Source organism: Mobula birostris, chromosome 2 (genome assembly GCF_030028105.1).
Source record: "Mobula birostris isolate sMobBir1 chromosome 2, sMobBir1.hap1, whole genome shotgun sequence".
Taxonomy (NCBI): Eukaryota; Metazoa; Chordata; class Chondrichthyes; order Myliobatiformes; family Myliobatidae; genus Mobula; species Mobula birostris.
In genome coordinates, this window is record NC_092371.1 from 32,863,621 (window position 1) to 33,007,799 (window position 144,179).

At 43.2% G+C, this 144,179-nt stretch overlaps 1 protein-coding gene across 2 annotated transcripts; it reads right to left on the bottom strand.

Moving 5' to 3' along the window:
* Positions 1-6,470: 6,470 nt before the first annotated feature.
* On the bottom strand, positions 6,471-77,478 carry LOC140185900 (protein-glutamine gamma-glutamyltransferase 2-like). Of its 2 annotated transcripts, none has more exons than XM_072239713.1 (13): positions 77,291-77,478; positions 67,325-67,489; positions 61,334-61,573; positions 53,987-54,105; positions 48,795-48,923; positions 46,660-46,837; positions 32,299-32,425; positions 21,296-21,399; positions 20,568-20,810; positions 15,771-16,043; positions 15,197-15,357; positions 12,527-12,660; positions 6,471-7,680 (listed from the first exon to the last, which is right to left on the bottom strand). In XM_072239713.1, exons 1-13 carry the CDS (start codon positions 77,298-77,300, stop codon positions 7,536-7,538), a joined length of 2,028 nt encoding a protein of 675 aa, XP_072095814.1. In that variant the 5' UTR covers positions 77,301-77,478; the 3' UTR covers positions 6,471-7,535. The 2 variants fall into 2 exon arrangements, with proteins under 2 accessions (XP_072095814.1, XP_072095809.1); XM_072239708.1 differs by lacking the exon at positions 77,291-77,478 and adding an exon at positions 71,979-72,171.
* Between the last annotated feature and the right edge of the window lie 66,701 nt (positions 77,479-144,179).

Below are 144,179 nucleotides of genomic sequence, written 5' to 3' on the forward strand. Positions count from 1 at the left end.
GGTAAGCCAGGCCATCTTGCCATTACCTGCGGTTGGTTCTGTCCCCTCCTGTCCCTTGCCTCCGTCGGGTAAGCCAGGCCGTCTTGCTGTTACCTGCGGTTGGTTCTGTCCCTTCCTGTCCCATGCCTCCGTCGGGTGGTGATCCGCATCCTACCCAGGAGTTCTGCGCCCTGACCAGGAGGAGCCTGCCTACCCTCAAGCCTGGAGACTCCAGCCTCCTGCCTAGCCTCAGACCTGGAGACTCCAGCCTCCTGCCTAGCCTCAAGCCTGGAGACTCCAGCCTCCTGCCTAGCCTCAAGCCTGGAGACTCCAGCCTCCTGCCTAGCCTCAAGCCTGGAGACTCCAGCCTCCTGCCTCCTGCCAAGCCTTGCCTCTAGCCTCAAGCCTGAAGACTCCAGCCTCGTCCTGCCTGCCTGCAAAGCCTCATCCTTGCCTAGTTCTGGGTTCCAAGCCAGAGGCAAGACCCAGGTACTGGGTCCTTATCCAGTCTCTGGCTCAGAGTCCAAGCCTGGGCTCCTAGCTCTCTGGTCCAGTCCTGTTCCGGGTTCCCAGTTTTCGTGTCCATGTCCTTGCCCTCAGCCTGTATCCTAGTCCTGTCCCTAGTACTTCAGTGTCTGTGTCTTGCACTTGGATCTGTTCCCAGCCACCTCCTTATGACAAATGCTGATTTATTCGTTCCTCAAGTGTCGGCGAAACATGTACAAGACGCCCAAGAGGTAGTTCAGGATGTTTACTCTCAGCTTGCACGAATGCAGCACTCTGAACCCATGTCATATTCAACAGCTCAAAGTGCTCATGGGGACATTAACTCACAGCATGGAGATACTCTTTTTTCAGACAATAGATGTCAAAAGAGTATTATTAATATTATGAGAAAGCAAAATGAAATGACAACCTTATTGGTACAACAGCAGAAATTGTGGCATAACAACAGAAGAAATTCTTTGCCTAAAAAAGAGATTCAAATCTTTAATGGACATCCATTTCAGTATTATGCATTCATGAGGGCTTTTGAAAAGACTGACAGCTATAGTGACTGCCTTTATTTCCTTGAACAGTACAATAGGGTTCACCCTAAAGAGCTTGTCAGAACTTGCCAGCATGTTGATCCCAAGGAAGGAGATGTAAAATCTAAGGCTTTATTACAGGAAAATTTTGATAATGAACAGAATCTTGTGCCTGCCTACACGCAAAAGGCTCTTTCTTGGGTATTTATCAAATCTGAATATGTGAAAGCTCTTCAAGACTACAGTTGTTTTTTTTAGAGGCTGTTGCAATGCCATGGGAGAAATGCAGTACACATGTAAGCTGGACATACCTGCCAATATGTCAATTGATATAAAGAAATTGCCCTGTATGCTGAGGAATAAATGGAAAACAGGAGTCTGTGAACTGCAAGAAAGACACAACTATCAGATTACTTTTGCTGACATTGTGATTTTATTGAAAGACAAGTAAATATTGCTACATACCTAGGGTTTGGGATATACAAGATGCTACATCACTGACGTAAGCAAAGGTGTGAAAAAAACTAAGTAACAGTTTCTTTCTTAGTTTTGCCAGTACCGTGGCCACTGTGAGAAGTAAAGCTAAACTGAACCTGGAAATAATTGAAGAGAAATGGTTGCTAGAGCTATTTTTAGGTTAGCATATTTACATTTAGCAAATGCCTTGAGCTACCAGTCTTCACATCTGAGTATAAATTCAGAATCAGGTTCATTATCACCAGCATGCACCATGAAATTTGTTAACTTAGCACCAGCAGTTCAATGCAATACATAATATAGAAGAAGAAAAGAAAATAATAATAATAAATAAATAGGTAAATCAATTGCAGTATACATATATACAATAGATTAAAAATCATGCAAAAAACAGAAATAATACATATATAAAAAAGTGAGATAGTATTCATGGGTTCAGTCCATTTAGGAATTGGATGGCAGAGGGGAAGAATCTGTTCCTGAATCGCTGAGTGTTCAGGCTTCTGTACCTCCTACCTGATGGTAACAGTGAGAAAAGGGCATGCCCTGGGTGCTGGACGTCCTTATTAATGGATGCTGCCTTTCTGAGACACCACTGCTTGAAGATGTCCTGGGTACTTTGTAGGCTAGTATCCAAGATGGAGCTAACTAAATATATAAACCTCTGCAGCTTCTTTCGATCCTGTGCAGTAGCTGCCCCACACTAGACAGTGATGCAGCCTGTCAGAATGCTCTCCACGGTACATCTATAGAAGTTTTTGAGTGTAGTTGTTGACATACCAAATCTCTTCAAACTCCTAATGAAGTATAGTCACTCTCTTGCCATCTTTATCACTGCATCGATATGCTGGGACCAAGTTAGCTCCTCAGAGATCTTAGACCATAAGATATGGAAGCAGAATTAGGCCATTTGGCTCATTGAGTCTACTCCACCCTTTAATCATGCCTGATCCTTTTTTCTCCTCCTCAACCCCATTTTCTGGTCTTTTCCACATAACCTTTGATGCAATGTCCAATCAAGAACCGATCAATCTCTGCCTTAAATACACCCAACAAGCTAACCTCCACAACTGCATGTGGCAACAAATTTCACAAACTCACCACCTTCTGGTTAAAGAAATTTCTCTGCACCTCTGTTTTGAATGGACGCCCCTCTCTTCTGAAGCTGTGCCCTCTTGTCCTAGATTTTTCCACCACAGGAAACATCTTATCCACATCTACTCTGCTTAGGCCTTTCAACATTCAAAAGGTTTCAATGAGATCCCCCTTCATCCTTCTAAATTCCAGGAGTACAGACCCAGAGCCATCAAATGTTCCTCATATGATAACCCTTTCATTCCTGGAATCATCCATGTGAACCTCTTCCGTACCCTCTCCAATGCCAGCACATTTCTTCTAAGATGAGGGGCCCAAAACTGTACACAATACTCAAGGTGAGGCCTCACTAGTGCCTTATAAAGCCTCAGCATCAAATCCTTGCTCTTGTATTCTAAAACTCTTGAAATGAATGCTAACATTGCATTTGCCTTCCTCACCACCGACTCAACCTGCGAGTTAACCTTTAGGGTGTTCTACACAAGGAATCCCAAGTCCCTCTGCATCGCAGTCTTTTGGATTTTCTCCACATTTAGCAAGTAGTCCACACATTTATTTCTACTACCAATGTGCATGACCATGCATTTTCCAACATTATATTTCATTTGCCACTTTTCTTGCCTATTCTCCTAATCTGTCTAAGTCCTTCTGCATCCTACCTGTTTCAGCAAAAGTACCTGCCCCTCCACCAATCTTTGTGTCATCTGCAAACTTGGCAACAAAGCCACCTATTTCATCATCTAAATCATTTATATACAGCATAAAAAGAAATGTACCAACACCGATCCCTGTGGAACATCTTGACACCCAGGAACTTGAAACTGCTCACTCCCTCCACTTCTGATCCCTCTATGAGATTGGTGTGTGTTCCTTCGTCTTACCCTTCCTGAAGTCCACAATCAGCTCCTTCATCTTACTGACGTTGAGAGCAAGGTTGTTGCTGCGACACCACTCCACTAGTTGGCATATCTTGCTCCTGTACGCCCTCTCATCTCCATCTGAGATTCTACCAACAATGGTTGTATCATCTGCAAATTTGTAGATGGTATTTCAGCTATGCCAGGTGATACAGTCATGGGTATGGAGAGAGTAGAGCAGCGGGCTAAGCACACACACCTGAGGTGCACCAGTGTTGATCGTCAGCGAGGAGGAAGTGTTATCACCAATCCGCACAGATTGTGGTCTTCCAGTTAGAAAGTCGAGGATTCAATTGCAGAGGGAGATTCAGAGGCCCAGGTTCTGTAACTTTTCATGATTGTGGGAATGAAGGTGTTAAATACTGAGCTATAGTTGATGAACAGCATCCTGACAGAGGTGTTTGTGTTGTCCAGGTGGTCTATGGCCGTGTGGAGTGCCATTGAGATCACCTCTGCCATTGACGTATTGTGGTGATAGGCAAATTGTGGATTTAACATGGAGCTCTGAACAATGGTTTCCTACAAGTCATGAAACCGAGACAAGAAAATGCTGATTAAAATTCATTTGGATGTCTGTGGTGTGGGTGTAAATCAGGAGGTGAGAAGTTTATGTGTAGTTTCAAAGAAAGCATTGTCAATACTTTGGGATCAGTGCTGGGTCCATTGTTATTTGTCATCTATATCAATGATCTGCATGATAATGTGGTAAATTGGATCAGCAAATTTGCTGATGATACAAAGATTGGAGGTGTAGTAGACAGTGAGGAGGGTTTTCAGAGCCTGCAGAGGGATTTGGACCAGCTGGAAAAATGGGCTGAAAGATGGCAGATGGAGTTTAATACTGACAAGTGTGAGGTATTGCATGTTGGAAGGACAAACCAAGGTAGAACATACAGGGTTAATGGTAAGGCACTGAGGAGTGCAGTAGAACAGAGGGATCTGGAAATACAGATACAAAATTCCCTGAAAGTGGCCTCATAGGTAGATAGGGTCGTAAAGAGAGCTTTTGGTACATTGGCCTTTATTAATCAAAGTATTGAGTATAAGAACTGGAATGTTATGGTGAGGTTGTATAAGGCATTGGTGAGGCCGAATCTGGAGTATTGTGTTCAGTTTTGGTCACCAAATTACAGGAAGGATATAAATAAGGTTGAAAGAGTGCAGAGAAGGTTTACAAGGATGTTGCCGGGACTTGAGAAACTCAGTTACAGAGAAAGGTTGAATAGGTTAGGACTTTATTCCCCGGAGCATAGAAGAATGAGGGGAGATTTGATAGAGGTATATAAAATTCTGATGGGTATAGATAGAGCGAATACAAGCAGGCTTTTTCCACTGAGGCAAGGGGAGAAAAAAACCAGAGGGCATGGGTTAAGGGTGAGGGGGGAAAAGTTTAAAGGGAACATTAGTGGGGGCTTCTTCACACAGAGAGTGGTGGGAGTATGGAATGAGCTGCCAGACGAGGTGGTAAATGCGGGTTCTTTTTTAACATTTAAGAATAAATTGGACAGATACATGGATGGGAGGTGTATGGAGGGATATGGTCCGTGTGCAGGTCAGTGGAACTACGCAGAAAATGGTTCGGCACAGGCAAGAAGGGCCAAAAGGCCTGTTTCTGTGCTGTAGTTTCTATGGTTTCTATTGTAAATATAGAATTGTCTTTTGATGTTTAGCAAATGAAATATCGAGCCCCATGTTGTGCCAGCAGACCTTTTGACCTAAAGTGTCTCCATATGATACCTGTCGTACCTTGTTTTGACGAATAAAGAAGCTGCTGTGCATCTATCTGCTTCGCTTTTCTCTGGTGACTTCATCCATGCAATAGTATTTAGTGTCAGAAGTGGGATACCTTCATGTGATCATCGCATGGCCAGCAATCTCGGCAGTCTAAGTGGGTGAGTATTTTTTAAATTACTGTTCGGGTTGGTGATAGGTAGGAACACGAGGTATCTCATGCACAAAGAGCTGAACTGGTAGGTTTAAAAGTAGTGTGCGCGTGCATGTGTGATTATGTAAGAGACAAAATTTTGTGTGTTAATTTGGTGTGATGGAACCACCAGTTGTGAAGTGTGGTTACCGAAGGTTTGGCATGCCAGAGTGGGATCGTGTGTACTCGTTCAGGAGCTGCATTTTAACCGATGCGTTTGGCAAGTGTGATGCAAAGGAATACAGCAGGCATCATGAGTTCAGATGCTCAAAAGTGGCAGACTGCGGTGTACATACTGTGCAGTTTTAATTATGTGATGTTTAACTGGTACCCATCTTTATATTTTGCAGAGTGTGGGAATTAATGTGGAAATATTTCAGGGAGAGGTTTTACCCAGACATATCTGTCAGGGTGGCACCTATTGAGATCAGGCAAGGTCAGGTTGAGAACCCTGGTGATCTAATCCAGCCCTTGACTCTGATTATGATCATTCATAAGCCTTTCATCCCCAGGGAAAAACAAAGCATTTTGTCCGAGTTGCCCTCAGTTAAAGTCACATGTGGGTATTCAGGATTCTGGCGCAAGCTCGAGGAAATGTCGTGAAATTCACCAGATGCACACTAAAGATACACACATTTTGGTAAAAACAAAGTGCCGAGGAGTATGTGGGAGAATATGGCCCAGGGGGTGTGGGATGGTACATGGCCAGCTACAGGAAATGTCAGGAATGAAGAAACATATCGCTCCTTTAAATGGGAAGAGAGGAAGAGAGTAGCGACTGGGGGGAGGTGAGAGTAACTGGGGAGTGATAATGGCAGTGATTCAAAGAGCTGATGAAACAGCCTTGGGTTATACTGAACATAAATATCGAGTGTACGAGGAGTATCCCATAAGAAAATAAGATATAGGAGCAGAAGTAGGCCATTCGGCCCATCAAGTCTGCTCCGCCATTCAAATGCAAGTTCTTTGCAAATGCAAATCTCTATGCCCAAATTATTGATTAATCCAATTATATTATTAATATAGTTATTAGAGCAAGTCCAAACATGCTTAGAATTAATTCACAAGAATCTGCTTTATTTTCTTCATTAGTTGAATACACATTGTACAATAGGCAGTACTCTGAAAATGAATAACTGAAAGGAAAATACAGTACATGCTAGCTTCCTAACGTAATCACAAAATGTTGAGAATTCTCTGCAAGTGAGGTCAGATTTGTGGGCAGAGAAATGCAATTTTAAATTAATGATCTCTTATCAACAATAGTATTGTCTTTTTGTATACCATCCTTTAGCAGTAACAGTACCTTTCATGTGCAATGAAAGCAAAGCAGTGATAAGAATATCCAGATGGTAAAAATCATAATGTGGAAATATTTAATGGATATAAATTTAAAATGTACACAGATTTGAATAGCGTACTAATGAATAATCCTATTTCAAAAATGGCAATGAGTGGACAGGGGAACCACCATACATGCCTAAATATAGAAGCCTAAGGTTTGCTGGAAATGAGGCCCCATCTGTATAATGGCTAACTGCAGATGTAAATCATGTTCCTTGATGTTGTTCCTACATCAGTGGTTTTGTGAATTATCTGTCTCAGGCATCTGCAGGTTATGCTGGGGGGTGGGGTGGAGAATAGTTGCTGCGAAGACATCAGAAATGCATTTACTTCTCTCACTCTGTATTAAGCACAAAACAGAAATAATGACTAAACTTCTCTTTATTGGGCTTGGGCGCTGGTCAAGTTGCCCTAGTCCTGAAAAAGATTGCTACATTTTTGTTTCTCTCCAATTTTGCAGAGAATTCCAAAAGAGACATTGGGAACTGATCAACCTACTTAAAATCAAAATATGAATTTTGAACAAAATCTAATAACATTCTGATTGTCGGGTATTTTACCTAGAAATTGGACACGGTGTAGTCTCAGTTTTCATTAACAATGCCCATCCTTAGAATGCACAATCACAATCACTGATAGAACAGAAATATAGATTCATAATCATAAACATTCTGATTAATGGTGATTGAAACAGTTTACATAAGGTTACAGATACAACTTCTGTTAGTAAACATAGAGGATTATGTATCAGTTAATCAGTTTAATTTAAAACTAACGGACCAGAACATTACAGGATCCTTTCACATCCTTCATTCTGTTGCAGTCAAAATCCACCATTAATTTCCTTAATCCTGTTTTATCAGGGACGAACTGAACTTCAATTGTAATTGCATGGTTCGCCTTTATCTCTGGGACCCTGGTACAACACAAAGACAACATTACTGGTTAAAGAAACATGCTGACAAAAAGTTTTTAGGGATTTCAAAAGAAATTAAAATCAGTCTATAGCAAAGCTATAAAATAGGATTGATCTGTAGAATTCTCAGCATTCATTTCTCATACCCAAAACCATTTGTCAGCAGAGCCTTTGATACTGCAATATTCAGGGAGAGACTTTGGCAGCTCGTCAAAGTCTTGGAGAAAGCAAGAGATTTTAATGAGTAACTTAAGAAGAAAAGAGGGTTCATGGCTGCTGCCTCACATCTCCAGTAACCCAGGTTTGATCCTGACCTCTGGTGCGGCCTAAGAGGAGCTAACATAATTACATGTTCTCCCGAGGACTGTCCATTTTCTCACTTGGTGCTCTAGTTTTCTCCCATATCCCAAAGATGTCAATTGGTTCAATCGCCTCACTAGTGAAGAGGGTTACTGACGATGGATGCTTGACGTGTGGCGTGGACATGGTGGAACAAAGGGCCGATTCCTACGAAGCTGTATGGTTCTATGACTCTGAGGGTTTGGGAATTGTCGAGGTTTTGGGAGGAATTTGGAGCTTAGATTCTCCACAGAAAAATCGTCAAGGTAAATTGCTTAAATTTAACACACATCCATAGATAAGAGCTGGAAGAGTTCAGGTATCTTAATAGATTCTAGGGCAGGGTGAAATAGGAAGGATACATGGATAATCTATAACCATATAACAATTACAGCATGGAAACAGGCCATCTCGGCCCTTCTAGTCCAGGCTGAACTCTTACTCTCACCTAGTCCCACCGACCTGCACTCAGCCCATAACCCTCCATTCCTTTCCTGTCCATATATCTATCCCATTTAACTTTAAACAACAACATCGAATCTGCCTCAACCACTTCTGCTGGAAGCTCATTCCACACAGCTACCACTCTCTGAGTAAAGAAGTTCCCCCTCATGCTACCCCTAAACTTTTGTTCTTTAACTCTCAACTCATGTCCTCTTGTTTGAATCTTCCCCACTCTCAATGGAAAAAGCATATCCACGTCAACACTATCAATCCCCGTCATAATTTTAAACACCTCTATCAAGTCCCCCCTCAACCTTCTACGCTCCAAAGAATAAAGACCTAACTTGTTCAACCTTTCTCTATAACTTAGGAGATGAAACCCAGGCAACATTTTAGTAAACCTCCTCTGTACTCTCTCAATTTTATTGACATCTTTCCTATAATTCGGTGACAAGAACTGTACACAATACACCAAAAGGAACGGAAGAGGAGGGCAGTAGTAATAGGACTCAATAGTTAGCGGGTCAGACAGACGATTCTGTGGACGAAGTCTGGAGACCCGGATGGTAGTTTGCCTCCCTGGTGCCAGGGTCCGGGATGTTTCTGATTGCGTCCAAGAGATCCTGAAGTGGGAGGGAGAGGAGCCAGAGGTCGTGGTACATATAGGTACCAATGACATAGGTTGGAAAAGGGGAGATGTCCTGAAAGAAGAATACAGGGAGTTAGGAAGGGAGTTGAGATAAAGGACCGCAAAGATCGTAATCTCGGGATTACTTCCTGTGCTACACGACAGTGAGAGTAGGAATGCAATGAGATGTAGGATAAATGCGTGGCTGAGGGATTGGAGCAGGGGGCAGGGATTCGTGTTTTTGGATCATTGGGACCACTATTGGTGCAGGGGTGACCTGTACAAAGGGGATGGGTTGCACTTGAATCGTAGGGGGATGAATATCCTGGCGGGGAGATTTGTGAGGGCTACTGAGGTGACTTTAAGCTAGAATGGTTAGGGGGAGGGAATCAAATTAAGGAGACTAGGAGAGGGGAGGTTGATGTAGGAGAAAAAGAAGAAAAAGATAACAAAGTTTGGTCCATTAAGGATAAACAGAGAGTGGGAGGTGGAGAGTTTCTTAAATGCATCTATTTTAATACTAGGAGCATTGTAAGAAAGGTGGATGAGCTTGGAGCATGGACTGATACCTGGAAATATGACGTTGTAGCTATTAGTGAAACGTGGTTGCAGGAGGGGTGTGATTGGCAACTAAATATTCTAGGATTTCGTTGCTTCAGGTGTGATAGAATAGGAGGGTCAAGAGGGGGAGGTGTTGCATTGTTTGTCAGAGAATATACAACAGCGGTGCTCTGCAGGATAGATTAGTGGACTCGTCTAGGGAGGCTATTTGGGTGGAATTGAGGAATAGGAAAGGTGTTGTGACGCTTATAGGGGTGTATTATAGACCACCTAACGGGGACAGAGATCTGGAGGAGCAAATTTGTAAGGAGATAGCAGATATTTGTAGTAAGCACAAGGTTGTGATTGTGGGAGGTTTTAATTTTCCACACATAGACTGGGAAGCCCATTCTGTAAAAGGGCTGGATGGTTTGGAGTTTATCAAATGTGTGCAAGATAGTTTTTTGGAGCAATACATAGAGGTACCAACTAGAGAAGGGGCAGTGTTGGATCTCCTGTTAGGGAATGAGACAGGGCAGGTGACGGAGGTATGTGTTGGGGAGCACTTTGGGTCAAGTGATCACAATACCATTAGTTTCAGTGTAATTATGGAGAAGGATAGAACTGGACCTAGGATTGAGATTTTTGATTGGAGAAAGGCTAACTTTGAGGAGATGCGAAAGGATTTAGAAGGAGTGGATTGGGACAATTTGTTTTATGGGAAGGATGTAATAGAGAAATGGAGGTCATTTAGAGGTGAAATTTTGAGGGTTCAAAATCTTTATGTTCCTGTTAGGTTGAAAGGAAAGGTTAAAAGTTTGAGAGAGCCATAGTTTTCAAGGGATATTGGAAACTTGGTTCGGAAAAAGAGAGGGATCTTCAATAAATATAGGCAGCTTGGAATTAATGAAGTACTCGAGGAATATAAAGAATGTAAGAAGAATCTTAAGAAAGAAATTCGAAAAGCTAAAAGAAGATACGAGGCTGCTTTGGTAAGTAAGGTGAAAATAAATCCAAAGGGTTTCTACAGTTATGTTAGTGGCAAAAGGATAGTGAGGTATAAAATTGGTCCCTTGGAGAATCAGAGTGGACGGCTATGTGCAGAGCCAAAAGAGATGGGGGAGATTTTGAACAATTTCTTTTCTTCGGTATTCACTAAGGAGAAGGATGTTGAATTGTGTAAGGTAAAGGAAACAAGAGGGGTAGTTATGGAAAATATGACAATTGAAGAAGAGGAAGTACTGGTGCTTTTAAGGAATATAAAAGTGAATAAGTCTCCGGATCCGGACAAGATATTCCCTAGCACCTTAAGGGAAGTTAGTGTAGAAATAGCAGGGGCTCTGACAAAAATATTTCAAATGTCATTAGAGATGGGGATGGTGCCAGAGGATTGGTGTATTGCTCATGTGGTTCCATTGTTTAAAAAGGGTTCTAAGAGTAAACATGGTTCTAAGAGTATTCTACAGAAGAATTTGAAAATAAATAAACAAAATTTAAACCTGAAACATTGATAGATGAAAATCTTATATTTCCATACTTCAGAACATAGTGGAAGCCTTTATAGCAGTCATTAATGGTATAACCTTTTCCAACTCCCAAACATTACATTTCTTCTGACATTATGAAGAACTATCTTCCACCACCACCCAGTTCTTATATTTACCTCAAATCCAGCCATGCTATTAGATCTTATGGAATTTTTATTTTTGTTGTTTGAAGTTTTATTCCTTTCCTGGGCAAAAGGAATATCTTGAGGCAGCAAATTGGATCAACTATGTGAATTCCGGTTAACAGGGACAAATCGGACATTTTGGACATTTTGGCTCCATTAAGCAGCCATCCCAATTAGGTGAAGTTTCACAGAAATAGTTAAAAATGTATAAATAAGCCAACTACCATTTAACTGAGTGTCGAATGATGTATTTAAATGAAATACAGAACAAATTAGAAAACAATCAGTACTACTATAATACTATAAAACAGTGCATTTGTTCCTAAAAATTCTTGACGGAGGACTTCATACAATGTATGCTGCCGCGTTCTTTTGGTCAACTGTAAATGAAGAAAATCAGCGTAGACACCTTCTTCCAATGTTATTGGAATCTTCCTTTCCTTTGTAATGTTCAAGATGATTGTTGACACCTTCAAATTCTTCATAGTTCCTAACTTGTTGAAGTTGTGAAAATCATTTCACTTTTACTCCCAGCCCTTTCTGGCATCTCCTTGCCTGACTGCTTGAAACTGCAGTGAGTCTTGCTGCTTATTTTTCAGCAACTATCAGCGACAAAAATCACTGCTTTTTGAATACAAGTCCATACAAGTGACACTATTTTAAAAATTGTTCACTCTAAGCATGATGTAGTCTCTAAAAGCCACACAAGTGTATGCATCTGACACCAGTTAGAAACTGCTTAGCAACAGTCTCCTGTCCCAAGTAAGCAGCATAGTGTCCCAAATAAGCAAAGAGTATCCTGACTATTTTCTTGATTTTTTTTTCCTTTAAGTGCTGTAACAAATTAGTGGCTGCCCTGATTAACCAGTGGCCTAATTAACTAGAATCCACTGTATTTTCAAGCAATAAGTTTCTCTGTTGACTATTTTTAAAGATTGGTCATTGGTTGGCTGTTATTTTCTTTGCTGGTATGAAGCCATCCATTTCATTCCACATTTGAAGTTGAATTTTATCCTCAGCTATCCTCTATGTCTGCTATATGTCAGAAGAAACTGAATTATTTCATGCTGGTGAAAGTGATTTCTGTTTTGCACAGGCTTACAGAGAGAAGAGCACAGAAACATAGCGCACAATTCAAAGGGATACCAGAGAGATTTTTGCATTCAAAAGCTAATCATTTATTTGTTCCATACTGTTTTCAGAAATTGCTTTTTTCCATTTACCCGATTTCTTGCATTCCATCAATCAGTCCTATTCCTTCTACCGTGAAGACACAATGAAAGAGTGGCTCTGACAGTGGATTCTGAAAAGTGATTTCTGCAGTCTGCTGACGCTTCAGAATGGCATTCCCCGGTACCTGAAGAAACAGGTTTGTTATATGCTGTGATTATTCATTATTCCAAACTGCTAAAAACAGTAAAATTCATTTATGTTATATGTCTATGGCCATATGTCATATTTTCTGTTTCCAAGTAAGATAAGCTGATGCCAGCAGCTTTGACAGAGAATTCATAAAACCAGTAGAGACTGAAAAATGAGTTTGGAATCTTCCTTCCCTCAGGATTACTCTTATTTGCCGCATTCTGTTAATTTGAAGTAATTTTAGCCACTGCACTGTTTGTGTTATTTTCCAAGAAAATGAAGGCTTTTGCATTGTCTGTTTATTAAGCTGAATCAATCTATTTGCAGATGGTTTCTAGTTTGAGCAGAAAGTGAGAGGGTAAAAGACAAAGCAAGAGAAATTAAGAATATTGGAGAAGAAAGAGGAAGAGCCATAGGGGTTGATGGTGGATGGAAAGGGGGAAGACGATTCTCACAATCTTACTCATAGCTCTGTGATCGATGGGAGAACCTGGAGGTGGTGCTTTGGGATGAACAGGAAATAGTGCTGAATGAATCTCAGTGTCAGCTAAAAGCCTTACGAGGAAGAGTTCCAGCACAAAGCAGGTCAGCTCTGAAGGGTGGGGCTGGGGATGGTAGATACAGTATGTAAACAATTCATGCTGAACAGTAAGTACACATTTTACACTAGTCACCATCCAGGCCATATTGTTTTCTCATTGCTGCCATTGCAGAGGTGTCCAGGTTCAGGAACAATTATTCTCTGTCTCCTGAACCAGTGTAGGTAACTTCACTCGTCTTAACCAACTCTCCATGCTCCCCAACTCTTCCTCTGCTACATTGATGACTGCTTTGGGGTTTGTAAATTTCATCAACTTTGCCTCCAACTTCCACCCTGCCCTTAAATTCTCTTGATGCATTTCTGACACCTCTCTCCCCTTTCTCAATCTCTCTGTCTCTGTCTCTGGAGACAAACTGTCTGCTAATACCTAATGCTACCATGGATATCTTGACTGTACCTCTTCCCACCCTGTCTCCTGTAAAAATGTTATTCAGTTTTCTCAATCCCTTCGTCTCTGCCAGATCTGCTCCCAGGGTGAGGTTTCCCCTTCTAGGACATCAGAGGACATCTTCTTCAAAGAATGGTGTTTCTCTTCCTCCACCATTGATGCTGCTCTCACCCACATCTCCATTTTCCAGACATTCATGCCCACCCCATCCTCCTGCTGACCTAACAGGGATAGAATTCCTCTTTTCCTAACCTACCATCCCATGAACTTCCACATCCAAAAGGAACCATAGTCTTCCATACCTGAATCATCCATGTACTGTACCTGTCCAAACTTCTGTCAAACATTGAAATCGAGCTTGCATGCAGTTCTTGCGCTGGCAGCTCATTCCACATTCTCATGAGCCTCTGAGTGAAGAAGGTTCCCCTTAAACTTTTCACCTTTAACCCATGATCTCTAGTTGTAGTTCCAACCAACCTCAGTGGAAAAAGCCTGCTTGCATTTACCCTATCTATACCCCTCATAATTTGGTATACCTCTATCAAATCTCCCCTCAATCTTCTGCATTCCAAGGAATGAAGTCCTCACCTATTCAATCTTTCCTAATAACTCAGGTTCCCCAGTACCGGCAACAACCTTGTAAATTTTCTCTGTACTCTTTCAAGCTTACTTACATCTTTCCTGTAAGATAGGTGACCAAAACTCCACACAATAGTCCAGATTAGGCCCTTCTGATATCTTATAAAACATGTTTGTATTTTTTCCATTATATTTCTTTATTCTGCAGGAGGACGGATCTCAGGCTAGCATATGGTGACATAAACATACTTTGATAATAAATTTATTTTGAACTTGAACTTTCATTCCCATTTGTCTCCTCTCCCTAACACTACCATACATCTATCCATTAGGGGCAATTTACAGCGACGAATTAACCTACCAACTTGGTTGTTTCTGGGAAGAGGGAGGAAAGCAGAGCGAAACTCATGTCAGCTTTTGTAGAAATTTCTCACAGGCATCACCTGAGATTCAGAAGTGATCCTGAGCTACTTGAGTTGTGTGACAGCAGTTCTATCAGCTGCACCAGTGTACTGCTCCCAAATAGAGAAAGGGAAAAGAAGAAGAAATTTCTTGTATTCCACCATTAAGTACACCTGCACTGCATTTTCTGTTTCCAAGTAAGATAAAATCTTATCTTAAAGATTTCTAAAGAATAAGAGAACAATCACCCTTCTTCACTACTGGGGAATATTCTCTTACTAATTTGAAGACTTAGAGCTCTAAATTGTCTAGGTTGTTTCTAACAACCTAATCATTTTTAAATTAAGTTATTAATGAAAGCTGTCCAGTTTAGCTTCATATCAATTCAGATGTGGTCTTATGCTGTAAAAGGTTATTATTGAGAAACTTTCTCTATATCAAAACAAGACAATTACACCATTGAATGAGATCAGGGAAAATGATGAAGTATCCCCATAGATGGACTGATAATTTTAGTGTCTGCTGTGAAAATGTAGTTCATAGTTCGTTGAAGATTATTACATTTACGACGACAGCAGGTTTGACCACAGTAACGTCTTTCACTGCTATCACATTTTCTTTTGTTCTTGCATCAGCTACCACAGCAATCAGCTTGATCAGTTGATGATTTTCCAGATAGTTGCAAAAATCTCTGAATGGTATGTCTAGAGGCACTGTTTTAACTGAAACAAAAAAAATTAAAACAGGGAATATTAAAATAACGTAATAGCTTATATGAAATATTCATTTCACAACTACATATATCTTTACAAGCCTCAATGCATCACAAAGGAGTTGAAGTTATGGAATAGGATTAAGAGAGGCATTTATCAGCCCATGCCTGAATATTTACTTGGTCTTGCTTTGTGTGCTGAGAGCTCTGCATGGACAGAACATTTTATAATATCAGTGAACATTCCCACTGTTGTCTTTATGATGGAAGGAAGATCACTGATGAGCAGCTGGTGCTGTAAATCTGATATTTTCAACTGTCATTTGGGTATTTGGGCAGATACGACTAAATCTTAAAAGAGATTATTTCCTAAAATAGCAAAAGAACAGAGGCACAATGCAATAGCACTAGAAATTTCATTACCTTCATTCTTTTCAATTACAACTTCGTTCACACTCTGAGCCATAACTTGTTTCACAGGTTGTCCGCTATATTTCAGTATTTGGGCGTTAAGCTGAATGTTGCAAATCCTCGTCTCTAAACTGTGATTGGAGATGTTCGCAACGGCGTGAATATCAGATCCATGGTTTACTGAGGCATCAGCTTTCAGTTGCACAAGGAATTTCACTTCTTGTGCAGGTTCCAGTTTATTTCTGAATTGGGCTTCATGAAATATTTCTCTTTCTTTTCGAGACCCTAAATATATTGAAAAACACATTTATTAAAACAATAAAAAGCGGGCAATAAATAATTTATTCATTTTTCTAATTGTTTATTTTGAAATTATGAACAGATCTTTTACAACCTTGATCTACTGCAATTTGCCTGCCTCAGAACAGTCTACAGAAGATGTCATCTCCCTAACTCCTGGCCCAACACATCTCTCAAGCACCTGGATGGTAAAGACATCGATGTCAGACTTTTGCTTATGGACTACAGTGTAACATTTTAAGTGAATCATAGCCAATCTCTGGACCCAAGTTATTAATGCTTCCCTCTGCAATTGGATCTTTGACTTCCTGACTAACATTACAATCAGTAAGTCTAGGCAGCAACACCTCTGGTTCGATTATTCTAGATACTGGTGCTCCACAAGGTTGCATCCTCTGCCCTCTGTTCTATTCGCCACATACTCATGGCTCTGTGGGCAGAACCTGCTCTAACTCCATTTACAAGTTTGCAGATGATACCACTGTAGTGGGCTGTATTGAAAACAATAACATGTTGGAGTACAGGAAGAAGGACGAGAGCCTAGTAGTATGGTGTCATGACAGCAAACTATCCCTCAATGTCAGTAAAAGAAAGGAGCTGGTCACTGATGTCAAGCAGGGGGATGGTGCACTGCTCCAGTTTACAACAATAGAATTCAGGTTGAGAGGATTGAGAGCTTCAAGTTCCTAGAAAAGAACATTACCAATAGCCTGCCTTGGTGCATCCATGTAGACATCATGGCCAAGAAATTTCACCAGTACTGCTACTTCCTCAGGAGGCTAAAGAAATCTGGAACGCCCCATTGACTCTTAACAATTTTTATTGATGCACCATAGAAAGCATCCTAAACACGAGGAATTCTGCAGATGCTGGAAATTCAACCAACACACATCAAAGTTGCTGGTGAACGCAGCAGGCCAGGCAGCATCTCTAGGAAGAGGTACAGTCGATGTTTCGGGCCGTGACCCTTCGTCAGGACTAACTGAAGGAAGAGCTAGTAAGAGATTTGAAAGTGGGAGGGGGAGAGGGAGATCCAAAATGATAGGAGAAGACAGGAGGGGGAGGGATGGAGCCAAGAGCTGGACAGGTGATTGGCTAAAGGGATATGAGGGGATCATGGGACAGGAGGCCCAGGGAGAAGGAAAAGGGGGAAGGGGGGAAAAACCCCAGAGGTTGGGCAAGGGGTATAGTCAGAGAGACAGAGGGAGAAAAAGGAGAGAGAGAGAAAGAATGTGTGTATATAAATAAATAATGGATGGGGTACGAGGAGGAGGTGGGGCCTTAGCGGAAGTTAGAGAAGTCAATGTTCATGCCATCAGGTTGGAGGCTACCTAGACGGAATATAAGGTGTTGCTCCTCCATCCTGAGTGTGGCTTCATCTTTACAGTAGAGGAGGCCGTGGATAGACATGTCAGAATGGGAATGGGACGTGGAATTAAAATGTATGGCCATTGGGAGACCCTGCTTTCTCTGGCGGACAGAGCGTAGGTGTTCAGCAAACTGATCTCCCAGTCTGCGTCAGGTCTCGCCAATATATAGAAGGCCACATCGGGAGCACTGGACGCAGTATATCACCCCAGCCGACTCACAGGTGAAGTGTCACCTCACCTGGAAGGACTGTCTGGGGCCCTGAATGGTGGTAAGGGAGGAAGTGTAAGGGCATGTGTAGCACTTGTTCCACTTACAAGGATAAGTGCCAGGAGGGAGATCAGTGGGGAAGGATGGGGGGGGACAAACGGACAAGGGATTAAGGTAGGGAGGGATCCCTGTGGAAAGCAGAGAGAAGGGGGGAGGGAAAGATGTGCTTAGTGGTGGGATCCCGTTGGAGGTGGCGGAAGTTACGGGAAATAATATGTTGGACCCGGAGGCTGGTGGGGTGGTAGGTGAGGACCAGGAGAACCCTATTCCTAGTGGGGTGGCGGGAGGATGGAGTGAGAGCAGATGTGCGTGAAATGGGGGAGATGCGTTTGAGAGCAGAGTTGATGGTGGAGGAAGGGAAGCCCCTTTCTTTAAAAAAGGAGGACATCTCCCTAGTCCGAGAATGAAAAGCCTCATCCTGAGAGCAGATGCGGCAGAGACGGAGGAATTGAGAGAAGGGGATAGCATTTTTGCAAGAGACAGGGTGAGAAGAGGAATAGTCCAGATAGCTGTGAGAGTCAGTAGGCTTATAGTAGACATCAGTGGATAAGCTGTCTCCAGAGATAGAGACAGAAAGATCTAGAAAGGGGAGGGAGGTGTTGGAAATGGACCAGGTAAATTTGAGGGCAGGGTGAAAGTTGGAGGCAAAGTTAATGAAGTCAAGGAGCTCAGCATGCGTGCAGGAAGCAGTGCCAAAGCAGTCATCAATGTAGCGAAGGAAAAGTGGGGGACAGATACCAGAATAGGTATGGAACATAGATTGTTCCACAAAGCCAACAAAAAGACAGGCATAGCTAGAACCCATACGGGTGCCCATAGCAACACCTTTAGTTTGGAGGAAGTGGGAGAAGCCAAAGGAGAAATTATTAAGAGTAAGGACTAATTCCGCTAGACCGAGCAGAGTGGTGGTAGAGGGGAACTGATTAGGTCTGGAATCCAAAAAGAAGCGGAGAGCTTGAGACCTTCCTGATGAGGGATGGAAGTATATAGGGACTGGACATCCATGGTGACAATAAAGCAATGGGGGCCAGGGAACTTAAAATCATCGAAAAGTGTCACGAACATAGGTAGGAAGGGATTGAACAAGGGGGGATAAAACCGTGTCGAGGTATGCAGAAATGAGTTCGGTGGGGCAGGAGCAAGCTGAGACAGTAAGTCTGCCAGGACAGGCAGGTTTGTGGATCTTGGGTAGGAGGTAGAAACGGCGGGAACTATAAGGTTGGTAGCAGTGGATGGGAGATCCCCTGAGCGGATAAAGTCTGTGATGGGCTGGGAGACAATGGCCTGGTGCTCCTTAATGGGGTCACGATCGAGGGGTAAATAAGAGGAGGTATCCACGAGTTGTCACTGTGCCTCGGTAAGGTAGAGGTCAGTGCGCCAGACTACAACAGCACCCCCCTTATCGGCAGGTTTAATAGTAAGGTTACGATTAGTGCGGAGGGAGTGGAGAGCAGACCGTTCAGAAAGAGTGATGTTGGAATGGGAACTAGGTACGGTGAAGTCGAGACGGTTGATGTCTTGTCGGCAGTTAGCAATAAAGAGATCCAGAGCGGGGTCTCCATGAAGAGGAGGAGGGTTGAAGATGGGAGAAGGGGTCATCGGTGGGGGTGGAAGAGTCCTTGACGAAGAAGTAGGCTCGGAGACGGAGAAGGCGGAAGAAGAGTTCCGCATCATAGCGAACGTGGAACTCGCTGAGGTGTGGGAGAAGAGGGCCAAAGGTGAGGCCCTTACTGAGGACAGAGCGTTATGCCTCCAACAGTTGAAGTTCAGAGGAGATGGTAAAGACCTGGCATGGATGACAGCTGGGATCAGAGGAGGGAGGGGGGAGGCTGTGGGTGTCAGTGGAGAGGGTAGGGTTGGGGTAAGAGGAAGATGGAGCCTCTGAGGGCCCAGAAGCTGACGGTGGGATCTGAGGGAGACGGGGTTGCAGAGTGGTGGTGGGGGAAGGGGAGACAGGAGTCACAATAGCAGCACATAAAGACCCGGCCTGGAGTTCAAGGCTGGAGTCGCAGTTGGTGGTTGCGCAATTGCTTTGAAGGTGTCCATGGTCGTTGCTGGATTCCGGGTTTTGAATATGCCCTGAGGTGTTGGAACCAGCGAGATCAATGGCAGCGACCGCAATCTGAAGTTCATGCCTGCTAGCATCAGGGCCAGCAGACTCTGGGGTCTGCAGATGTAAGATCTTGTGATCTTTGCCTAACATGACAAAGTCAAAAAAACGGCGATTGCAGGCATGGATCCAACGGAGGATGAAATAACGGGTAGGACCATTACAGACGGTGAAGAAAGTGTCCCGAAGGTGTGGAAGGGTCTGGGATAGGGACACCAAGTACCTCCTCATGGCGGAGAGGGTCGCCTTCAGAGCTTGACGGGAGAAGCGACGAGAGGCAGAGTCAATAAAATGTGAGAACCTGGGATCCTCAGAAGGTCCAAATTGAGAGGCTCAAAAACGAACCCTAAAGCCAACTGGAGTAAGTTGGCGACGGAGGCACATTCCAAGAAAGGGTATATGGCTGTGATAGCGAGTCTGTGTCAAAATGTGGTTGAAAAGTTGAAGGTCAAAATGTGGTCGAAAAGTTGAAGATCCCGAAACGTCGACTGTACCTCTCCCTAGAGATGCTGCCTAGCCTGCTGCATTCACCAGCAACTTTGATAGAAAGCATCCTAACTGGATGTGTAACAGCTTGATATGGCAACTGCCCTACACGTGACTGCATGAAACTAGAGTGCTTTGGGAACAACTCAGGACTTCATGGTGCTATTTTTCCATATTTGCTATGAAATGTGAATTTTTAATGTTGTATTATGATGTACTGGAGTAATAAACAATTCCAGCAAGTATATTTTCTGACAGGTATTTCCTTTGCTTACCCTCGGGATGCTTGTAATTGCGTGTGATGTTTTCACGATCATTACTGCCGCAGCTCTTGGTGCTGATACATTTGCCCACACGTTGAGTATCAACAGCTGTCTTTACTTTTCTGCCATCCCTGCATCTTAACCATGTTACCACATCTGCATTGACCTCCGCAAAAACAAAAGGAACATCATACTTCATCTCCACTGCCCCATCTTGAATTGCTTTCACTGGGGCAGGTCCACAGCAGTAAATTCCTAAAAAGAAAAGCATGGAAAATGATTGAGAAAAAATAATCAGTCAATGTAAGAATTATCTTCAATTTAACAAGGCCCTTCCAGAAGCCCAGACTGCCTAGAGGTGTTTAGAAATGACACACTGCTATGAATTTGCAAGGCTCCACTTTCATGCTTTGCTTTTCTTGCTATGCAAGATCATTGAAATAATTGTGAACCCTCACATCTGGAAGCTGCAAAAATGACATGAAGACATTAGATTTTGGTATTTATTGTGTCAACTTACCAACTAAAAGACAAATTCCTCTGAGAAGCTAAAACCAAATAACCCGTTACTGATCATATCAGAGTAACTAAGTCAGGATTACGAAAAGAGATGAAATACATTAGGAGAACTATAATCCTGATGCAAGATCTTGCAGTTGAATTATTTTACGAACTTTCTTTGCCATTGGCTTTTATATTTATAGCCCATGCAATGAACCAATATTTTATTTTAGTCACACCATCACTCTTCTCCTGCGGAGTTGGGTCCAGAGCCTGCCATCCATCATAACCTGGCTTTAGGTCATTTCGTGCCATCCAACTCTCCACCCAGACGTGGAAGTTCCTGCATCATAGGAAGAAGTGTCTTAGCAAACTTCATAATAGCAACACAGATACTATAGGTGTTTGGTTCATTTCCTGGTTACACTAGACACTAGTCACAAATTCAGTCTCTTTCATTTCAGTAAAAAGAAAGTGAACATTTCCTTTTACAAAGTGAACTCCAGTCTTTATCCTAAAGCATTTATACCTACTCCCAATAACGTATTTGTGATAGGTCTGATATATTTTTATCTCTCAGTTGAAAATGTATTCAGCAGGACTTTGAATGATGAACTGCTCAAAGAGCAAAGCATGTAAAATAAATATTTCAGAACTATTTGTGGGGAAGATCAGATTTCTAGCAATGTCCTCTCAAAGTTCAAAGTAAATTTGTGATCAGAGTATATAGAGTGCCTTTAAAAGCATTCACTAACCCTGCCCTCCCCCCCCCCGGAAGTTCTCTTGTTTTATTGTTTTACAACATTGAATCACAGTGGGTTTAATTTAACTCTTTTGATGCTGATCAACAGAAAAAGATTCTCTTATGTCAAACTGAAAACAGATCTCTACAAAGTGAACTAAATTAATTACAAATATAAAACACAAGATAATTGATTGCGTAAGTATTCACCCCCTTCAAGTCAGTATTCAGTAGATGCACCTTTGACAGTAATTACAACCTTGAGTCTGTGTGGATAGGACTCTATCAGCTTTGCACATCTGGACACATTCCCATTCTTCTTTACAAAACTGCTTAAGCTTTGTCAGATCGCATGGGAATCGTGAGTGAACAGGCCTTTTCAAGTCAAGCCACAAATTGAGGTCTGGACTCAGACTTGGCCACTGCAGGACATTAATTTTGTTTATAAGCCATTCTGGTGTGGCTTTTGCTTTATGCTTAGGGTCATTGCCTTGCTGGCAAACAAATCTTCTCCCAAGTCGCAGTTCTCTTGCAGATTGCATCAGGATTTCTCTGTATTTTGCTGCATTCACTTTACCCTCTACCTTCACAAGCCTTCCAGGCCAGCCGCAGTGAAGCATCTCCAGAGTATGATGCAGCCACCAACATGTTTCATGGTAGGGATGGTATGATTTTGATCATGTGATAATTTAGTTTGATGGCCAAAAAGCTCAGCTTAAACCATAGAACCTTCTTGTAGTCTCCCTCATGTCATGCCTTCTGGCAACCTCTAGCCAAGATTTCATGTGAGTTTTTTTCAACAGTGGCTTTCTCTTTGCCATTCTCCAATAAAGCTGTGACTGGTGAAGCACCCAGGCAACAGTTGTTGTATTTGCAGTCTTTCCTATCTCAGCCACTAAGCTTGTAACTTCTCCAAAGTTGTCATAGGTTATTTGTAGCCTTCCTCACTGGTCCCCTTTTTGCACGGTCACTGATTTTTTGAGGACTGTCTGCTCTCGGCAGATTCCCAGCTGTGTCATATTCTGACTTGTATCCATCTCCAGATTTGTGCTTTTCATGATGTAACTATGAAAATGGACAAGGGAGAGCCAGTGGAAGTAGTGTACCTAGACTTTCAGAAAGCCTTTGATAAAGTCCCACATAGGAGATTAGTGGGCAAAGTTAGGGCACATGGTATTGGGGGCAGAGCACTGACATGGATTGAAAATTGGCTGGCTGACAGAAAACAAAGAGCAGTGATTAACGGGTCCTTTTCAGAATGGCAGGCGGTGACCAGTGGGGTACCGCAGGGTTCAGTGCTGGGACTGCAGCTGTTTACAATATACATTAATGATTTAGATGAGGGAATTAAAAGTAACATTAGCAAATTTGCCGATGACACAAAGCTGGGTGGCAGTGTGAAATGTGAGGAGGATGTTATGAGAATACAGGGTGACTTGGACAGGTTGGGTGAGTGGGCAGATGCATGGCAGATGCAGTTTAATGTGGATAAATGTGAGGTTATCCACTTTGGTGGTAAGAACGGGAAGGTAGATTATTATCTAAATGGAGTCAAGTTAGGAAAAGAGGAAGCACAACGAGATCTAGGTGTTCTTGTACATCAGTCACTGAAAGCAAGCATGCAATTACAGCAGGCAGTGAAGAAGGCTAATGGCATGCTGGCCTTCATAACAAGGGGAATTGAGTACAAGAGCAAAGAGGTCCTTCTGCAGCTGTACAGGGCCACACCTGGAGTACTGTGTGCAGTTTTGGTCTCCAAATTTGAGGAAGGACATTCTTGCTATTGAGGGAGAGCAGCGTAGGTTCACAAGGTTAATCCCCGTGATGGCGGGACTGTCATATGTCGAAAGATTGGAGCGACTGGGCTTGTATACTCTGGAATTTAGAAGGCTGAGAGGGGATCTTATTGAAACATATAAGATTATTAAGGGATTGGACACGCTGCAGGCAGGAAGAATGTTCCCGCTGATGGGTGAGTCCAGACCCAGAGGCCACAGTTTAAGAATTAGGGGTAGGCCATTTACAGCAGAGTTGAGGAAAAACTTTTTCACCCAGAGAGTGGTGGATATATGGAATGCTCTGCCCCAGAAGGCTATGGAGGCCAAGTCTCTGGATGCTTTCAAGAAAGAGATGGATAGCGCTCTTAAAGATAGCGGAATCAAAAGTTATGGGGCTAAGGCAGGAACTGGATACTGATAGTGGATGATCAGCCATGATTACAGTGAATGGCGGTGCTGGCTTGAAGGGCCGAAAGGCCTATTCCTGCACCTATTGTCTATTGTCTATTGATTTGCTTAGAGTGTTCTTTTATCTTCATGGTGTAGCTTTTGCCAGGATAATGACTCACCAGCAGTTGGACCTTCCAGATACAGGTGTACTTTTACTACAATCAATTGAAACACCTTGGCTGCACACTGGTGATGTTCATTTAACTAATTATGTGACTTCTAAACCAATTGGCTGCACCTGTGATGATTTGGTATGTCATGTTAAAGGGGGTGAATACTTACGTAATTATTTTGTGTTTTCTATGTGACAGGGTCCTGAATGACCCCTAAGAACTGTGGTTTTGAAAAGAGGGAGAGAGAGAGTTGTCCAACACAGACACCTTGTTAAAAGAGAGAGAAAGAAGGAGAGAGAGAGGCGAAGACTGCTTTGAGATGGTGTTATGGTTTTTTGGCAGCATGTTTATACTTTCTACAAGGACACTGGCAGCTTCCAAGTTCTTACAGAGAGAGAGGGGAGGAGCCACTTGATGTACAGTTGGTATTCAGTACGGTGAGATAAATAGAAGGTCAGTTGTTAGACCTACAGATACATGGTTTTGGACACTGAATGAGCTTTGGTGTGCCCACAGAAAAGGTGGGTTTTGGAGGATCGATCAGGAGAATCGATCAGTGGCTCTCGCAGTGTGAAAAGGGTGTGACCGGTGGGGAGTTATTCGTGTGTCCGACCCTCGCCTGGGTTGATAACTCTACCACAGATGAACGGTCCTCTTTCTTGTGGTCACAGTCGGTGACTTCTAAAAGATTTCGGAGGACAACGGGAAGATTGACGGTGTCAGCTCATCTGAAGACTCAAATCTCTCTCTCTCTCTCTATCCCTCTACCACTACTCAACTCAATACCACAAACTGAACTGAAATTTATTTATCTTTGTAAGACTAGTTACCCCTAGACTCGAAGAAGCTTGGTTTACATATATATTTCCAAACTTACTTATATATAATCATTGCTAGCCTGTTTTATATATCTAGTTTTATATTACTGTAATGCGTAGTTACTAATAAATACCATTAGTTAATAGCAATACTGGACTCGAAATTGTTTTCCATTTCTGCTGGATCTTTAACCTGTCACGGGTTACGTGACAAAATTGGGGCCTGCATATCCGGCATTTGAATGAGTTGTGGGAGGCTTGTCTGAATTGATTGGGGGAAAATCCCTTTTGATTTGTTTGTGTGGAAAAACAGCAGAAATGGACATCAGTGTTGAGAGGTTTCTGTTGGAACCAACCCCTGAAGAACTGGATGATGCTAAGAGTGATGTGCTGTTGGGAATTGCTCAAAAGTGAAGACTAACAGTGACCACAAGAATGAGACAAGCTCAGATGCAGACGATAATAGCTCAGCATTATATAGCTAAGGGAAAGTTTGATGAGGAGGTGTTGGAGTTATTCGCTGAGGGTAAGGTACTTACTGAGACTGAGGTTCAGCTGCAATTGAAATTGAAATAAAAACAGCTCGAGGCTGATGAAGCAGAGAAGTAGAGGATCCATGAGGCTAGAAAGGCAGACAAACGCAGAGAGTTTGAGAGGGAGATGGTGTGGCAAGGAATTCCAGTGCCAAGCCGTAGTAGGGAGCCGGTTGTACCATTTAATATTAGCCAAGAAATTAAATTGATACCTCCATTTGAGGAAACAGAAGTCGATAGGTATTTCCTACAATTTGAAATAGTGGCCATGAATCGGAACTGGCCAAGAGATCAGTGGGCTGTTCTGTTACAAAGTGTGATTAAAGGGAAGGCCCAATGAGCGTATTCGGCGTTGTCTGTTGTAGACGCAAATGATTATGATGTAGTGAAAGGTGCTGTACTTAAAGTTTACGAGTTGGTCCCAGAGCCATACAGGCAAAGGTTCCAAAATTTGAGGAAGCGTTGGGACCGCACGTATTTGGAGTTTGACCATGAGATGCAGATGTACTTTGATCGCTGGTGTACCTCGAAAGGGGCAAGTGAGGATCTTGACAACCTGAAAGAGTTGATATTGATTGAACAGTTTAAAGGTTGCGTCCCTGATGGTATAAGGACGTACTTAGATGAGAAGGAGGCAGTGACACTGTCAGAGTCTGTTAGATTAGCAGACAAGTATGCCTTAACTCATAAGGTTAGGTTTTTTCCGAATAGGAGTTACCAAAAACGTAGTAGAGATAATGCACCGGCTAAACCAGAAAGTAAGACAGGGACTAGTGACAAAAGTAAGGAGGAAGGAAAGCAGTCGGGGGGAAAACTTCCCAGTTTCAAGTGTTACTTTTGCGGGAAACCTGGTGATGTGGTGTCCAATTGTTTTGCTATGAAGAGGGAAAAAGGAAAAGAGAAAGAGAAAACCCCAAATGCCTGCGTTCAGACGGTTAAAACACTGCTGAAGAAGGAGTGGTCCGACGGAGTTCAAGAGGAACTCGAGAGATTTACTTCAAATGGGTTTGTGTCTCTAAAGGAGGGGTCAACCCCAGTTCCAGTGAGAATCTGGAGAGATACTGGAGCTTTTCAGTCCCTGGCATTAAAGAGTGTTTTGGAATTTGGTGCTGCGACAGAGACTGGTGAAGTGAATATTATCAAAGGTATTGGAAAGGGGACTGGGGCCGTGCCTTTGCATAAGATAGTTTTGAAATGCGAATTGGTATCCAGACCAGTCACAATAGGGGCGTGATCTGAACTACCGATAGACCATGTTGATGTCTTACTTGGTAATGACCTTGCAGGTGGAGATGCTTACCCTGCAGTTTAGCTCACAAGTAAGCCTGCTGCTGCTGAAGACCCACCCATAGATGCTGATGTGTATCCCGCATGAGCAGTAACCAGAAGTATGTTTAAAAAGTCTGCTGATGCCAGTGTTGATTTATCTAACTTTCCTACCGTCCCTATACCAACAGGACTTAGAGGGTAGTAAGACTGAGGAGAGTAAGGAGGATGAGAAAGACTTGTCCTTATAAAGGAAGGAATTCATAGAGGAAAAAAATAAAGATCCTGAAACTGTGGCTTTAAAAGAGACAGCTCTCTCTGAGGATGAAATTCAGAAAGAGACAGTGGGATATTACCTTAAAGATGGGGTGTTGATGAGAAAGTGGAGACCAGCCACTGTGCCTGAAAGTGAGGATTGGGCTATTGTGCATCAGGTAGTGGTTCCAAAGGTTTACAGGGCTGAAATTTTAAACTTGGCCCACAAGATGCCTTTAGGTGGACATTTTGGAGTGAGAAAGACAGTGAGCAGGATTATGAAGGAATTCTACTGGCCTAGTTTAAGAAAAGATGGTGTGAATTTTTGCAGGACTTGCCATACCTGTCAGGTTGAGGGGAAACTTAATCAGGATATTCAAGTAGCACCACTTAAACTGAACCCTGCTTTTGGTGAACCTTTTTCTAGGGTCATAGTGGATGGTGTTGGCCCATTGCCAAAGACTGCAGCTAGTCATCAGTATGTGCTAACTGTTATGTGTGCTGCATCTAGGTTCCCTGAAGCGGTATCTCTGGGAAACAACCAGGCCAAGACTGCGGTAAAAGCATTCAGTAAGTTTTTCACACTGGTAGCTCTGCCCAGAGAAATTCAATTTGACCAGGGTAGTAACTTTACTTCGAGAACATTCCAGGGGATAGTTGGAGAATTGGGAGCTAAGCACATTGTGTCATCTGCATCTCACACAGAGGGAGCCTTGGAACAGTCAAGTCCACTCTTAAGACCATGATTAAAACATGTTGTGTGAAAAATGGGAAAAATTGGGATGAGGGGGTTCCCCTACTCCTATTTACTGTTAGAGACTTAATTCAAGAATCCCTGGGGTTCAGTCCTTTTGAATTCATTTTCAACCATAGGCCCAAAGGACCTTTGACCCTACTCAGAGAACTGTGGTCTGATTTGGAAATGTGTGTCAGCGTATTAGATTATGTTTTGAAATTCCAGAAAAGATTTAATAAGGTTTGTGACCTTGCAAAGGAAAGTTTGCAGAATGTTCAAATTAAAATAAAACACTTGTTTGATAGGATGGCACTTGGGAGGATTGTTATGAAAACAAATGGAGTCGTGAAGGCTGGGAATGAGGTGCAAAATCATTTTAACCCGCTGAATCTAGTATCATCAAGATTTAAGAATTCCATTGTTTTGAAAAATATTACTGATAAGGTCCATCAGTTGGAATCTACACCTCAAAAACGATTGAAAGAATTAATTAGCAAGCATAAAGATTTATTCCCTGACATTCCAAGACGGTGTACAACTGAAGTGCATGACGTCGTTGTAAATTCAGCCCAGACGATCAAAGAGCATCCTTACAGAATGAATTTAGAGAAAAGTAAAATGGTTGAACAAGAAATTGGAAACAAGAAGGAACAAGGAAAGAGAGTGGATGACTGTATTGATACAGTGGGGAAGGCTAAATACCTTACAAAGATTGACCTGTTAAAAGGATATTGATGTGTTCCTTTAACAGAGAAGGCCAGAGAAATATCAGCATTTGTGACACCATCTGGACTGTATGAATACAACGTTTTAACATCCGGGTTAAAAATGCTCCAGGGACACTTCAAAGAATGATCAATTCTGTGATTAGAGGGTTAGAAAACACAGGGGCTTATATTGATGATTTAGTGGTCTGGAATGACACAAGGGAAGAGCATATTGCAGTGGTAGAAAAACTGATTTGAAAGGCTGTCCAAGGCTAATCTTACTGTGAACCTCGCTAAAAGTGATTTTGGTCATGCCACAGTTACATATCTGGGTTATGTAGTAGGCCAGGGCCAACCAGCTCCTGTACCGGCCAAGGTTCAAGCTGTTGCTCAGGTTCCTGTTCCGTCCAGCAAGAGAGCTTTGAGAAGGTTTTTACGAATAGTTGGGTATTATCGTAAGTTTTGTAAGAACTTTTCAGACATCGCTCGCCTCCTAACGAAACTCCTAGGGAAGAGGGTAAGATTTGTATGGAGTGATCTTTGCCAGGAGGCATTTTAATGCCTGAAAACCATCCTGTGTTATCATTCTGTGCTCAAAGAACCTGATTTTTCCAAGCCATCTTCTATAGCGACAGGCGCTAGCGATGAAGCTGCTGGGGCAGTACTGTTACAGAAGGGTGTGGATGACATTGAACACCCAGTAGTTTATTTCTCAAAGAAATTTAATGCGCATCAGAAAAAATATTCCACTGTTGGAAAGGAATTACTAGCACTTATTTTGGCTTTACAACATTTTGAGGTCTATGTTTGTCCTGCCCAGAGACCACTTGTGGTTAACATGGATCACAATCTGTTAGTGTTTCTAACTAAGATGAGGGATAAGAATACGTTATTAAATTGGAGTCTGATATTGCAAGAATATGACTTAGAAATCAAACATGTGAAAGGTACTGACAACATTATAGCTGATTGTTTATCTAGCTGTTAAATTAGAAATTGTACATATTTTTGCTCTGTTATCTGATGACTATACATGCATTGTTTTAAACTTTGTAATTTACATTTAAACTAAAATTTTGACTGCATCAAAATTTTTTTCTAAAAGGAAGGGGGTGTGACGGGGTCCTGAATTACCCCTATGAACTGTGCTTTTGTAAAGAGAGAGAGAGTTGTCCAACACAGACAAATTGTTAAAAGAGAGAGAAAGAAGGAGAGAGAGAGGCAAAGATTACTTTGAGATGGTGTTATGGTTTTTCCGCAGCATGTTTATACTTTCTACAAGGACACTAGCAGCTTCCAAGTTCTTACAGAGAGAGAGGGGAGGAGCTGCTTGATGGACAGTTGGTACTCGGCACGGTGAGATAAATAGAAGGTCAGCTGTTAGACCTACAGACACATGGTTTTGGATACTAAATGAGCTTTGTTGTGCCCACAGAAAAAGTGGGTTTTGGAGGATCGATCAGGAGAATCGATCAGTGGCTCTCGCAGTGCAAAGACGGTGGGGAATTATTTGTGTGTCCAACCCTCGCCTGGGTTGATAACTCTACCACAGAAGAACGGTCCCCTTGTTGTGGTTACAGTCAGTGACTTCTAAAGGATTTCGGAGGACAACGGGAAGATTGACAGTGTCAGCTTACCTGAAGACTCAAATCTCTCTCTCTCTGTCTCTCCATCACTACTCAACTCAATACCACAAACTGAACTGAACTTTACTCATCTTTGTAAGGCTATCTATTTACCCCTAGACTCAAAGAAGTTTGGTTTTCATAGAGGGAGTACAAAGAAGGTTCACCAGATTGATTCCTGGGATGGCAGGACTTTCATATGATGAAAGACTGGATGAACTAGGCTTATACTCGTTGGAATTTAGAAGATTGAGGGGGGATCTGATTGAAACGTATAAAATCCTAAAGGGATTGGACAGGCAAGATGCAGGAAGATTGTTCCCAATGTTGGGGAAGTCCAGAACGAGGGGTCACAGTTTGAGGATAAAGGGGAAGCCTTTTAGGACCGAGATTAGGAAAAACTTCTTCACACAGAGAGTGGTGAATCTGTGGAATTCTCTGCCACAGGAAACAGTTGAGGCCAGTTCATTGGCTATATTTAAGAGGGAGTTAGATATGGCCCTGGTGGCTAAAGGGATCAGGGGGTATGGAGGGAAGGCTGGTACAGGGTTCTGAGTTGGATGATCAGCCATGATCATACTGAATGGCGGTGCAGGCTCGAAGGGCCGAATGGTCTACTCCTGCACCTATTTTCTATGTTTCTATGTTTCTATATATATTTCCACACTTACTTATATATAATCATTGCTAACCTGCTTTATATATCTGATTTTATATTACTGTATTGCGTAGTTACTAATAAATACCATTAGTTAATAGCAATACTGGACTCCCAAGTGTTTTCCATTTCTGCTGGATCTTTAACCCATCATGGGGTATGTGACATATACTTATAATGAATTTAGAGCACTTTGTAGAGATGAGTTTTCACTTTGACATGAAAAAATCTTTTTCTGTTGTTCAGTGTCAAAAAAAGTCAAATTAAATCCATTATGATTCAATTTTGTAAAAATAAAATATGAAAGCTTTCGAGGGAGGTGAATTATTTTTATAAGCACTGTATTTAATGGAGAGCTTTATTGATTCTTGATTAGTCAGGGCATGAAGGGATACAAGCAGAAGGCAGGAGATTGGGGCTGAGAGGAAAAGTGGATCAGCCATGATGAAATGGTGGAGTAGGTGTGATGGGTCAAATGCCTAATTCTTAGAGTCTTATGGTCATCCTTGACTGTGTCCCCTTCCAACCAGCTTTGGCCATCTCCTGTCACATGCCTCTGTAATTCACTTTACTCCACTGTAATACTGGTATCTGATATATCCCTCTCAAACTGCAGGGGGAATTCTATCATATTATGATCACTGCCTCCAATTTTCTTTCTTTGTTTGCAGTTCCCTAATCAAATCTGGTTCATTACACAACTCGCAGTCCAGAACTGCCTTTTCCCTAGTAGGCTCCACCACAAGCTGCTTTAAAACAGCCATCGTGTAGACATTCTACAAATTCCAGCACCAACCCAATCTACCTGCAGATAGAAATCCCCCAAGACATTTTTCTTATATACTGTCAAACTTTCTGGCTTATATACTGTCTCTCAAAGGTTACGGCGAGAAGGCAGGAGAATGGGCTTGAGAGGAATAAATAAATGAGCTACAATGAAATGGTGGAGCAGACTTGATTCTTTAAATAGCCTAATTCTGCTCCTATGTCTTATGGTCATATGGCATATACCCTCAAGGCACAAGTGCCATGAAAACTAGCCAATTTCAACAGCCTCGCAATACATTATGAACAAGACAAACATAAATTGACATAAGTTTACATAAACCGAAGAAGATGGACACCATTTTAATGTCCATGTGGACATTATATACATACCAATGTGTCTTACAACATGAAGACTTTCACTCAAGTTATATATTGCCACCATCCCCAAAATCAAGTTAACCCTTTCACCACAATTGCCAAGGAAAATAAAAATCTTTGAATACTTGAAGAAATAGCACAATGTTCTATGAGTATAAATGTTCACCTCAGACAGAGCAGATGCACATTTGTACAGAAAGTAATGGATTAAATGTGCTTGATGGATGTTGGTCTCAAATATTGGATCATAATTTCTGAAGGATAAATATCCAAGAGCTTAAACTAACATTTTCACTATAGACTGAAATCTTGTACACTGTCTAATCCAATAGTTTTGATTATTAGTTTCAATTTGAAGTAATAACAATTGAAATTATTCCTGTATTAAATTTTAATTAATACCATTGTGACTCACCATATTTGTTCACCAAGCAGTTTTCCAGATTCATCTATTACTTCCTCGATAGTTAAGTTGCCGTTTGTGTCGTGAGCAGAGTTAAAGTTTGTGACAACTCGTGAAGGAATTCCCAGGCATCTCAAAACTGCAGGAATGTAAAAGAAATGGAATTGACTAGAACTGCTGAAGAATCATCCACTATACTCTGATAGAGGGATTATTGGGGTTAGTCCATGTAGCAATTAACTGATTTCAGGCACTGGTCTTCAGATTCAGATATGCATTGAAGATAAAATCTGAAAGAATGGGTAGGCAATGTTGAGTTAAATTCATTTCTTGTGTGTATTTGGGTGCTTATATACGGGAACACGAGGTATCACAAATATGGAGAGCTGAACTGGTAGATATAAAAGTAGTGTGTGTACGCGTGCATGTGTGTTTATTTAACAGGCAAAACTTGGTGAGATGCAGCCACCAGTTGTGAAGGATGGTTATTGAAGGTCTGGGCCTCCTTCTTGCTCCCTTTACACCCATGAATGTGCTGCTGCACACAGCTCCAATCTGCTAATCAAATTCACAGATGACACGACTTTGATCAGCATTATTTCTAGCGGTGATGAGACAGCCTACCGAGGAGAAACTGACACCCTGACACAGTGGTGCTAAGATAACAACCTCTCCATCAATGTCCAAAAAACAAAAGAGCTGATTGTGGATTACAAGAGGAACAGAGACAGGATTGGCTCGATCAACATCAATGGGTCTGCAGTTGAGAGGGTGAGTAGTTTCAAGTTCCTCGGCATACACATCATCGATGATCTCACCTGGACTGCACACACCCGCTTTGTGGCAAAAAAAAGCACAACAGCGTCTCTCCTACCTCAAGTGACTGAAGAAGTTCGGCATGAACTCTCAGATCCTCAAGCCCTTCTACAAGGCACCGTTGAGAGCATCCTGACTGGCTGTATCACTGCCTGATACAGGAACTGCTCCAACCTTGATCACTGGGCACTGCAGACAGTGGTACCGACAACCCGACACATTTGCGGATGTGAACTTCCCTCCACTGAGGACATTTATGGCAGCAGGTGTGTAAAAAAGGCCTGGAAGATCACTGGGGACACCAGTCACCCCAACCATAAACTGTTTCAGCTGCTTCTGCCTGGCAAATGGTACCACAGCATTAAAGCCAGGACCATCAGACTACAGAACAGCTTCTTTCCATAGCAATTAGACTTACAGATTTACTTGTCTGTACATTGCAACGGAGACAAAAAGCAAAGATTTTTACTCCCTCACATTGTGGGATGGATGTAAGATTTAAATAAATTTTAATTCTATGCACACCAAAAATCATCAATCAAATCCACTAAGGACATCAAGGCATTGAAAACTATTGCCTAAGAGCAAGACAAACCAGCTGGTGGCCTGCTCTGCACACTGCTGGACTATTGTTCCTTTAGTGAATTGTTTTGAAATCCAAACAGCTTCACCACTCCTGAGTGGTGACAAAGACTTTGCTCTGTGTCTGAGATCATGCATGCTCTTGATTTTCTCACATGGTGCTGTCCCAAAATTTCTCACCATGGGAGATTATGTAAAGTGGTGTGAAGCATGCAGAAAACTGCACAAAATTCATGCTGAGTCTTTCTGTCTCACAGAATTCCCAATCTTTTTGTGGCAAATGGCAGGCATAGAGATTTTCAAAGTGAAAGGAGACAAACTGAAAAGATTTCATTGCTTCGGGTGTGATAGAATCGGAGAGACAAGAGGGGGAGGTGCTGCATTGCTTGTCAGAGAAAATATTACAGCGGTGCTCTGGCAGGATAGATTAGAGGGCTCATTTAGGGAGGCTATTTGGGTGGAACTGAGGAATGGGAAAGGTGCAGTAACACTTATAGGGGTGTATTATAGAGTACCTAATGGGGAGCGAGAAGTGGTGGAGCAAATTTGTAAGGAGATACAGGTGTACCCCGCTTTTCAAACGTTCACTTTACGAAACCTCACTGTTACGAAAGACCTACATTAGTACCCTGTTTTCACTTTCAGAAGGTGTTTTCACTGTTACGGAAAAAAAGCAGCGCGCGATAAAAGGCAGCGCATGCCTCGAGCAGCCGCTCTCCCCAGATTCGGAACTGCATTCTTGTCGGCATTGCTTAAACACGTGCCTGTGAGCAGCCGTTTGCAAGATCAGTTCTAAGGTATCAGAAAAGCCTGAAAGAGCTCGTAAGGGTGTTACACTTAGCGTAAAACTAGACATAATTAAGCATTTTGATCGTGGTGAACGAGTAAGGACAATGTGAGTTTGGCTTGTGGAAGCTGACGAACATGATGTTGAAGAGGTTTTGGCATCCCATGACCAAGAACTGACAGATGAAGAGCTGATGCAATTGGAAGAAAAAAGGATAAAAATTGAAACCAAATGAGTAATGATAAAGTACAACTTTAATTTTGAAAGGGTACGTCGGTTTAGGGGATATTTGCAGGATGGTTTGAGTCCTTACAAAGAACTGTGTGATAGAAAAATGCACGAGGCTCAGCAGTCAAGCAAGCCTTCCACATCAGATAACGAACCTTGACTTTCGTCATCGAGGCGGGCAGAGATAGAAGAAGATGGGTTGCCTGCTCTAATGGAAACAGACGATGACAAGGTGACACCCCAGTGTCCCACCACCCCAACCCCCAGGCCACAGACAGATACCGATTAGCGGAGAATACAACGGTAGCTGGGAGACACACAGCACATCTTTAAGAAAAAAGCCGAAATAAACATGCTAATTAATTAGGTGCCGCCGACAAGTAATTGTCGGCCCAGATCAGAGACAACGCAATCGGAAATTGGCACTGATCTGGGCCAACAATTACAAGCCAGGAGGCACCTAATTAATTAGCTTGTTTATTTCAGTTTTTTTCTTAAAGATGTGCTGTGTGCCTCCCGGCTACCGCTGCATTCCTGCATGCTTCATGGCAATGTATCACTCGGCAGCCTGGAGGGTGGGGGCCACTGCACCATCCCAACCTGCGACGCCTCAGCCTAACACACCAACATCAGTGTGCTCGGCGCTGTCTTCCTAATTCCAGTAAGTGATACTACACTGTACATACATTATTTCTACTTTATATAGGCTGTGTATTTTTACATGTTATTTGGTATGATTTGGCAGCTTCATAGCTTAAAGGTTATTGGAGAGCGTGTTCTTGCCAACAGCGCTTGCGTGAGATTTTCTGCCAACAGCGCTTGCATGAGATTTTCGCTATGGAGAACAGTTTAATAATGATTGTGGAAAAGTATTTCTTCTTTATATAGGCTGTGTATTTATCATATCATTCCTGCTTTTACTATATGTTACTGTTATTTTAGGTTTTATGTGTTATTTGGCATGATTTGGTAGGTTGTTTTGGGTCTGCGAACGCTCACACAATTTTCCCATATAAATAAATGGTAATTGCTTCTTCGCTTTACGACATTTCGGTTTACGAACCGTTTCATAAGAACGCTCTATCTTCGGAGGACGGGGGAAACCTGTAGTAGATATTTGTGGTAAGCACAAGGTTGTAATTGTGGGAGATTTTAATTTTCCACACATAGACTGGGAAGCTCATACTGTAAAAGGGTTGGATGTTTTGGAGTTTGTAAAATGTGTGCAGGGTAGTTTTTTGCACCAATACATAGAGGTACCAACTAGAGAAGGGGCAGTGTTGGATCTCCTGTTAAGAAATGAGATAGGTCAGGTGACGGAGGTATGTGTTGGGGAGCACTTCGGGTCTAGTGATCACAATGCCATTAGTTTCAATATAATTATGGAGGAGGATAGGTCTGGACCCAGGGTTGAGATTTTTGATTGGAGAAAGGCTAACTTTGAGGAGATGCGAAAGGATTTAGAAGGAGTGGATTGGGACAAATTGTTTTATGGGAAGGATGTAATAGAGAAATGGAGGTCATTTAAAGGTGAAATTTTGAGGGTACAGAATCTTTATATTCCTGTTAGGTTGAAAGGAAAGGTTAGAAGTTTGGGAGAGCCATGGTTTTCAAGGGATATTGGAAACTTGGTTCAGAAAAAGAGAGGTATCTACAATAAATATAGGCAGCATGGAGTAAATGAGGTGCTCAACCAATATAAAGAATGTAAAAAGAATCTTAAGAAAAAAATTAGAAAAGCTAAAAGAAGATACAAGGTTGCTTTGGCAAGTAAGATGAAAATAAATCCAAAGGATTTCTACAGTTATAGTAACAGCAAAAGGATAGTGAGGAATAAAATTGGTCCCTTAGAGAATCAGAGTGGACAGCTATGTGCGGGGCCAAAAGAGATGGGGGGGATTTTGATCAATTTCTTTTCTTCGGTATTCACTAAGGAGAAGGATATTGAATTGTGTAAGGTAAGGGAAACAGGTAGGGAAGTTATGGAAACTATGATGATTAAAGAAGAGGAAGTACTGGGACTTTTAAGGAATATAAAAGTGGCTAAGTCTCTGGGTCCTGACAGGATATTCCCTAGGACCTTGAGGGAAGTTAGTGTAGAAATAGCAGGGTCTCTGACAGAAATATTTCAAATAGCATTAGAAACGGGGATGATGCTGGAGGATTGGCGTATTGCTCGTGTTGTTCTATTCTTTAAAAAGGGTTCTAAGTGTAAACCTAGTAATTATCGGACTGTGAGTTTGACGTCAGTGGTGGATAAATTGATGAAAAGTATTCTTATAATTATCTGGATAGAAAGGGTCTGATTAGGAAAGGCCAACATGGATTTGTGCATGGAAGGTCATGTTTGACAAATCTTATTGAATTTTTTGAAGATGTTACTAGGAAAGTTAATGATGGTAAAGCAGTGGATGTTGTCTATATGGACTTCAGTAAGGCCTTTGACAAGGTTCCACAAGGAAGGTTAGTTAGGAAGGTTCAATCGTTAGGTATTAATATTGAAGTTGTAAAATGGATTCAGCAGTGGCTGGATGGGAGACGCCAGAGAGTAGTGGTGGATAACTGTTTGTCAGATTGAGGGCCAGTGACTAGTAGTGTGCCTCAGGGATCTGTACTGGGTCCAATGTTGTTTGTCCTATACATTAATGATCTTGATGATGGGGTGGTAAATTGGATTAGAAAGTATGCAGATGATACTAAGATAGGTGGAGTTGTGGATAATGAGGTAGGTTTTCAAAGCTTGCAGAGAGATTTAGGCCAGTTAAAAGAGTGGGCTGAATGATGGCAGATGGAGTTTAATGCTGATAAATGTGAGGTGCTGCATCTTGGTAGGACTAATCAAAATAAGACATGCATGGTAAATGGTAGGGCATTGAAGAATGCAGTAGAACACGGGGATCTAGGAATAATGGTGCATAGTTCCCTGAAGGAGGAATCTCATGTGGATAGGGTGGTGAAGAAAGCTTTTGGTATACTGGCCTTTATAAATCAGAGCATTGAGTTGGGATGTAATGTTAAAATTGTACAAGGCATTGGTAAGGCCAAATTTGGAGTATTGTGTACAGTTCTGGTCACCGAATTATAGTAAAGATGTCAACAAAATACAGAGAGTACAGAAAAGATTTACTAGAATGTTACCTGGATTTCAGCACCTAAGGTACAGAGAAAGGTTGAACAAGTTGTGTCTTTATTCTTTGGAGCATAGAAGGTTGAGGGGGGACTTAATAGAGGTATTTTAAATTATGAGGGGGATAGATAGAGTTGACGTGGATAGACTTTTTCCATTGAGAATACGGGAGATTCAAACAAGAGGACATGAGTTGAGAGTTAGGGGGCAAAAGTTTAGGGATAACATGAGGGGGGAACTTCTTTGCTCAGAGAATGGTAGCTGTGTAGAATGAGCTTCAAGCAGAAATGGTAGAGGCAGGTTCGATATTGTCATTTAAAATAAAATTGGATAGCTATATGGACAGGAAAGGAATGGAGGGTTATGGGCTGAGTGCAGGTCAGTGGGACTAGATGAGGGTAAGCATTCGGCATGGACTAGAAGGGTCAAGGTGGCCTGTTTCCGTGCCTTAATTGTTGTATGGTTATATGGTTAAATATCTCCTCACATGATTACAACTCATGGAATGTTGAAGTGTCCAAGCTGTCCTCTCCATCCTCAGCAGCAGTTATACAGCACCTGAAAGCTGTATTCACTTGCCATGGAATACCAGAGACTCTTGTGTCAGACAACAGTCCAGAATCACAATCAGAATCAGGTTTATTTTCATCGGCATGTGATGTGAAATTTGTTAACTTAGCAGCAGCAGTTCAATGTAATACATAATCTAGCAGAGAGAGAGAAAAAAATGTAATAATAAATAAGTAAATCAATTACGTATATTGAATAGATTATTTAAAAATGTGCAAAAACAGAAATACTGTATAAAAAAAGTGAGGTAGTGTCCAAAGTTTCAAAGTCTATTCAGGAATCGGTTGGCAGAAGGGAAGAAGCTGTTCCTGAATCACTGAGTGTGTGCCTTCAGGCTTCTGTATATCCTACCTGATGGTAACAGTGAGAAAAGGGCATGCCCTGGGTGCTGGAGGTCCTTAATAATGGACACTTCATTTCTGAGACACCGCTCCCTAAAGATGTCCTGGGTACTTGGTAGGCCAGTGCCCAAGATGAAGCTGACTAGATTTACAACCTTCTGCAGCTTCTTTCAGTCCTGTGCAGTAGCCCCTCCATGCCAGACAGTGATGCAGCCCGTCAGAGACGCCAGAGAGTAGTGAGCAGCTATAGAAGTTTTTGAGTGTATTTGTTGACCTGCCAAATCGCTTCAAACTCCTAATAAAGTATAGCGGCTTTCTTGACTTCTTTATGACAACATCAATGTGTTTGGACCAGGTTAGATGCTCAGAGATCTTGACACCTAGGAACTTGAAACTGCTCACTCTGTCCACTTCTGATCCCTCTATGAGGATAGGTATGTGTTCCTTCGTTTTACCCTTTCTGAAGTCTACAATCAGCTCTTTCATCTTACTGACGTTAAGTGTCAGGTTGTTGCTACAGCACCACTCCACTAGTTGGCATATCTCAGTCCTGTATGCCCTGTCATCATCACCTGAGATTCTACCAACAATGGCTGTATCATCAGCAAATTTGTAGATGGTATTTGAGCTATGCCTAGCCACACAGTCATGTGTATTCAGAGTAGAGCAGTGTGCTAAGCACACACCCTTGAGGTGCGCCAGTGTTGATTGTCAGCGAAGAAGATACGTTATCACCAATCTACAATTCAGCTGCTCAGAATTCAAAATCCAGGAGTTTGAAAAGCAGACAAGTACCCACAGGCAAGTGGAGAAGTGGACAGAACAGAGCAAACTGTTAAGAGTCTCCTACTGAAGACAAGATACCCCTACAAACCACTGTTAGCTTATCACTTCACACCTCTTGTGAATCTTGCAGTCCATAAGAGCTGTCAATGGGCCGGAGACCGACAATAAGCCTGCCCGTTCTTCCTTCCCTTCTCCAATCTCACTTACTGGACTTAGACAGAGCGAGAAATTTTGAGACAACACAGCATGAGAAAACGAAGATCATGCATGACCTCGGACATAAATAATGTCTTTGTGGCCACTCAGGAGTGGTGAATCTGTTTTTGGGTTTAAAATCAATCCACCAAAGGAACAATTGTCCAGCAGCATGCACCACGGTTGTTTGTGATCAGAACGTCACAAGTGAAATCAGGTGGTACAGGTGTGCGTTTCTATAGTTTCAAAGTCCATAAAAGGAAGATAAAGAAATAGAGTGGCCTGACCCTTATAACAAGGGCCACTTACTTGGGGTGGACACACCTGTTCAAGAATCTCCATCCACTCCAACACTTCCAGGACCTATACCAGATATGGTCGTTTATCTGCCCCACCACAGAGATATACTGCACAGCCTAATAGCTTAGGGCAAGTGACTAAAGAGGCAGAATAATCCTCTCACTTTGCGGAGTATTCAGCTAGTCTACCCTGACCTCCATCAGATTTAATGCTTTTTTAAATGTTGAAAGCATTTCGCAAAATGAAGTATTTTTTAAAAACTCAGTGAAGAAAAGGAAGAAAACAAAGAGAGTGAGACATTGTTAAAAACAAAGAGAAAGACAGTTATAATGTTGACAATTCTTTTTTTGTTTGTGTAAGGAGTATGAGTTATGTACTGTGGATAAAGTGAACTGAGTCATGCAATTTCAGTGACTATAATTTCAATGCAGTTCTATGGTCAAGAAGTCTGTACCTAGTTTTTCTACCTTTTTCAGGAATGGGAGATGTAGTGGTGGTTAATAGAGTTACTCCTATGCCACTCAGTTAGCCGCTCCCACATGGGAGGCGTTAATGTACTGTACAAGCAGCATTATCAATAACGTTCAGTTGAATTTCCCGCAAGGCTGACATCTTGGGATGCTCTGCCCTACCCATCAATATCGAACACAGCTGCAGGTAAGAGAATTAAGAGGCCAGATTGATTCCTTCTTCTTCTATTCTCCACTGATGTTGAGTTGAGATACAGGAAAGAAATCGAGCACCTATGACATGGTGTCACAGCTACAACCTTTCCCTCACTATGAGCAAAACAAAAGAGCTAGTTACTGCACACAGAAAGGGGTGGTACACATTGTCCTGTTTATATCAATGGTGCTGAAGTTGAGGGGTTTGAAAGTTTCAAGTATCTAGGAATAATCATCATCAAAGGCCTTATTAGTCTGACCACGTTGATGCCACGTATAAGAGAGATCACCAGTGCCTTTCTCCCTCAGGAAACTTGATCATGGACAAGGATAGATCTGCTCCTAGGGTTGACGTTCTGAACTGGAAGAAGGCCAAATTTGAAGAAATGAGAAAGGACCTAAAAAGCGTGGATTGGGACAGGTTCTCTGGCAACGATGTGATTGGTAGGTGGGAAGCCTTCAAAGGAGAAATTTTGAGAGTGCAGTGGTTGTATGTTCCTGTCAGGATTAAAGGCAAAGTGAATAGGAATAAGGAACCTTGGTTCTCAAGGGATATTGCAACTCTGATAAAGAAGAAGAGGGAGTTGTATGAAATGTATAGGAAACAGGGAGTAAATCAGGTGCTTGAGGAGTATAAGAAGTGCAAGAAAATACTTAAGAAAGAAATCAGGAGGGCTAAAAGAAGACATGAGGTTGCCTCGGCAGTCAAAGTGAAGGATAATCCAAAGAGCTTTTACAGGTATATTAAGAGCAAAAGGATTGTAAGGGATAAAATTGGTCCTCTTGAAGATCAGAGTGGTCAGCTATGTGCGGAACCAAAGGAAATGGGGGAGATCTTAAATAGGTTTTTTGCGTCTGTATTTACTAAGGAAACTGGCGTGAAGTCTATGGAATTAAGGGAATCAGGTAGTGAGATCATGGAAACTGTACAGATTGAAAAGGAGGAGGTGCTTGCTGTCTTGAGGAAAATTAAAGTGGATAAATCCCCGGGACCTGACAGGGTGTTCCCTCGGACCTTGAAGGAGACTAGTGTTGAAATTGCAGGGGCCCTGGCAGAAATATTTAAAATGTCGCTGTCTACAGGTGAGGTGCCGGAGGATTGGAGAGTGGCTCATGTTGTTCCATTGTTTAAAAAAGGATCGAAAAGTAATCTGGGAAATTATAGGCCAGTAAGTTTAACGTCGGTAGTAGGTAAGTTATTGGAGGGAGTACTAAAAGACAGAATCTACAAGCATTTGGATAGACAGGGACTTATTAGGGAGAGTCAACACGGCTTTGTACGTGGTAGGTCATGTGTGACCAATCTATTGGAGTTTTTCGAGGAGGTTACCAGGAATGTGGATGAAGGGAAGGCAGTGGATATTGTCTACATGGACTTCAGTAAGGCCTTTGACAAGGTCCCGCATGGAAGGTTAGTTAGGAAAATTCAGTGGCTAGGTATACATTGAGAGGTGGTAAATTGGATTAGACATTGGCTCAATGGAAGAAGCCAAAGAGTGGTAGTAGAGAATTGCTTCTCTGAGTGGAGGCCTGTGACTAGTGGTGTGCCACAGGGATCAGTGCTGGGTCTATTGTTATTTGTCATCTATATCAATGATCTGGATGATAATGTGGTAAATTGGATCAGCAAATTTGCTGATGATACAAAGATTGAAGGTGTAGTAGACAGAGAGGAAGGTTTTCAGAGCCTGCAGAGGGACTTGGACCAGCTGGAAAAATGGGCTGAAAAATGGCAGATGGAGTTTAATACAGACAAGTGTGAGGTATTGCACATTGGAAGGACAAACCAACGTAGAACATACAGGGTTAATGGTAAGGCACTGAGGAGTGCAGTAGAACAGAGGGATCTGGGAATACAGATACAAAATTCCCTAAAAGTGACGTCACAGGTAGATAGGGTCGTAAAGAGAGCTTTTGGTACATTGGCCTTTATTAATCAAAGTATTGAGTATAAGAGCTGGAATGTTATGATGAGGTTGTATAAGGCATTGGTGAGGCCGAATCTGGAGTATTGTGTTCAGTTTTGGTCACCAAATTACAGGAAGGATATAAATAAGGTTGAAAGAGTGCAGAGAAGGTTTACAAGGATGTTGCCAGGACTTGAGAAACTCAGTTACAGAGAAAGGTTGAATAGGTTAGGACTTTATTCCCTGGAGCGTAGAAGAATGAGGGGAGATTTGATAGAGGTATATAAAATTCTGATGGGTATAGATAGAGTGAATGCAAGCAGGCTTTTTCCACTGAGGCAAGGGGAGAACAAAACCAGAGGACATGGGTTAAGGGTGAGGGGGGAGAAGTTTAAAGGGAACATTAAGGGGGGCTTCTTCACACAGAGAGTGGTGGGAGTATGGAATAAGCTGCCAGATGAGGTGGTAAATGCGGGTTCTTTTTTAACATTTAAGAATAAATTGGACAGATACATGGATGGGAGGTGTATGGAGGGATATGGTCCGTGTGCAGGTCAGTGGGACTAGGCAGAAGATGGTTTGGCACAGCTAAGAAGGGCCAAAAGGCCTGTTTCTTTGCTGTAGTTTCTATGGTTTCTATGAAACCAAAGATATTTGGCATTTCCCCTTTAACACAATCTTTTTTTATTGATCCAGACTGGAAAGCATCCTAACGAAGTGTCCTGACGAAGGGTCTCGGCCTGAAACGTCAACTGCACCTCTTCCTAGAGATGCTGCCTGGCCTGCTGCGTTCACCAGCAACTTTTATGTGTGTTGCTGGAAAGCATCCTATCCAGATGCATCACATCTTGTTACGGTACTGCTCTGCCTACGATTGCAAAATCGCTGCAGAGAATTGTGGACACAGCTCAGCACATCAGGAAAACCACCCTCCCCTCCATGGATTCTGTCTACACTTAGCGCTACCTCGTAATCAAATACCTCACTTATGCATTCGCTCTGATCACAATATAACTTGGTATGATCAGGCAGAATATACATAAACCTGAAAGCAGGTACCTCCAGGCTTAAAGATAGACCTAGAACAAAGAACCTTATAGCACAGTACAGGCCCTTCAGCCCATGATATTGTGCTGACGTTTTATCATGTCTAAGGACAATCTAACCCATCCCTCCTACATAGCCCTCCATCTTTTCCATTATTTATGTGCCTATCTAAGAATTTCTTTAAAATCCCTAACATAGCTGCCCCTACCATGTAAACAACATCTACTGATGCTCCTTTGTCTATCCTGCTTGTTACTTCCTCAAATAATCCATACTGACTGGGGCCTACAAGTGAGGAAATTGAAGATCCAGTTGCACAGGGAGATATCAAGGGCTAGGTCTTGGAGCTGTTACGTACCCCATAACTGGGTTGCCAAACCAGCAGAAATGGATCACTCAGTTGGAGTCTGGATTACTAGAACTAAGAAAATTTTAATAAAGAAACAAGCATCACAGTAATCGAAAGGATAATAAATGCAACAGTTCAGCAATGATAATCACACATGTGCACAGAATTTAAAATAACAGCATCAATCAAGCTCTATCGTTGTCTAGGGGTAAATGACCAAATTTCAAAGTGACATAAAAGTTCAGTCCAATTTAGTTCAGTTCGCAGTAATCATTGCCATGGCGATCGACAACGTGGGGGGAGGGAGAGAGAGAACGGGAACGACTGATCATTCAGAAACGGCTTCCCCTCACAGACCGGCGATATTGCTCACAAGCAACTTTCGGGGGTCCTTGGTGATGTCACCTGAGGTCACCGACTGTGACCCCTCCTCCAGATGCGGTCGATCCTCTGCAGTGAACCCGGCCCCCAAGCAAGGGCGGACACACACCGGGTTCCCACTGATCGTACCTTTCCACCCTGTGCGTTGTCCGGTACTTCCCACCGACTCGTGAGAGGCGCACCGCTTCCAGGGTCTCGCTACCTCGGGTGTCGTGTGTGTCCTGCCTTAGCGAACCTGTCCCTTTTAATCCCCCTGGTGGGGTATCGCCTGTCCACCACTTCAAACAGTTCAGGGTTCAAAGGGGGAGCCGCTCCAGACAGCTCTCTCCCCCGTCCCTTCATTACACATCTCCAGATGCTGCTCCATTGTCTTCCTTATCTCTCTCTTGAAGACAGGTGGCAGACCAACTGCTGATCACACAGGACAGCTAACATCTTATCTATGTGTATTCTCGTCACAGAGCTTAGTGGTTAGTTTTGAGGGGATGATAGTGTTGAATACTGATCTGTAGTTAATGATGATGATACAAAGATAGGTGGGTGGGTGGGGGAAAAAGGTGGCGGTCAGGAAACAGCAAGTCTGCAGAAGGACTTCCTTGACATCACCGACATGAAAGGAGAGGGCAGTACGATGGCGGTGCGATTGAATGCAGCAACCTCCTTGGGTCTAACCAAAGGTGTGATTGTTTGTCCTTCATGTCTTTTTTTAGATCACGACACTGCTGGATACTACAAACATCAGGTACTGTGGGTCTAGCCCGTTTGCAATGGAGCTGGACTTGTTGCGCACCATATTGCAACGTGTTCAGCCACCGAGGGAAGAAGGCATCAGTAGCGCATGGTCACAGTGCGTAACCTAATGGACGATCCAATGATTGTCATGGACGTTTTTACTGTGATTGCTCGGTGGATTGCGTTCAGCTGCAGCTGCACTGCAAGATGTGGGGAAATATTTCAGGCTGTTCTCGCAGAACAGTGGCTCCAGGACAGTATCCACGCACTATCAATCTACAGAACTCTACACTCAGAAACTTCAGCAGTAGTTTTTCATTGTAACTATGATTTTTCTGCTATCGTAATTATATATGCTTTTTGTGCTGTGTGCTATGGTTCTGTGTTTTGCACCTTAGCCCCAGAGGAAAGCTGCATCATTTGGCTGTATTCATGTGTATAGCTGATTGGTAATTGAATTTGAACTCGTAGAGCATTCCGAGGTATGCAACTTCATGCTCTACGTGTTCCAGAGCTGAGTGAAGAGCCAATGAAGTGGCATTTGCTGATGACTTGTTATAGCAGAGTCAACATTTGAGCAGATCCTCAGGCAGGAGTTTATATATTTCATAACCAGCCTCTCAAAGCATTTCATCACACTGATGTAAGCACAACTGGAAGGTAGTCATTGAGGCAGGTTACCTTGTTCTTCTTGGGCACCAGTATGTTTGAAGCCTGCATGAAGCAGGTGGGGACCTCAGTCTTCAGAAGCAAGAGTTTGAAGATGTCAGTAAACACTCCAGCCAGTTGATTAGCAAAAGTCTTCAGTACTTGGTCAGGTACATCGTCCAGGCTAGATGTTTTCCGTGGGTTCACCATTAAAGGAAGGCTCCCAGAACAGGTTCCTGCAGAACACTACTGGCCGCTAACCTCCAGGCAGTATATGCTGTACGTACTACCACCCTTTATCTGCCATGAGCAGGCGTGTTCTGAATCCATGCAGCCAAGTTTGGATCGCATGCCTCCTGACTTTCTGACTGAGCCTACCAAAGGGAAGCTTATAAAACGCCTTACTAAAATACATACACACCCCATCCACTGCTCTATCTTCATCAATGTGCTTGTCATATCCTCAAAGAATTCAATCAAGCTACCTCTGACAAAGCCATACTGACTATCCTTGTTTTTCCAAGTTATCAGAAATCCTGCCTCTAAGAATCTTCTCCAGTTGCCTTTGTAATGTGAGGGGAAAATGGAGCACATGAAGAAACCCCATACAGTCAGAGGGAGTTTGTGCAAACTTTGCACACGGACAGCATCCATTTTACTGGAGCTGGGACGTAGCAGTTCTGCTGTGTGTCACTGTGCTGCTCCAAACTTGCTCATCCAGTTACTTGTCCACATTATTAATAATTGTCTCTGTTTTCAAGAGGCCCCGGTTTGCCCCCACTTGTCTTTCTTTCCTTTTGTTTACATTCAATGAAGCTTGTGTAATTACTTGTGTTCCTGTCACTAGTCACTCTCACCTTCCAAAAGTTCAGAAGTTTAGAAATAAATTCAATTTCAGAATAAAATCCTTACCTGTGCAGGCCACAGCTGCAAACACCCAACACTGTCCGTAGCGAACTGGCCAACGGCCTTTCTTATACCACTGATGGAGGATTGCAACACTTCCATTCCATGACCAAGGGTACACCCCTCCAGTATATGGCTCACTCCATTTGCCAGTAAGTACCCCCTTGTCATCAGCAGAATTTATCTGAAAAAGGATGAATGATGTATCTGTCATATGAAAGCTCCACCTGAAGGGTGTATTCATAAGTTACTGCATTCCACTTTTTCATTGAACATTTCTTACATTGAAGATGTCAGACTTTCCCACATCCCTTCGAACATGAAAAGCACATCATCCTCTATAAATTTTATTGTTTTCTTCCTTTGTAACTCAAAGTTCAAAGCTCAAAGTAAATTTATTATCAAGGTACACATATGTCACCATGTACGTACAAAGCTGAAATTCATTTTCTTCTGTACAATCACAGTAAATACAAGAGACACAATGGAGTCAAAGAAAGACTGCACCCAACAGGACAGACAAATAACCAATTTGTAGAAAAAACATACCAAAAATTGTGCAAATACAAAAAGAAAGAATGGGGGAAGGTGGGACCTGTACAGAAGGGACGGGTTGCAATTGAATTGGAAGGGAACTAATATCTTAGCATGAATATCCCCACAGTGCAGCACTATCCTAGCTAGTGGGGTTTAAATTTGAGTTGCAGGGGGATGGGAACCAGAGTGCTAGAACAGTTAGTGAAGATGTCGTGGAGACAGATATTGGTAAGATCTCAGATAAAGACTGAAATCAAAAGGTTGAGCATGGTGCGACAAATGTCCTGAGCTGTATATATTTCAATATAAGAAGTATCGTACAAAAGGTGGATGAGCTCAGGGCATGGATCAAAACCTGGAATTATGATTTTGTGGCCATTACTGAGACTTGGTTGCAGGAAGGGCAGGACTGGCAACTCAGTATTCTGAGTTCCATTATTTTAAACGTGACAGAACAGATGGGATTAAAGGAGGTGGGGTGGTGTTACTACTCAGAGCAGTGCTCAGTCAGGATAGACTGGAGAACTCTTCCGGTGAGGTGTTATGGGTGGAACTGAGAGATAAGAAAAATGTGACCGTGTTAATGGGGCTATATCACAACCCACCCAAGAGTCTGAGGGATTTAGAGGAGCAAATTTGTATTGAGATTGTAGACTCTTGCAAGATACATAAGGTTGTTATTGTAGGTGATTTTAACTTTCCACATATTGCCCAGGACTCCCATACAGTAAAAGGACTAGTTGAGACAGAGTTTGTTAAATCTGTTCAGTAAGTTTCCTTCAACCGTATGTAAAATTCCCAATAAGAGAGTGTGTGAAACTTGATCTGCTATTACTGAATGTAGAGAAACACTTCACATCTAGTGATCAAAATGCCACTAGGTTCAAAGTAAATTTGCAAAAAGATGGGTCTGGTCCACGGGTAGTGATTCTAAATTGGAGAAAGCCTAATTTTGATGGTATCAGAAAGGATCTGTCAAGTGTGGATTTCAGCAGGCTGTTTTCTGGCAAAGATGTACTTGGTAGTGAAATTTTGAAAACACAATCTTGTATGTGTCTGTCAGAATAAAAGGTAAAGATAACAAATGTAGGGAACCTTAGTTTTCAAGAGATAATGAGGCCTTGGTTCAGGAAAAAAAGGAGGTGCCTAGCAGGTATAGGCATGAAGGAAGAAATGAAATGCTTATGAAGTGTAAGAAATGGAAGAGAACACTTAAGAAAGAAATCAGGAAGGCTAAAAGAAGACGTGAGGTTTCCCTAGCAGACAAGGTGAAGGAAAATCTTAAGGAATTCTACAGATATGCTAAGAGCAAAAGGATTGCAAGAGACAAAATTGGTCCTCTGGAAGATCAGTATGGTAATCCATGTGTGGAGCCAAAAGAGATGAGGGAGATCTTAAAATAATTTTGTGTCTGCTTTTACTCAGGAGATGGGCACAGAGTCTATAGAAATGAGGGAAGGTGGCATCAACTTCATGAACCCTATTCAGATTACAGAGGTGAGTATGCGACTGAACAAAAACAGACCACAGTTGGACCTATCACAAGTTATCCACACCTTTATTCTTGCAAATACTATTCTTACGAATACTAGTTCAACACTCACCATAGCTGTCACAACTCTACTGATATAAATGGGATCATTTCTGCGTATATAATCCTTTGCTGGATTTTGCTGGCATTTGATGTTTTTATCCAATATCATAAGGCAGATATCCACAATATTTTCTTCAAACTGAAATGCAAAAGCATTTTGATATTTCTGAGAACACTTTGAAAATGCGCAGTGAGAATAATTTTTTGTAAAATTATTAAAAGTGCAGTAATAAGAACGACGGTTAATCTTCAGAACAGGTTGCTGTTTAGTTTTTGAAATATTCAGTGATGTTCTTCCAGTGTAAAATTAAAATGGCCATTTCCTTGATTTATGTCTCAGAAAGACAGCATCGATTATTAAGGACCTCCAGCACCCAGGGCATGTACTTTTCTCACTGTTACCATCAAGGAGGAGGTACAGAAGCCTGAAGGCACACACCCGGCGATTAAGGAACATCTTCTTCCCCTCTGCAATCCAATTCCTAAATGGACATTGAATCTTTCACCTCACTTTTTTAAATATACAGTATTTCTGTTTTGCACGTATTTTTAATCTATTCAATATACGTAATTGATTTACTTGTTTATTTATTATTATTATTTTTTCTCTGCTAGATTATGCATTGCATTGAACTGCTGCTGCTAAGTTAACAATTTTCACGTCACATGCTGGTGATAATAAACCTGATTCTGATTCTGATTATGTTTCTGTCCTCTTCTCCCCACTACCACCCTCATCATCCCCCCCCCCAAAAACAGATAATCATCAATCCTACTCCAGGCCTCAATCAGGCCCTTTTTGAAAATGGGCATCTCTTGGGGGTCATCTTGCCACAATAAATTACAATGCCTACCTGCCCTTTTCTGCCACTGAAGTCTGAAGGGACTGCAAAGATGACAGCCCCTGGGTTACAACCATTTACCTCATCCATTAGCTGTAGTGCAGCAGGATGACCCATTTTACCAGTATCTCTTAACATAAGAATCACTCTTATCTCAAAACTTGTCTAAAAGGACAAAGCATATATCTTTACAAGTTGAGCATTCTCGATTTCTGAAGCTCTCTCCAACTTATATCATTCAAAGAAAAAAAGGAGTATGCAGAAGTTTCAAGGCTGCTCCCCTGCTCAAGTGAATGATCGTTTCTATCTTTGACAATATATTTGCTCCACTTTGAATTGTTTTTTACAATATTCATTTTGCCCAAATGGTCCCCTCTGTATTCATTTTCTCTTGCTGACATTCCTATCAATGTACATGTTTGCTTTAGTAACTCTTGTTATAATACCATTGGTGGAATCCAAAATAGATGCTCACTTGACTAGCTTTCACTGCAAATTGAACTACTTGTAATTCAGCCTTTTGGAAGCAACCGGCAATGTTATCATGGGATGGGGAAAACCAGGGTGCCAACAATGTCAGCCAAGTTGTCAATGACTTGGCAATCATCCTAAGCTCAGTTGCAGTTGCTGGATAAATTGAAAATTATACTGGGGACAAATTTGCATACCATATACGGAAGTGTGAAGGTAAGTATGATGGTGGAAAGTCTATAACCTGGAGAAACTGGAGGGAGAACAAGAGCAATGTAAAAGCATATCTGACCTCATGGATGCACTGAGAACTTGCTCCTGCATGAGAAGCTTGTGGACTATATGGGTCATGCAGGTATGGCTGAAGAGTTTGGAAGTGGTAAATTGACAGTGGATAATCTTGTGTCATCCAAGGATCATGATGTACCATGCAATAGGTACACCCTATCCTCATTATATGCGTCTTCAGACTATACGGATTCACAGTTATGCGAGGAACCTATTTCTACCAAGGTCTCGTTATATGCATCCAAAATTCAGAGGTATGCGAGGAGCACTGCTTTCCCGCCAATACAAGTCACGTGCGCACGCTTCACGGTCTCACTGTTGGGACGAGAAGCACTGCTTTCCCGCCAATACAAATCAGGTGCGCGCGCCTCACAATTTCTCTCCCGCCACTCTCGCATTGGTTTTGGCAAGGTGTGGATGCGCCATCTTAAACTTTTGTTGGTTTTACCTATGGTGCAGTGATTTTGTGCTTGAAATATTTAATTACGCCTCCTAAGCGTCCAAAGTCATGTCTTGGGCCATCAGCCAAGTGGCAGAGAACCGCTTTAACACTTGAAAAAAAGTTGGAAATTATAAACAGCACGGCATCTACTGCCAGGAACAAAATCTTGCCTTTAAAGTTCTTTTGTTGCTTGACAATGCGCCAGCCCATCCTAAACATTTGGACAGCATTCATCCTAACATAACAGTGCGTTTCCTGCCGCCTAACACAACATCGCTGATTCAACCACTTGGTTGGTATAATCCACATTCAAGGTATACGTATTTTTTTTACGGCGAACTATCTCTCAGATGCTGCAAGCAACAGACGATTTTGAAAATCCTGGGAGTTTACCAACGGTGAGGGAATGGTGGAAGTCGGAACACAAGTGGCGATGGACATGGACCCAAGTTTAGAATGGAGTCAGCATTTCAGTCGTTCCCTGCCGTCAACCCTTCTTCCCTACAAGCAAATTTATGCTGAAAAACAAAATGCTGCCAAGCAAACAACCGTCACCATTTTATGCAAATCGCTGTAATCTTTCTGCTGCCCGCAGTTCTAAGAGTTCTGTGAGTCTTCTTTCACCCCTTGCTGTGCTTGATATTATCCTGACGACCACAACCATCCACCTTATCCATGTAAAGCTGCCCGACACCACAACAACCACTCATCTCCCGGAGCGAACACACCTGCCACTGTTGGTGAGTACTGTACAACAGAGGATGTTAACTTTCTATGATTTATTACATTGAATATTACTTTAAATTGATTAAATATAAAATACAAATGTTGTCTTGTAGTTCTGCTTTTGTGTCATATTGGTATAAAAATGTGAATAAGTTACAAATAAAACATATTTAGGAAGCCCTCTAGAACGCATCCCTATTTTCCCATTTAAATAATTATTCACATTATGCGTCAACTTCGAGGAACGTATCCCTCGCATATAATGAGGATAGGATGTACACAGAGGCACCTTAAATGACAGTGCAGATTTTGCAGTTAATAAAGTAAGTCCACAAATCCATTTGTCTTCGTTTCCATGGAACGTGGTTTGATTACCACAAAAAACTGAGGTGCTATACTATCCAATTTCTAGTCAATGAAAACTTGACTTGTTTATGGATGAAAATGTAGATGTGTGGGCTGACAAGTATGCTGATGATACCAAAATTGGTAGAATTGTAGATAGCATAGAAGACTGGCAAAGAACACAGTGCAATAAAGATCAGCTGCAGATACGGGCAGAGAAATGGCAGATGGAGTTTAACCCATATAAATATGAGGTGTTGCACCTTGGTAGGGCAAATTCAAGGAGACAATATATGATTATGGGCAAAATCATTAACAGCATTGCTGAACAGGGAGTTCTTGGGATCCAAGTTCTTAGTTTCTTGATAGTGGCTACACAGGTTGATTAGGTGGTTAAGAAGGCTTATGAGGTGTTTGCTTTTATTAGTCGAGGCACTGAGTTCAAAAGTCAAGAGGTTATGTTGCAATTTTATACAACTCTGGTTAGGCCACATCTGGAGTATTGCATACAGTTCAATTTGCCCAACTGCAGGAATGATGTTGAGGATTTGAAGACGGTGCAGAAGATGTTTACCAGGGTGCTGCCTGGCTTAGAGAGCATGTGCCTAATGAGAGGCTGAATGTACTTGGGTTATTTTCTCTGGAATAGTGGAGGCTGAGGGGAGATCTGATAGAGGTTTATAAGATTATGAGAGGTATAGGTAGGGTAGACAAGGAGTATTTTTTTCCTAGTGTTGAAATATCTAATACTTGAGGGAGTGGATTCAAAGGGGATGTGAGGGGTAAATTTTTATTTAAAGAGTGATGGATGCCTAGAACGCACTACCTGCTATGGTGGTGTAGAGGCAAATGCATTGGAGGCTTTTAAAATGCATGGAGAGCCACATGAATGTTAAGAAGATGGAGGGATATGGACATTATGAAGATAGGAGGGATTAGTGTTTGGGTGTTCTTGATTTGCTCTTTAGTTGGTTCAGCACAATATTGTGGGTCGAAGGGCCTGTTTCTGTGCTGTACTGTTCCATGTTCCATGGTCTCTGCTAAGGCAGAGAAAAAAAGTCAAAGAATTACATATAACAGGTGGCTCACACTTTGGGAAGAATGAAAACATTTTGGAGAGGGTGTAAACTTTGAAGAACACTTCCATTGTTAACTGATTACAATTAAATGAATCCCCTGGAGGTTTAGTGATGTTTCTTTTAGAACATTTACATAGAGGGAGTCCCCTGAGTGGTGTTTAAACCAATGCGGTTTATCAAAAAGATGTTTCTTGATTATTAAAGTGAGACCAGAGGTAAGGTGATTGGTCGAAGAAGTAGAGTAATATATAGGAAAGCATTGTCAACATTTGGATTACACTCCTGATAGGGTACTGGGAAAGAATTCAAAACTAATTGGGAATAATTGGCAAAGGGTTTGGGTGAGTGCTCTTCATCTGTACTGTATGAATTTGTTTAATGCAACACTGGGGGAATAAAACAATTGATTCATTTTCTCTCAGCCAATCCTGCTGACATAAGATATTTAACAGTGGAACAAAATAAATTATGAGTTTTTACTTGTGAGTTTTTACATTAACTTTCAGAGCATTCATCTTCAGTTTGGAATCCTTGGTAGGAAGCTGACATTTGCTGCAGGATTTGAGCTACAAATATTCTAAAATAAATGACACTTGTTCAGCAAGAGGTTTGAGTATTTTTGTGTTGCTCTAGTGTTGAATGGTTCCAGAGCCCTCCAACATCCAACTGGAACTCATTCATCTGAAAAATGATAGTTTACACGGGTTGCACCTCTAAAGTAGTAAAATATTCACAGGAGTAGACAGAAAACTGACACTATGTTGAATAATTGGAACAGAGAGCACAAGAATGGTCAAATATATAGCTTTAAATTAGTGTACCAAAAGATGCAGATGATTGGGAAAGAATTAAGTTTAAGGCCTCCAAGAATGAGCTCGAATCATTGTTGGATCAGGAGGCAATGAGAGTCAAAAGAGGAACAGTGATGAATAAATGAAGTTCACATGAATACAAGTACCTCACTGAATAATCAGATTGCAATGCAGGATTGATTCAGGATTTCACATACCTGTCCAAAGTACCATGAGCGACCATCAATCTGGTAATAACTGCCATTGTAGATGATTCCATCTTCATTTAGCACATATTCTGTTCGTTGTTCCTCACTATCCAGCAAGACTTCATCCTCTGACATGGTAAACAGCTTAATAGCTTATTAATTTCTTTGCAAAGTGTACACATGAATTTAAAAGACCTGCACAAAAATTTCCAAAGTACTTTTAAATCACTAACTTTGCAGATGACACAATATTATTTATAGTGAAAAAGGAAGATGGAGGGATATGAACCATAGATTAAAGGGGGATCTTGATTGATTTGGAAAGTGGGCCAAGGAGTGGAAAATGGACTTCAATACAGATACGACTGAGGCGATGTATTTTGGAAACTCAGGCCAATGTAGGACTTCTACTATGGTGAGGGAGAGTAATGGAACTGAAGGACTAAGAAATACAAGTGCTATACACACAAAATGCAGGAGGAACTCAGCAGGTCAAGCAGCATTTATGGAAATGAGAACCCCTTCTTCAAGACTGGAAAGAAAGGGAGAAGATGCCAGATGAAAAAAATGGGGATGATAAGAGAAGCCAGGTGGGTGGGAAAGGTAAAGGCCTGGAAAAGAAGGAATCTGATTAGAGAGGAAAGTAGACCATGGGAGAAAGGGAAGAAGGAAGGGAACAGGATGAGCTGATAGGCAGGTGAGAGGAAGTGGTAAGAGGCTAGAGTGGGGAATAGGAGAGAGAAGGTGGAGGGAAAACAAAGTTTACTGGAAGGTGAAATTGATCTTTATGCTATTAGGTTGGAGGCCACCTAGACGGAGTATGAGGTGTTACCGTGTCATTCTGAGAGTGCTATTATCATGGCAAAAGAGGAGGCCATGGACCGAAATGTGAATGGAGATAAGAATGAAAATGGTTGGCCACTGGGAAATACTGCTTTCGGCAGATGGAGCGGAGATTCTTGATAAAGCGGTCTCCCAACTTACGACAGGTCTCACCATTGTAGAGGAGGCCACATTGGGAGCATGGAATACAATAGACAACCCCACAGATACATAGGTGAACTGTTGCCTCACCTGAAAAGACTGTTTGGGGCCCTGAATGGAGATAAGAGAGAAGGTAAATGAGCAAGTGTAGCATATCTGTCACCTTCAGGGATATTTGCCAGGTGGGAGGTTAGTGAGAGGGGCAAATGGACAAGGGAATCTTGGAGGGAGCAATCCTTGCAGAAAGTAGAGAGTGGGAGGGGAGGTGAAGATGTGTTTGGTGGTAGAATCTCATTGAAGATGGCAGAAGTTGTGGAGAATAATGTATTGGATGCAGAGTCTCATGGGGCCATCGGTCTGTAATAGACTGATACTGTGCTGTATTTCTAAATATGAAAAATAATTATTGGGAATGTGGAGGGAGAGTGTCAGTTGGTGGATCTGGGACAGAAGAATGCTGACTAATCATAGTACAGCCAGAAAATAAGCTTTGATTGATTGTTTGTTGGCAAACTGGAGATTATCTGGATCCATCAGCTTCAACAGGTGAAAGACGTGTTCCAATCAGTTGCAGTCTAATTTTGCACATGTTCTTGAATCAGATGTGGTTCTATTTCAATTAACCTATCATCATGGAATCATAGAATCAGGCTGGAGAGAAACAAGTGTCTCAGCCCACCTCATTCATGTCACTGATGAAGTATCCATCTATACTTATCTAGGTCTCCAGTCTACTATGCCTTGGCATTTCAAGTGCTCGTTTAGATATTTCTTAACCATTGTGAGAACTCTGCATTTCCAGCCTCTCAGGCAGAGTGCAGTGCATATTTACCAGGATGTTACTGCAATGAGCTACTTGGCCACCCAACTGATGGTCTTCATATTACCAGTTCTTTCTGAAGGTCTTCACCTGTGACCAAGGCAGGTGAGATCTCTACTCCAGCTTCCAGAGCAATATAGATTAGATTAGATTAGATTAGCTTCAATATATCTCTCAGTTGCATGAGTTTTTTGAGTTAATTTATTTCAACATTAAAAATTGGCTGAATTCATGATCAAACTGATCTCCTGAACAACACTTTTAGACCTGTACAACAGGACTTCCCATGTTGTTGCTCATGTCAATTTACACCACGGCTCATTTTGTATGCAATTAGTATTCATACTTCATTTATCATTTCTGCATCAATTCACAATGTCTTGAATTCCTGACAAAGTAACTGTAATTGTAATGACTTTAAGGGGGGGAATGGGTCTTATAGTCAATTAAAACAACAGCAAGTCTCTACTTGTGGTGCAAAATGGAAGCAGGGACAGGGAGGGTCCACTGTTTGAAGTACAACTGCTTTGGAAAAACTGTAAAGCTGAGGCTACGAAGGGCAGCAGAATATTATTGGCATTCCCATAAACAGCTGAACCAATATGCTGCCAACTTCGTCTTCAAAGTAAAACAGAATGAATGTGTGACCTTTTTTGTGTAGAGTGTGACTTCACCAATGTTGGAAGAATGGCCCTAGAAATATAGAACATAGAATAGTACAGCACAATACAGGCCCTTTGGCCCACAATGTTGTGCCGACCCTCAAACCCTGCCTCTCATATAAGCCCCCACCTTAAATTCCTCCATATACCTGTCTAGTAGTCTCTTAAACTTCACTAGTGTATCTGTATCATTCAGGCAGTGCATTTCACGCACCAAACACTCTGAGTAAAAAACCTTCCTCTAATATCCCCTTTGAACTTCCCACCCCTTACCTTAAAGCCATGTCCTCTTGTATTGAGCAGTGGTGCCCTGGGGAAGAGGCGCTGGCTATCCACTCTATCTATTCCTCTTATTATCTTGTACACCTCTATCATGTCTCTTCTCATCCTCCTTCTCTCCAAAGAGTAAAGCCCTAGCTCCCTTGATCTCTGATCATAATGCATAGTTTCTAAACCAGGCAGCATCCTGGTAAATCTCCTCTGTACCCTTTCCAATGCTTCCACATCCTTCCTATAGTGAGGTGACCAGAACTGGACAGAGTACTCCAAGTGCGGCCTAACCAGAGTTTTGTAGAGCTGCATCATTACATCACAACTCTTAAACTCTATCCCTCGACTTATGAAAGCTAACACCCCATAAGCTTTCTTAACTACCCTATCCATCTGTTAGGCAACTTTCAGGGATCTGTGGACATGTACCCCGCGATCCTTCTGCTACTCCACACTACCAAGTATCCTGCCATTTACTTTGTACTCTGCCTTGGAGTTTGTTCTTCCAAAGTGTACCACCTCACACTTCTCTGGGTTGAACTCCATCTGCCACTTCTCAGCCCACTTCTGCATCCTATCAATGTCTCTGCAATCTTTGACAATCCTCTACACTATCTCCAACACCACTAACCTTTGTGTCGTCTGCAAACTTGCCAACCCACCCTTCTACCCCCCCCATCCAGGTCGTTAATAAAAATCACGAAAAGTAGAGGTCCCAGCACAGATCCTTGTGGGACACCACTAGTCACAATCCTCCAATCTGAATGTACTCCCTCCACCACCCTCTGCCTTCTGCAGGCAAGCCAATTCTGAATCCACCTGGCCAAACTTCCCTGGATCCCATGCCTTCTAACTTCCTGAATAAGCCTACCGTGTGGAAACTTGTCAAATGTCTTACTAAAATCCATATATATCACATCCACTGCACTACTCTCATCTATATGCCTGGTCACCTCCTCAAAGAACTCTATCAGGCTTGTTAGACACGATCTGCCCTTCACAAAGCCATGCTGACTGTCCCTGATCAGACCATGATTCTCTAAATGCCTATAGATCCTATCTCTAAGAATCTTTTCCAACAGCTTTCTCACCACAGACATAAGGCTCACTGGTCTATAATTACCTGGACTATCCCTACTACCTTTTTTGAACAAGGGGACAACATTCGCCTCCCTCCAATCCTCCGGTACCATTCCCATGGACAACGAGGACATAAAGATCCTAGTCAGAGGCTCCGCAATCTCTTCTCTCGCCTCGTGGAGAAGCGTGGGGAATATTCCATCAGGCCCCGGGGACTTATCTGTCCTAATGTATTTTAACAACTCCAACACCTCCTCTTCCTTAATATCAGCATGCTCCAGAACATCAACCTCACTCATATTGTCCTCACCATCATCAAGTTCCCTCTCCTTGGTGAATACCAAAGAGAAGTATTCATTGAGGACCTCGCTCACTTCCACAGCCTTCAGGCACATCTTCCCACCTTTATCTCTAATCGGTCCTACCTTCACTCCTGTCATCCTTTTTTTCTTCACATAATTGAAGAATGCCTTGGGGTTTTCCTTTACCCTACTCGCCAAGGCCTTCTCATGCCCCCTTCTTGCTCTTCTCAGCCCCTTCTTAAGCTCCTTTCTTGCTTCCCTATATTCCTCAATAGACCCATCTGATCCTTGCTTCCTAAACCTCATGTATGCTGCCTTCTTCCACCTGACTAGATTTTCCACCTCACTTGTCACCCATGGTTCCTTCACCCTACCATTCTTTATCTTCCTCCCCGGGACAAATTTATTCCTAACATCCCGCAAGAGATCTCTAAACATCAACCACATGTCCATAGTATATTTCCCTGCAAAAACATCATCCCAATTTACACCCACAAGTTCTAGCCTTATAGCCTCATAATTTGCCTTTCCCTAATTAAAAATTTCCTGTCCTCTCTGATTCTATCCTTTTCCATGATAATGCTAAAGGCCAGGGAGCAGTGGTCACTGTCCCCCAGATGCTCACCCACTAAAAGGTCTGTGACCTGACCCAGTTCATTACCTAGTACTAGATCTAGTATGGCATTCCCCCAGTCGGCCTGTCCACATACTGTGACAGGAATCCATCCTGGACACGCTTAACAAACTCTGCCCCATCTAAATCCTTGGAACTAATCAGGTGCCAATTGATATTAGGGAAGTTAAAGTCACCCATGATAACAACCCTGTTATTTTTGCACCTTTCCAAAATCTGCCTCCCAATCTGCTCCTCTGTATTTCTGCCGCTACCAGGGGGCCTATAGAATACCCCCAATAGAGTGACTGCTCCCTTCCTGTTCCTGACTTCCACCCATATTGACTCAAAAGAGGATCCTGCTACATTACCCACCCTTTCCGAAGCTGTAATAGTATTCCCTGACCAGTAATGCCACCCCTCCTCCCCTTTTTCCACCCTCTCTATCCCTTTTAAAGCACTGAAATCCAGGAATATTGAGAATCCATTCCTGCCCTGGTGCCAGCCAAGTCTCTGTAATGGCCACTACATCATAATTCCATGTATGTATCCAAGCTCTCAGTTCATCACCTTTGTTCCTGATGCTTCTTGCATTGAGGTACACACATTTCAGCCCTTCTACCTTACTGTCTTTACACCGTTTATTCTGCTTCTCTTTCCTCAAAGCCTCTCTGTATGTTAGATCTGGCTTTACTCCATGCACTTCTTTCACTGCTCTATCACTCTGGGTCCCATCCCCCTCGCAAATTAGTTTAAACCCTCCCGAACCATGCTAGCAAACCTACCTGCAATGATATTGCTCCCCCTCGAGTTCAGGTGCAACCCATCCAATCTGTAAAAGTCCCACCTTCCCCAGAAGAGATCCCAATGATCTAAAAATCTAAAACCCTGCTCCCTGCACCAACTCCTCAGCCACGCATTCAACTGCCATCTCCTCCAATTCTTACCATCACTGTCACGTAGCACTGGCAGCAATCCTGAGAACGCCACCCTTGAGGTCCTGTTCTTCAGCCTTCTGCCTAGTTCTCAAAACTCACACTTCAGGACCTCATCCCTCTTCCTGCCTATGTTGTTGGTCCCAACATGTATCACGACTTCTGGTTGCTTTCCCTCTCATACCAGGACGTCGTGCACCCGGTCAGAGACATCCCGGACCCTGGCACCCAGGAGGCAACAAACCATGTGGGTGTCCTTCTCATGTCCACAAAATCCCCTGTCTGCTCCCCTGACTATAGAGTCTCCAATCGACAGCTCTCCTCTTCTCCGTCCCACCCTTCTGCACCACAGGGTCAGACTCAGTGCCGGAGGCCCTGCCACCATAGCTCACACCTGGTCAGTCATCCCCGCCAACGGTATCCAGGACGATAAACTTATTATTCAGGGGAATGGCTACAGGGGTGCTCTGCACTACCTGTCTGCTCACCTTCGCTTTCCCCCCTCAGACTGTCACCCAACGACCTGCTTCCAACAGCCTAGGTGTGACTACCTCCCTGTAGCTCTCATCTATGACTACCTCATTCTCCCTTATGAGTCGAAGGTCATCCAGATGCTGCTCCGGATTCCTTACATGGTCTTCCAGATCGCCCAGCCATATGCACTTCTGGCAGATGTGACTCTGCAGGAGAGGGACGTTCCCCCAAGACTGCCACATCTCACATGAGAGGCATATCACCGTCTCAGGAGACATTGTAAAAACTAACTGCAAGCTAGCTTGTCCTCCGCCTCTTCTTGTCAAAGCCTCTCGAGTCAAAGCCTCAAAGCTCCACTCCTTCACTGGCCCACTCAACTCACTGGCCCCTTTCCGCTGGCCGCTTCACTTGAGCTAACCCTCTATTTATCTGTTTGAGCTTTTCAGAATGTTTGGTCACCTGACCTCAACTGCCCAATCAGCTGCTTTCTGCTGGGTCTGAGCTATTTAAATCTTGATTGACTTGATTGCACAGACCAACTGCCAAAACTGCCAGAATCTCTCGAGTCAAAGCCTCAAAGCTCCACTCCTTCACTGGCCCACTGACGCACTGGCCGCTTTCCAACATTCTTCTATGCCTTATACATTTTGGAAGAGTGTATTGTAAAAAGACTGATGTCTCCAGTCATTCAAATTAACAAGGTAGTATCTGCTGTGGAATTTGGTTTGGCACTATGAAACATAGTGACTCTGGCATGTTATACACATTTACTAATAAATGGTCAAATTTGGAAATTAAAGCAGAGAAATGGGCCAAATGACCTGATTATTCAATGCTTATATTTTTTCACCCCACTTCATTGAATTCTCTCAGCAAACATTCCATTCTTTCCTCCTTCATATATCGATTTGGCTTTCTCTTTAAATCATCCATGTACTTCCTCCCAATTGCTCCATATGCAAAAAATTTCTATTGTTTTGCCATTCTCTGGGAAAAGAAACTCCACTTAGAATATTTAAAGCATGTTTCATGATTGGAATTCCTATATGTCTTGATGAATTTTTGCAATTGGAAGCAGCTACTTGTGGCAACGCTACAAATTGCCAGTAGCTCATCAAAGTTTTCATGAATTACGTAATATTGGTGTAGTAGCGGCCCTCTCCAGTAAACTACCTGCTTTGAACTCCATAGGTTACAGCATTAAAATTATACATACCTTTGCACCACGGGTTGAAAAGTAGTATGAACTCTCCTAGTTTGTACCTCATCATCTGAGATCCTTTGGGCCTCAGGAGTACTAAAGTATATCGTCCAATCTTGGCACTTGGTGGTGGGAATACAGTTAGGACCAACATGGTTCCGGTGTTGGAAACAACGGCTCCACTCCACTGTCTTGGATTAATTGAATTTATCTGAAACACGGCTTTTGTTCCAGATACTTCTAAGGGTTTTGGCCCTAACAAAGGATAAGAAAAAAAAGTTAATTCAACATTTAGTCAGACTATGACATACACAAAATGCTAGAGGAACTCAACAGGTCAAGGAACATTTATGCAGAGAACTTAACAGTGGATATTTTGGGCTGAGACCTTTCATCAGGACTGGAAAGGGGGAAGAAGCCAGAATAAGAAAGTGGGCGGAGGGGAAGGAGTACGAGTTGGCAGGTAATAGGTGAAGCTGGATGAGGGGGAAAGTCAGGGAGGGGTAAGTTAATGAAGAGAGAAGTTTGAGGATGATAGGTGGAGAAGGTAAAGGGGTGAAGAAGAAAGAATCTAATAAGAGAGGAGAGTGGACCATGGGTGAAAGAGTAGGAAGAGGGGTACCAGCGATAGCTAATAGGCAGGTGAGGAGAAAAAGAGTGTAAGAAGGGAGCCAGAATGGGGAATGGAAGGTGGGGGGCAAAATTAGGGGAAGTTAGAGAAACCAAAGTTCATGCCATCAGCCTGGAGCCTCATATTGAATATGAGGTGTTGCTCCTCCAGCCTGAGAGCTGCTTTCTCACGGCAGTAGAGGAGGCCATGGACTGACATGTCAGTATGTGAAAATTCTCTAACCTCCACGATCTTCAATGGAATCCTATCACTAAACACATCTTTCTCAACACACCTTCACTCTCTGCTTTCCATGGGGATCGTTGTCTCTGAGACTTCTTTTCCCATTCATCACTCCCCACTGATCTTCCTCCTGACACTTATCCCTGCAAGCGCGACAGGTGTTGCACCTGCCCATTCATTTCCTCCCTCACCACCATTCAGGGCCCCAAACAGTCCTTCCAATTGAGGCAGAACTTCACCTGCATGTCTTTACAGGGTTAATTTCGGGATTTCGAGCAGAGCAGAGGTAGAGGGAGATCTTGGGGTCCGTGTCCATAGGTCCCTGAAAGATGCTGCATGAGTTGATAGGATGGTATAATGTGTTGGCCTTCATTAGTGGGGGGATTGAGTGCAAGATCCATGTTTCAGCTCTATAAAACTCTAGATGGACTGCACTTGGAGTGTTGTGTTTAGTTCTGGTCACCTCATTAAGACCATAAGATATAGGAGCAGAAGTAGGCCATTCGGCCCATCGAATCTGCTTGGCCATTCAAACATGAACTGATCCAATTCTTCCAGTCATCCCTGCTCCCCTACTTTCACCCCATACCATTTGATGTGCTGGCTAATGAAGAACCTATCTATCTCTGTCTTAAATATACCCAGTGACCTGGCCTCCACAGCCGCTCGTGCAGCAAATTCAACAGATTTACCACCCTCTGACTAAAATAATTTCTCCACATCTTAGTTCTAAAGGGACGTCCTTCAATCCTGAAGTCATGCCCTCTTGTCCTAGAATCGCCTACCATGAGAAATAACATTGCCATATCTAATCTGTTTAGGCCTTTTAACATTCTGAATGTTTCTCTGAGATCACCCCTCTTTCTCCTGAACTCCAGGGAATACAGCCCAAGAGCTGGCAGACGTTCCTCATACGGTAACCCTTTCATTCCTGGAATCATTCTCGAGAATCTTCTCTGAACCCTTTCCAATGTCAGTATATCCTTTCTGAAATAAGGAGCCTGAAACTGCACACAATACTCCAAGTGTGGTCTCACGAGTGCCTTATAGAGCTTCAACATCACATCCCTGTCAGTGGTCCGCAACAACCAGGCCGCAAAGCATGTGCTGCCGGGCTGCAAGGAAACTATATGATTTGGCGATACGAAGCAATATGTGTCAGCTGCACCTTTCCTCATTCCCTGTCACGCCCAGTGTTGAGCTTGAACGCATGTGAGGTCATTACGCACGCGTGGTCATTACCCATGCCAGACATCACCCACGCCGGAGGTCATCAACCAGTATGAGTAAAAACAAATGTCGCTTGAGAATTTCTTTGGAAGAGGACATAAAAGGCCTAACGATGATGATAACGCAGAGACAGCTGAGGCGGAGACTGCAAAAAAAAAGCTTCCTTCAACAGAAAATACGACGAGTCGTACATAAAATATGGCTTTATTGTGACCAGTGACTCGCACACTGCAAGTCCCCTGTGTGTGATATGTGGAGACAAGCTGTCTAATGAGGCAATGAAGCCCTCAAAACTGCTTCACCACCTTGAGTCCAAGCACCCTACACTTAAAGACAAACCCGCTGAGTTTTTTAAGCGGAAAAAAACGTGAGCAAGCAGGACAGAAGCAAGTGCTGAGAGCCACCACCTCCACAAATGCTGCTGCTCTGAATGCATCGTACTTAGTGACTAGTGGTATTGCTAAGGCTAAGAAGCCTTTCACGGTTGGTGAAGAATTGATTTTGTCTGCATGTGCCGTGAACTGTTGGGAGAACTGTTGGGAGAAGCTGCAGCTAACAAGATGGCACAGGTTCCTCTTTCAGCTACCACAGTTTCAAGGAGAATCGATGACATAGCGGAGGACATCGAAGCACAGCTGTTGGAACGGCTTAACGAGTCACCGTGGTATGCTATCCAGGTCGATGAGACTACCGATGTCGACAACAAGGCAATGCTGCTGGTTTATGTGCAATATATATTTTAAGACGATGTTCAGGAGGATATGTTGTGTGCACCGCGGCTGCCAACTAACACAACTGGGGTAGAACTATTCAAGTCTTTGAATCACTACATGTCAGGCAAACTGGACTGGTCATTCTGAGTTGGAATATGCACAGACGGGGCTGCAGCTATGACTGGACGGCTGTCTGGTTTCACTACCCGAGTCAAAGAGGTTGCTCCTGAATGCCAGTCCACACACTGTGTCAAACACAGGGATATGCTGGCTAGCCAAAAAATGTCACCTGATCTTAACAGCGCATTGAGTGTGTTGTTGAAGTTATCAATCACATCAAAGCAAAAGCCCTCAACTCCACATCTGTTTGAGCAGCTTTGCGAGGAAATGGATGCAGAGCACAAACGCCTTCTCTTACACACTGAAGTCAGGTGGCTATTAAGGGGGAGCGCCCTGGCCAGGGTTTTTGAGTTAACAGCAGAGGCAGAGATTTCTTTCAGGAAAGAAGTCACCACTGGCAGCACACTTCAGTGACGAGGAGTGGACAGCAAAACTCGCTTATGTGTTTGACATCTTCAACCTGGTCAATGAACTCAATTTGTCACTTCAGGGGAGAATGACAACTGTCTTCAAATTAGCAGATAAAGTGTCTGCTTTCAAAGCCAAACTGGAACTGTGGGGATGGTGAGTGGACAGGGGTATATTTGACACGTTCCCAACATTAGCTGGGATTTTGGGAGAGACTAAGGCTGCATCATCTTTCTCACAGCTAGTGCGCGATCACCTAACTTCGCTGTTGACAGAATTCGAGCGTTACTTCCCAACCGCAAATGACCCAAGACGTGCAAAAGAATGGGACCGTGACCCATTTGTGAACGTCTCCAGTGAATCATTCATGTCAGTGCAAGAAGAAGATCAACTCCTTGAGCTGGCAAATGATGGTGGGCTGCAAAGTATGTTTGACATAGCATCTCTGCCGGCATTCTGGATCAAAGTCAAGGCTGAATACCCTGAGATAGCCATGAAAGCACTGAAAACGTTGCTTCCATTTCCAACATCATATCTTGGCGAAGCAGGATTTTCTGCAATGAATGCAATGAAAACTAAATTACAGAAAATAGACTGGACATAAGGAACCCCTGTTGAGTATCACTGTCTCCCATCACCCTTCGATGGGACCGTCTTGTTGCAGGGAAACAAGCCCAGGGCTCCCACTGATTCAGCGATATTGGGTTGCCAACTGTCCCGTATTAGCCAGGACATCCTGTATATTGGGCTAAATTGGTTTGTCCCATACAAGACTGCCCTTGTCCCGTATTTCCCCCGCTAAGGTAGAGTGTTCCTATGAAACCTTTCGTGCCGAAATGGCATAAAGTGAAGAAGCAATTTGCCATTAATTTATATGGGAAAAATTTTTGAGCATCCACAGACCCAAAAAATAACCTACGAAATCATACCAACTAACACATGAAACCTAAAATAACACTAACATATAGTAAAAGCAGGAATGATATGATAAATACACAGCCTATATAAAGTAGAAATAATGTATGTACAGTGTGGTTTCACTGTGCAGAATCGCCAAAAACGATTTGTAGAAAAAAAATTGGCACGTACACGCATGCACACGGAATGTATGCGCACACAGGTGCACACGCAAGGCTTCATGGTCGTGGTAGTCTTTCTTGGGGTAAACACAGCGAGAAAGTTGGCAACCCTACCCCCCCTACCCCCGGCCCCCCCCCCCCCCCCAGTTGGCCGGTCCGCAAGAATATTGTCAATATCAAACCGGTCTGCGGTGCAAAAAAAGGTTGGGGACCCCTGTTCTATACCTCTAGAAATGAATGCCAACATTGCATTTGCCTTCTTCACAACTGACTCAACCTGGAGGTTAACCTTTAGGGTATCTTGCACAAGGACTCCCAAGTCCCTTTGCATCTTTGCATTTTGAATTCTCTCCCCATCATTAAGGAAAGGATGTGACAGCTTTAGAGAGGGTGCAGAGGAGATTTACCAGGATGATGCCTGGATTAGAAAGTATGTGTGATGAGATAGTTCCCTGAACAAGCGAAGGCTTTTCTCTTTGGAAGGAAGGGAGATGAGAGGTGACTTGGTGGAGTTGTACAATATGATAAGAGACATAGATCAAAGCAGCGGGGCACTGGTCTGAGAACATATCGAAGTGTCAGGGCCCATGTCTAAGAGCAAGGAACGACCCAGACAATTTAAGTGCCAGACCAGATCGAAGAGGTCAGGATGTTGGGGCCAGAAGTGAGAGATGGGTCGATTCAGCTGGCTGCTCCCTGAGGCTGAACTAAGGCTGTGGCCTGCTCCTGAATCAGCTGCAGTGATGCCTGGCTTCATGTCTGTGGTCTCATTTTTGTGAACTTCAGTTGTGAATGTGATTTGCTAACTTTTATTGTTTGCATGATTTGTTTTATTTTCTCTGCACATTGATGGTCTTTTTTATGAGTTATATTGGATTTCTTATTTTGTGGCTGCCTGCGAGGAAATGAATCTCAAGGTTGTAAAACGTAGACGTACTTCGATAATAAATGTATGATGAACTTTGAACTTTGGATAGCTGCTTCCCAGAGTGGAGCTGGTTAATTCAAAGGGTCATAACTTTAAGGTGTTGTGAGGAATACATGGGGCGGTGGGGTGCGGTCAGAGACAGGTGCATGTAACACACTGTCAGGGTGGTAATGGAGGCAGATACATTAGGGACATTTAAGAGAATCTTAGATAAGCATATGGATGACATAAGAATGGAGGGTTATCTTGGAAGGGTTAGATTGATCTTAGAGTAGGTTAGTGTTAGCATAAAATTGTGGGCTGAAAGGCTTGTACTGTGATGTACTCTGTTGTATGTTTTATCTTCTAACATCCTTACTGAACAAACATCGAATGACGTGACAGCAACATTTTCCATAGTTTAGTCTCATTTAAGGAGTGAGGCTTGATATCGCAGGCTATTTTAGATAAAGTATTTCAGATTTATGTGAATATGTCGTTTCTGCTTCCTTTCTGAAGAGTGTTTAACCCCTCAATGAATTCTTACTACAACTTATAACAAGAAACTAAAACATGCGCTTCTTTTTCAGTTGAATTTGCTGTGTATTACTTTTGTTACAGAAATACCTTATTAAAATTCATACATTGCGTTTATCTTAAATTGCAACCCTCCCTATTTTATTGATGACGAACTACCTGTCTCAGCAGTGAAGAAAACATTGTTGTGGTCTATGATACATTCATCCTTGTTCACTTGCACAGAGATTTGGAAGGTTTGTCCTCTCCTGATGATCAGTCGCTCGGTGGTGATCTCATCGGTCCTGTGCTGCCGGTTGTTCTTCTCACAGTGAAAATCAGCAACTGTAACAGAATCCACACCAGAAGGAAATTAAATAGATAAGATTAAAGTGAACTACAATATATTCCATTTTACCTTTCGAGGAGAAAATACTGTACAATTTGATGTTAAATATTTGGGGATTCACTAGTTATGGACTAAAGATTTGTTGTCATCACACAATGTTCGTGCTGAACAGAAGTGCTTCCTCGTAGAATGGTGGAGGTAGGAAAGAGGCAGTTAGGAACATCTCTGAGAGTGGTTATGTGGTGTAGTTGTCTTATTTGATGTGTGGAAGGTTCTTCACACCTCTAATTGTGCAATATCTTAGATTTTTTTCTATTGAAAGGAATGGTACTTTTGGGTGACGTAATGATAGAATTATTAATCCCGAGACTACTGCATCTACAGGAAGTTCTTCTATTGCCATCTTTTTGAATGTGGGTGTGCTGACAGATCGAATCAACCCATCTTCTTTTCAGTTAACTCTACAATAAGGGAGGATTCTTCTGCAGGAATGGTTCAAACAAACAGATATGTACACTCAGGTAGTAACTTGATAATGCTCCTGGTGTAAGTTTACAGAAGCTCATTCACTCTATTGGATATGACAATTAAACATATTCACTTTAATGAATGAATCAGTTGTGATTCATGTGTATTCTGTTAACAAAAAAAAATCTACACTTGAATCACATTTTTCCCAAAGCAAGCAAGAGTATTACCCATTACATCGTGAACTTCAGAAAATTAATCAACTGTTATTCTTACTCTGCCACCTTCTGCCAAACACCTGAACCGTCTATATCCCTTTAGTGTCCTCCTCAAACATAAGTTCAGTCTCGTTCTGTATGATCAGCAAACATGTATATGCTAAACTTTGTCTCTAGTATGTACAAAGTATTTTATAAATTGCTATGGCCTGGTACAAAACCCACTTTCACCCCACTAGCACCACATCATTGCCTAATGTTACTGTAGCCTTACATATACATAAACAAAAACATCATTTATCTCACCAGTATTTCGATACAATATTATAGGCTGATGATACGCACTTGATGTGGCTTATAATGAAAGTGCTGGCCCTTAATTTCTAACTAGATTCAGTGGCTTAACGTATTGCGGTGAGCATTTGGTCCATAATATCAGACAAGGAAGCTCATTAAACTCAACAACCATTTTATTGTGATAAACACAAAACAGCCCGGGCACTATGACCTGAAGAGAGAACCTAACCAGTCTCACATAGATGGAGGTGACAGGGTGACCCACAAATACACAGGCGAATAACTGTATAACCCTAGCTAAAATGTAACAATAAATGAACTGGAACTTCCCACCATAATCCCACAAAAGCATTTTAACATGAGAACAATAAATAGTGCTAGTTATTAGAAATGCAGGGGGGGGTTGACAACCACATCCCTTCCCAGAGCGTCACACTGCCCCGCCGGTCCGGGTGCAGCACGACTGCCATCCACCATTCAGGGAACTGCACCCGATATACCACATTAAAGAGGTCGAGCACCTCTCCCGGTCCCTTCCAGTGGCTTCCAAGCCTGGGGGATAGTCCCTTCTCCCAGGAGGGGCTACTACTACAACGTCGACTCAGGCCTAGGAGGCCGGCGTCGGGCACAATAACGGACTCTCCACTTCTCCCTCTCCCTCATCAGTGTGTTCAGTTCATCTACATTCACCGCACCGCTGTCTTCTAGGAGCGTGTTGTCCATAGTATTGGGAGGGCGCCCAGGGTTCATCCTCCCATGCTTGGGCTCCCTTATGATGACTAGGCTGGCAGGTAGCTCGGGGTGGCGTAGACAGTGCCCTGCTAGTTGCAGTCATCTTGCCTGGGGCCCCCACCATGTACTGCTGCATTGGCACCCCAGACTGGCGGCCCAGACCCTTCTGGGACTTGCAAGTGTTACAGCAATGCACAAACAGCTCCACGTCCTGCTTGTACTCAGGCCAGTAGAAGCTTTCACGCAGCCTGCCCAACGTCTTTGCAACTCCGAAATGGCCAGCCCCACCAGCCCCTGCACCGACCACAGCACCGTGGGACCGCCAGCTGCAAGAGATGTCTGTCAGCATGGGACAACTGTCACCGCCCAAGGAGCGACCCGTCATGGACCTCCAGCGTTCCCCACTGTGAGTATAGGGCTTCGGTCTCTGGGTCCGGGGGGAGACCTCTGCCCACTCTGGCTGCCGTCTCACAGTCAGCCATCCCCTTACCTAGGCCAGCACAGAATCTCTGCGCAGCTGCTGACTGTGGTGGGGAGGTGGCCACTGGCTGCCACCTGATGCACTGTCACTCTGGCTTGCCCGTGATTCAGCTGTGTTGGGCCACTGCCGGGTGTGCTGCACTGCCGCGGGCTGCTGTGAAACTGATGGTGGTCACGGCTCCCATTGGGACGGCTTCCTGGAGCTGCCCTGCTTCAGCACCGAGGTAGAGTGTTGTCCCTGACACACTTACACGGGCCCCCCAGTGGGACAGCAGGTCCTACCCAATGATGCTGGGCTCTCGGATGTTGGCGAGCCACACCTCGTGCTCCACTGTGTTTCTCCCCACTGCGATGCGCAGCCACCTCTTCCCTCTCATCGCCTCACAGTCACCAGAGAATGTAGCCAGCTGGACTGCTGTCATTGTCCACAGCAGTTCCGTGTTGGGGAGAACACCGGGACAGATGATGGGGATGGTTGACCCCGTGTCCACCAACGCATGCCATCTGATGCCCTCCACCACGCAGTCCACATATAAGCCTTGCTCTTTGCCCAAATGGCACTGGTAGCAGAGATAATTTCGTAGCCATCGGCAGGGTCGGAGTGGCGCTGGTCAGACCTGTCTCAAGGGCTCCTCCTCGACAGTTTCCTCCTCTGCCTTGGTGACACAAGCCCAGGCTCGCTGTGTAAGGGTCGATGTTGGAACACCTTGAAGGCCTAAAATTGCTTCTTCCCTCTCCGCCCTACCCAGCGATGATGGTAATGCCAGGCGAACCTGCTGGCAAAGGCGCCCCGCCGTCAACGCCTTTACAAAGAGCAAGCTCTTCCTGGGCTGCAGGAGCGAACTAGTCATGCCAAGCACAGTGGTGAAGATCAGCTGCCGATGCCCCCTGACTTTCTCCCATACGGCGCTGTTTGATGCACAGTTCTTCCCTCATGGCTTCTGCCAATGGCCTCTGCTCGAAAAACTATTCCAGCGCCACTACGAGGGTCCTGTAGTCACGCTGCTCCACTGGCATTAGGTCGAGGAGGGCCCGCAAGGCATCTCCCTCCAGTGCCAGGGCGAGGTGCACCGCCATCTGGGTGGGTCACCATCTGTTGTGCCATGCAGCAAGTTTGTCTTGTGCTAGATAAGGCTCCAGGCGGCTGGTGTCATTGTATCTAGGGAGCTTCAGGATAGACCTCGAGGCACAAATCGTCGAGGCACTTTGATCTTCTTGCGGCAATGGCGTCTGCCATGGTGCCCATCCTCCCATGGTTATGGCATCTTGGGTTCCCCGGTGCAGGTGGCTACTGAGGCGAGTGATGCGCTCCGCTCTATCCCCTGGGTTAGGGAGCCTGGGTACGCTCGCTCCGTCGGGACTCCCTGGGAAGCCATGATGCTCAGTTCCCAGGTCCTCCCTCTGGGTCTCGTCTTCATGGGCCCTGCCCGTGGGTGCGGGGGAGGCATACTGCTCGGTCCCTTGTCTTATTACCCAGGTCTTAAGGCACTCTATCCGCCATCGTAGCTCTTCAATCTCGTCGTCGATCTCGCATCCCACTCCTGACACCAGTGTAAGCATTTGGTTCATAATAACAGACGAGGAAGCTCATTGAACTCAACAACTGTTTTATTGTGACAGACACAAAACAGACCATGGACCATGACCCGGAGAGTGAACCCCACCCAGTCTCATACCGACGAGGGAGGTGACCATCAACCCTGGTTACAGTCAGGATGCCACAAAAAGAAAACATCATGACATAGGATGTGAGTGATGTTAAACCTATTCTGATATGGGTCTCTATTGTGGACTGAGAATGGGAAGGGGGTAGGGAGAGGGGGAATCATGGTTGAGAAAATGGGAAGGGAGAGGGGAGGGAGCGGAAAGCACCAGAGAGGCAATCTCTAATGATCAATTAAGCAGTTATTTGGAATCGAAAGGTCTGGCCTGATGTATCAGGACTGGGTATGTCTACACCCGTGTCACACCCAGCCCTGGCATTCTCCTGCCACCTATCCCACACCCTTCCTACGGCACTCCATCCTTGCCATTCCCAACATCTTTTGCTCTTGCCAGATTTACAAACTCGCTGTCTGCACCATATTGACCAAATACAGTACTGTGCAAAGGTCCAAGACACCCTAGCTATGCATATGTGCCCAAGGCATTTACACAGTCTTGTATGTACTTTGATAATAAATTTAATTTGAACATTGAATTTATTTTAAGCAAATCCTTCCGGTTCTGTGCTACCCAGCCACCTCTGCAGCTGCTCACCCCTTTAACAATAAGTGTTATAGCGACTCACATGCTGCCATGCTCCTATTGATGAAGTTATCCTCCTTTCCGCTGCTCCTTCAGTTTCACTGATTCTAGGCAAATTTGCACTCGAATTTATACTGTTGACATGATGTGATTGGTTGCAAGATACCCGCATGCTGTCTCTGCCTGTTGTTAGCCTGGCCAAATGTTGCCCAACCTGTTTTGCCGACAGACAAGAATGATAGTCTGATGCTATCTCATTCTATCAAGAAAGGTATTCAGATATTTCTGCTACTCCATCTGAATGGATAATGATTAGTTGTGGTCTGTAATTCATTGTCTGCAAATATGCTGCTAACTATGCAGTTCAGATTTCTAATTGCATTTTTCACATGCTCTCACGGAACCAGTCGGGTCTCACGCTTTACAGACAAGGCTCAAGATTCAAGATGGTTTAATGTCATTTTCAGAACAAGTGTAAAGGAGAACACAATAATAAAAAAAAATAAAACTGGATCAGATGCAGCTTAAAAAACACAATAAGCTAAAGAATGTAATAATAATAAACCACAATAAATATAAATACATGAGATAGCTTATGTACTTGGATTGATTGCCTGTCCATAAAGTGACACAAGGCACAGGAATGTCTGTACATAAGGTGATGGACCGGAAATGATAATGTAGTGATGGTGGGGTGGGTTAGTGGGTGGATGTGTTCAACAGTCTTACTGCTTGGGGAAAGTAACTGTTTCTAAATCTGGTGGTCCTCCTGTGAATGCTATGTATCCTTCTCCCTGATGGGAGAGGGACAGACAGTCCATGAGGGATCCTTTTCCAGCACCTTTCTGTACATATATCCTTGATGATGGATAGTCTATTGCCGATGATGTGTTGGACAGTTTTGACGAAAACTGTTGTATCTGAACACAAGCATTTTAACACAAGAACAGTAAACAATACTAGTAATTAGAAATGCAGGGGTGGGCTGTCGACCGCTCCCCCGCCCCCCCCCCACCAGAGCGTCACAATATTCTGCAACATTAAGAAACCATAAGTCTTTGCTGCCAGTTTTGTGGAAAGGAGGTTAAAGAGCTTTGACAAGGTGACAACATCATGAGATGTGCCTGATCATAGGGCATTGAAATATATCACAAGCATCTTTTTAGGTCTCCATTCCAGTAGATTGAGTCTCAGCAAATTTGAATGCAGTTCATAGACGGAACTCTCATGCATGTGTCTGCGTGCTCCTGTCCATCAAGGCATTATTCAAGGTGGACCTTTGCAGTCAGCTTCTATGTGCAATCTCTTACAGCAGTTTTTGAGCCTCTGATGTCTGAATCATGAAATAGATGCTGTTAGCACCTTCTAGAACCTTGGAAAATCACACAAAAGTCACTTTCTTTCTGGTTAGGCCTCTGTAGATTCAGGAAACTTTCATGAAGATGCTTTCCTCATGAAAAGCAGCAGAGGTGAACAACTTGATATGATGGCAGATCGCAAACCAATAAAGCAAATCTGCAAACTTTGCATTAAGTTTAATGGTAATGGTAGTGGCATGCGGAGATGGACTGCAGTTGCTCTTACTTAGAGCATAATGAATGTGAAATGTGCAACAGCTTTAATGCCCCCTAAAAATGGGAGACAAAATATTAGGCCAAATACTGGTCAGCCGGACTTTGATGATGAATTTCACACAGGAGTGCGAGCAACTGCACCTTAGATTGGCTGCCCCAGTCCAAAGCCAACAGCATTATAAAGAGATAGTTGTTGAACTGACATCGTTTGACATTAGTCAGTTGTACCCCTTCACATTTCCTTCAAAAAGGAGGAGGAATTTTGAATGAACACCAGTCATGGATTCAGAGAGAAATACACCATGGATGCAGGTATTTTAGGCCCATGGGTCCATGCAGACTACCGTGCTAGTCCCAATTTACTGTGTCCAGCCCCCATACCTCTCAGCCCCTTCCAAGTACCTATCCAAGTATTTCTTAAGTGATACTATTGAATCTGCCTCAACCACTTCCACTGACAGCTCATCCCACATACTCAGTACCCTTGTGTGAAAAAGTTGCCCCTCAGATACCTTTTAAGTCTTTCTCCTCTCACCCTAAATCTATGCCCTCCTCTGGGGAAAAGACTGCCGTGTTCTAGTCCTTGTAACAAGCTCATAAATCTTACCATACTCTTCCAGTTTAACCTCATGTTTCCTGACATGGTGATCAAAGCTGTACACAGTACAGCCTTTTCAACAACTTAGACAATGGCCACATAAAATCCAAATTCCAGTGCGCAGTGCTATGACTTCAATGTGCTAAGCACCTTTTTCACCACACTGTCTATCTGTGACACTGATTTCAATCAACTATATGTGTTTGTTCTCCAGGGTTCTGCTGTTCCATTACATATCCTAGTGTGCTGAAGTTCATAATATAAATACTACGCTGCTTTGACTTTCTAAAATGCATCACCTCACACTTACCTCTGTTAAAATCCCTTTGCCATACCTTGGCCCACCTCCCTAACTAATTTAAATCCCTCTTCATTATCAGCAACTCCTCATAATTTCGTGTCACCTGCAAATTTACTGATCAGGCATTGTGCATTCACCTCCAGGTCATTTACATAAAAAAACAAGTAACAAGGTTCTGACACTGACCCCTGCAGTACAGTACACCATTAGTCATCAGCTTGCCCTCCCTGGATTCCAAAGGAACTAATTTTCTAGACCAGCCTACCATGTGGGACTTGGCCAAAAGCCAAGATAAAGTCCAAATGAGCAGCATTCACTGTTCTACCCTTATCTACCTTTTTAGTTACTTCCTCAAAAAATTCTAAAATCTTAATTAAGCATGACTTTTCATGCAGAGTCATGCTGACTGGTTCTCATCCTGTTCCGCGGAATTTCCTCCAGTAACTTCCCCACTACTGCTGTCATGCTGACCAGCCTTCTGCTCCCTGGTTAAACAACAGAACAATATTAGCTGCCTTTCAGTCACCACTAGCTAACAGTGAAGCAGGTATTTCTATAAAGGCCTCCTGAACTTCTCTAACCTGATACAAAATCCAATGATGCACTTGGTAAGGTCCTAGGAATTTATTGAAAATAACACATTGTAAACTTGCAAATAGCTTCTCCCTAGTAATGTGAAAGTTCTGCAAAACATCTCCAATTGTTCCCGGTAGTTTTTGAGCAGTCATGGTTTTCTCCTCGCTAAACCATGAGGGGGAATATTTATTAAAACTCCCACCCATTTCCTGCGGCTCAAGACCGCTGATCTCTAAGTAGACTTACTCTCTCAGTAGCCACCCCTTCACTCTTAATATAGCCTATGGAATTTCTTTGGGATTTTCTTGAACTTACCTGTCAGATCTATTCGTACCACCTCTTTGCCATTTTAATTTGCCTCTGAAGAATATTCTTTATCTTTTTATTGTCTTCAAGAAACTCACTCAAAAATGACCTCCTAAACTTCCCTGAGCAGAGCCTCAATATCTATTGTCAGCCAAGGTTCCTTTAATTTGCCAAGTTTACCCTTCATCATAACAGGAACATGCCACTCCTGGACTCTTTATATCACATTATGATCATTTGATATTACTTGATAACACATTTCTTTTGATAACGTCCATGGACTGTTTCTCCTCCTATTGTGCATAAAAGTGAACAGGAAAACTACCTTGTTTGTGCCTGATGCTGATGCAGCATCTATTTCATTGAAGGGCTTTGCACAGATAATCATTAGATTAGGATGTACCAGAAATAGTGGAGGACTTCATTCAAAATAAGACAGGCTACATGGAAATTGCACTAATCGGTGATGAATTTACTATCTGAATGTTTCAGAGACAACCCATTTGCTCGAGCTGCCTTTCAGAAGTAGTGACTGAAAATCGAATTCATATGGAAAATAAAGGCTAATATGTTATGAAGGAAGTGCTGGTGGGATGGAATTATGAATATCTTTCAAAATAGGTCAGGAGAAAGAGCTGAATGTGCTCTTTTTACATGAGGCAGTTGGGTCTGCAATAACATGTCTGTATTTTCCATAGATACAACTTCCAACACAGGAAGTCAAAAGAAAAGTTGAAAATAAAAGTCTGCTCTTCTTACATGTTTTGAATACAGGCACATTTACAAATTTATTCTTTAAAAAATATGGCTTTAAACATAGCAATCTCTCTAAAACTCGCATGAAGTTGTTAACTACATTATAAAAAGTAGTTACAAAACATATAAAAAGGCAGTGGACATGACCCAGTCCATCACGGGCAAGGCCCTCCCGTCCACGGAACACATTTATGTGGAGCGCTGTTGCAGGAAAGCAGCAACCATCATCAGGGCCCCCACCACCCAGGTCATGCTCTCTTTGCACTACTGCCATCAAGAAGGAGGTACAGGAGCATCAGGACTCATACCCCTCAACCATTAGACTCTTGAACCAAAGGGGATAACTTCACTCAACTGCACTCGCCCTATCACTGAACCGTTCTCACAATCTATCAAATCATTTTCAAGGACTTTTCATCCCATGTTCTCAATATTTATTGCATAGTTATTTACAATTATGATATTTTTCTCTTTGCATTTGCACAGGTTGTTGTCTTTAGCACAGTTGTTTGTCCTGTTGGAGGCAGTCTTTTATTAATTCCATTGTGTTTCATGCAATTACTGTGAATGCTCGCAAGAAAGCAAATCTCAGGGTAGTATATGGTGAATTCAATACTGTGCAAAGGTCTTAGGCACCTGTATTTAGCTAGGGTAGTACTTGCTCTGTACTGCTGCCACAAAAAGAAAAATTTATGACATAGGTGAGTGATGTTAAACCTGATTCTGATATGGGTCTCTATTGTGGACTGAGAATGGGAAGGGGATAGGGAGAGGGGGAATCATGGTTGAGAAAATGGGAAGGGAGAGGGGAGGGAGCGGAAAGCACCAGAGAGGCAATTTCTAATGATCAATTAAGCAGTTATTTGGAATCGAAAGGTCTGGCCTGATGTATCAGGACTGGGTATGTCTACACCCGCGTCACACTCGCCCCTGGCACTCTCCTGCCACCTGTCCCACACCCTTCCTAAGGCACTCCATCCTTGCCATTTCCAACATCTTTTGCTCCTGCCAGATTTACAAACTCCCTCTCTGCTCCATATTGACCAAATACAGTACTGTGCAAAGGTCCAAGACACCCTAGCTATGTATATGTGCCCAAGACATTCACACAGTCATGTATGTACTTTGATAATAAATTTAATTTGAACATTGAACTTACTTTAATCAAATCTTTCCACTTCGGTGCTACCCACCCACCTCTGCAGCTGCTCACCCCTTAAACAAAAAGTGTTATAGCGACTCACATGCTGCCATGCTCCTATCGATGAAGTAATCCTCCTCTCTGCTGCTCCATCAATTTCACTGATTCTAGGCAAATTTGCACTGGAACTTATACTGTTGACATGATGTGATTGGTTGCAAAATTCCCGCATGCTGTCTCTGCCTGTTATTAGCCTGGCAAATATTGCCCAACCTGTTTTGCCGACAGACAAGAATGATAGTATGATGCTGTCTCATTCTATCAAGAAATATATTCAGATATTTCTGCTACTCCATCTGAAGGGATAATGATTAGTTGTGGTCTGTAATTCATAACCTGCAAATATTCTAACTATGCAGTTCAGGTTTCTATTGCATTTTTCACCTGCTTGCCTCTTCTCTCACTGAACCAGTGGAGGATCGTGCTTTACAGACAAGGTTCGAGATTCAAGATTGTTTAATGTCATTTTCAGAACAAGTGTAAAGGAGAACACAATAATTGTTACCCTGGATCAAATGCAGCTTAAAAAAACACAATAAGCTAAAGAATGTAATAATAATAAAACACAATAAATATAAATACATGAGATAGCTTATGTACTTGGATTGATTGCCTGTCCATAAAGTGACACAAGGCACAGGAATGTCTGTACATAAGGTGATGGACCAGAAATGATAATGTAGTGATGGTGGGGTGGGTTAGTGGGTGGATGTGTTCAACAGTCTTACTGCTTGGGGAAAGTAACTGTTTCTAAATCTGGTGGTCCTCCTGTGAATGCTATGTATCCTTCTCCCTGATGGGAGAGGGACAGACAGTCCATGAGGGATCCTTTTCCAGCACCTTTCTGTACATATATCCTTGATGATGGATAGTCTATTGCCGATGATGTGTTGGACAGTTTTGATGAAAACCCTTATAGAGCCTTCTACCTGCTGCAGTGCAGTTTCTGTTCCATGCAGTGAGGCATTATGTTAGAATGCTGTGAGCATAGATGGAGATAGTCCAGCTCTCTTCAGCTTCCTCAGAAAGTAGAGGCATTGGTGAACTTTCCTGACTTTGTAGAATGTGCTCTGGGACCATGAGAGGTTGTGCAAGGTGTGCACCCCCAGGAGTTTGAAACTGCTCACAGTTTCCACTGCTGTGACACTGATATGAAGAGAGGGATGACTAGTGTGAGTTGTTCTGAAGTGAATAACCATCTCCTTTGTGTTAGTGACATTGAGTAAGAAGCTGAGCACCAGGCCTCGAGCTCTTCCACCTCCGCTCTGCAGGCCATCTCAATGTTGCTGCTGATGAGCTGTCATGTCATCGGTGAACTTGACGATGTGATTACACAGGTGTATGAACGTGCAACCATGTGTGCAAGGAATGAACAGCAATGTATCTGTAGTGCTAAATCGAGAAAGTTGTGCCTGTTAAAACTCAGACTCAGGAAGCCCCAAACTCAGTCTTGAACTAGCTCACAGAATACAATATCAACTGCTTTTAACTTCTTCATTTATTTGTTCTTCTTCTCTTTCTATTGCAAGTGTGAATGCAGGCATGATTTCATTCATCCATTGGCAGTGGTCATAGAGTCCTACAGCAAGGAAAGAGGGCCCTTCGGCCCATCACGCCTGTGTGAACCCTTTTACATTTCTATACTAATCCCCTTTGCTTGCATTAGGTAGTATCCTTCTTGCTTTGTCTATTTAACTGCCTTTCTAAATCCCTCTTCAAAGCAGTGACTGTATGGAAGTGGTGAGGTGCCCAAGAGTGGTTATTCTATACCTTACATCTGTCGTTTAGATTTTGGCTTGAACCAGTACAGGCAGAGATAAATTCTCAGAGCAGCACAGCTCAGTTTGAGCTCATAGGACGAGACGTTTCAATCCCTTTGATAAGCAGATCGTAACTCATCTCATAGCATAGGAATCTTGAGGTGGGACTTGGTGGGTGGTAGATGCTTCCCAGCGGTCATCAGGTGGGCTCCCCTCTTCTTAGATGTTTCATCAGTTTCAGCCCACTGCATCTCCAGAGGGCTCAACAGTACAACCCAGCATCCCAGGTGCACCCACTTCACATCTGGCCACCCATGGTCATTTTAGGGCCCAGCTGCCATCACTCCTCTTCATCCATAACCAGTGGCTGCCTCCCAGAGCTCTTTTATAGCTTGCCTCTGGCCCTGGCCTTGGACTCCTGATCCCTTCAGCAATCTGACCATGGAAGTAGCCACAAATTCTCTGCAGCCAACCTCTACTGGAACAATCTGCACCTTCCATCCACACTGCTTAGTATCTGTGGACAGAACAGCGTGTCTTACATGTTTCCCCTCATACGCCTCACAGACTGCATATCCCAGGGCATGGAGAGCTCTGAGATTACCACAGCCTCAGACTGCTGGACCACAAGACCTAGTCTGGTCTGAAGGTGATAGTGGCTATCTCCAGAGGAAATATTAGTGTTTTGTCAAGGTCGACAGCCATGTTCCAGTCACGAACTGGCTCCAGTATGATTGACCCCAACCACCTCACTGAGGGTGGCACTGTCTGTCCTTTCCGGGCAACGGGGATGGTGGTTCTTCCAGTCATGTGGGGCTTAGAGTTGTTATTCAGCCTTTGCCAAACAACTGAGGATCTGCTTGTGCCTCCATGCGTATCTTCCTTGAGTGAGGCTTACTTTGCAAGATGAGACGATGTGCTTGAGGTTTGCTGTTCTCCCACAGAATGGACAAGCTGGGTCTTCACTGAGACACTGGTTCAGATTTTTGGGAGTTGGACGAACATCATAAACAGCACCTATAAGGAAGCTAATCTTCCTTGCCTTCTTTTTACCTTAAGTCTTTCCTGCTGAATTTTCTTTTCTGAATGTTTTTCCACCTTGCCCACTGTCCCTGTTTTGCCTGAGATACTGCTCTTGCATACCTCATCTGCTCCTCCTGTCGCTGTATTTCCTCCACTACCATAGCTCGTCTTTGCTTTTCTGTTGTCACCTTTTGCCAAATGGGTCTATTTGAGCCCGTGCCAAGGCCTCCCTCTTCCAGATTGCACCTGGCCCATCATGTCTGCAAACCTGAGTGCTGCTCTCACTTGTTTGATTGACTCTGCTGGACACCACTTTCTCCCTAAGGTCCTGGGTGCAGTTTCCTGGACAAGTCTTTCATGGGATTCCCAGAGAGTCATCTCAAACCTCACGGTGGCACACTTGAACTCTTCAGTCAGCTCCGTAACAGGTAACTCCAGAGCTCCTTTGCCATACAAGTAGATGTTACTTAGTGATCTTGGTAGACTCATCCATTTCTTAATGAAGGAACTAACTGTCCTCTCCAGCTTTTCAACATGAGTGATGGGGACTTCATACAGAGTCAGTGGCCACAACACCTTAGGGAGCCATCCAAACTGAAGGCACTCCCAAGCTTTTTAACAGGCATTTCTGACGCAGTAGGAATTACTTTCCCATCCACATGGAACTTATAGTTGACCAGCTTTCCCTTGACGATAGAAATGCTCCTAGACTTCGTTGTTTTAATCATCATTCAGGCCCATTTGATGTTTGAATGGAGCTTCTCAAGCAACCATTTGGTATGTGGGATGGTCATTGTCAGGATGGTTAAATCATCCATAAATGCCCGGATTGGTGGTAAATGAAGTACTGACTTCAGTCTTTCTCCTACTACTACCCATTTAGAAGCTCTAATGATTACTTCCATTGCCATGATAAAGGCCAGCAAAGAGATAATACAACCTACCAATATGCCTATCTCCACAGGTTGCCAGGCTGTGTTGTACTCGGCAGTTATCAATGAGAACTGGAGATCTTGAAAGTCGGCTTTGACCAGGGTTGTAACACATTCTGGTACACAGAAGAATTTAGATGAAGACCATAGGAGTTATGTGAGACCGACCCAAAGGCATTGGCTAGGTCCAAGAACAAGACATGGAGGTGTATGCTTTCCCTTTTATCAGTTTGTATTTGATGCCAAATTAAGCTTGTGTGTTCCAAGTGGCCAGTGAAACCTGGCATCCCCGCCTTCTACACACGAGTGTCGATGAAGTTGTTTTTTTTTCCCCAGGTAAATAGACAACCTTTGCGCTATAACACTGAAAAATATTTTCCCTTCAACATTTAATAGATCCATTTGCCAAAACTGTCCAGTTTCTGAGGAATCCTTTTTCTTTAGGAATTAGAATTCCTCCTTCCCGCCACCAAGCTCTAGGAATAAATTTATTCTTCTAGACCACCTCCGTCTGTTTCCATAAGTAGTTTAGGACTCAGTGCATTTTTGTAGAGTTTGTATGTAACACCATTTGGCCCTGGTGCTGAGGCAGCCCTTGCCCACTTTACAACTTTTATTATCTCGCTATTTCTGGTGGGGCGGACTGATGTCAAACTGCTGATGTGGAGGGTGGGTGGGTGGCATATCTGAAGGTACTGAGATGTGTTCAGTTTTCCGGCTGCCTGAGTATGTCAGCTTCAGGTGATCTTCCAACTCTTCCTTTGACATCTTAGGAGTTTCATTCTTCTGCTTTTTGAAAATACTTTTCATGAACTTGTAGGGGTCCTTTAGAATCGTGTCTGAGTGTGTTCTTTCTTCTTTCTTCGAAGACTGAGATTTTCTGTCCTCCTTAGAGTCGACAGTCGTGCCTTCAGTTCTGTCTGCAGGATGTTGATTCATTCTCTTCCCTCCATGGTTAATTTTCTCCACTGTTTTTTCAGTTGCCGTCTTTGCTTAAAGAGGCCCTCTATCTCATTTTATCTTCTTGATTTGGGTTGGGCTGTGGCTGGCATCTTTGTCTTATTTCTCCCACTCCACTTGCCAAATCTGAAATGTACAAGGTGTCATAAGGTGTGCGTTGATGGCAGACCCAAATGCAAGACACAGACACAGAAGCACTAGGAACAGGACTAGGTTTGGCAAGAAAGCAAGGTGAGTAAGGAAGAAACTATGCTGGACATTGACACAGGCCCTGGACAAGACTAGGATTCAGGGCCTGGGCTAGGACTTGGACTAGAAAAACAGGACCCAAATGGGGAACTAGAAATGAGGAGCCTGGACTGGGAACATGATACTCCGGAACCAGAGCCTGGACAAAGACCCAGAACCTGGGTCTTGACTCGGAACTGGAACCAGAGTCTAGGCTAGTACTCGGGACTAGGATCTTGGCAAGGATTCGGGACTAGGATCTTGGCAAGGATTCGGGACTAGGTTCTTGGCATGGACTTGGGACTAGGATCTTGGCAAGGACTCGGGACTAGGATCTTGGCAAGGACTCGGGACATGGCTACAGGACAGGACGAGGTACCCCAGCACAGGACGAGGAATCTCCAGCATCGGGCTGGGCAAGGAACCAGAACTAGATGACACAAAGCTCAGATTTGAACAGGGCTGGAACACGGTGCCTGGACTTGGAACTCAGGAACACCGAGCCTTGGACGTGGACTGGACGCTCAGAGCCTTGGATGTGGACTGGACAAGGTACTCCAGGGCAGAACGAGGTTCTTGGACTAGGTTTGGCTTGGCTTGGTTAGGCTGTTGAGTACGGAGCTGGGACTCCTCCTTGGAGCACAGGGTCAGGACCCTTTCATGGACGCAGGACCGGGACCCTTTCTAGGATGCAGGGCTGGTACTCTTTCATGGACGTAGGGTCAGGATTCTTTCATGGACGCAGGGCCGGGATGACTGCCAAGGATACTTGCCAAGGGAGCTGCCAAGGATACAGATGGGGATGATCCAGCACAGGACAAGGAATCTCCAGCACAGAACAAGGAATCTCCAGCACTGGGCTGGGCGAGGAACTCCTGGGTTGGCGAGGACATGAAGCTCAGACTTGTATAGGACTGGAACTTGGAACACAGAACACAGAGCCGGGACCCCTCCTTGTGAACAGGACTTAGGGCTGGGGCTTTATACAGAGTCAGGACCCCTCCTTGGGAACAGGACCTAAGGCCAGGACTCTTCTTTGACACGGACACTAAACACGGGGACACAAGGAGATAGTTCCAAACTCAACAATATATAGTTCCTTATTTTGGCGTGGCAAGGCTCGGGTCTCACTCTGGCGGTTGAACTTGACAGGGATACAGGCAAGGCTTCAGAAGGAAGGGGAAGGGAACAGTCCAGCTGGGAATCCTTGGTTTGAGAGGTATTTATGTGCCAGCCCCAAACAAGAATCGGGTGCCAATTGGAACAAGGGTAAACAGGAAAACCCGGAATAAGGAATCGACGGATCAGACCGTGAACTGGAATGCGAACTTCACGGACCGGACCATAACACAAGGCGCCCTTTATTTTAGAACAATAGAGATTATGAAAGCCAAGTTCCCTTGAGCTATCAAAGGAGGGGAATGACAAATTTTCAGCCAATTCCTGGAATGTGTCAGAAACATTGCTGGACATGCTCAACCTTCCAGCCTAATTATGGTCAGCCACTGCTCTTGCAGGTATTTAAGAGAGAGGTAACATTATTTTTTCTCTGAGGATTGTGGTTCTGTGGGACTATCTCCCTTAAAGAGTGTGGAAAGTAGGGTCTTAGAATTTTTTTTTGAGGTAGAAGCAGACAAATTCTTGATAAGCAAGCCAAGATAGGATACCTGAGCTGAAATGTCAGGGTATCAAAGTTCAAAGTTTAAAATAAATTTTATTATCAGAGTACATATATGTCACCACATGCAACCCTGAATTTCATTTTCCTGTGGGCCTACTTAACAAAGCTCTAGAATAGTAACTACAACAGGATCAATGAAAGATCAAGCTAACTGTGCAAAAGCAAATGTAAGTAAATAGCAATAAATAATGAGAATATGAAATAACAAGATAAGGAGTCCTTAAAGTGAGATCATTGTTTGTGGGAACATCTCAATGGATGGGCAAGTGAGTGTTGTTATCCCCTTCTGGTCACGAGCTTGATGGTTGAGGAGTAATAACTGTTCTTGAACCTCTGGATGCAAGTCTGAGTCTCTTGTACCTTTTACCTGATGGCAGCAGCGAGGAAATAGCTTGGCCTGGGTGGTGAGAATTTCTAATGACGGATGCTGCTTTCTGATGACAGCATTTCATGTGGTTGTACCCGATAGGTTGGGAGGGCTTTACCCGTGAGGTACTGGGCTGAATCCATTATCTTCTAGGATTTTTCTGTTCGAAGGCATCGGTGTTTCCATACGAGCTTGTTATGCAGCCAGTCAGCACACTTTCCGCCACACATCTATAGAAGTTTATCAAAGTTTTTGATGTCATGCTGCACCTTTGCAGATGCCTAAGGAAGTAGAGACACCACTGTGCTTTCTTCCATTTGTACTTGTGCGCTTGATCCAGGACAGATCCTCTGAAATACTAACACACAGGAATTTGAAGTTGCTAACCCTCTGCACCTCTGATCCTCCGATGAGAACTGGCTCATGGACCTCTGGTTTTCCTCTCCTAAAGTCTATAATTAGCTCTTTGATCTTACTAACCTACTGACATTGAGTGTGATGTTGTTGTTATGATATCACTCAGCCAAATTTTCATTCTACCTCCTCTATGCTGATTCATTACCACCTTTAATACAGCCCACAACAGTGGTGTTATCAGCAAACTTGAAGGTGATGATAGAGCTGTGCTTAGCCACACAGTCATAGGTGTAAAGTGAGTAGAGCAGGGGGCTAAGCACATAGCCTTATGATGCACCTGTGCTGGGGGAAATCGTGGATGAGATGTTTATGCCAATCCAACTGACTGGGGTCTACAAGCGAGGAAATCCAGAATCCAGTTGCTCAAGGAGGTATTGAGGCCAAGCTGTAGTCGATAAAGAGCATCCTGACGAGTGGATCTCTGCTGTCCAGCTGTTCCAGAGTTGTGAGCAGAGCCAATGAGGTGGCATCTGCTGCGGATCTTTGCTCTGGTAGGCAAAGTGGAGCAGATCCAAGTCACCTCTCAGACAAGAACTGATAAGCTTAATCACCAGTTGAGATTACAATGTTAAGGTCTTATGATGCGCCGTAGCATGGCTGAGGGGCCAAATGGACAGGTCCTATTCAGAAACAGAAACAGAATCATGCTGTCAAACTTATTGCTTTGTGGCAGCAGTACATTGCAATACATAATAATAACAACTATAAATTACAATAAGAAGAGCATACAAAATGATATAAATCAAATTAGCAGTGCAAAAAGGTGGAAAATATGGAGGTAGTGTTCATGGGTTCATTGTTCATTCAGAAATCTGATGGCCGAGGGGAAGAAGCTGTTCCTGAAACATTGACTGTGTGTCTTCAGGCTCCTGTTTCTCATCCTTGATAGTAACATTGAGAAGAGGGCATGTCCTGGGTGATGGGTGTCCTTAACGCTGGATGCCACCTTTTTAAGGCATAGCTTTTTAACGGCATCTTAGATGCTGGGGAGGTTAGTGGCCACTCAGTTTACAACTTTCTGCACCTTTTTTTGATCTCTAGTGGCATCTCCATACCAAATGGTGCTGCAACCAGTTAGAATGCTCTCCATGGTACATATGTTGAAATTTCTCAGTGTCTTTAGTGACATGCCAATTCTCCTCAAACTCCTAATGAAATATAGCCACTGCCATGCCTTCTTTGTAATTGCATCAATGTGTTGCATCCAGAATAGATATTCAGAGATGTTGACATCCGGGAACTTGAAACTGCTCACCCTTTCCGCTTCTGATGAGGACTGGTGTGTGTTCGCATGACTTACCCTTCCAGAAGTCCAAATCAATTCCTTGGGTTGTTGTGGTGACGCCACTCAGCCAGCTGATCTATCTCACTCCTGCACCCCTCCTTGTTACCATGTAATTTGGGTGTTCATACTCACATACATTTGTCAAGTAATAGCAGTTAGCATTTCAGGTGGGTTTGTCAGCTGAAGATAACTTATGATGGAATAAAATAAGAATGAAAATATAAAGTTGTGAGAAGATTCTTAGAACGATGTGGGTGGTAGGTTTCATAGTTTGATGCCTGCTCCACGCCTGCTTCCAAATTAGAATGTCATTTAAAATGGCCAAATGTATAAATGATAGTCAGGAAGGATGTACAAACCTGAAATCGGAAGAAAATAAATTGTGTAACATCGTGACCAGTGTCATAGACAAAGAAATAAAAATAATGATAACATCACATTTCCTCTTGTATTTTGCAGATGAAGTGACTTCATGAAGTTTTGAGGGATGCTCACTGTGTGGCCTGCTGTGTTGCTGAAACACCAGCATGGAATATTGTAGGTCAAAATCACTTATGTAGGAAGTACTTCACCATGGAGTGAAAATGAACTCCTTTCAATCAGTGGCAGAAATGTAAGTGGTCCATAGCCAATGTTTTACAATACTAGTGACACAACATAGGTTGAAACCGGTATCACTCTGAAGCATGTGTGGATGGCCCAGTGAAGCAGCACCGTTGAAAATATGACCCATACATTAATTCTGATATACAAGACTCAAAGTAGTTAAACGTCCTTTCAGCGCAGCCTCTATTCGTATGATCATATGAGATAACATCTTTTGCGATGTGGTGCCAGTGATCTTAAAGTTGCTGAGCAGTACAGATATAAGCAGATATACTGTCTGATACTCATCCTGATTCTCAAGCTCCAGTGCCAATTTTCTGGGGTGGTATGTAAACAGACATACCAGAAATATGAATGTGAAAAGGTGAGCAGGGTTGAATCAGAAGAACTGTGTTGTTTTTTTTGTTGTTATGTCTAGGAGAGGTCAATTATTTGGACTACAGTATTAATGGATTTGTGGCTAAATTTGCTGATGATACAAAGATAGGTGGAGGAACTGGTAGTGTTGAGGAAACAGAGAGCCTGCAGAGAGACTTAGATAGTTTAGGGGAATGGGCAAAGAAGTGGCAAATTAAATACAATGTTGGAAAGCGTATGGTCATGCACTTTAGTGGAAGAAATAAAACGGCAGACTATTATTTAGATGGAGAGAGAATTCAAGATGTAGAGATGCAAAGGGGCTTGAGAATCCTTGTGCAAGGTACCCTAAAGGTTAACATCCAGGTTGAGTCAGTTGTGAAGAAGGCGAATACAATGTTGGCATTCATTTCTAGGGGTATAGAATATAAGAGCAGGGATGTGATGTTGAGGCTCTATAAGGCACTTGTGAGACCACACTTGGAATATTGTGTGCATTTGTGGGCTCCTTATTTTTGAAAGGATATACTGACATTGGAGAGGGTTCAGAGAAGACTCACAAGAATGATTCCAGGAATGAAAGGGTTACCATATGAGGAATGTCTGGCAGCTCTTGGGTTGTATCCCCTGGAGTTCAGGAGAATGAGGGGGGGGATCTCATAGAAACATTCCAAATGTTAAAAGGCCTGAACAGATTAGATATGGCAAAGTCATTTCCCATGGTACGGGACTCCAGGACAAGAGGGCACAACTTCAAGGATTGAAGGACATCTATTTAGAACTGGGACGCGGAGAAATTACTTTAGTCAGAGGGTGGTAAATCTGTAGAATTTGTTGCCACAAGCGGCTCTGGAGGCCAAGTCACTGAGTGCATTTAAGGAAGAGATAGATGTCAGTACCTCCAGTCTTTTTGTGTGTTTCCCCCAGCTGTCAGTCTGTGGTTTTGTATTGTCATGTGCTCCTGTCCCGGTTCCTGCTCGACTCCGGCCCCTGTATTACTGAGTACTCCGTCTCTCATCTGTTTCTCATTATCACCTGTTTTGCTGCCACCTGTGTCTCATTGTGCTCCACCTATCATCTGCCTTTCTGTTTATTGCTCAGTGTATTTCAGTCCTGTGCTTTCACCTGTTTTTTTTTTTTGCCAGATTGTGCTAGTGAATTTTCCTGAGCCTTTCCAGCATTTGTATCTGTACTCTGTCTGCCTGAATATTGACTCACCTGTTTCCTAATTCCGGTTTTTGGATTTCTCTGGCTGTTTTGATCTTGGCCTGAACTTTGATGCTGACTTTGTTTGCACCTTGGGATTTGTTACTCAATTAATATCACTGTGTGCACAGTACTGGGTCTATGATTGGATCCCTGATCCAGTGCCCTGACAGTACTTTTTGGCTGGAATGGATCCAGCAGACCCTGATTGTCTGAAAGCTGTCCTGGAACAACAGGAAGTGATGCTGGGGAGACAACAGAATCAGCTGGACTCTGCGTTCAGGGCAGTGGAGTTGCTTTCTGCCAATGCAGCTGATCTTCTGGCCCAAACTCAGTCACTCCAGCTGTCCCAGAGTGCCCAACAACAGTCTGTGACTGCATCTTCTGCCCCGCCCTCTGCGTTCTCACTTACTCCTCCCATCCAAGAGCCCCATCTGCCTCGTCCAGAAAAGTACCCAGGTGAGCCCAGTACCTGCTGCTCTTTTCTTTCCCAGTGCACCCTTGTTTTTGAATTGCAACCAACAACATTTCTGATTGATCGAGCTAAGGTAGCCGATGTCATCAACCAATTGTCTGGTCGGGTTAGACAATGGGGAACAGCCGTCTGGGAGGCAGGCTCCCCTTTCTGCATCAGTTTTCAGTTATTTTCTGAGCAGATGAGAAAAGTGTTTGATTGCTCCAAACTTGGGAGAGAGGCTGCCCGTGAAGTGCTGTACATGCACTAGGGGTGCAGATCTGTGTCAGATTACGGCATAGAGTTCTGGACCCCAGCCATGTCCAGCGGCTGGAACTTGGAGGAACAGTATGACACTTTCCTGAATGGCCTCTCTGAAGACATCAAAGATGAGCTGGTCACCCAGGACCTCCCTGCCACCTTTGAAGTCCTGGTGGATTTGGCCATCCATACTGGCGTTTGCCTTCAGCAGCGCTGCAGAGAGAGGGGTTCCAGAGGGTCCCTGGGGGTATGGGATGAGTTTCAAGCCCCTCATCACCATTCACTCATACCTGCTTCTCTGGAGTGGGGCATCCAATGGTGAGCAGACTCTATTTTGGTCGATTCCAGTGCGGAAGGGTGTTTCATTGATTCCGGCTTGGCTGTCCGGTGGGGATTATCCACATCTGCTCTCCAGTCACCATTTGTAGCCAATGCCGTGAACGGTCAGAGACTGGCTATCATTTCGATATCACGGCCGCAATGAGTCTCAGTTTACCTGGCAACCATCACAAAGTGTAAACCCTTTATGTTACTGACTCTCCTCAAGCTCCCATCCCTGGTTAGTTAATCACAACCTCCACATTGACTGGCTCAGTTGCAAGATTGTAGGCTGGAGCCCATTCTGTCACTCCCACTGCCACCACTATGCTTAGATCCCCTGTCTCCAAGCTCAGATCCCCTGAAGGAATTTCCAGACCTTAGTGCCACCCGTCCTGAATACATTGACCTCAAGGCTGTGTATAGCAAGTCCTGGCCCACTTCCCTACCGCCAGATTGTCCATATGATTGCGCCATTGACCTCTTGCCTGGCACATCTCCTCCAAGGGGCTGCCTGTATTCCTTGTCTGTACCTGAAACAGAAGCCATGAGTAAGTACATTCAAGAGACTCTGGCTGCAGGCATCATCCGGCTGTCTTCCTTCCCATTTTTTTTTTTTTTGTTTGTTTTTTTTTGTTGAAAGGAAGGACGGCTCCTTATGTCCATGTATTGATTACCAGGGACTGAATGAAGTTACTTTTAAGAACTGTTACCCTCTTCCGCTCATGACCTCAGCATTTGAACTACCTAAGTAAGGAGCCTAAGTTTTCACCAAGCTTGATCTCTGTAATGTCCTACCATCGTGTCTGCATCCGCGAAGAGGATGAGTGGAAGACTGCCTTCAACACTGCCTCAGGCCATTACAAGTATCTGGTCATGCCATTCAATCTCACCAATGCCCTTGTCATCTTCTAAGCCCTGGTAAATGATGTTCTCAGGGACATGCTGAACCAATTTGTTTTGTGTATCTCGACGACACTTTGATTTTCTCTAAGCCCCTTGCTGATAACCAGCTCTTTGTGAAGGCTGACAAATGTGAGTTTCATTGAATACAGTCTCCTTCCTGGGGTATGTAATTCAGGTAGACCAACAGAAAGTCAAGGTGGTGGTCGAATGGCCCCAACCTTTGACTTGTCAGGAGTTGCAACGCTTCTTGGCCTTTGCTAACTTCTATCACCGCTTCATCAGAAATTACAGTACACTGGCTGCACCACTTACTGCTCCTTTCCTTTTCAATCTTTTCATTAATTTCAAAATATAGAAACAAAACATAGCAATAGTACAAATAGTAGGAGCTATATTGTTACACTTTAAAAAAAAAAATGTAATTGCCAAACCAAGTAGTGTAAATTAACAAAGCTCCCAAACATGTAGAACTAACCATGGATAATACAAAGCAAAAAGAACTGGAGAAAAAATCATGAAAAAGAAAAAAAAACAAAACAAAAAAAAAAAGCAAACCCCATCCCCAAAGAAAAACAAAATTAATCAACTAAACTAAAAGACTTGGGCAAAACTAACAACTTAAAATTGGAAAAGAAGAAAACCTTAGTGTCGACGACTCCATTCCCCTCTAACAACAGTACAGAGAGATAAAACAAGTTTGGAAATGATCAAATTACATCAAATGAAAATGCTGAATGAATGGCCTCCAAGTTTTTTCAAACTTAATGGAAGGGTCATAAACTGCACTTCTAATTTTCTCCAAATTCAAACACACCATAGTTTGTGAAAACCAATGAAATACAGTAGGAGGATTAATCTCTTTCCAATTTAACAAAATGGACCTTCTAGCTATTAAAGTAAGAAATGCAATCATCCTTCGTGATGAAGAGGTTAAGTTATTTAAGTCTATCATTGGTAGTCCAAAGATAGCAGTAATTGGATGAGGTTGTAATTCTATATTTAGGACCGTTGAAATAATATCAAAAATATCTTTCCAATATTTCTCCAACAAGGGACATGACCAAAACATGTGGTTTAAAGAAGCTATCTCGGAATGACATCTGTCACATATTGGATTAATATAAGAGTAATAACGAGATAGTTTATCTTTAGACATATGAGCCCTGTGCACTACTTTAAACTGTATCAACCTATGCTTAGCACATACAGAGGATGAATTCACCAACTGAAGAATTTTTTCCCATTTTTCAGTTGGTATATTAATCTCAAGTTCTCTTTCCCAGTCAGCTTTAATTTTATTAGAAGCATCAGGACATAGATTCGTAATTATATTATATATAATTGCTACTACACTTTTCTGGGAGAGATTTAAATCTAAGATTTTTTCCAAAGTGTCCATTGGATATGGGTGTGGAAAATTAGGGGAGACAGTAATTAAAAAGTTTCTAATCTGTAGGTATCTAAAAAAGTGAGATCTGGGTAAGTTATATTTATTAGAGAGTTGATCAAAAGACATAAAACAATTATCCAAAAATAAATTGCGAAAAGATATTATACCTTTGGTTTTCCAATCAAAGTAAGCTTGATCTATCGTGGAAGGTTGAAAAAGAAAATTTGATATAATGGGACTTGCTAGAATAAATTGATTAAACCCAAAAAATCTTTGGAATTGAAACCATATACGTAAAGTATGCTTAACTATTGGGTTGTTCATTTGTTTATATGATTTAAAAGAAGTAAAAGGAAGTAAAGTTCCTAAAACCGAACCCAAGGAAAACCCTTGTAATGAATTAGATTCAAGATTTACCCAATGAGGGTTTAAAGATGCGTCCAAATCTTGTAACCAAAATTTTAAATATCGAATATTAATTGCCCAATAATAGAATCTAAAATTCGGGAGGGCGAGCCCCGCCTCCTTTTTAGATTTCTGTAGATACCTTTTACCTAGCCTAGGATTTTTATTCTGCCAAATATATGAGGAAATTTTTGAATCTACGTTATCAAAAAAAGATTTTGGGATAAAAATTGGAACCGATTGGAATATATACAAAAATTTGGGCAAAATGATCATCTTAATAGCATTAATCCGACCAATCAAAGACAAAGAGATTGGGGACCACTTGGTAAATAAAAGTTTAATCTGATCAATTAAAGGTAAAAAATTAGCTTTAAATAAATCTTTATATTTTTTCGTAATTGTTATCCCTAAATATATAAATGAATCAGTAACCAATTTAAATGGTAAACGTCCATAAATAGGTACATGCTTATTTAAAGGGAATAATTCACTCTTACTAAGATTCAATTTGTAACCAGAGAAGTTACTAAATTGAGCTAACAGATCTAGGATAGCAGGAATTGACTTCTCCGGGTTAGAGATGTATAACAACAAATCATCTGCATATAATGATAGTTTATGTATTTCGTTTCCACGCGTAATACCAACAATATTTGGCGAGTCACGAATAGCAATTGCTAACGGTTCAAGAGCAATATTAAATAGTAGAGGACTAAGAGGGCAACCTTGCCTAGTACCACGAAAAAGACGAAAAAAAGGAGATCTATAATTATTTGTACAAACCGAGGCTACCGGGGAATAATATAACAATTTAATCCAAGATATAAATGTCAAATTAAAATTAAATTTCTCAAGAACATTAAATAAATAAGGCCATTCAACTCTGTCAAAGGCTTTCTCAGCATCTAATGAAATTATACATTCTGGGGTAGTAAATGAGGGGGTGTAAACAATATTCATTAACCTCCTAATATTAAAGGATGAATAGCGATTTTTAATAAATCCGGTTTGATCCATGGAAGTAATTTGAGGTAACACCTTCTCCAGTCTAGTTGCTAGAATTTTTGAAAAAATTTTAGAGTCTACATTCAGAAGAGATATCGGTCTGTATGATGCACAATCAGTAGGATCTTTATTCTTTTTAAGAATTAAGGAAATAGAGGCTTCATAAAACGATTGTGGTAATTTACCTAAACTGATTGCTTCCTTGAATATTCTAGACAACTTAGAAGAGAGAATGGAGGAAAAAAATTTTAAAAATTCCACTGTAAACCCATCCGGACCGGGTGCTTTACCGGAATTCAATGATGAGATTGCAGTTATTATTTCTTCCTCTGAAATGGAAGTTTCTAATGATAGGCAATCTTCGGGAGATAGTTTCGGAAAACTCAATTTACTTAAAAAATCATGCATGAAATTAGAATCATGAGGAAAATCAGAGTGATATAAAGAGGTATAAAATTCTTGAAAGGTTTGGTTTATCCCAACATGATCAACTGTGAAAGTATCATCCTGTTTGCGAATCTTAGTAATTTGACGTTTAACCGAATCAAATTTCAATTGGTTAGCCAGTAATTTACCCGATTTATCGCTATGAATATAAAAATCACTTCTAGTTCTCATTAATTGATTTTTGATCGAGGATGTTAATAATAAGCTATGTTCCAATTGGAGTTCAACTCTGTGTTTGTACAGCTCCTTACTGGGAGAAATAGCATATTTTTTATCGACTTCTTTAATTTTATCAACCAACAGAAGTATTTCATTGTTAATACGTCTTTTCAAACCAGCCGAATAGGAAATAATCTGACCACGGATATAAGCTTTAAAGGCGTCCCAAACAGTTCCATTGGAAACTTCTTCCATAGTATTAGTTGAAAAGAAGAAATCAATCTGCTCCTTTATAAATTTGACAAAGTCCTGATCTTGAAGCAAAATAGGGTTAAATCGCCATTGTCTGCTAGTACAAGAGGTGTCCATTAACTTGATGGAAGATTTCATTGGAGCATGATCTGAAATAGCAATAATGTCATAATTACAATCAACTACATATGGAATCAAACGAGAGTCAATCAGGAAATAATCAATTCGGGAATAAGAACGATGTACATGTGAAAAAAAGGAGAATTCCTTATCGTTTGGATGTAGAAATCTCCAAATTTCTGAAATCCCAGAATCCAACATAAAAGAGTTAATAGTAGCCGACTTATTCGGTAAAGCCGGACTACCTATAGATCTGTCCAACATGGGATTCAAACATAAATTAAAATCACCGCCCATTATCAACATATACTCGTTTAAATTAGGAAAGGAAGTGAGTAAGTGTTTAAAAAATTCAGGATAATCCACATTCGGAGCGTAAACATTAACCATAGCGACCTTTTTACTAAGAAGTACCCCAGTAATTAACAGAAATCTGCCATTAGGATCTGAAATAATGTCTTGATGAATAAATGTAATTGAGGGATCAATAAAAATTGAAACGCCTTTAATTTTGGCTTGAGCATTTGAATGGTATTGTTGTTTTTTCCAAAACTTAAAGAAGCGTTGATTGTCCTCTTTCCTTACATGAGTCTCTTGTGCAAAAATAATATGAGCATTTAGTCTTTGGAACACTTTGAAAATCTTTTTCCGTTTTATTGGATGGTTTAAACTATTTGTATTCCAAGAGACAAAATTAGTAGTATGAACCATAACTAAAAATTAACCCTTTGGTAAGTAAGGGGTTAACCATAATGTGAGCTCATGAAATCGGAAGAGGAATACATAATTAGAGAGGAACCGGAAATCTCGACACTGCGGACATCTTTGTAGTTCTGAATCAGCCCAATAGAAAAAATTAGAAAAGAAAAAGACAACCCCCTCCCCCAACCCCAAATAGAACCCCGAACTAAGCCAGAGAAGGCTGAAGAAAGCACTACTACTAACTTTAACCCCATTTCTGCAGGGGGCAACTCCAAAAATATATGTTAAATAGGTGACCTCCCGAAGACTAATATATGTGAAAAATGAACAGTATAGTAAATTAGTCTACAAAATAAAAATTACTAAAATATATGAAATAAAAAAAACAGCATCAGTACATATAATTAGTTAATTATAAGCGAGTAAATAAAAAAATCACTTCCAAAAGAAGAAAAATGGGTTATGGGAAGAAGAAGCATAAGAGCATGGCATCCCGAAAAAAAAACAAAGGAGATTATACAAAAAGAAAGACAAGTCGCCATTTTAATTATGCGAAAACCAAAAATAGGAAACATATAACTAAAAATGACTGTCGGATCAGATCATTAATAATAGCGAAAAAGGAAAAGTTAAAACAAAAGGTTAACTAAGGGAAAATGATGTTATTCACAGAAGATAAATATTCTATATAAGTTATAGGATAATCACTATAGTAATAAACAAAGAACAAAAATCTTAGACTTATAAAAAACCTTCATCGCATGGTAGTAGAAGGCTTATTTTAAAGAAAAACACCAGAGAGAAAAAAAAATTGGTGCTGGAAGCACCCGACACAAATTAAGAGAGGGTGTCTGTATCAGATGGGAAATTATCATCCAAAAAGCTTCGAGCGGCAGTTGTAGAGTGGAAGACACGACGATTTCCATCGGGAAGAGAGATTCTGAGTCGTGCAGGGTACAATAGCGCCGGTTTGAGATCTTTTTGATAACATTCTGACATTAAAGGTTTAAAAGTCAGTCGTTCCTTCATCACTTCAGGACTGTAGTCTTGAACTATCCTGAAGGAATGCTGACGATACTTGATCATCCCTTGTCGACGAGCAGGCTGGAGAAGTTGTTCTTTAACATTAACATAATGGAAACGAAGAATAACTGGTCTGGGTTTGGAAACAGCCGCTGCCGACTTTACCCACGGTATACGATGGGCGCGGTCGAGTAATGGAGGATCGTTGGGAAAAACTGAACCAAACGAATCCTTTAAAATTTGAGCAAAGAATATTGCAGGATCTCCAACCTCAACGTCCTCGGGTAAGCCAATTAAACGTAAATTTTGTCTTCTCGATCGATTCTCAAGATCAATAACTTTGGATTTAAGTTGTTGGAGCTGTTTAGTAGTCGAAGCTAGATTCTTCTCTAAGATCTCAACTTTTGTATCTGTCCTCTGAGATTTAGTATCCAGCTCAGAAATTTTTGCATCGTGTTTTTGAACATCAGAATTCAGGGATTTCAAAGAATCTGTGATTGATTTTAAATCTTCATTGAGGCTTTGACGATGTTGTTCAAATTGAGCAGTTAAACTTTCAGATAATTTTATCCGATGCTGCTCAAACATTTCCTCCAAACACTTCATCATAACTTCGTGAGTTAATTCCGTTTGTTTAGAGTCACCTTTCTTCTTTCCTCCATTCCCATCAGCGTCTTTTCCATCTTTGGTTTTAGATCTCGTACTCATTTCTTTAAGCTCAAAAGTTGCAGTTGACAAAAGGAAATCAATTAATCAGTAAGTCAGGGAGATAAAGTAAGTCTTCTGGTGTACTTAAAGTTGATTAGATCAAGGAGATCATAGGTTAAAAAGGATAACGGGAATGGAGCAAAGCCAGAGAGACGACCTCACTCCATGAGCGCTCCCTGCAGAATCTGCACTTACTGCTCTTACCTCATCTGCTGTCACATTCTCCTGGTCCCCTGCTGCTGAAAAAGCATTCTCTGGCCTGAAGGAGTGTTTCACCTCTGCCCCCATCCTGATTCAACCCGACACCAACCAGCAGTTCATTGTGGAGGTGGAAGTGTCTGACATTGGTGTAGGAGCTGTTCTCTCTAAGTGCATGGCCAAGGATGAGAAGGTACACCCCTGCGCTGCCTTCTCTCACCACCTCACTCCCATGGAGTGGAATTACGATGCCGGAAACTGGGAGATGCTGGCTGTGAAGCTAGCTCTGGAGGAGTGGCGGCATTGGCTGGAGGGAGCAAAGGTGCCATTCTTCGGCTGGGCTGATCACCAGAATCTGGAATATATCCGTACGGCCAAGCATCTCAACTCCCGTCAAGCTCGTTGGTCCTTGTTTTTCTCAAGATTCACTTTTACTCTGTCCTCCTGCCCTGGTTCCAAGAATGGGAAACCTGATGCCCTATCCCAAAGATGTCCCTCCTCTGAGACCTCTGAGGTACCTGATGTCATCCTCCCTGCTCACTGTCTTGTGGGTGCAGCGCAATGGGTCATTGAAGTCATGGTGCAAGCTGCTCAACAGAGTGAGGCAGCCCCTAGTTAATGCCTCACTAATCGTGTTTATGTTCCCAGCTCTGTCCGCTCACAAGTATTGCACTGGGGTCATACTTCCCGGTTATCCTGTCACTGTGGAACCAAGCATACTCAGGCCTTCATCTGTCAGTGGTTCTGCTGGCCCTCCATGGGAGATGACACCAGCAACTTTGTCTCAGCCTGCTTGGTCTGTGTTCAAGGCAAGAGCTCTAACCTGTCACCTGCTGGTCTGTTATAACCCCTGTCTATCCCCAAGAGACCCTGGTCTCACATTGCCCTGGATTTTGTCACCAGTCTTCCCCCATCAGATGGTAACACCACCATTCTCACAGTAGTTGATCGTTTCTCCAAGTCTGTACACTTCATACCTTTACCTAAACTCCCTCTGCCAAAGAAACAGCCAAATTACTAGTACTGCATGTTTTAGAATTACATGGTTTACCTGTAGATGCTCTCAATTCACATCCAACTTCTGGAGGGCATTCTGTAATCTTCTGGATGCCTCCGTGAGTCTGTCTTCAGGATTCCACCCACAGACCAATGGCCAGACCGAATGGGCCAACCACCAACTAGAGACAGTATTGTGGTGTCTGGTCTCCCAGAACCCCTCGACGTGGAGTCAGCAGCTACCCTGGGCCGAATACGCTACAAACTCTCATCCGTCCTCATCCACTGGTCTGTCCCCCTTCGACAGCTGCTTTAGCTACCAACCTCCACTGTTTCCTGCCCAGGAGGAGGTTGGCATCTCATCTGCTGAGGCATTCATCTGCCATTGTCAGCGGACGTGGAGGCGCACTCGCTCTGCCCTTTTCCATTCCTCTGCTAGGATCAAGCGTCCAGCTGGCCGCCATTGCTCCGAGATCCCACAGTACTGCCAGGGACAGTATGTGTGGCTTTCAACCCAAGACCTGCCCCTCAAGGTGGATTCCCGCAAGCTCATCCCCTGCTTCATCAGCCCCTTTCCCATTGCTAAAGTCATCAGCCCAGCTGCCGTCCGTCTCAAGCTGCCCTCTACTCTCCACCGCATTCATCCTGCCTTCCATGTGTCTCATATCAAGCCTTTCATGAGCCACCCCTGTGTCCTGTCCCCAAACCCCCACTCCCTTATGGGTCAGAGGCCTTCACGGTGCGCCAAATGCTGAACGTTCATCGCCGGGGCTGTGGCTTCCAGCACCTTGTGGACTGGGAGGGCTACAGTCCTGAGGAGAGGTGCTGGGTCCCTGCCCGTAACACCCTCGACCCCTCTCTCATCAGGAACTTTCATTGCCAGCACCCAACTCTACCTGCTGTGATGCCAGGAGGCATCTGTAGAGGGGGCAGGTACTGTCAGTGTCTCCGGTTGAACTGTCTTTTTTGTGTATTTCGCCCCTTAGCTGTCAGTCTGTGGCTTTGTATTGCCATGTGCTCCTGTTCCTGCTCTTGCTCTACTCCGGCCCCTGTATTACTGAGTACTCCATCTCTCATTTGCTTCTCATTATTACCTGTATTGCTGCCACCTGTGTCTTATTGTGCTCCTCCTATCATCTGCCTCTCTGTTTATTGCTCAGTGTATTTCAGTCCTGTGTTTTCACCTGTTTGTTGCCAGCCTGTGCCAATGAATTTTCCTGAGCCTTTCCAGCAGTTGTATCTGTACTCTGTCCATCTGAATATTGGCTCACCTGTTTCCTGATTCTGGTTTTTGGATTTCTCTGGATGTTTTGATCTCTATCTGAACTGTGATGTCAACTTGGTTTGCACCTTGGGATTTGATACTCAATTAATATCACTGTGTGTACAGTACTGGGTCTGCGATTGGATCCCTGCTCCAGTGCCCTGAGAATAGATAAGTTCTTGATTAGCCAGGGCATCAAATTATTTGGTGAAGGCAGGGGAGTGGGAATGACTGGAAGAATTGGATCAGCCCGTGATTGAATGGCAGAGCAGACTCAATGTGCTGAATGGCCTACTTCTGCTCCTATATCTTATGGTTTTAAAATCGTAAGATATAGGAGCAGGAGCAGAATTAAGCCATTTGGCCCAACAGGTGTGCTCTGCCATTTCACCATGTCTGATCCATTCTCCTTCTCAGCTGTAACCTCCTGCCTTCTCTGCATATCCCTTCATGCCTTAATGAATCAAGAATCTAACAACCTCTGTCTTATAAATAAACCCAATGACTTGGCCTCTACAGCTGCCTGTGGCAACAAATTTTACAGATTCACCACTCTCTGGCTAAAGAAAATCCTCCTTATCTCAATTCTAAAAGGACACCTCTCCACTGAGGCTGTGTCCTTTGGTCTTGGAATCTACTGCCATAGGAAACATCCTCTCTCTATCAGCTCTGTTGAGGCCTTTCAACATTCAATGGGTTTCAAGGAGGTCAGACCTCATTCTTCTGAATTCCAGTGAGTGGAGGTTCAGAACCATCAAATGCTCCTCATATGACAAGCCTTTCAATCTCAGAATCATTTTTTGGAAACTCCTGTGAACCATCTCCAATGTCAGCACATCCTTTCTTAGATAAAGAGCCTCAAACTGTCCATAATACTCCAAATGAGACTTTATCGGCACTTTATAAAGCCTCAACATTACATCCTTGATTTTATATTCTAGTCCTCTTGAAAGTAATTTGCCTTTCTCACCATTGACTTAATCTGCAAAATTACCTTTTGTTAATCCTGCATGAGGGCTCTCTTTATTCCCACTCTTTGCCTCTTGACAAATCAACCAATTCTCTATCCATATTAGTGTCTTTCCTGTAATTCTAGGGGCCCTTAACTTGTTAGGTAGTGTCATGTGTGGCACCATGTCAAAGACCTTCCGACAATCAAAATACACAGCATCCACCAATTATGCTTGTTGTTTCATCAAAGAATTCCAGCAGATTTGTCAGGCAAGATTTTACCTTAAGGAACTCATATTGGCCTCCAAGTAACCTGAAACTGCATCCTTTGTAACCAACATGACTGTCTTCTCAATACTGAGGTTAGACTAACTGGCTTATAATTTCCTTTCTTCTCTGTCTCTCCCCTCTTGAAGAGTGGACTGACATTTGCAATTTTCCATCCCTCCAGAACTGTGCAAGAATCAATTGATTCTTGAAAGATCATTATTAATGCCTCCAAGTTCTTCAGCCACCTCGTTCAGAACCCTGGGGTGTACATCATCTGGTGCAAGTGACTTGCCTAAATTCAGACCTTTCAGTATCTCAAGAACCTTCTCCCAAGTGATGGCAATGCCACACAGTTCTTCCCCCTGGACACTTTTGAACTTCTGACATACTGCTAGTGTCTTCCACCATGAAGACTGATGCAAAATACTTACTCAATTTGTCCACCATTTCTTTGTGCTCCATTACAACCTCTCCAGTATCATTTTCCAGCAGTCCAATATCCACTCTCAACTCTCTTTTACATTTTCTTGTGTCTGAAAAAACTTTTGGTATCTTTAATATTATTGGCTAGCTTAACTTCATATGCCATTTATTTCTCCTTCTGACTTACTTAGTTGCCTTCTATTGGTTTTTAAAAGCTTCCCAATCCTCTAACTTCCCACTAACTTTTACTCTTTACTGCCTTCTCTTTGGCTTTTATGTTGGCTTTGGCTTCTCTTATCAGCCACGGTTGTGTCATCCTGCCTTTAGAATTCTTCCTTGGGATGCATCTATCCCGTGCCTTCTGACTTGTTCCAAGAAATTTCAGCTATAGCTGCTCTGCTGTCATCCCTACTAGTGTTCCCTTTCAATCACTTTTGGCCAACTCCTCTCTCAAGCCTCCATAATCCCTTTTACTTTCTATAATATGGATACATCAGAACTTAGCTTTTCCTTCTTAAATTGCAGAGTGAATTCATCATAATATGATCACATTATATTATGCGGGAGGAGAAGATGGCAACGCGCCACACGTGCGCAGCTCTCTGGTGAAAAATGCTGTTGTATCTGTTAAATAGGAGCTGTGGACAATTCTGATTTGATGGAGAATGGATGTGAAAGCACAGAGGAACATCTGGAGAAATTTCTGCAATCCCCATCGCTGCTGTTGTTACTGTGTGGTCAGGAATCTTTCGGAGGGTAGGCCTCAAAATCCCCGGCCTTGCCTGCTTTTGGCAACCGAGAAGGAGGTCAAATCGTTTGGCAGGGATGCCGCTCAGTACTCGGAGTCGGGGAGCTGATCAGAGCTCGAAGTTTTCGGATGACTCAGAGTCGGATTGTGGTCGGCGTGGCAGGGAGAGTTTTTCTTCCTTCTCCCGTCTGCGTGAGATGTGGGACATTTGAGAAACTTTGAACTTCACTGTGCTCACGGACTTCTTCATCAAGTTATGGTATTGTGCACTGTTGTAACTATATGTATAATTATGTGGTTTTGTCAGTTTTTCAGTCTTGGTCTGTCCTGTGTTTTGTGATATCACACTGGAGGAAATAATGTATCATTTCTTAATGCATGCAATACTAAATGACAATAAAAGGGGACCGCGTGTCTTCATAATCTATACATTCCCCCAAGTGCTTCTTTACCTTATGCTCTCTAATCAATTACAGTTTCCTAAACAGCAGTCAATCCAGAATAGTTGATCCCTGATATGGCTCAACCATAAGCTGTTCAAAAAAGCCATTTTGTAGGCATTCCAAATATTCCCCCTCTTGGAATCCAGCAGCAAATTGATTTTTCCCAATCTACCTGCATATTGAAATCCCCCATGACTATCATAACATTGCCCTTTTGACATGCGTTTTCTATTTCCCATTATTATTTGCAGACCATATCTTTGCTACTGTTTAGAGGTCTGTAAATAACTCTCATCAGGGTCTTTTTACACTTGCAGTTTCTTAGCTCTACCCACAATGACTCTACACCTTCCAATCCTATGTCAGCTCTTACTAATGACTGGTTTCATATTTTACCAATGAGCCACCCTACCCCCTCTGCCTACCTGCATGTATTTTCAATACAATGTGTATCCTTGGACGTTAAGTTTTTAGCTGTAATCTTTTGGCCACGATTCAATGATGTTCACAATGTCATACTTGCCAATCTGTAGATGTGCTACAAGTTCATTTACCTTATTCTGTTTACTGTGTGCATTCAAATATAACACTTCCATTCCTGTATTCATCACCCTTTTTGATTTTGTCCTCTTTTTACATTGCAACTCATCCCATTGACACAATTTTGCCCTACTATCAGCCTCTCCTTGCTAGCAGTCTCACTACATAATGCCTGTGCTTATAAATCAATAACTCCATCCTTAGAACTGTCACTCCAGTTCCCATCCCCCTGCCAAATTAGTTTAAACCCTCCCAAACAGCTCTCGCAAACCTGCCCACAAGGATTTTGGTCCCCCTTGGTTGAGGTGTGTCACAGACCCCATGACGGGGATAAAGAACCAGCAGAGATGGAAAACACTCTGGAGTCTCGTATTGCTATAAATTAATAATATTTATTAGTAACTATGCAATACAGTAATATAAATGTAGATAAATCAAACAGGTTAGCAATGATTATATATAAAAGTAAGTGTGGAATATATATGTATGAAAACCAAGCTTCTTTAAGTCTAGGGGTAAAAAGATACAGTCTTACGGTGTTGAGTAAAGTTCAGTTCAGTTCAGTTCGTGGTATTTAGTCGAGTAGTGATGGATAGAGAGAGAGAGAGAGTGAGTGAGTTGAGTCTTCAGGTGAACTGATGCCGTCGACCTTCTCGTCGTCCTCCGAAATCCTTTACAAGTCACCGACTGTGACTTTAACCAGGGGGACCGGTTTTCTGTGGTGGAGCTATCACCCAGGCGAGGGTGGACACATAGACAATTCCCCACCAGTCAACCCCTTCTTCACTGATGGAATAGCAATTTGGATCAATCTGCCTGATCGATCCTCCAAAACCCACTTTCTCTGCGGGCACAACAATGCTCCTTTAGTGTCCAGATCATGTGTCTGAGGTCTGTATCATCTGACCTCCCATTTATTTCACCAGGCTGAGCATCACCTGTCATTCAAAGAGTCCCTCCTTCCTTTGTCTGCAAAGAAGTACACAAGCAGGCAACAAGTCCTTGGAAGTAACATCAATAACCAGCTGAAAATCATAACATCGAGTGTCCACTGCCTTCGGTCACCATAGCAACCTTCGAGCTGCTCGGTGCTGTGTCCAGCTCCAAACTCAGTAAAAATCCAAAGTTACTTCCAATGCCTTAAAGTGACAGTCCAACTGTTAATTTACATCTCTCTCTCTCTCTTCTCAAAAGCAACATATCAGTGGTAAATAATTCTGTCTCTCTCTCTCCTTTCCAAACAAACCATCAGTGATAAATGTCTCTCTCCAAGCAGTTAATAGAGCACTCCTGGATCCCCTCACAGGGGTAACTCATATTGTTTTTGTACAGATCATATCTTTCTCAGAGAGATCCCAATGATACATCAGTCTGAAACCCTGCCTCCTGTGCCAGTTCCTCAGCCACGCAGATATCTGCCAAATCATCCTATTCTTACCCTCACTGGCATGGACAGGAATCGAGTGATTACTACCCCTGTACGTCCTGATATTCAGCTTTCTAGCTAGCTCTCTATTTTTCTTCAGGACCTCCTCACCTTTCCTATCTATGTCTTATACTCGTTGGAATTTAGAAGATTGAGGGGGGATCTGATTGAAACGTATAAAATCCTAAAGGGATTGAACAGGCTAGATGCAGGAAGATTGTTCCCGATGTTGGGGAAGTCCAGAACGAGGGGTCACAGTTTGAGGATAAAGGGGAAGCCTTTTAGGACCGAGATTAAGAAAAACTTCTTCACACAGAGAGTGGTGAATCTGTGGAATTCTCTGCCACAGGAAACAGTTGAGGCCAGTTCATTGGCTATATTTAAGAGGGAGTTAGATATGGCCCTTGTGGCTAAAGGGATCGGGGGTATGGAGGGAAGGCTGGTGCAGGGTTCTGAGTTGGATGATCAGCCATGATCATACTGAATGGCGGTGCAGGCTTGAAGGGCCAAATGGCCTACTCCTGCACCTATTTTCTATGTTTCTATGTCATTGGTGCCAATATGACCAAGACTTCTGGCTGCTCACTCTCCCTCTTTAGAACTTTGTGGAACCAATTTGAGACATCTCTAACCCTGGCACCAGGGAGACAACATACCATCCAGCTATCTCTATTGAGCCCACAGAATCTTATCTCTATTCCTCTGACTATGGAACCTCCTATCACCACTGCAGTCCTCTTCACCTCTTATCTTCTGAGCCAGAGCGCCAGATTCGGTGCCAGAGACCCCTCACTCACAGAGACCTTGTGGGTCATCCTACTTAACAGTATCCAAAGTGTTATATTTATTACTGAGGGGACTGACCAGAGGTGTACTCTACACTGGCTCCCTATTTCTCTTCCTTCTCTTGACGGTTACCCAGTGACCACCTCCCTGTACTTCCGATCTATCACTTCCTCAGTCTCCCGTGTGAGCTGAAGATTATCGAGCTTCAGCTCCAGTTCCTTAACACAATCTCTGAGGAGCTATGACTCAGTTTACCTGCTGCAGACGTGATTATGAGAGAGTGGAGGCCTCCCTGAATTCCCTCATCTCGCATACAGAACAAATCACTGCCAGTGCAACAATTCTCATTGCAATAACTAACAGGCAAGGAATGAAAAAAGGAGGAAGAAGAAACTTACCAGATACTTACCCCACTCAAGTCTGATCTCGACTAAGCCTGATGAGCCAAAGACACTCCAACACCGGCTCACTCACACAATAGCTGCTCCACTTGACCTGCCTTATCTTCATTTGCCCTTTCTAATGAATCTAATTCATGACTTGACTGACTCCCATTCAAGTGTTAATGAAAATGATTAAGGGAAGGGCAGTGGCTGTTATATACAGAGACATCAGCAAAGTTTTCAATGAGGTTCCTCACAGTAGGCTGATTGAGAACATTGAACATTGAATACCACAACACAGTACAGACCCTTCAGCCCACAATGTTGTTCGGACCTTTTTAGCCTACTCTAAGAATTATCTAACCCTTCATGTTTATATAGTCCTCTATTATTCTAACATCCATGTGCCACCACCACCCTTGGCAGAGTGTTCCATGCCCTCACCACTCTGTATGTAACGAACTTAACTTTGACATTCCCTTTGTAATTCCCTCCAATTACCTAAAAATTATGCCCCGCATATAAGCCATTTCTGCCCTGAGAAAAAGCCTGTGGCTATCCACATCTATGCCTCTTATCACCTTGTACACCTCTATTAAGTCACCTCTCACCTTCCTTCACTCCAAAGAGAAATGCCCTAGCTCACTCAAACTATTCTCATAAAACAAACTCTCTAAACCAGACAACAGTCTGGCAAATCTACTGTGCACTCTCTCTAAGGTTTCTACATGCTTCCCTAATGTGACGACCATGACAGAAATTTGAGGTCTAACCAGGGCTCTATAGAGTTGCAACATCACCACACTGCACTTGAAGCCAATCCCCCAACAAATGAAGGGAAACTCACCATAAGCATTCTTGACCACCCTATCAAATTGTGTGGCTGCTTTGAGGGATCAATGCACATGGACTCCAAGATCCTTCGGTTACTCCACACTGTTAAGAATTGTGCCATTCACCTTGTATTCTGCACTCAGATTTGACTTTCCACAGACAATCAATTTGCACTTCACACTTTTTCCGGGCTGAACTCAATCTGTACTAATAGTACTTGTGCCCAATATGCCACCAATGTTTAGGGTAGCAATGATGATCCTCCAACTCTGTCTGTCCTTGGCCAGTCAGATATAGAAGGGTACTTCATTGCTGTTTCCATAACAGTTTGGTTTTACCAGTCAGCTTATTAGCCCTGAGCTGAACCCCTGGAACCTGGAGGACCGGTGAACCACTCTCAGTCTGGCTTCCGCTCTTTGGCCTGTTTGGCATAGGTGACCCGACCAAGAGCCAGAGCATAAATCCCTGACTCCAGCTTATGTAGCTTTCCAGGTCGTCAATGCACGCAAGCCTTCAAACCCAGACATGCTTGTGATCCTGTTGGAGTAGTGGTATGGGATTCCATAAGAAGTGGAGCAGAGAAAGGCTGTCTTGGTTGGTGCTGGGCTGGCTGGCTGCGGCTGGAGAGGCTGATTTTGGAGTGGGTGCATGTGTGAATGTGGTTTGGAACTTGTTGAGTGTGGGGAAGGAGAGGGAATTGCTGGGAGGTGGGTCACGTGGGTCCAGTAATGGCAGACAAGGTGGGGGGGGGGGAGGGGGTTGAGGGAAAGAGAGTGGAGAAGGAGCGGGATAGGGATTTGGGATCAGAGGTAGGCAGCTGGGGAGAAATGGATTATTGTGAAGGGAGAAGTAAAGGGAATGAGGAGATAGTGAGGGGATGGATGATTGAAAACTGAGATAAAGGTAACAAAAGAATAAGAAATGACAGTGCAGAGAGCTCTGAAATAGAGGAAGATGATCAAGTTCAGAGAGAAGGTGTTGTCATAATTAAGTTTAATGAGAAGGCTCAGGGACACATGAAGAAAATTAACCCATTTGTGCTAACAACAACCCTGGAAAATAAGATAGGGGAAATAGTATTTGCAGAAGTCCTTAAAGATGGCAACCTGTTGGTAAGATGTGCGAATGAGGAACAACTTGAGAAAGCACTCAAGCTAAAAGAGATAGGAAAATGCAAGGTGGAATACACAAGAAGGATGCGGGCATGAAATGGCGGTGGATGTAAAGGAGTGATCACGGGGATACCAATGAGTATAAATATGGAGGAGTTAAAGAGGAATATCAAAGGAGGAAAAGTAATGAATGTTCAAAGACTGAAAACAACAAAGGAGGGAGTGAAAAAGGAAAGTGAATCAGTATTGATTGAATTTGAAGAAGAAAGAGTGCCAAGGAAGGTGTTCCTGGGTTTCATGAGTTACCCAGTAAGGGTGTATGTGCCAAAGCCATTGAGGTGCTATAATTGTCAAAGGTTTGGACACATAGCTAAAAACTGTAAAAGGCAGAGGAGATGTGCTAGATGTGGGGGTGATCATGAATATGGAAAGTGCGGAACAGGAGTTCAACCAAAATGCTGCAATTGTGGAGGAGCTCATAATGTGGCATATAGTAGGTGTGAGGTTATGAGATGGGAGAATAAAATTCAAGAAATAAGAGTGAAAAGAAAGATCACTTATGCAGAAGCTGTAAGAATGTCAAGAGAACAGAATAATGCTCCTAATGAACAGGGAGCAATAGGGATGCGAGAGATGCAGCAAAAAACAAATGACAGCATTTATGTAGACAAAAAGGCTCCAGTAACATTCATTGCAGGAGTGATTAATAGTACTGCTGAGGTAAAGTCAAAAAGTGACAAAATTCAGCTGGTGATCAAAGCAGCAGTAAACCATTTAGGACTGACATGGGAAGAAGTGAGGGAGAACCTCACTAATCAATCAAGCCAAGAAGTGTCATTTGTTGGTTAATACTAATTATGGTGATTCTTTTGCAATGGAATGCAGGGAGCTTACTGGCCAATAGCCAGGAATTCAAGCACTTTGTAAAAGAAATAGTTGTATATCTGGATGTAGTGTGTATTCAGGAAACTTGGTTGAAACCAACTTTAAACTTTGGGGTACATGGGTATACATTGATAAGGAAAGATAGAAATCTAGGGGGAGGAGGGGGTTGTGCTATGTTAATCAAGCAAGGTATACCATATAGGGTACTGGAAAAAGGAGATGATCAGGAATACATAGCGGTGGAAGTGTGGGAGAGAGTGGTTATAATTAACTACTACAATCCATGTAGAAGGTTGGATTTGGACAGCCTATTAAGGATACAAGGACAAAACAGACATAAAGTAGTGTGGTGTGCAGATTTCAATGCTCATAGCACAGTATGGGGGGATATGATTACAGATTCAAATGGAAAGGTAATTGAAGGTTTGATGGACGAAAGGGATTTGGTGTGTATGAATGATGGTAGAGGAACAAGGATAGATATAACAACAGGAACTGAGTCAGTGTTAGATATTACGTTAGTGTCTAATATCTTGTCTGGCATTAGTAACTGGGGAGTTTGGACTGCTTCAACAGTAGACAGTGATCACTACCCAGTTTTATGTTCAGTGGGTGAAAGAGTTGAAGTAAGACCAGGTGGTGGAATCCCGAAGTGGGTGTTTGGAAAAGCAGATTGGGGTAAGTTGCAGAAGTTGAGTGAAGAAGTATTGACAAAGATTGACATTTCTGGAAATATAGATGAATTAAACAGTCAGGTGACTTCAGCAATTATTCTGGCAGCAGAAGGATTTATACCCAGGAGTAAAAATAGGATGAATAGGAAACTGGTACCATGGTGGACAGAGGAATGTTGTCAGGCTGTAAAAAACAGAAATAGAGCATTCAGGCTAGTTAAAAGAACCCATAATATGCAGCATTTGATTCAATATAAGGCGGCACAGGCAGTGGTGAGAAGAACTATACGTCAAGCTAAAAGGGCAAGTTGGAGGAGTTTTTGCAACAAAATAAGAAGAACAACACCTGTTGGAGAGGTATGGAGAATGATTAAGAGGATGGGGGGAGATAGGAGGGAATGGGAATTGCCAGTAATGATATCTGAGGAGGAAACAGCCATCTCAAGTAGGGATAAGGCTGAGATTATGGCCAAGTCATTTGTACAGATACACAGTTCAGAAAATTTGTCTGAAGAAGGGAGAAGGAGAAGGGAAAGAACAATGAGTCAACACCCAGGTGTGTTAAACAGGAGGGAAGAAACAGATGATATAATTGATGATCCATTTTCGTTGGCAGAAATGGTGAGAATAATAAAGAGATTGAGACCAACCTCCCCATGGAAAGATCTGATATGTTATGCTAAAAAATCTAGGAGAAGGAGCGCTCTTGAGGTTGCTGCATTTTTATAACAGAGTGTGGGAGGAGAGCAGATTACCATGTGCATGGAAAGAAACAGTAGTAATTCCAATAAGGAAACCTGGCAAGGATCCGTCAAAACCCACTAGCTACTGACCAATAGCATTAACATCAAGTATATGTAAAATAATGGAAAGGATGATAACAGAAAGGTTATCATATGAGCTTGAGCAGAGAGGAATGCTGGCAAGTTATCAGAGTGGTTTTAGAAAGGGAAGGAATTCTGTGGACTCAGTGATAAGGTTAGAGACTGAAATAAGAAAGGACCAGGCAAATAAAGAGTCAGTAGTTGCAGTGTTTTTTGACATTGAAAAAGCCTATAATATGATGCGGAAGGAAGGATTGTTAGTTAAGCTGAATAAGATGGGGGTTGGTGGGAGAGTTTTTAATTGGATTAAAGATTTTTTGTTTGGTGGAAAAATTGAAGTTCGGATTGGATCAGAATTATGAAAACAGTACATAGTGGGAAATGGCACACCTCAAGGTAATGTGATTAGCCTGTTACTTTTCATCATTATGATCAATGATGTCTTCACAAAGGTACCAGTGGATATAGGTAGGTCACTGTCTGCGGGTGATGGGGCCTTGTGGAAAAGAGGCAGGAACATGGAGCATATAATCTGGAAACTACAAGGAGCAAATGATGAAGTGGTGGAGTGTGGTTATGCTTAGGAATGTAGATTTTCAGTAGAAAAAACTCAAACTGTATTCTTCACCAGGAAGAGAATTGAGATAGGGAAGATGTTAAGGATGTATGGGATTGAATTAGAAATTGTTGGATCATTTAAATTTCTCGGAGTTATATTTGATTCACGATTAACAAGGGCTGACCATATCAGGAAAGTTGAGGAGAAATGTGAAAAAGTAATAAATGTGATGAGATGTTTGACTGGTAGGGAATGGGGAGCAAGTTGTTCAGCGATGAAGAGAATGTATGTGGCTTTAGTAAGATCTGTGTTGGACTACGGAAATATAGCATATGGATCAGCAGCTAGGTCTCTTATAAGGAAACTGGATATGATTCAGGCTCAGGCTTTGAGAGCGTGCAGTGGGGCTTTTAAAGCATCATCAGTGTCAGCCCTACAGGTGGAAATGGAAGTAATGCCTTTGGAACTAAGAAGGATGCAATTGATGGCAAACTACTGGGCTAATTTGCAGGGGTACAATGATTCACACCCTGCTAAAGGAGTGTTGCAGGAGTCCTGGGAAAATGGGAAGTTTCAGAGGGGTAACTTTAGTGGGGTAGGGAATGATATTGCTAAAGAATGTGCAGTGTTTGATCTAAGGTGAAGTCCTTCAGTAGCTTATCTGATTGTAGCTCCATGGAAGCTTGTATGGCCTAACATAGACTGGCATTTGTTAAAAGGAAAGGAAAATATAAAACTGATTTGGTAAGTGCATTTAACTGTCATGTGATGGAAAAGTATAGTGATTATACTCAGATTTATATAGATGGTGCTAAGGAACCTGAAACAGGAGTAACAGGGTTTGGGGAGGCTATACCAGTAAAAGAAATTGGAATCAGCAGAAGAACATCTAATAAGTTAGGGGTGTTTACAGTGGAGATGCTGGCGGTGTTGGTTGCGTTGCAATGGGTGCAGAAAGCCAGACAAGTCAAAGCATTGATATGTTCAGATTCATCCTCAGTTTTAGCAAGTTTAAGGTCTTTTCACTCAAACAGTCAGCAAGATGTACTTTATGAAGTCCTTTAGTTAGTCACAAGTATTGCAAATCAGGGAGGTCAGGTAAAATTTCTTGGGTTCCAACACATGTAGGGGTGAAGGGGAATGAGAGGGTGGATGAGTTGGCAAAGAGGGCGTTAAAGAAAGAAAATATAGAAATGCACATTAGTATCAGTAAAGCAGAGGTTAAGTGTGTAATCTGGGGAAAAAAATCAACCAAATGTGGCAAGAAAGATGGGACAGGGAGGGGAAAGGGAGGCATTTATATCAAATACAAAAAAGTGTTGCAGGTTCTAGGGTAGATAGTGGATACAGAAGGGAGGAAACTGTGTGGACTAGGTTAAGGCTGGGACACTGCATTAAACAAAACATTGAAACTGATAGGAAAACACCAGACAGGATTGTGTGAGGAATGTCAGGAAGAGGAGTCAGTAGAACATGTAGTTCTGAGTTGCAGGAAGTATGGGATACAGAGAGAGATGATGAGAATTAATCTAAGGGAATTGGGGGTGCAGGCATTCACATTAAAAGGGTTGCTGGGGATGGGTGAGAGAGCACAGGTTAGGGTATTTTTAGCTTTCTTAAGGTGTACAGGGTTTTTTTTTATAGGATATGACGGATAAACAGGAATAGGGTTCTAGGATGGCCAAAGATAGGAGGATAAAGTGTAGGTTAGGGTATGTGTGGGTGTGTGATTGGGTGAAGGGATTTAGAATGTAACTCTATTGCACACTCTGGAGCAGAAGGTGGCGGTAATGCACCATTAAGCTGGGTGCCAATTGCCATAAAACAAGATGGAGAGAGAGAGAGAAGAGGACTAGAGAACAGATTCTTTGGATGTAAAGGCACACGCCAGGAGCCAGGGTCAGAGATGTCTCAGTTTGATTTCAAAGCTTTCTAAAGGGGGAGGGTGAACAACTGGAAGTCATGGTACATAATGGTACAAGTAGCATAGATGGGAAAAGGAAAGGAGGTCCAAAAGAAAGAATATAGGGAGTTTGGTAGAAAGCTGAAAAGCAGGAATTCCAACTTAGTAACCTTTGGATTGCTGCCTGTGCCACATGCCAGTGAGGGTTAGAATAGGATGATTTATCAGATGAATGTGTGGCTGAAAAATTGATGCAGAGGGCGGAGCTTTAGGTTTCTGAATCTTTGTATCTCTTCTGGGGAAGGTTAGACCTATACAAAAAGCACAGTTTACACCTAAACCCGAGGGGAACCAATATCTTTGCAGGCAGGTTTTCTACAGCTATTGGGCTGGGTTTAAAATCATTTGGCTGGGGGATGGGAACCAGAGTGATATGATTGAGGATGGGGCAGTTGGTATACAAAAGAGTACAGTCGACCTTTCGGCCGAGACTCTTCATCAGGACTGGAAGAAAAGATGAGCAGTCAGAGTAAGAAAGTGGGGGGGGAGGGAGGAAGAAACATAAAGTGATAGGTGAAACCAGTGGGGGGGGGGCGAGGTGAAGTAAAAGCTGGAAAGTTGATCGTGAAAGAGATACAGTACTGGAGAAGGGGGAATCTGGTAGAAGAGGACAGAAGGCTATGGAAGAAAGAAAATGGGGAGGAGCACCAGATGGTGGTGATGGGCAGGTAAGGAGATAGGGTGAGAGAGGGGAATGGGTAATGGTAAAGGAAAGGGGGGCAGCATTACCAGAAGGCCGTGAAATCAGTGTTCATGCTATCAGGTTGGAGGTTACACAGGTTGGAGAAGCTACAGCTTAAATCCCAACGATGTGAGTGTGGCCTGATCACAACAGTAGAAGAGGCCATGGACTGACATAGAACATAGAACATAGAATAGTACAGCACAGTATAGGCCCTTCGGCCCACAATGTTGTGCCAACCCTCAAACACTGCCTCCCATATAAGCCCCCAACTTAAATTCCTCCATATACCTGTCTAGTAGTCTCTTAAACTTCACTAGTGTATCTGCCTCCACCACTGATTCAGGCAGTGCATTCCATGCACCAACCACTCTCTGAGTAAAAAACCTTCCTCTAATATCCCCCTTGAACTTCCCACCCCTTACCTTAAAGCCATGTCCTCTTGTATTGAGCAGTGGAGACCTGGGGAAGAGGCACTGGCTATCCACTCTATCTATTCCTCTTATTACCTTGTACACCTCTATCATGTCTCCTGTCATCCTCCTTCTCTCCAAAGAGTAAAGTCCTAGCTCCCTTAATCTCTGATCATAATCCATACTCTCTAAACCAGGCAGCATCCTGGTAAATCTCCTCTGTACCCTTTCCAATGCTTCCACATCCTTCTTATAGTGAGGTGACCAGAACTGAACACAGTACTCCAAGTGTGGCCTAACCAGAGTTTTATAGAGCTGCATCATTACATCGCGACTCTTAAACTCTATCCCTCGACTTATGAAAGCTAACACCCCATAAGCTTTCTTAACTACCCTATCCACCTGTGAGGCAACTTTCAGGGATCTGTGGACATGTACCCCGAGATCCCTCTGCTCCTCCACACTACCAAGTATCCTGCCATTTACTTTGTACTCTGCCTTGGAGTTTGTCCTTCCAAAGTGTACCACCTCACACTTCTCTGGGTTGAACTCCATCTGCCACTTCTCAGCCCACTCTTGCATCCTATCAATGTCTCCCTGCAATCTTTGACAATCCTCTACACTATCTACAGCACCACCAACCTTTGTGTCGTCTGCAAACTTGCCAACCCACCCTTCTACTCCCACATCCAGGTCATTAATAAAAAAGCACGAAAAGTAGGGGTCCCAGAACCGATGCTTGTGGGATACCACTAGTCACAATCCTCCAATCTGAATGTACTCCCTCCACCACCACCCTCTGCCTTCTGCAGGCAAGCCAATTCTGAATCCACCTGGCCAAACTTCCCTGGATCCCATGCCTTCTAACTTTCTGAATAAGCCTACCGTGTGGAACCTTGTCAAATGCCTTACTAAAATCCATATAGATCACATCCACTGCACTACCCTCATCTATATGCCTGGTCACCTCCTCAAAGAACTCTATCAGGCTTGTTCGACACGATCTGCCCTTCACAAAGCCATGCTGACTGTCTCTGATCAGACCATGATTCTCTAAATGCCTATAGATCCTATCTCTAAGAATCTTTTCCAACAGCTTTCCCACCACAGATGTAAGGCTCACTGGTCTATAATTACCTGGACTATCCCTACTACCTTTTTTGAACAAGGGGACAACATTCGCCTCCCTCCAATCCTCCGGTATCATTCCCGTGGACAACAAGGACATAAAGACCCTAGCCAGAGGCTCAGCAATCTCTTCTCTTGCCTTGTGGAGCAGCCTGGGGAATATTCTGTCAGGCCCCGGGGACTTAAACTGTCCTAATGTATTTTAACAACTCCAACACCTCCTCTCCCTTAATATCAACATGCTCCAGAACATCAACCTCACTCATATTGTCCTCACCATCATCAAGTTCCCTCTCATTGGTGAATACTGAAGAGAAGTATTTATTGAGGACCTCGCTCACTTCCACAGCCTCCAGGCACATCTTCCCATCTTTATCTCTAATCGGTCCTACCTTCACTCCTGTCATCCTTTTTGTTCTTCACATAATTGAAAAATGCCTTGGGGTTTTCCTTTACCCTACTCGCCAAGGCCTTCTCATGCCCCCTTCTTGCTGTCCTCAGCCCCTTCTTAAGATCCTTTCTTGCTTCCCTATATTCCTCAATAGACCCAGGTGATCCTTGCTTCCTAAACCTCATGTATGCTGCCTTCTTCCACCTCAGTTGTCACCCATGGTTCCTTCACCCTACCATTCTTTATCTTCCTCACCTGGACAAATTTATCCCTAGCATCCCGCAAGAGATCTCTGAACATCAACCACATGTCCATAGTACATTTGCCTGCATAAACATAATCCCAATTCACACCCGCAAGTTCTAGCCTTATAGCCTCATAACCTCATAACTTGCCTTCCCCCAGTTAAAAATTTTCTTGTCCTCTCTGATTCTGTCCTTTTCCATGATAATGCTAAAGGCCAGGGAGCAGTGGTCACTGTCCCCCAGATGCTCACCCACTGAGATATCTGTGACCTGACCCGGTTCATTACCTAGTAGTGGATCTAGTATGGCATTCCTCTGGTCGACCTGTCCAAATATTGTGACAGGAATCCGTCCTGGATACACTTAAACTCTGCCCCATCTAAACCCTTGGAACTAATCAGATGCCAATCAATATTAGGGAAGTTAAAGTCACCCATGACAACAACCCTGTTATTTTTGCACCTTTCCAAAATCTGCCTCCCAATCTGCTCCTCTGTATCTCTGCTGCTACCAGGGGGCCTATAGAATACCCCCAGTAGAGTAACTGCTCCCTTCCTGTTCCTGACTTCCACCCATATTGACTCAAAAGAGGATCCTGCTACATTATCCACCCTTTCTGTAGCTGTAATAGTATCCCTGACCAGTAATGCCACCCCTCCTCCCATTTTTCCACCCTCTCTATCCGTTTTAAAGCACTGAAATCCAGGAATATTGAGAATCCATTCCTGCCCTGGTGCCAGCCAAGTCTCTGTAATGGCCACTACATCATAATTCCATGTATGTATCCAAGCTCTCAGTTCATCACCATTGTTCCTGATGCTTCTTGCATTGAGGTACACACACTTCAGCCCTTCTACCTTACTGTCTTAACACCGTTTATTCTGCTTCTCTTTCCTCAAAGCATCTCTGTATGTTATATCTGGCTTTACTCCATGCACTTCTTTCACTGCTCTATCGCTCGGGGTCCCATCCCCCTCGCAAATTAGTTTAAACCCTCCTGAACCATGCTAGCAAACCTACCTGCAGGGATATTTCTCCCCCTCGAGTTCAGGTGCAACCCATCCAATCTGTACAGGTCCCACCTTCCCCAGAAGAGATCCTAATGATCTAAAAATCTAAAACCCTGCTCCCTGCACCAACTCCTCAGCCACGCATTCAACGGCCATCTCCTCCAATTCTGACCATCTCTGTCATGTAGCACTGGCAGCAATCCTGAGAACGCCACCCTTGAGGTCCTGTTTTTCAGCCTTCTGCCTAGTTCCCAAAACTCACACTTCAGGACCTCATCCCTCCTCCTGCCTATGTCGTTGGTCCCAACATGTATCACGACTTCTGGTTGCTTTTCCTCTTGTACCAGGATGTCGTGCACCCGGTCAGAGACATCCCGGACCCTGGCACTCGGGAGGCAACAAACCATGCGGGTGTCCTTCTCACGTCCACAAAATCTCCTGTCTGCTCCCCTGACTATAGAGTCTCCAATGATGACAGCTCTCCTCTTCTCCGTCCCACCCTTCTGCACCACAGGGTCAGACTCAGTGCCGGAGGCCCTGCCACCATGGCTCACACCTGGTCGGTCGTCCCCGCCAACAGTATCCAGGACGGTAAACTTATTATTCAGGGAATGGCTACGGGGGTACTCTGCACCACCTGTCTGCTCACCTTCGCTTTCCCCCCTCTGACTGTTACCCAACAACCTGCTTCCAACAGCCTAGGTGTGACTACCTCCCTGTATCTCTCATCTATGACTACCTCATTCTCCCTCATGAGTCGAAGGTCATCCAGCTGCTGCTCCAGATTCCTTACATGGTCTTCCCAATCGCCCAGCCATATGCACTTCTGGCAGATGTGACTCTGCGGGAGAGGAGAGTTCCCCCATGACTGTCACATCTCAGATGAGAGGCACATCACCTTCTCAGGAGACATTGTAAAAAATAACTGCGACCTAGCTTGTCCTCCGCCTCTTCTTGTCGAAGCCTCTCGAGTCAAAGCCTCAAAGCTCCACTCCTTCACTGGCCCACTCACACACTGGCCGCTTCACTCGATCTATCCCTCTATTTATCTGTTTGAGCTTTTCAAAATGTTTGGTCACCTGACCTCGACTGCCCAATCAGCTGCTTTCTGCTGAATCTGAGCTTATTCAAATCTTGATTGTCTAATCAACGGCTTTCTGCTGATCTATTCAAATCTTGATTGACTTGATTGCCCAGACCAACTGCCAAAACTGCCAGAATCTCTCGAGTCAAAGCCTCAAAGCTCCACTCCTTCACTGGCCCACTCTTTCACCCTATCCCCGGTGAAGAGGATCTCGAGGGGATTGGGCAGGCCGCTGCTCAATCACTCTCGGTGATCCAATCGCCTGCCGCCGAATAGGAAATGGAATTAAAAAAGGTAGCCACTGGGAGGTCTCGCTTTTTCTGGGAAACAGAGCTTAGGTGCTTGGCAAAGTGGTGTCCCAATATGCGTTGGGTCTTACCAATATACAGGAGGCCACACCGGAGACAGTAGATGACCAACACAGACTCTCAGGTGAAGTGTCGCCTCACCTGGAAGTACTGTTTGTGGCCCTGAGTGGTAGTGAGGGAGGAGGTGTAGGACCATAAGATCATGAAACATAGGAGCAGAATTAGGCCATTCAGAAAGTCTGCTGTGCCATTCCATCATGGCTGATCCTGGGTCCCACTCAGCCCCATACATCTGCCTTCTCGCCATATTGTTTGATGCCCTGACCGATCAGGAAACTATCAACTTCCGCCTTAACAGATTTGTCAGGTAAGATTTCCCCTTACAGAAGTGAGGCTGACTTTGACTCCATTTTATCATTAGTCTCCAAATACCTTGAAACATCACCCTTAAACCTCATCCTTAATAATAGACTCCAACACTTTCTCAACTACTGAGATTAGGCTAACTGGCCTATAATTTCCTTTCTTTTGCCTTCCTCCCTTCTTAAAGAGTGGAGTGACATTTGTAATCTTCCAGTCCTCTGGGGCCATGCCAGAATTCAAGTAAGTTTTAAAAGATATGACCAATGCAGCCGTTATCTCTTCAGCAACCTGTCTCAGGACTCTGGGATGTAGTCCATCTGGCCCAGGTGACTTATCCACCTTAAGACCTTTGAGTTTGTCTTGCACATTTTCCAATGTACTAGCAGTGGCACTCAGTCCTGGTGCCTGACACTCATGGACCTCCAACACACTGCTAGACTCTTCCACAGTGAAGACAGATGCAATACACCCATTAAGTTCATCTGCCATTTCTTTATCCCCTACTAATATCTCATCAGCATCATTTTCCAGTGGTCCAATATCAACTCTCACCTTCCTTTTACTCTTTATATAGCTGAAAAAGCTTTTAGTATCCTGATTTATATTATTTGCTAGTCTGCCCTCATATTTCATTTTTTCCCTTCTTATATCTTTTTTTAGTTGCCTTTTGTTGGATTTTTAAAACTTTCCAATCATCCAACTTCCAACTCACTTTTGCTACCTTGTATGCCCTTTTTCCTTGGCTTTTATGCAATCCATAACTTCCTTTGTCAGCCACGGTTGCCTACCTCTGCCACTTGAGAACTTCTTCCTCTGTGGGATAAATCTATCCTGCACCTTGTGACCTAGTCTGAGAAACTTCAGCCACCTCTGTTCTGCCTTTATCTCTGCCAGTATCCTCCTCCAATCCACCTGGGCAAGCTCCTCTCTCATGCCTCTGTAATTCCCTTTATTCCACTGTGATACAGATACATGTGAGTTATGATTCTCTCTCTCAAATTGCAGTATGAATTCAATCATACTATGATCACTGCCTCCTAAGGGTTCCTTTACGTTAAGCTGACTAATAAGATGTGGGTCATTACACAACACCAAATCTAAGATTAGCCTTTCCTCGAGTAGGCTCAGGCATAAGCTGCTCTAAAAAGCCATCTCATAGGTACTCAACAGATTCACTCTCTTGCAATCCGACACCAACTTGATTTTCCCATTTCTCTTCCATATTGAAGTCCCCCATTACATTGTGTCATTACACTTATTATATGCTTTTTCCAGCTCCCTTTGCAATCTCAGCCCCATATCTTGGCTACTATTTGGAGGCCTGTATATGATTCCCATAATGGGGTTTTCATCCTTGAATTTCTTAACCCCACCCACAAAGATTCAACATTTTCTGACCCTATGTCATCTCTTTCTAAAATTGTAATTCCATCTCTTACCAACAGAGCCACACCACTGCCTATGCCTTCCTGCCTGTCCTTTCAATACACAGTATATTCTTTGATATTAAGCTCCCAACTATTGGCCTTCTTTCAGCCACGACTCAGTGATGCTCACAATGACATACCGACCAATCTCTAATTGTGCCACGAGTTCATCCACCTTATTCTGAATGCTAAGCATATTTAAATACAACACCTTCAGTCCTGTATTCTTCACCCTTTTGAATTTTGCCTCTGTGGTACAATTTAACTCCTTGCTCTGTCTGCATTTGTACCCATCATTGGCTTGTCCTTCCTTACATTTATGTTACACCCATCACCTACTTGCAAACTTGCTGGCTCAACCAGGTTTCATCCTGGTTCCCATCCCCCTGCTATATTATTTTAAACCACTCCCAATAGCTCTAGCAAATCTGCCCGCAGGAATATTGGACACCCTCGGATTCAAGTACAACCTGTCCCTTTTGTACAGGTCCCACCTGTCCCAGAAGAGGTCCCAATTATCCTGAAATCTGAACCCCTGCCCCTTGCTCCAAATCTTCAGCCACACATTTATCTGCCATCTCATTCTATTCCTATCCTCACTGTCACGTGGCACAGGCAGCAATCCTGAGATTACTACCCTTGAGGTCCTGCTTCTCAGCTTCCTTCCTAACTCCCTGTATTCTTTTTCCAGGTCCTCCTCCCTTTTTTTTTCAGTACCAATATATACCATGACTTCTGGCTGCTCACCCTCCCTTTTCAAGATATTGTGGACACGTCCGGAAACATCTCAGACCCTGGCATCAGGGAGGCAAATTACCATCTGTGTTTCCTCTTTGCATCCACAGAATGGCCCATCTGTCCCCCTGACTACAGAGTGCCCATTAACTGCTGCCTTCCTCTTCACTTCCCTACCCTTCTGAGCCACAGGGCCAGACTCTACGTCCACACTAAAACGGCGTTTTCATCCCCCGAAAACGGAGATTTTCAGAAACGGTCTCCAGAGTGAATAAATCTGAAAATGCCTAATATCCATTGTAGTGTGTATGGGGTAACCAGAGAGATTTAAAAACGCTGTCATGACAACACCACAACAACAATGCTTTTTCTGCTTCTGTTTGGTACTGCGCAAGCCCTGCCGTACGGCTGTTATAACGCGCAGTCAGTGTGAACGGCGTGAGAGTTAAATTGTAAAGTGAGCTTTTTTGACTACAGTATTTAAAAACGCTGTCATGACGTGCTGGAACAGATGGCCGCAGCACAGCATTTTGTTGTTTTCTTGAACGCAACCCCCCACATAACCTAACAATTTCAGAACAGACGGCAACGAGACTGAAGCCACAAGAGTTAGAAACGTATTCACCAAATACTTTAACCCATAGCTTACTGAATAAATAAGTATACTCACTTTGCCCTGTTTTCTGTCCTTGCGTGTATGAAGGTAGCTGACCTACTTAAGCAAGTACTTCTCTGACAATAGATGTGTAACAGCCTAATGAAACGTTGTATAGAAATACAAGATAAACACTGATGCATACATTTAACAAGGTGCTTTATTAATGAACAGAGTTAGTCAGTTTTTCAATGTTCGTTGTCAGCCGGGTCATACTGTCTGTGAACTCCCTGTCGATTGCCTCCATACGCTCCAGTATTTGTTTTTTTTAAGTTTTAAGTCCTCCTGCGCGAGAGCCAAGAGCAATTCCTTTAAAGTTTTTCTACTCTGTAACTGGACAAGTGCGCACCAAGTATACCGTTTCCTCTTCGCTTGTTTTCTGTGCGTCCTGCGCATGCCCAGTAGGAGGAGGTTCGCCCAAATATCCACCTAATGTGGACGGAGATATTCTGAAAAACGCTTAGTGTGAACGCCTGAGGTTTTTACTTGAAACCGGCGTTTTCAAAATTATCCGGCGTAGTGTGGACGGTAGCCACAGTGCCACAGTTCCTTCCCGCAGGTAGGCCATCCCCACCAACTGTGCTCAAAATGGAGTACTTATTATTGATGGGGATGGCCACAGGCATGTTCTCCACTATCTGTTGTTTTCCTTTCCCTCTCCTGACAGTCACCCATTTATCTGTCTCCTGTGGCTTTGAGATGACTACCTCCCTGTAGGTCCTGTCTCTCACTGCCTCACTTGCCCTAACAAGCCAAAGGTCATCAAGCTGCAGCTCTAGTTCCTTACAGTCTCTAAGGAGCTGCATCTTGATGCACCTGGAGCATATGTGGCCATCGGGAGGCTGGTGCTCTCCTGGAAATCCCACGTCTGACACCCAGAACAGAACACTGGCTCTGCAGACATACCCTCTACTCTCTCCAGAACTAACTAAAAAATAAGGAACGAACTTGCCTTGATTCCGCCTGTTCTCGTCGAAGCCCTGTTGAGTCAAAGTCTTCCTATTCTGTGTAAGACTACTCTGACGACGACTGCTTCCCAAATGACCGCACCTCTTCTTCTTTGAGTTTTTACGGCAGTTGGCATCCACATTGTTGCATTACTGCCATCTTCAGGATTTATTGTCCTTCATTGTCCATTCACTTTAAAGCCGTCTTTCCAGTCCCGTCGCCCTTAAATAACTAAACAACCATTTCCTCCCCGATCACTCTCCCCACATTCCAATAAACCTTTAACACTGTTCTCTACCAGTCCTATTTTGCATAATTGTTGTAACATTTGTTGCCTTTCCTGTGCAAGTTTCCGGCATGAAATAAGGATAAGGTCTACTGTTTCAGTCTCCTGACATAGATCGCAAAAACCTGTTGGATGCTTATTTATGATGGCCAGAGTGCCATTAAGCTTGCTGTGCCCAGTTCTCAGTCTACTTATAATTACTTGCTCCTTCCGCTTTACTCCCCTACTTCTTCCCATATCTACTCTGTTCTGAATTGAATGTAAATGTCTTCCTTTTACTGCTCTATCCCAATGCTGCTGCCACTGTTGATTTATCCTTCTCCACACTATGCTCTTCCCCTCTGATTTTGATAGTTTAATATTGATCTCTACAGATCCTTTTTTAGTTGCTGCTTTTGCCAGCTTATCTGCAGTCTCATTTCCCATAATACCCGAATGTGCTGGAACCCACGTGAATGCGATATTTTTGCCTTGTCTAGCCAGTCTTGAATTTGCAAACAGGATTTCATAAAGCAGATCCAGGTGACCTCTAGCTGTACCCGCCTTAATGCTTGCAAGGGCCGATACAGAATCACTACATATCACAATATTATTACAATCAACCTGCTCACTCTATTCTAGTGCTAACAATATGGCAAACATTTCAACTGTATATACACTCAAGCAATCAGGCACTCTGTTGCTAATCTCCACTCGATAACTTGGTACAACAATTGCAGACCCTGTTGCACCTGTTTCTGGATCCTTTGATCCATCAGTAAAAATCTGTACGCCCTTATATTTACATTCCCTGTAACTATGATATTCACTGAATTTATCAGCCGTCTTATTACTGTGCTTAATCTTAAGCAATTCCAAATCTATAGAGGGATTTTCTAATACCCAGAAAGATCTGACAGGCCACACCCCACTTGGACAAAACTCTTCATCGTATACACCCATATCTTTTTCTGTTTTCTCTCCTGTCCATCCAAAACTTTCTTTTTGCGACCTCTCCTTCTCCCAGCATGTCTGCAACACCCTTTTTGTAGGATGGCAATCACCATGCTCCCTTAAATTAATCCGGTAATTGGCCTCCAGCTGTTTACGCCGCAGCCCCAATGGCATTTCATTTGCTTCAACTTGGAGTGCACACACTGGGGAAGTTCTAACCGCTCCCAAGCACACCCTTAGAGCCCGAGCTTGCACAATATCCAGTTCTGCCAGCACGGATAGCACAGATTTTGCTGCTGACCCATATACAATACTTCCATAGTCTAATCTTGATCTTATTAATGCTACATAAATATACTTCAGTGATGCAAAATCAGCACCCCATTCCAATCCAGCAAGACACCTCATGACATTTTTACATTTACTAACTACATATCTAACATGTTCTCTCCATGTTAATCTCAGGTCAAAGTGCACTCCCAAAAACCAAAAACTTTCAACTCTCTCCAGGTCCCCTGAACTTTTTCCTTGTAAAGAACATGGCTTTTGTCTTCTGCATTGAAAATTTAACACCCCACTTTGTCCCCCACTCTTCAACTTGATTAATTCCAATTGCATTTTCATAACTATATGTTCAATATTTCTGCCTCTTTTCCACAAAGCCCCGTCATCTGCAAACAATGATCTCCCCATTTCCGTTGGAATATTTACGAATATATCACTTATCAAAATGGAGAATAAAGTTGGGCTCACTACACTCCCCTGAGGCATCCCATTTTCTACAACATACTGACTTGATAGCTCTGATCTTATCCTCACCTGAATAGTTCTCCCATTTAGAAAGTCCTTAACCCAATTGAACATTGCCCCCCCAATTCCCATTAAATGTAGCTTGATTTGGACCCCCTCTTTCCATAACATATCATAAGCTTTCTCAACATCAAAAAAACTGCAATCACTGTCTCTTTATTTACTTGAGCTTTTCTTATTTCATCCTCTAGACACAACACTGGATCTATAGTATTCCATCCTTTCCTGAACCCACTTTGATACATAGCCACCATACCTCTACTTTCCAAGAAGTACGCTAACCTCTCATTTATCATACGTTCCATAAGTTTACATACATGTGACGTTAAGGCAATTGGCCGGCATTTTTCTGGCCTGCTGGCATCTTTCCCAGGTTTCCTTATTGGAATAATTATTTCCTCTTTCCAGCTCCCTGGTATTCTCCCTTCATCCCAGACTTTGTTATACAGAAGCAGTAGTTTCTCCAGACTTCCTTCACTCAAGTGTTTTATCATACTACAACATATTTCATCTTTACCTGGCGCAGTCTTTCCTGTTTTATCTAGTGCCTTTCTTAATTCTCCCATGCTGAAAGGGACATCTTGCACACCATCAGGGTTAGTTTTCCTACATAAAGCCTCCATATTTTCAGCTTTTGTTCTCTCTCTACCTCTTCTTCCCTTCTCCCCTTCTCAGACAAATTATCGGAACTATGTACCATAACAAAAGTGTTTGCCAACAACTCTGCCTTTTCCTTATTTGTTACTGCAGTCACATTTCCATCAACCAGAACTGGGTACCTCCACTCTCTCCTGTCCCCTCCCATCCTTTTTATCATCCCCCACATCTCTCCTACTTGAGCTGTGTTTCTGATTGAATCACAATACTTTCTCCAGTGCGTTCTTTTAGCATGTCTTATTGTCCTCCTTACTACTGCCTGAGCTTGTTTGTACTGAATCATATGTTGGAAGTTATGAGTTCTTTTAACCAGTTTAAATGCATTATTTCTATTTCTCACTGCTTCCTTACAATTATCATCCCACCATGGTATTATCCTCTTCTTTATTCTTCCTTTACTTTTAGGAATGGATTCTAAAGCAGCTGATATTATACCTCGTTTTAATATGCTGTCAAGTGTTTCTACGTCCATTCCATCATTGATCTGACTTAGATATCTATCACTTTTTTTCCAGAAATCTCTCCCAATTGGCTTTCTCAAGGATCCATTTCCCACCTGTACTCTCTGTGACCAATGAAGCAGAAATATTTTTCTTGCACCAGACTGGGTAATGATCACTTCCTACAGTTCCTTCTTGGTACATTAACCAATCACACACTGATGCAATGGAGTTTGATACTAATGTAAGATCAAGCACAGATTCTTTACCTGTATTAGCATCAATTCTAGTACTACTGCCATCATTTAGGCACACTAAATACTTCTCATCTAGCAACTCCTCTATTACCTGATCATTGATGTCTGTTCTGTCACTCCCCCATAATACATTATGTCCATTAAAATCACCACACCAAGCAACGTTACTACTATCCTGCCCTTCTATTTCCTCAAGCTTGTTTAACTCTAGTCTTTTGCATGGATTACAATAATTCATAATCACCAACTCTTTCCTTTCAGCCCATACTTTTACTACCACATACTCTTGTTCACTTCCTACACCTGGTATTCTATAAGGAATACCTTGCTTTACATAAGTTGCACATCCTCCTCCTCCACCTCTCTCCTGTCTCGCCTTACTGCCTCATAACCATATAAAACAAAATCTAAATTAGGTTTTAACCAGGTCTCTTGGATACACATAACATCTGGCTTTTCTCTCCTACTCGCTATAATCTGCTTGAAATCTTGTCCATTAGCAATCAGGCTTCTTGCCTTCCATTGAAAAAGTAGCATTATTAGTAATATCAACCCACACATACTGTCTCTTGACTTGACCGTACCCTGAGTTTATCATTTACTACTTCCCATTTTAATCCTATCATATCCAAATGGTGCTCTGCAGCTTTCACAATAATCTGAATCCTTTCAGTTTTAGATTTGATCTCATACGTTGCGTTTACCACTCCTGCTATAAAGGTCACCAATTTCTTCTTCTCTATCCATGCATTCTTCTTATCTTGCCTTTCTTTAGCTGCCGCTTGCTCTTTGCTACACCCTCCCTCATTCATTTTTTTCTGTCCTGCCAACTTGACTGCCTCAGCATATGAGACTTTTTCCTTCAACCTCATCTGCTGCACCTCCACCTCTTTTTTCAACACTTCACATCCGCAGTACGCTACACTATGGTTACCTCCACAATTACAGCACTTTGGTCTCACTGCCTCTCCACATTTTCCATATTCATGTTCCCCACCACACCTTGCACATCTTCTCTTTCCTTTGCACACTTTGGCCACATGCCCAAACTCCTGGCAATTGAAACACCTCATAGGTTTTGGTATATATTCGCTTACATTGTATCTTAGAAATCCAAACTATAACTCCTTTGGAGGCACCTTATCCTCAAATTCTACCAGAACGGTTTCAGTCTCCCTTTTCTCTGCTCCCCTTGTCATTCTTTTCACACTCTTCACTGAACTATTCCTCACTCTCAAGTTCTCCACCAGCTCCTTCATATTAACACTGAGTGGAACCCTGGATATCACCCCCTTGCAACCATTGACCCTTTGTGCTCCAACTCTTACAACCCTGGACACTTTGACTTTCCCAACATTAGTCACCTTCATTGCCTTCTCCATCTGCTCTTCAGTTTTACATCCTATCAGCAGGTTTCCATCTCCTAGAATTCTCACATGGTTCACTTCCCCTACTTGTCCTCTAATGATTTTTCTTAGCTTAAGCGGATCAATTTTCTTTACTCCCTCTTCCCCCTCAAATCTTATCACTACATTTAGCAATTTTGCCCTCGGGGCCTTCTCCTCAACTTCTCTTCCCTCACTTTCCGATCCACCTACACTAGACCCACCTCCTGTCTTTCTCTTCCAATCCATCATCTTCCTGTTCTTAGTCCCTCTCCCTACCTCTTCCCAGTCACACTCCATGCTATTGCTGTCACCATCAGTCTCCGTCCCTGCCATCCTATCAGAGTTTGCAAGGGACCGTGTACAAATATCGTTCCGGACCTATACAGGCCGTCGGTCAATATTCCCACAGAATGTCCCCCACAACACCCCACAGCCAGCAGCTAACTCCGTCGTCCACTCAGCCACTGCTGCAGCAGCCAGCCCTCAGCCCTCCCAACCCCCACAGAAAGCCGTTGATTAGACCACACTCAGTCTTTCAAACCGTAGACCGGTCCTAGTGATTGATCTTCAATTGACTCAAGTGGCTCTACACTATTCACAGGATCGAAAAAATTCCTCTTTTTAAACCTAATATATGTTGCTAGGCAGTTCTCGATGACTCTAATGCTCGGCGTCTGATTAGACACGACGTCTCTCCTCACCAACAAGTTCCAATGACACTTTTTCTCACCGATACGATGGTTTTCCCCGCTTGGGGTCGGGCTCAACAATCCATCTGGTTTCCCTTAGACAACACAGTAGCTCTCCTCCCACCTGTGGATCAGGTGGACGGTGGACTTTCTCACAACTCTGGTGTCGTACTGGATTGTGATTCTTCTTCGTTCTCCGAATTCAGCCGGACAGTAACTTTCCTTTCAACCGCAGGGTCAGATAGTGCAATCGCTCTCTTTACCAGTGGCGTCTGGTTAGACAGGACGTCTCTCCTCACCAACAAGTTCCAACGACACTAAGTCGACTGACCGGTATCGACAGCGTCCGTTTCTTTCTCGAGGCCGGCTTTCTAAGAATCCATACTATCTGCCTTGCAGATATTTGTTTCTGGTCTCCAGGTAACCAGAGTTTAAACCCTGAAACTCACCTCAAACTAAACAATGCCTTATCTGATGCTTGTTTAATCAGTCTTTTGGCAGTTTATGATAAGATCACTCACTCACCTCCTCTGTTAAACCTGATTCCCTGACTCGCCTCAAACTAAACAATGCCCTATCTGATGACCGCACCTCCAGGTGGTACCTTCCTTTTATAGAGACTGGATCAAAGGTCATCAAAGGTCTTTGTCAGATCTGCACGGGAATGCTCCTGTTGCATCTGTGCAGCACTCCAAGCGTAGGGGAAGGTGTAGCACTTGTTCCACTTGCAGGAATAAGTGCCAGGAGGGAGATCAGTGGGGAGGGACAAATGAGCAAGGGATTTGCGTAGGGAGTGATCCGTGTGGAAACCAGAAAGTTGGGGGCAGGGAAAGATGTGCTTGCCCGTGGGATCCCGTTGGAGTTCCTCCAGCATTTTGTGTGTGTTGCTTGGATTTCCAGCATCTGCAGATTTTCTGTTGTTTGTAATTAGAGAACTTGAATAAGTATTTTGTGACAGTCTTCACTGTGGAAGACATTAGCAAAATGCACGAATTGTGAGAGGGTCAGGGAGCAAAAGTGAGTGGTGTTGCTATTACCATGAAGAAGGTGCTTGGAAAGCTTAAAGGTCTGATGGTAGGTATGTTGCTGGTTCAGATGGACTACATCCTAGGGTTCTGAAAGAGGTGGCAGAAGAGACATTAATAATGATCTTTCAAGAATGATTCAATCCTGGAATGGTTCCAAAGGACTGGAAAATTGCAAATGTCAAGAAGGGAGGGGGATAGAAGAAAGAAAATTATAGGCTAGTTGGCCTGACTTTAGTGGTTGGGAAGATGTTGGAGTTCATTATTAAAGACCAAGTTGGAGACACCTGGAGGCACATGACAAAATAGCCCAAAGTCAGCATGGTTTCCTTGAGGGAAAGTCATGCCTGACAAATCTATATGAATTATTTGAGAAAATAACAGGCATGATAAACAAAAGAGAGTGAATGGATGTCATACATTTGGAATTTCAGAAGGCCGTTGACAAGGTGCCATGCATGAGGCTGCTTAACATGAGAGTACATGGTATTACAGGAAAAACACTAGCAGTGATTGAACATTGGCTGACTGTCAGGAGGCTAAGAGTTAGAATAAAGGCCACCTTTTCTGGTTGGTTGTCAGTGTCTAGTAGTGTGCCGCAGGGGTTGGGGCTGCTTCTTTTTACGTTATATGTTAATGATTTGGATAAAAGAATTGATAGCCTTGTGGCCAGGTCTGCAAATGATACAAATGTAGGTGGAGGGGTGAGTAGTTTTGAAGAAGCAGGATGTCTGCAGGAGGACTTACTGTACAGTAGACAGATTGAGAGAATGAGAAAAGAAGTGGCATATGAAATATGGTCTAGGGAAGGGCATGGTGATGCATTTTGGAAGAGGGAATAAACTTGTGGACTATTTTAAGCAGAAAAGTCTTGGGAATCCTCTTGTAAGATTCCATAAAAGTTAACTTGCAGGTTGAGTCAGTGGTAAGGAAGGCAAATGCAATGTCAACATTCAGTTCGAGCGGACTAGAATACGAAAGCAAGGGTATAATGAGACTTTATAAGGCATTGGTCAGACCACTCTTTTAGCATTGTGAGCAGTTTTGGGGCCCTTATTTTAGAAAAGATGTGCTGGCATTTGAGGGGGTCCCGAGGAGGTTCATGAGAATGATTCCAGAAATGAAGGGTTAACGCATGAGAAGCATTTGATGGTTCTGGGCCCGTACTGGCTGGACTTTAGAAGAATTTGGAGGTGGGGGGGGGAATCTTAATGAAACCTATCAAATATTGAAAGACCTAGATTGAGTCGATGTAGAGAGGATGTTTCCTGATAATGGAGGAGTCTAGGACTAGAGGACATAGCCAAAGAGTAGGGACACATTCATTTAGAACATAGAAAAGGATTTTTATTTTCAGCTCGAGGGTGGTGAATCTTTGGAATTTATTGCCACAGATGGCTGTTCAGGCCAAGTCACTGTGCATATTTAAAATGGAGGTTGATGGGTTCTTGATTAATCAGGGCATCAAAGGTTATGGGGAGAAGGCAAGAGAATGGAGTTGAGAGGAATAATAAATCAGCCATGATGGAATGGCAGAGCAGACTCAATGGGCTAAATGGCTCTGCTCTTATCTGTTATGGCCTTAATGTCTTCTACCACTTCTTAGCCCAGTTTTGCGTCCTGCTACTATCCCATTGTAAACTACAACAACCTTCTACACTATCCACAACTCCACCAATCTTCATGTCATCCGTAAACCAACTAATCTACCTGTTCGTTTCTTCATCCTGATGTAATTTACTAACGTAAATCTCACAAAGAAGGGTCCCAGGCAGATCCCTCTGGAACACTACTGGTCACTGACCTCCAGGCAGAACATGCTCCATCTACAACCATCCTCTGCCTTCTATGGGCAAACTAATTATGAATCCATACAGTCAAGTTTCCCTGGAACCCATGCCACCTGATATTTTTAAATGAACCTACTATACGGAACCTTCTCAAATGTGTTCCTAAAATCCATATACACCACACCCACTGCTCCACCTTCATCAATATGCTTTGTCACATCCTCAAAGATGAGGTATTCTCCTAAGAGAGCACCAGAAAGTGGTGACTCCTTGCATGCAGCTCCAAAAGGAGTCATCAAATAATCCTGTTTAGGACTAGTAAAAGTGAAATCCACAGTCACAGCCATGGGTACTTCAAGAAGCAACATTGTTTTAAGTCATTTAAAATACCTATCAATCCTCAAATTCAGCAGACTCTTTTAAGGAAAAGGAAACATGGAAAGCTTGCTGGGCTCCAAATGAGATTGAAATGCAGGGGCCCTGGGGTCTTTGGTAAGTGACACTGAAGACCTTAGAGCAAGATTACCGTACCAGAAGGACATGAGGGAATGCTGCATCCTTTGCTTTACAGACACATGTCCCTCTCCTTGCACTCTGGATGAGGCGCTGCACCATGCACTACATGGACAGGGCAGCAGAGTCTCTTAAAGGTAGAGGAGGTAGAGTTTTCTTCTTCACTAGCACATTGTGGTGCACAGATGTGGTGGTTCTGTCTCAATCATCTTTCCCACAATCCTGCAGACCCTGAGCTTCTGTACCTCCCTCTGCAATTGGATCCTCGACTTCCCAGCCGGAAGACCACAATCTGTGCGGATTAGTGATAACATACCCTCCTCGATGACAATCAACACTGGTGCACCGCAGGTTTGTGTGCTTAGCCCACGGCTCTACTCTCTCTATACCCATGACTGTGTGGCTAGGCATAGCTCAAGTACCATCTATAAATCTGCTGATTATACAACCATTGTTGGTAGAATCTCAGGTGGTGATGAGAGGACGTATCGGAGTGAGATATGCCAACTAGTGGAGTGGTGCTGCAGCAACAACCTGGCACTCAATGTCAGTAAGACGAAAGAGCTGATTGTGGACTTCAGGAAGGGTTAGACGAAGGAACATATACCAATCCTCATAGAGGGATCAGAAGTGGAGAGAGTGAGCAGTTTCAAGTTCCTGGGTGTCAGGATCTCTGAAGATCTAACCTGGTCCCAACATATTGATGTAGTTATAAAGAAGGCAAGACAGCGGCTGTACTTCATTAGGAGTTTGAAGAGATTTGGCATGTCAACAAATACACTCAAAAACTTCTATAGATATGGAGAGCATTTTAACAGGCTGCATCACTGTCTAGTATGGGGGGCTACTGCACAGGACTGAAAGAAGCTGCAGAGGGTTGTAAGTCTAGTCAGCTCCATCTTGGTTACTAACCTACAAAGTATTCAGGACATCTTCAGGGAGCAGTGTCTCAGAAAGGCAGCTTCTATTATTAAGGACCTCCAGCACCCAGGGCATGCCCTTTTCTCATTGTTACCATCAGGTAGGAGGTACAGAAGCCTGAAGACACACACTCAGTGATTCAGGAACAGAGAGATTCCCCTCTGCCATCTGATTCCTAAATGAACATTGAACCCTTGGGCACTACCTCAATTTTTAAAAAATATACAGTATTTCTAATTGATTTGCTTATGTATTTATTATTTATTTTTATTTGTATTTATCATTATTTTTCTTTTCTATATTATGTAATGCATTGAACTGCTGCTGCTAAGTTAACAAATTTCACGTCACAGGCCGGTGATGATAAACCTGATTCTGATTCTAATCCTGTTCACCCAACCTGGAACATCCAGTGGTCAAGTGGTGTCCATTTTTTCTGTCAATGGAGTTTATTTTTGCCATCATCCTGGTAGCAGTGTGTATTCCACCCCTGGCCATCTTCAGGCTGGCACTGGAGGAGTTGGGAACCAAGGCCAGCAGTCATGAAATAGTGCATCCAGATGCATTCCCAATAATTGTAAGGGATATCAATCAAGCCAACATGAAGAAGTCTTTGAACAACTATTACCAACATATCACCTAAGGAGGCAGAGGAGCCAGCACACTTGAACACTGTTATACACTTACTGTGCCATCCCACACCCATACTTTGACAGGTCCATTTACCTGGCTGTACTTCTACTCCTGGCACACAGGTGGAGACTGAGGACCAGAGCACCAGTGATGGTGTGGTCAGTGAGCATTTATAGAACTGCTTTGAATTGGTGGACTGAACAATATTTGGGGAATCAACACCAAATCTGAATGAATATGCCACAGTTGTCATCGACTTCATCATGGCCTGTATTGAAGAGTGTGTACTTTCGAGAGCATACCAGCCACACCCAGACCAAAACCCTCAGATGAACCAGAGGATTTATCGTCTGTTGAGGTCTAGATCTCTGGCATTCTAGACCAGTGATCCAGGACTATACGAGAAGGCCAGCTATGACCTTCAGAAAGCAACGTTAAGAACAAAAAAAAATTCTGTTTGAAGTTAGAGATGGAATCAGATAGACGTCAAGTCTGGTAGGGTTCGCAGTTTATTACTTCCTACAAGGCAAAAACTAACATCATACAAGGCTGCATTACTTCACTTTTATGCACACTTTAAGAATAAAATAACACTTAAGTAAATCCCTGCAGCATCTGGTGACTCTGTGCCTTGGAGGCTGCTGTCAGAACATCTTTCACAAGGGTGAACCCTCGCAATGTATAGGGTACCAGGGAGGATACAGAAAACCTGTACCACCCAACTGAGGGAATGTTCAGGGGCACCTTCAATCACTCACACTGCAGTCAGAGGTTCCTACTAGTTTCAAAAGGGTATTAATCAAGCCAGTGTCCAAGAACTGATGGTACCAGAAGTGATCTGTCAGGTGTGGATTGGGACAGGCTGTTTTCTGGCAAAAGTGTACATGAAAAGTGGGAGGCCTTGAGAGTATGTGCCTGTCACAATAAAAGCTAAAGATAACAAGTGTAGGGAGCCTGGGTTTTCAAGAGATATTTAGGTCCTGGTTAAGGAAAAAAAGAGATACATAGCAGGTATAGGCAAGTAGGAACAAATGTGCTTACGGAATGCAAGAAATGCAAGAGAACACTTAGGAAATAAAGCAGGAAGGCTAGAAGAAGGCATGAAGTTGCTTTTGCAGACAAGGTGAAGCAGAATGCTAAGGGGTTCTACAGATATGTTAAGAGCAAAAGGATAGCAAGGGACAAAATTGGTCATCTGGAAGACCAGAATGGTAATCCATGTGTGGAGCCAAAACAGATTGAGGAGTTCTTAAATGCACTCATTACATCTTTATTTACTTGGGACATGGATACAGAGTCTATAGAAGTGAGGCAAAGCAGCATCAACTTTATGAATTCTGTACAGATTACAGAAGATGAGGTGTTTGTTACTCTGAGGCAAATCAGAGTGGAGAAATCCCCAGGGCCAGAAAAGAACCCTTTGGAAGGCAAGTGCAGAAATTGCCAGAACCGTAGAACAGATATTTAAAATATCCTTAGTGACAGAAGAGGTACCAGAGGATTGATGCTTAGCCAATGTTGTTCCATTGTTGTAAAAAGAGTCTGAACAGAAACTTGGAAATTACAGGCTGACAACAGTCATGGGAAAATTATTGAAAGGTATTCTAAGGGACCGAATATATAAGTATTTGCGTAGACACAGACTAATTACGGATAATCAACTTGGCTTCATACATGGTAGGTCATGCCTAGCCTATCTTACAGAGCTTTTCAAGAAAGTTATCAGGAAAATAGCTGAAGCCAAGGCAGTGAATGTTGCCTACATGGACTTTAGTAAGGTGTTTGACAAGGTTCCACATGGGAGGCTGGTCAAAAAGGTTCAATCGTTTGGCATTCAGGATGAGGTAGTAAATTGGATCAGACATTGGCTTCGTGGGAGAAGCCAGAGAATAGTAGTAGAGGCTTGCCTCTCTGACTGGAGGTTGCGACTGGTGGTGTGCCGCAGGGTTCGGTGCTGGGTCCATTGTTGTTTGTCATCTATATCAATGATCTGGATGATAATGTAGTCAACTGGATCAGCAAATTTGTGGATGACTCCAAGATTGGGGGTATAGTGGACAGTGAGGAAGGCCATCTTGGCTTGCAGAGGGATCTGCATCAGCTGGGCAGAAAATGGCAAATGGAATTTAATACAGACAAGTGCAAGGTTTTGCACTTTGGTGGGATCAACAAGGGTAGGTCTTCCGCAGTGAACAGTAGGGCACTGAGGAGTATGATAGAAGAAATGTATCTGGGAATAGAAGTACATGTTAGCATTCATTTCAAGAGGTCTAGAATACAAGAGCAAGGGTATGATACTGAGGCTTTATAAGACAGTGGTGAGGCCTCACCTTGACTATTGTTAACAGTTTTGGGCCCCTCATCTTAGAAAGATGTGTTGGCATTGGAGAGGGTCCAGAGGAGTTCACAAGGATGATTCCAGGAATGAAAGAGCTATCACATGAAGAAAATTTGATGGCTCTGGGTCTGTACTCACTGGAATTCAGAAGGATGAGGCGGGGGGGGGGGGGCGGATCTCATTGAACACCCTTCGAATGTTAAAAGGCCTAGACAGAGTAGACATGGAAAGGATATTCCCCGTGGTGGGGGAGTCTAGGACAAGAGGGCACAGTTTCAGCATAGAGGAGCACCCTTTCAAAACAGAGATGCGGAGAAATTTCTTTAGCCAAAGGGTGGTGAACTTGTGGAATTTGTTGCCACATGCAGCTGTGGAGGCCAGGTTGCTGGGTTTTTTTAAGGCAGAGATCAATAGGTTCTCGATTGAAAGGTTACAGGGAGAAGGCCGGGAACTAGAGTTGAGGAGGAGATAGAAAAAATGATTGAATGGTAGAGCAGACTCAATGGGCCAGATGGCCTAATTCTGTTCCTATGTCTTATGGTCTTATGGTCTTACGTAATTTGTTAAAGGTGGCATCACAGTTAGAGTTGTAAGGAAAGCTTTTGGCACATTGGCCTTCTTAAATCAATGTACTGAGTACAGAAGATAAGAAGTTATGTTGAAATTGTATAAGACATTGGTGAAGTTTAATTTGGAGCGTTCTGTGCAGTTTCATCACCTACCTACGGGAAAGATATAAACAAAGTTGAACAAGTGCAGAGAAAATTTACAAGGATGTTGCTGAGTCTGGAGGACCTGGTTTATAAGGAAAGATTGAATAGGTTTGGACTGTATTCTTTAGAACGTAGAAGATTGAGAGGGGTTTTAATAGAGATATACAAAATTTTGTGGGGTATAACTAGGGTTAATGCAAGCAGGCTTTTTCCATTGAGGTTGGGTGAGACTACAACTAAAAGTCATGGGTTAAGGGTGGAAGGTGAGAAGTTTAAGGGGAACATGAAGGGAAGCTTCTTCACTCAGAAAGTTCTGTGTGTGTTGAATGATCTGCCAGCACAAGTGATCTTGATTTCAACGTTTAAGAGAAGTTTGTTTAGGTACATGGATAGAAGGGATATAGAGAGTTATGGTCCTGGTGCAGGTCAATGGGAGTAGCAGTTTTAATGGTTTTGAAAATAACTAGATGTGCTGATGGGCCTGTTTCTGTGCTGTACTTCCCTATGACTCTCGTTAACTATGGTTTCTTTACCCTACATGCCCTTCCCTGCTTCGATTGGATAATCCTATGGAGAAACCCATGCAAGTGTTTCCTCTGGTGGAGGTATGCAGAACTAGAGGGCACAACCTCAAAACTGAGAGGCTACATTTTAGAACAGAGGTAAGGAGGTATTCTGTGAACCTGTGGAATGCTCTGCCACAGACTGCGGTGGAGACCAAGTCCATAGGTATATTCGAAGTGGAAGATTATAGATTCCTGACTTTCCATGACAGGGGTTTCAAAGACAAGAAGACATGGGTTTAAGCTGCAAGGTAGGATTTTTTAGAGGTTATGTTAGGGGAAATGTTTTCGCATGAGAAGGTGGTGAGAGTCTGGAATGTGCTGCCATGTGTTCACCACAGAAACAGCAGTGAGCTGTGGACGCAACTCAGCACATCACAAAAACAAGTCTACTCTCCATGGACTCTGTCTACACTTTTCACTGCCTTGGTAAAGTGACTAACATAATCAAATACCCCTCCCAGCCTGGACATTCTCACTTCTCCCTCTTCCCATCAGGCTGCATCAGTGGAATGCAAAGTTCATTGAAATTGATCAACTTGTCTCTTTCTGAACATTTCCAGCATACTCTGTTTTTATTTTTGAACTAATTGTGGTAGGCTCTATGTGGAAAAATCCTTTCTCAATGCCTTCTCCTTTCTTTCATCAAGGTTATAGTATCAACAGCATCATCCTCATGGACATTAGATTAGATTAGATTAGATTATGAGGAGACACAGTCCTCTTTTATTGTCATTATGCATTAAGAAATGATACAATGTTCCTCCAGTATGATATCACAGAAACACAAGACAAACCAAGACTGAAAAACTGACAAAAACCATATAATTATAACATATAGTTACAACAGTGCAACGCAATACCGTGACTTGATAAAGAACAGACCTTGGGCATGGTGAAAAAAAGTCTGATAGATCTTAAACCAGGGAGACATGAAATATAAATATCAGTTCATGCTGAAGGGGAAGTATTTGCATGCAATACACAGTTCAAATTTCCACTGTACCAAATACACTGTTAGAAAATCATACCTATCTCTAACGGCAATTGAACATAATAAGCAGCTCCATGAGATTAAATTGTTATTGTCCATGGATAAGTTCTTCTTCTTTGCATTGATGACAGTTTAATAGAACGTTTTAACAATAAAATCATCTACAAATCTCCGTCCTATGCTTTCTTCATGCTGCTGCCACTAGCAAGGAGGTACAGAAGTCTCAAATCCCATACCACCTGTTTCAGGGACAGTTATTGCCCATCAGCCATAATCTTGAATCAGAGGGTTCAACTTCACTCACCCCCTACACTAAACTGAATCCACAATCAGTGGACTCACTCTTAAGGATGCTACAACTCATATTCTTGATAATTTATGCTTATTTATTTATTATTATTTTCTTATGTTTTGTATTTGTACAGTTTGTTCTCTTTTGCACATCAATTGTTCATCTTTGTCATGTTTTTCATTGTTTTTATTTGAATCCAGCATGAATGACCACAAGAAAATGAATCTCTGGGTAACATATGGTGACATATATGTACTTTGATAACAAATTTACTCTGAACTTTGTACTTAAAACATTAAGCCCAAACAGATCACAATCAGGCCTGAGATATGTTGTGGCTCTGTTCAGCTGTCTTTGACCATGTGAGTGTAATACTCAGACACTCCTTTGCTGGTCTTCATTTCATATTCCCCAGAAAGCACAAATGCATGTTCATACCTCAATGAGTAGCCTGATTTGCCACATTTTTGCGTGCATTCTGCAGAGATAACAGAGATGGAACTATTTAAAAAATTTAACTGAAGGCACACTTTACCTCAAGCCATGTGAAATTCCTGCTTTTTTTCAGGTACACCTGCATCTGGTATGTCAATGAAGACTTGCACATTTCCATAGATGTATGGTGGAGAGCTTTCTGACTGGTTGTGTCACTGCCTGCAATGGAGGCACCAATGCACAGGCTCACAAGAGGCTACAGTAAGTTGGAAACTTAGCCTCGTCACTATTATCACAACCTTCCTATCATCAAACTTCAATGTAAATTTTATTATCAAAGTACATGTATGTCACGATATACAACCATGAGATTCATTTCCTTGTGGGCATACTCAACAAATCTATAGAATAGTAACTATAACACGACAAATGAAAGATCAACCAGAATGTAGAAGACAACAAATTGCATATATAAATAAATAGCAATAAATACCAAGAATATGAAATAATGAGATAAGGAGTCCTTAAAGTGAGATTATTGGTTGTAGGATCATTTCAATGATGTGGCAAGTGAGTGTAGTTATCCACTTTTATTCAAGAGTCTGATGGTTGAGGAGCAGTAACTGGCCTTGAACCTGATAGTATGTGTCCCGCGGCTCTTGTACCTTCTAACTGATGGCAGCAGCAAGAAGAAAGCATGACCTGGGTGGTGGGGATCTCTGATAATGGATAAGGATTGGTTCATGGACCTCTGGTTTCCCTCTCCTGAATTTTATAATCGTTTCCTTGGTCTTGCTGATATTGAGTGAAAGGTTGTTGTTATGACACCACTCAGCCAGATTTTCAATATCCCTCCTACATGCTGATCCATCATCACCTTTGATCCGGCCCATGACAGCGGGGTCATCAACAAACTCAAATATGGTGTTGGAGCCGTGTTTAGCCACACAGTCATAGGTAAAAAACAAGTAGAACTGGGGATAAAGCAGACAGCCTTGTGGTGCACCTGTGTTGATGGAGATTGTGGAGGAGATGTTGTTGCCTGTTCAAACTGACTGGGATCTACAAGTGAGAAAATCCAGGATCCAATTGCACAAGGAGGTATTGAGGCCATGGTCTTGGAGTTTATTGATCAGTTTTGAGGGAATGATGTTTTAATAAACTAAGCTGCAATCAATAAAGAGCATCCTGATGTATGCATTTTTGATGTCCAGATGTTCCAAGATTGAATGAACAGCCAATGAGATGGCATCTGGTGTGGACCTGCTGGGCTGGTAAGCAAATGGTCTTGGCAAGGAATGGCAGGCATTCCTTATCTTAGTATAGCAGTGGTCTAGTGTGTTGGGACCTCTGGTGCTGCAGGTTATATGGGCAGGGTTTTCTTCAAACAAGCCCAGTTGAAGTCTTTGAGTATAATATGAAATGTGTTGGGATTAGCTGTTTCTTTTTGGAGATGGCATCATGCAATGTCACGAGTGTTTGATTATAGTCGGGTGGTAGATACACTGCAGTTCAGATTACACATGAGAACTCCTGAGGTAAATAGAATTGTAACTACCTCTTGAAGAAAAATGTACCAAACTCCTTGGTAAGTGGGTAGTGAGAAATTGCCACTTATACAAAATAGATTAACTACTACTGAAATAGCTAAGTTCACAAAGGCTCTCTAGCCAGTAATAGTAGATTGCATTTTAAACAATACATTGCTTCCACATAAATTTACAGGCACAGGAACCCATTTTCCTATGTTAATCTCCACCGAGTCTGATTTCAGGACATTAATATGTTGTCCTCGGTAGGGAAGTGCAGAATGCAATTCAGATCAAAGACCATTTCCAGTTATACTATTTGTAGGGCCCAGAGCCTGCTCTTTCATCAGTCCTGATTATTGTTCCATTTCTGTACTATCTTTGTGTTGCCCTTAAGGCATTTATTTGACTTTGTTGGGTCTATGCTTTAAATATTTGTTTGTAACTATTTTCTAGTTAAAGGTTGATAAGTAAGTCACAGTATAACAAAGGTAAATTCATTGTCTATGGTGTACTGCGGCATGTGATGACGTCACCTACGGTTTCGCTGTGCCTTATGTGTAACCTCCAGTTCGGGAAGGTGTAAAGGTGGGTGCCATGCGTGCAGCGTGATCATGAGGAGCTCCGTTTCTACCCACAAAGAAACATTATAGAGGTAACGCCGTTAAGTTCCTATGAAAGTATTTGAAGTAAAAATATTAACACGGTTTCTGTCAAGGAACCGGCGGTTGGGGCGGCGCGCATGTCGGCTTTTCAATTTCAAACGCGGGGTCGGTTTGAGCCCGATGGCGGTTTGATGCGACCCCCTTGCTCCCTACTCGGGCGGCTGGAGACAATCGCTAAAAGAAGAGAGTGCGGGTGGTCTCCAGAATGAAACAGACGCTGTATATGTTAGTATTTTTTTATCAACAGTTTTCACCATACGACATTAATGTGGAAGAGTGAGCAGTAAATGGTTAACCTTACTACGACTCTGTCTTCATTGGCTCCGGTTTAACTTGGTGCTTAGTCAGAGTTTCAACACACTGTACGAGAACACTACAGTGAAAAGGCGAAATCATTAGATGTTTCGACAAGTGGTACGATGGCTTCGCGATCAAGCATCAAGTCACTTGCACTCAGCACCAAGAGCAGTAGGACGTTGACAAGTGTGGCTGCCCTCGCAAGAGCTAAAGCAGAAGCCGCCAAGGTGCGAGCGTCATAAGCTAACCAAGAAGCAAAGCTGAAAATGGAAAAAGCTGCCAGAGAAGCGGAAAACCAGAAGGAAAAGGCTGCCAGAGAAGCGGAAAACCAGTTGGAAAAGGCAAGGATAGATACAGAGTTAGAAGTGCTGACGCTACAACGAGAAGCTGATGCGGCCGCGGTGGAAGCACAAGTGTTGGAAAACGCTGAAGAAATGCACGTTCTAGATGAAGCAGGAAAATCTATGTCAGAAAGGGCCAGATTGGAACGCACCAGCAAATATGTCCAATCTCATATTGACCTGCAGATTCATTCTCCCTCTCCCCTCATATTGACCTGCAGATTCATTCTCCCTCTCCATACTTGCCTGTTGGCGTCGCATCTCATGTGAAATCACAGGGAAGCTTTGTTGCATTGCGTCCACCTGGGGAAGACAACTCACAATTGCACCCTTGCCACAAACTCAAGTATGAAAGGGCTGACTACAAATACTTCCTGACATCAAACTTACCGGATCCGGCGAGATCAGAGACAAAGGCTGAAGTCAGAACATCAAATCCCATCATGAACGTCCACGCTCAGTCATATGTTCCCCAACATATTCCCCCAGCTAGCACGCCACCTGCAGCAGAACCCTTGGCACAGTATTTAGCACGACGAGACCTCGTCAATTCAGGACTGTACCAGTTTGACGATAAACCTGAAAATTACTGTGCATGGTACTCCTCATTCACCAGTGCCACCGGCCAAGACCAGCTCACAGCAACCCAAGAGGTGGACCTTATGACTAAATGGCTGGGAAAGGAATCAAGTGAACAAGTGAAACGCATACACTCAGTGTACATCAACAACCCCAAACTAGCCTTACACAAAGCATGGGAGAGACTTCGGGACTGCTATGCGGCCCCTGAAATTATTGAGAGGGCGCTATTTCAACAGCTGGACAATTTTCCTAGGGTGTCAGCCAAGGACCACACTAAATTACGAGAACTCGGAGATCTACTCATGGAGATTCAAGGTGCTAAAGAAGACGGCTATTTAACTGGCCTGTCGTATCTGGATACCTCACACGGAGTTGGACCAGTTGTGGACAAGCTTCCATTTGGGCTGCAGGAAAGATGGGTGTCTATTGGCTCAGAGTACAAGGAAGAGAACGGTGGTCGATTCCCTCCCTTTGAGTATTCTAGTAGGTTTGTGTGCAAGGAGGCGAAGAGGCGAAATGACCCTTTCTTCATGAATCAAGGCAGCACCACAGCTCACACCAACCCAGTCAAACCCATTTCGAACAAGTCTTTCATCAATAAACCCGTCTCAGTGCATAAAACTGAAGTCTCCGCAATCAATGACAACCCCAGCAAGGATTGTCCATTGCACAACAAACCCCACCCCCTCAAAAAATGCAGAATGTTTTGAAACAAACCCTTTGATGAAAGGCCCTTCTCAAGGGAAAAAGAATATGTTTTAAGTGCTGTTCCTCTACCTCCCACCTCGCTAAAGAGTGTACGTTCCCCGTAAAGTGCTCGGAATGTAACAACACTAATTACGATGGAGCCTTGCATCCCGGCCCGTCACCGCAAACTGCCAAGGCTCCTCTGCTCGCACAAGGGGATGGCGAGGAGGGAGAGCATTACTCTGATACAACTATTGTCAGCTCGAGCTGCACAGAAGTTTGCAGTCTAGGTCAGTTAAGCTGTTCATGCTCAAAGATCTGCCTCACTAAGATATACCCTAAGGGAGCCAAAGACAAGGTCATCAAAGCCTATATAATTCTGGACGACCAGAGCAACCGCTCACTAGTGAGACCAGAGTTTTTCGAGTTGTTCAGCGTAAAGGGTAATCCATTCCCATACTACCTTAGAACTTGCTCTGGTGTCGCAGAAACATATGGCAGGAAGGCAGAAGGCTTCCAGCTCGAGTCACTGGATGGCAAAGTCGTCATCGGTCTCCCTCCACTCTTAGAGTGCAATGAGATCTTAAATAACCGATCCGAGATTCCGACACCAAGCGCAGTGCTATACCAGCCCCATCTCCACCACATTGCCAAACACATCCAGAACTGGATCCGGAAGCAGAAATACTCCTGCTACTCGGAAGAGACGTTCTTAGGGTGCACAAAGTCAGGCAGCAGGTCAATGGACCACACAATGCCCCCTTCGCCCACTGTCTGGATCTGGGCTGGGTGGTGATAGGAGAGGTGTGCCCTGGCAACGTACACAAACCGACAGTTAAGACGCTCAAGGCTAACATGCTAGAGAGAGGCCGCCATTCAATTTCTCAGCCCTCCACAAGTGTAACATGTATCAAGGAAGGACAACAAAGGCACGAGCATAGTAAAGTAACTGAGAAGACACTGGGACAGTCAGTCTTCATTCAAACTAAGCACAACAATAAACTTGCTCCATCGATGGAAGACACCATCTTCTTAAAAATAATGGACACAAAGGTCTTTAGAGATGAAGCGAACAACTGGGTCACCCCACTACCATTCAGAGTACCGCACCAGCGCCTGCCAAACAACAAAGAGCAGGCAGTCAACCAGTTCACATCTTTACAACAAACCCTGCAAGGAAACCTGAGACCAGTTACAGAGGTTGTTCTACTTCTACCTAAAGACTGATCTAGAGACTGAAATTCTATACCATGTTTATAGTGACCTTACAAAGGTCAGGCGGGGAGTGTGTTGCCCTTAAGGCATTTTTTTGACTTTGTTGGGTCTATGCTTTAAATGATTTGTTTGTAACTATTTTCCAGTTAAAGTTAAAAGTTAATAATTATGTTACAGTATAACAAAGGTAAATTCATTGTCTATGGTGTATCGCGGCATGCGATGACGTCACCTCCGGTTTCGCCGCATCTTATGTGTAACCTCCGGTTCGGGAAGGTGTAAAGGTGGGTGCCATGCATGCAGCATGATCGTGGAGAGCTCCATGTCTACCCACAAAGAAACATTATAGAAGCAACACCGTAAGTTCCTAAGAAAGTATTTGAAGTAAAAATATTAATGCGGTTTCTGTTAAGGAAGCGGCGGTTCGGGTGGCGCATGTTGGCTTTGCAATTTCAAACGCGGGGTCGGCTCGGGCCCAGTGGTGGTTTGACATGACCCCCTCGCTCGCTACTCGGGGTGGCTGGAGACACTCGCTAAAAGAAGAGAGCGCGTGTTGTCTCCAGGATGAAATATGCGCTGTATGTTTGTATTTTTTTTTATCAACAGCTTTCACCATACGATGTTAATGTGGAAGAGTGAACAGTAAATACTTACCTGGCAGGGGAGAGACTGTGATCATCAGAAAGACGGTTTCTCCCATTGTTTTTAGTACGAACGTAGCGGTCCGTGTTGTTCTCGGAACAGAGAGATCGTTGGCTGGGGAGAGGATCTCACGCTGACGCCAGCGGTGGGCGTGCTGTGGATCGTTTGCGCCTGAGCAGCGGAGAAGAGGTTGGCTGGTGAGACCAGTGCATCTGGAAGGAGTGCTGGAGAGACCAGCGACTTAGAGGAGAGAGTTGAGGGGTCCAGTGTATCAGAGACGAGAGCTGGAGAGTCCAGCGCATCAATGATGAAGACTGGAGAACCCGGCGTATTGGGGAAGAAGACGGCTGGAAAGTCCAGCCAATCAGGGAAGAGAGCTGCGGAGACCAGGGAATCAGGGAAGAGAGCTGAGAAGACGAGCGATTCGGGGAAGAGACCTGCAGAAACAAGTGAATCGGGGAAGAGAGCTGCAGAGACCAACGCACCGGGAAAGAAGACTGGGGAAACCAGCCCTTCGACTCGGGGGCTGGAATCAAGAATACCGTGCGACTGTGTGTTAGGGATCTGAAGGATGGCAATGGCTTCAGTCGGGTGACCTTCATTCGTAAGGTGCTTTTAGACTGCTGTGGCTTCAGGGTAGATGATCTGTACTGCGTGCAGGATTTCGCGAGCTACTATGACGTCACCTTCCGGCATGCAGCAGGGTGGCAGAAACTACGCCAGTGCTTCTCCGAGAAAGGGAGCAAGATGCCGCTGCCGTTATTTAAAGCACAACCGCTCTTCGCCAAGGCAACGCAAGAGAGAACAGTTTAATCCCTATGTACCTGTCATTGACATTCTCACGTTCCTAGTGTGATACGTAGAGAGCGTGGAAAAGTGTGAGAACGTCGATGACAGTCTAGGAGCTTGGACATCTAAACGGCAGGTCAGGGTAAAATTGAGGATGGACACCAATGGCTGTGTCATCCACCCACCCTCAGTCTTCGCAATAGGAGGGAACCGGGGCTTCCTGGTTTACGCCGGGCAACCGAAAGTGTGCCGCAACTGCAGCAAGGCGGGACACATCGCGGCCCAGTGTAAGGCTGTGGTGTGCAGAAACTGCAAAGTGGAGGGACACCTCACCAAAGACTGTATGCAGGCCAAATCCTGCAACCTCTGTGGGCAGGCAAGCCACCTGTATAGGGCCTGTTCGAAACGTGCAGGCTGCTACGCACAGGTGGCCAGGGGTAGTGATATCATCAAGCTCCTTCTTGCTATATCTTATAACAAACAACAATTAACTCATAGGGGACCAATCGTAAGTGTGTATATTTTACCAGCTGTAACGAAAGGCAGCAACGCACAAGAGCTAGCATAGCTTCAAAAAAATCACATAGTGTAGTCACTCCTTTATACACAAATGTCATCTACCCCCATCAGCTCAGGTAAAGGGTGCATTCTGCTAGTCTACTTAATTAGTATACTTGTCTTTCTGCAGTTTGTTGTACATTCTGCACAGACATTATTAGCAAAGCACTCTGGTACAATACAGGTTCCATTTTGTTACAGACAAGAATGCCATTTTGTTACTACAGGTAAAGTACATTTCCACACTGCACATTGGGTGTATGAAGGCTCTCTTTTTTTAGCAGGCTCTGTTGCATTTCCTTGTTTT

What these genes read in the sequence shown, in the direction of transcription:
- LOC140185900 (XM_072239713.1), bottom strand. An exon ending in CTGCTTGGTGAACAAATATG is followed by an intron (nt 21,400 to 32,298) that starts GTGAGTCACAAT and finishes CCTATGATGCAG; the next exon opens with GAACTTCCACGTCTGGGTGG. An exon ending in CAATTACAAGCATCCCGAGG is followed by an intron (nt 16,044 to 20,567) that starts GTAAGCAAAGGA and finishes CAATATATTTAG; the next exon opens with GGTCTCGAAAAGAAAGAGAA.